The following is a 144179-nucleotide window of genomic DNA, read 5'->3' as shown; positions in this document are numbered from 1 at the left end:
TCATGAGAAAGATGCTGTTCCTCAGAAACCTCTTTTCTCCAGACAGAAGTTTGTGTCTGGTTTTGTTGCCACAGGAGGCACCCAGAAGGGTACAGCCCATGGAGATAAATCATTCAGTCCAGTGGGCAGACATACTCTGTCCCTCAGCCCAGAGAGAAGAGCTGCTTTTTCTCCCTGTGGTCCTCTCCCTGGCTTTACCATATCAAGAGAGGGGCTGATAAGTTGCCTCAAGCCAGTGTCACTTGTCTGCTGCTGTGCTGGAGTGAAAGGACTCCGAGGACATTCCAGATCTGAAGTCTCTTAAGACTCCATGAATTATCTTCTGGAGCTGCCTTCCTTTCTCCACTGGCTCTGGACAGGTGCTTGGGAAACTGGCCTCTGAAGTGAGCCCTAGAGAGGAGGCAGAGCCTGGTATTTGTGAATACCTCTGTTCCCTGTCCTTCTCAGCTATCCTGCCTTGAAGTCATTGATATTGAGGAAAGGATGGAACCAGAGATTTTTGTGAACATGTGAATTGTTTTCTTACTCTATATGCTTTCTCTTTATCTTCCACTGCTGTTGTATTTTTGTTTTACCCTGTTCTATTTGCTGCAAGCTCATCTGTGTTTCTAGTAATTCTTTCCTAGCAAGAAGTTGTTGGTACACTAGAAGGAGGGAAAGTGCTAAGTTGCTTTTGGGGTAGATAGAGAAATCCCTGCTGGATATTTAACCTACATTTGTTTTCAATTTACTGAAGTGTTCAGATTCTAAGTCTGCTGTTGAAGATGAAATCAAATAGTTCAAGTAGTTCAATAGGATTTAGCAGAATTGCTGTAAGAGCTATACTAACAAAATTTGTAGTGTCTTTTCATGGAGGTCATGAAGCCTTGAAATAGGGAGGAGATTATTGGACAAGTTAAATTTCCTGGGAGCTGACAGCCTTACCTTTCCCCTGATAGCAGCTCATTTTAATTGTAAAGGAAGATATTCTCTGTTCAAAGCTCAGCATTTGACTGCTGTATCCAACACCACACTGGCAACATTAGTCCCTGGCAGCCCTAGGCAGGTTGATGAGAAAAGCAAATTCTGCAAAACAGGGAAACAAAGGCAAGTGGGAAGCTGCACAATGCATTTCTTGTCTGCATGTATGTGAAGTTCATTGTCAGAAGCTGTCCTTTCCTCCAACAGTAGGAGAAAGCTGCAATTGTGGAAATTCCCAACAATGGTTTTGAAGTAACAGAAACTGGAGCATCTAGGCAGAAGTGCTGCATGTTCAAAGGGTCAAAAGGGACAGGCCATTAAAGCCCAAGAAACTGTGGCAAGGAAGGATACACACATAGTTTCTCTGTATAAAGTCGGCAATTGAACAGCTTCCCCTGTAACTCCCAGCACTCTTCTGGCAGATCCACTGTATCTTAGATTCAGTGCTCTATCTCATAATACAGAACTGGTTAAAGGCAGGGCAATCTCTTGCAGTTCTGATAAAGGATTTTGATTAGAATTTGTCTGTCTAGGGGATTTTTTCCCAATGAAGTGCTGTCCATGCTTCTGATGCAAGTCTGTAGTTTCACATCTAGACTGCAAGTACAGAACATAAACAGTCACATAAATAGCTGGCAGTGGACAAAGGAATCACTTTGCTGAAGTAATTGATGGGCAAGTTACCCAAAGGAAAAGCTGATTCTTCTTTCCCAAGAAAGCCATAACAGGCCTTCTAGCGTAAGTATTTTTAGATTATTAGTGGAAGCATTTTTTTCTTCCAACCTAAGTAATTAGTATTTTCTCTTAAAAAAACATGCCAAGTTTATGCCACAAAGATTTCTTGTTCGTATTCCATCTACATATAACGTTTCCTGGCTGGCTGGCTTTATAACGTCTCAGCATCCAGCATCTTAACATTTTTATTGCAGCAGGAACTTTGCTGCAGTGGTCATTTCCTTTGCCTATTGCTTAGACTACACAATCATCACTTTTTCTTTGCTGGCTCCTTTCTCTCTGTGGTGATCACATCCCTGTGCTGGCTCTCACCTCTTTGTGATATCAGGCAGAAATAATTTCTCTTTGCTTGCAAGCTCTAATAGAGCCTGTCCCCACCCTGTCCATAAACCTTCATTCACTGTCAGGAGGCTGACTTCCACCTTCATCAGCCACAAGCAAGCACCTCTGCTATTTTCTCCTCGGGCTTGGGTGGAGCTCCTGATTAAAAATGTGTAATGCTCTCTCCCTTTCTTCCAGCTTCTGTTTTCAGGAAGACTCTCTTTTGAACACTGCAGGCCAAGATCTTGTCCATAGTTTGCTGGACCTGCAGGATGGCTGAAATTGTCCTATGGTTTCTTGTGTCTCTGGATCTAGTTTTTCATGTTTGTGTTGTAAACAAGGACTGTGTTCTTGTATACTGAATAGTACAGTGGGGATCCCAAGTCTGTGACAGCCACCAGTGACTCATTGCATGGGAGCGTGCTTGGGCAGAGAGAGAGGAAGGGAGGGGAAGGTACACAGAGATTTTAAGAAGCTCCTTTCCCTCCCTTTAAACACTCTCTTTGATACACCTCAGCACTGTCCCTTGGGGGGAATGATGCACAGACCTCACAGACCTTTACTTCAGCCTCCAGCTCCAGCCTGGCTTTCTCCAGGAATTCAGGGAGCTACACAGAATGCTTTCAGATATTGCATTACAGTCTGAAACCAAGGCAGTGCTTTCAAGTGGAAAACCCGAGTCAGCCTCAAAGAACTGGGAATTTGGTCAGTAGCCAGCTCCTTCTATGTAACTCTGCTTTTCACATCACCCTGCCCTCCCTTTTCCTTTAGGCTTAGTGCTGGGGAGAGTTAGGTTCTTGCTTTCTCCAGGAGTTTTGCTATTCTGAACAGTAGAGAATTTTACTGTCAGGTGCATCCTCCCTCTGCAGCTATCCCTGTGAGGAGAAGCAGCACACGCAAGAGAGAAAAGAGTGTTGTGAAGGACTGTTTATAAATTACTTCAGTGAGGCAGAGTGATGTGTCATTCTGGCAGAGAGCCCATTAAAGAGGAAGCACTACTCTTGAATGCATTCAGCTGGGGTTTCTGAGAACTCCTTTATACCCACTCATTATTCATTTCACATTCTGGAAGTGGATGGTCATGTTTGCCTATGTGACGCAGATCTTAATAGTTTTCTGCAGTACTACATCATTTAGCTCTCAGCTAATACAAACCCAAGCTAGTAATTAACATTAAATGCTGAGAAATGGATCTCATGTGATGAACACTCGGCACATAATGAGAATACTGTGATTTCTTACTTGGAAGCCACCGTGGTCTTACAACATAACCAGTTTTTACAGATGCCCAAACAGAACTGGGATTAACCACAGGATCTGGTTACACTTGCAAACCTAATTGCTGCTAGTCTGGTAAAATTTGCACTCTCAGGCTCCACTTTGACAGATAACAGCTCTGGCATTTGTTGTAATTTCATAATGGTGTAATGCCATTTATGCCACAGAAATCCCAGCTGAACCATGAATTACACATAGATCAGGCACACCGCAGAAAATGCAACTGTGCTAGGGGACAAGGCTAGCAAGCAACTGCTCTGCAAGGCCAGTGTGTACACCGTGGAGTGGGACAGTGTAAATTGACCATAATAATTATTAATAAAATTATTAAAGCACCAGCAAAACTGTAACCTGAGCATGCCAGACACTGCAAAAACAGCAGCTGTTTCTCCTGGACAGATAGATAGTCAGAAAAGAAAAAGCCTTAACAATGGGTAAGCTGGAGACTTTTTCCTTGATTACCCCTAAGAAGACAGGTGCCAGGGGGAGGTAAATATGCTGCAGCCCTTCTGTCTTCTGATGCTGTCAGGATACTGGTGGTGGTAGTGACTGTGAGGGCTCCTGTGGGACCATAGCCCCACAGGGTTAAGGATGAGGCTACCAAATGTTCTGGGATGATCCCTGAATTCAGGGACATGTTGCCAGCATCCCTGTTTTTCAGATTAAGCAGTTTCTTGCCCCATGCAACACAGCTGCAGAGCTCCAACCTCTCCACACTGCGGGGAGGAACTTACAATAGAGAAAAGCAGAGAAAAGCTGTCCCTTGCTGTAAGAGGGTGACCTTACACAGAGCCCTCACCTTCCCTGATTTAGCTGCCACTGCTGCTGCTGCATTTCTTTGTAAGAGGGGAGAAACTCACTGGGGCAGAGGTAATGAAGGGACATGGCCCCCAGTCCATGGAGTGCCCCATTGCCCTGTGTTTCTCCAGCCTGGATGCTCAGTGCTTGTGGCAGTGGAGGAGAAGCGACACAAAGCAGTGCTTAAAAAGAAATGGAGAAGAGGGTGGCCTCAGTTGCCAAAGTGCCTTCATCTAGTTTGTGGTCCAGGAAGAAATAGGATGCTATGTTTAAGCACAGCAAATAATGTGATGGCAGCAAATAAGAGACTAGCTGCATGCTTCTTGTGTGTCTTGGTTTAGGTTTTGGGGGGGATTCCTGTGTGGGGCTGTATCTCCAGCTGGAAAGCTGCAATGCAAGTGGAAATAAAAGACAAGTGGGAGAAGGCGTAAGAAATGAGAATTTGGGAGAAACCAGATAAAAGCAGAGGGTGGACCCAAAGTGAACAGTTCAAAAGCAGTTTGCAAAGAGATTGAAACAAAGGTTTGATCAGAGAAAAGCCAGCCTGTGCTGTGGAAAATTTTGAGTGCGCTGTATCAGACTTTAGCCTCACCCTGACCAAAATATTCCACATCCATATCAGGCAGATAACAAAGAAAATTCTCATGAAAGTTCACACACAGTAGAAGCTTGGAAAATACAACAATGTGAATCCTAATAGTGTAAATACAGATAGAACACTGACAGGTATTCACTGAGTTTACCATGGAAAAATTAAACATTGAATGGATTCTACTAAAATTGGAACTTTTGTGATCAAGCCCAAAGGCTGGATCACAAAACTTGCCTTCCTGGCGAGTGCAAAGCACATGGTCACTAACCATGTGGCTTACCATGAAATGTCTTATTTTCCTTTTCCTTCCCTGTTAAAGATACATTGTTTAAACTGTTGTAAACTGAACTGAATAGAAACTTTTACATCAGATACAGGGTGATCAAAAATACTACTTCAAAGACACCTCTCTTGGGTTTATGACTTTGCTTTGTGTATTTTTAAGGTTTTGTGTATTTTAAGATTTTGTTTGCTTAGAATAGCCTTCAATTGAAACAGCAGGCATTACAATGTATCTACAGTCCCCTCCTCGACGAAATTAATCCCAAAAGACACAGAAACAGTTTCTCAAGAGGGAATCCTTCATGAACCCTTTCATTCACTCCTTCTTTTCTCTGTGCTTTTATTTTTCAGTTTTTAGTGTAGAAATGTCACAGTCATGATCTGTCTTGTTTTTAGTCTGGTAATTCCATTTCCCAACTTTGTTCAGTTTTCCCTGAGCAGCTGGATCCAAAATGCACAAAGGCAAAAATAAAAATATTTGAGTCCAGTGGGGTAGCTAAGGTCAGTTTTGGGCCCACATTATGAATGAGGAAAGGATAATCTCTTGCAGTGTGCCTTCGTGCACATTCTACAATGGCATATATTAATTTTTTATCTATTAATTTTCTAAATTATTCATGTCAGAGAAATAGAATAAAAGTAAGAAAATAAATGGCAGACAGTGCCTAAAAACAGCCTCTGCAGCTGATGATATATTTCCTCTCTTGGTATACTCTAATTTCCCTTCTCTCCCCCCGATCCTCTTGTGGACACAGCTATGACTGGACATATGCTAGCTGGCAGCAGTGGGGTACAAGACCTGATGCTCCTGAGGCTGAGCTTTGCAGACATCCCGGTGCTGGTGTCAATGTTGAATCAGGGATCTCCACCTCACCCTCAGCCACTCTTTTCCCCCCTGCAGGGGTTCTTCCCCATGCCTGTGCTGACAACATTGCCTGTGTGCCCCTGCTGTAAATTAGGTCAGGCATCTCTTCTGTGTGAAGTAAGATGCAAATGTATATTTTTGGGGTTCCTAGGCCAAAATCCATTTAAAATCACTCTCAGAACAGTTACAGTGAGTGGACAGATCTATGATTTGATGAATCAGATAGGTTTTCTTTGACACCACCTTGTTTAATAGTGTCAGTGCATGTGCCTGTGGATGACACTGTACAGACCTGACCTCTGGCTCCTTCAGCCTCTGCTCATCTGTCTAGTGAGAGTTGCTGCTGCCTCACGGTGCTATACAGATCAAAAGCAGCAAGTTAAATATGCCTACAGATTTTCAGACCTGCATCTACATCTCTGTGTGTATTTGGGTGACACACAGCACGACTGATGCTGATCTCGATTGCACCTTTTCTGCATTACCGTCAAACAAACAATGAAAGAGCCATGAGTGGAATCCTCTAAGGTATAGCTGTCTGCATGCCATCTCCCCGCTTCAGCTCTTCAGGTCGGGCTCACTGCGAGAACAATCCTCTGCAGGAGCTTTTATTTTAAATTAAAGATGCTACAAGACTATTATGTCATGAGGCATCATGAAAAATACCCTTTCAGGAGATCAGATTGACACTTCCACCGTGCAAGTGCACAGTGCAACAGCTATACACATTGCTAATGTTTGTGTGGGCACTGTGTAAGGTCCTCGAGGGCAGGCAGGGAGGCACCGCTTTGTTCTCTCACCTGCTGAATCAAGAGTGTTGTTGGTGCACTGATAAATCCTGCCACAGACCTTTGTTATGCTTGGAAGAAAAACAGTGTCATGTGTTACAAAGCCCCATAGGTGATAAGAAAAAGTTTGCTTTGTTTTGTTTTAAATAGGGGTTCCTTTGTGCATAGACATCTGCATAAGGGGATGCATGAGGACAGCCAGATGAGGAGATTGACAGCTGCGCTTAGAGACCTGAATTTCAGCATCTTACTCTGTGCTTTTCTCCTGAGCCATCATCAGCATCTATCCAACACAATCTAACAAAAGTGACCCTGCTGGAAAATTCAAGGCTGATTTTTTTCATTGCCTGGGTGCCAAAGCAGTGGGCACTTCAGCTAACATGTCTAGGCATGAAATCTGTAAGAAACTTCTGTTTGCCCTCCACTTTTGGTAAGATAGATAGTGCTCTGCAGTACCCTCTCTGGAGCTTGCTCTGAGTGCTGCATGAAGCCCTGAAGCTGTGAGAAAACTGACAAGACTGCACCTTCTTGCATTTGGCCTCCACAGAACCACTGGGGCACGGACACAAGATGTATCCCTGGGCATGGCCTGTCTGGAATCCTGGTGCTCCTTTTCATACTGAAAGAGTAAGTACAGGATTGCTGCTTTGGAAAAGCCACCACTGCAAGGAGAAGGGAAGACCCTGAGGAGTAGCAATGCAGGTAATCCTGAGGATGCTTAACAGGAGGAATGTGACTGCCAGGTCTTGACTCCGTACCACCTCCTGCAAGACCAGGTGTGCACCAGCCACAGTTGTTACCACACCTCCTCTGCACATCAGGACGGGGTCAGCAGCTGGTGTCACCACTGTGAGCCCAAGGGCTCCTCCTAGGCAGCCCCATCTGTGGGACTTTGACTTCTGAGTCAGGCAAGTGAGCTGGCAGTGCTTCTCCAGGCTGGTAAAGGACTGCATGAAAAATATGAACAGGACCCAGAGGAAGACCACCAAGATATTTTTCTACCCCTTTGATTTTTTTGTTTGTTTGTTTTTGTTTTGTTTTGTTGTGTTTTTGGTTTTTTGGGGTTTTTTGGGTTTTTTTTGTATGGTAAGGTAAACTGTACTATCTCTATCCTTTTACATATGATGGAAACAGATCCACTTTACCAAGAAGATAGATGGATAGCTCATAATCTGGATTTGACACCTGACATAGTAAGTCAGAAGGGGCTAGTGACTCTCATTATTTATTGAACTTCTTCAGACCCCAAGAAAGTGCTAAAAGGGAAGACTATATTTCTTACTTATTCTTAAGCTTTAAGTCACATTACAATTCTATGCTTTCTTTTTTTCTGCAGTAGCCTATTCCAGTTAAAAAACAGTGATGGCCTGGGCACATTTAGTCTGAGAGGATTCCAGATGGCTGTCATAACAGAGAGTAACCAGTCTTTCAGTGAGGGGGTCTGTGCTTTATCTGAGCTGGCCCAAATGAAAAAAAAAATATATATGAAAATATCTCTATTATTTGTGCATTCCCCAGTGAGGAAGTCTGGAACTTTTGTAAAAATTTAGTGTTGTTTTTAGTCATTAATGGTGCAAAGCTATTAAATGTGGACTGTTTTTGGGTTTACCCCTTGGCAGTAACCTCTCTGCAGGGGATCAGTGTAATTTCCTTGTGTTAGAGAACAGAGGTTTTTGCTTTTGACAATTGCAGAATAGTTTTGCACTCTACATATGCTTCTGCTTCTGCCCTGAGCTTGACAGGCCTGAGCTTGGTGGAAAAAGCCTCTAGAAATTTTCAGAGCTCCTGGTGTAGGGGAGAGCAGTCTGCCTGAGGCTCTCTGTGTTTGATTCCAACACGGGTAATGATATCATACCCTTTTCCAAAAGGTCCCTTTCTGCTCACCCATATCAATCTGTCATAGCACCAGTGGTCACTGGGAAGCTGAAGGCCTGCAGGGATTTGGATACCTAAAGTGTCTATACTTCCAGGGGTTGGGATCAGAGGATGTAAACATATCAGCTGTGGGGGTAGTGTGAGAATGACCCTTTGAAGTGGGTTGCATGATCAATCATATCCCTGATCTGATGGCAGATGGGGTACCCTAACAGCCTGGACCATGGTGGTGGCCTTCAAGAGGAACCTCAACAAACCATGTAGGTATTGCCTGAATGTTCTGGGCCTCTGTTGTGAGCATAATGGAAGATAACAACCCTTCCCTATCTCACAGAGACATTGCGTTTGCATTTGTAAGGTTTTCTACAATGACGGATAAGTAATTATGTAAGTAAGGGAAACTAAGTTCCTAACGTAAGTGCATGAATCTTCTCATTTCATCTGACTCATCTCTAGCTGGACTAACTCCAATCACCAATTGTAATTCTCCCTCTCCTTATAAAATCAATATTCCACTAAATCATTCTCTTCTTCAACTCCAAACATGAATATTTTATTGTGCAATGACATCTATCTCAAATCTGGGCAGTCTGTCACCTTGAATGCACATAAATTTTAGGGACCAACATTCAATGATGTTGAGCATAAGGTAAATGAGCTAAATTTGATATTTTTGTATACAGGCCCCAAAAGGCCCTGATAAACTTGGAAGAAATATTCTGTTAAATGTAGCACAGTGTGCTCTAACATGGCATGAGCACACCATCTACTCTTCCTGGAAAGATGACATGATAATTTACTACTCTAGCATGAGGTCTCTGCACACAACTAGTCAGCCCACACCATATGGGAGTCACCTGCCCATGTCTTAATTACATCTCATAGCCTGGCACCAGAGCCACCCTCACCAGCACCTGCAAACAGACCACATTCTAATGCTGTCAGACCTTATCTACAGCAAAGGGAGAAAGCCTTGAGAAGCAATAGTTACGTTCTGGCAGAAAGACTATAAAGCAGCAATGGGCACTTGCAGGTTCATTGCTGGCAGGTTTCCAGTGCTCAGGGTGGATGTACCTAGGTGTGCTTCCACCACACCATGAGACAGGGTAGGGCAGGAGACCACAGTGCTGGTGTGGGCACCAGAAGTGCATCAGAGCCTGCAATCTTGACCTGGGTTGTCATCTGCTCCTGTGTGGCCACCACAGCTCTTCTGGCAGAGCAATCTGAGAATCAGTGCAGGACTGCCATGACTAGAGGTTTCACCTCAGCAGCACTGGTCACTGCCAGCCTTGGTCTGGTGGCTGGCTTAGAGGCTGAACAAAGTGTCCTGCCTAAAAGCTATGTGACATGTCAGGACAATGGCTTGTTTGCATCTTTATCCATTTCTTTATGTGAAGATGACAAGTTTATTGAGTCAAACTGTGAAGCTTTTGTCTGGAGGGGTAGTGTCTCTGCTTGACTTGAAGGGAGCTTTGCCAGAACGAATTCTGAATGAAGAAGGAGGCAGGGCTTCAGGTTTTGTGGAGTGCTTTAACTGACATATTAAGTTGAAACACACTTGCGAGGGATTCTGACTGAAACAAAGTTTTTGCGGTGAAAACAGCAATTTGGGAATCAAAAGAAGTTGCACAATTGTTGCCGTGTGTGCTGAATCTTGTTTCATGAAGGAATCCTTCAGATGAGCTTTGACTAGTAGAAAGGTTGAGATGAATAAGGATTTGAATAATTTGTATCACAGAAATATTTTTGTGAGGGTTTTGCTGTTCCTAAAGGTGGATCAGTTGGACTTTAAGCCACAATGTCTAAAAATTTTGAATACAGGATTACAAATGCTTAAACTTATAACAAGTATGCATGGCTTTTGCATGCTATTCACCCATTTCTAAACATCCAGAATAATAAAACCTGACCACAGCATAAGGTCTCCTTTCATGAGATCTCCCATGCCAGTATCTTCTGAAAACAAAGCCATAATGAAGGTATAATTGTTTTCACATCACTTGCACATGTCACAGAGTTGGAAAGAAGGAAAATTTTCCTAAGTAAGGAGGAAAGATTTTACGTGGATCCTGAGTGGGATTCTCTTCCAAATGGAACTTATTTGTCATGGCCTTAACACAGAAAAAGAGCAAAGACGGGATCTGGGGGCAGCCCTGCCTGTAGTCATGTCACAATTTAGAGCTTCCACACTCCAGGTTTGTGACTGTGTACAGTGACAGGGATGAATGATGTGGCACCTGCAAGACATGGCCTGGAAAGGTGAGGAGAAAGCCTGAGTCATCTGCTGACACCATGCAATGTCCACTTGGTAGCATCACGTTGGTGCTGTGGGTCACACCCTCTTTTCTCTGGCCTCCTGCTCACAGAAAACAGCCACTGTCTGCATCCTCACATGCCTGCAGTGTTCATGTTACTGCCCATCAGACCTTTGAAAGTGGGATCTTTAGTTTGCTGCCGCAGGGGTGTAGTGTCTCATCGTGTTATGCCGTGGTTCTCATTTAGGCTTATAAATTTAGCTGTAATATGACTGACTCTTCCTGCTGTGGTCGATAAGAACACTAGCACTGAATCTGGAGTTGAAAAGGCAAGGGTGCATAAGTGATGTTTCAGACATCAGAGAAGACCTAGATGAGAAGCCCCCTGCATCCTTGTGAGAGCCCTTGTTCCTCGCCATCATCAGCTGTGTCTTGGCAGGACCACAAGAAAGAGCTGAGTGAAAATGAGCAGATGTCACTAAAATTATCCAGTGGACCTCAGTAAAAGTGTACTCAGTGGTCCTGACTGAGAGAAACATTTTTCACACTGTAATGGCCACACAGCTCCCTAAGTGGGAGACGGAAGGTCATTTACTTCACAGAAGAAAAAAATAAAAAGTCTATGAGATCATTTATAACATTACTCACAACCATTATCTATCCCAAATCATTCTTATGCCTTGTCTGTGATATTGGCTGCCTTGCAGTGCTCTGAGTTGCTCTTCACATAAAACCCTTTCTTATTCCTTAATGGCATACCAGCTGAAATATTTAAAGCATTTGCAGACAAATGGATCTAATTGTATCCTAGATGCAGGAAGGCCCGGGGGAATGGTAACTGCTGCCACAGTCACATTTACCTGCCCTGGGGGAGGCTGTTGTTTCAGTAAAAACCCTGTCAAAAACCGGTTAGTTAATAAGAAAACGCTTTTCCACAAATAGAGGATCTTTAGGCTCATATCCTGCACTGACACTCTCCTCTGAGTGATAAAATCTTCCTGACCTGTCCCACAGCCCGCTGGTCCATGGCAGCCTGGTGAAAGGGCTTTACTGGCTGGAGGGCTGTCAGCACCTGCCTCATCTCCCACCCTCCACCTGAAGGAAAGGGGGGTTGTGCACAGGGCTGTCCTCCTGGAGGCTTCTGCATTCAAAACCAGCTGTGAGTGTGGAATTAAATACGGGTGCAGAAAGAAAGACCAAGAAACTCATTCAGGGCAATTTAAGTTTCTTGCTTGATTTGTGTTCTGGTCCTGTTTCCCATCCCCATGTAAGATCCTGGTGTGTGTGGTAATGGATTTCTACATGACCCTAGCAGACACCTCCGAACTGCAGCCCACTGCAACAGCTGATCTAGTATCTTGAACAGTTTCTTGTATGGTTTTTAGTGTCTTTGCTTAGTAGCAATTATAGGCTGATGTCCTGTACTCTAGGTGAAGGACTGGTAAGGATCATTCACAATCTCCTGAATTTTTTTTTCTCACTCACTGTCTTTATTTGTTTGTGAGTCCCACCCTGTGCTTTCCAAAAACATAGGTTTTGACTCTATGCTGCTGAGCTGCATTGATGCATTGCAGGACCCTGGGGGAGTAACTGGGGCCTCTCTCCAAATCATCATGATGTTTTCTTCAAGGATGCAACACAGTTTTTTCCTCTGCCTGGGGCTAGTGAATGGGTCCTATTTACTGTTGCCAGGAACTTTAGAAATGGTGACATGCCTTTGTGAGGCAGGCAGGTAGGTCATCCAAAAAGAAAAGCACTCTTTGATTACCCCAGTGCTGAAGAAATCACAGCCGTTGCTGAAGATACCTGCCAACAACCCACGAACCCTGTTTATTCCCTAACACAATGAAAATTACCACCGCTCTAGTAAGAAACTATTTGAATAGCAGACAACAGTGGAAACATTTGGCAAGAAAGTGTGTGGGAAATAACAAAGCAGTTGTAAACTTGGACTGTCATGGAGTGTTTGAAAATCCTGCCCAGAATGTCCTGAAGGGAAAATGTTACACGTGGTGCCCCAGATTATTTCGTATGAGACATTAATATTTGTGCTGCTAATTACTATCACTTTTCCCATGCTACTGGTGGTGCCCTAAACCAAATCAAGGGCAAACATAAATTGCCCAGCTCCTATAGCTGCAAAAAAAGCATGCCCTATTTCCCAGAGTATAAGTGGTTGAATGATCTACTGTGAGAAACATGACTCCAGCTATTTTGTGGCTTCTCTCTCAGGTCACCGTGGTGTAGTTCCAACGAGAAAAAGAAAAGTTGAGAGGTGGGTGGAGAGCAGCTGAGAACACCGTGAATGAGCATGGATTAGTCCTAAACCTGGGTTCAGACTTTCAGCCAAAGAATAAAAGAGCTGGTGAGACAGGGAACATGTTGTTCTCATTATCTGCCAGTGGTTGCACATCTGCACTAAAAGTCAACAAAAGGGCATTTTTTTGTACAATTGTACATTGTGTAATAAGATAAGAATAAAACTAATTCACATTTATCTAGAATTTCTCAGAATGGTTGTAGTCCCGGCAGACATAACTGACTTTATAAAATGTGAAAATCTGAGTCACACCAGCAGATTGTACATGGCAGGGAAACTAATCTGATGTAATAGAAATGTTTACAAGCCCAGTAACCCTTCTCCCTCCACCCTCCTCCACTTTAAAAAGCCACGTAATGCCACGGATCAAAGCGGTGCAGCAGCAGCTGCATGCTGAACACTGAAACAATAACAGCCCTGACTTCCTCAGATGTCAATAGTACCAGTTACCAGTGGATTTTTGCATTCACTGAAGAAGGAGGTAATATAATCATATGCATCAAAGGCTGGAAGTGGAGCTATCACTTATCACTAAAATATTGCTAAACATGATTAAACACGGTTCAGTGGAAATATCAGAAGCTGACTACCCAGTGGGATCAAAAAAGCAGCAAACACTTCAGAAATGTGTGCTCAGTTAATGCTTACCAGATGCAATCAATTTAGATAGTCAGTTCCAGTACTGAATTCATATCTTTACAAAATGAGTACAGATACACTCCTCCTATGTCTAATAGTTTCCCTGCCTTTACTTTTCTCTTTTTTTTCCAAGCAACACACCACCTTTTGTTTCTGAAACTCTTTGCCACTCCCTAAGAAAGCTGTAGGTTCCTTCCAGATAGCAGGTTTGCTATTGCTTCCTGAGCAGATCTCAGATTTGGTAAGGGTAAATGCGATGACACAACGCATTTAAGGTTTTGTAAGATGTGATTTCACTGCTCACAGTGCTGTGAAAATAAATGAGATCTGCAAAGTCAAAAGAGCCTGTCCTGAATAGATTAAATGCTGCCCATAAATGAGAGTTTGTTCCCCTGGGGGCTGTTTCTTGCAGGGTCCCACAGGTTTTCTTTCTGGTCCTGGCTGAAGATCTGGAGATAAAAAAAAAAATGGTGAAGAAGCATTAGGGATAGGTCAGCTAGAAAAATTGATCTGGATTACTTGTTAAAGGAAGGTCAGTTAAACAGTACACGTTTTGACAGCCAAATGAAAGACCATGAAGCTAGGGATAAATAAAGGCAGCTTACCTACAGGAATAGGGGCTTTATCCTAGAAAGTGGTGGTTTAGCAAAGGATTTAGGTGAATAGGCTGCTAACCAAGCCTATGGGAGCTCTGGGGATAGTTCATAGCATAAAGACCGATTTGAATCTCAAAGAAGAGCAGTGATATATTTAACTGCCCTACTAACATGCTGGAGAAAGCTCAGACGAAAGCAAGAAGAGTGATTAGAGGTCTACTAAATGTGAATTAGGGGGAAAAATTGAAAAATTAGACTGTATCTGCTCTGGAAAAGAGAAGGAAACAGTCTTCAAATATGTAAAACCTAGCTGCAACAGAGATTGTGATAAAACGTTGTCCATATCTAGCGGCAATAGCACAACATGTAACAAGCTTAATGTGCAGCAAGGAAGATTTATTTTAGTCATCAGAAACATTTTCTAATGATAAGGACCATGGAGCACTGGAACATATTGCAGACTACCACAGGATTAAGAGCTAGTTATGCTGGTGGTTTCCAATATTTATTATGCACCAAAATTCAACTGAGAAAACTGACAGGGTTCTGACTCCCTTTGTTAAATGGCAAAATTGTTTTGGAATAAAGAAAAGAGCCTTAAAGGCTTTTGAATACTGGGAAGAATGATGAAGATGATGATGACACATGCAAAAGTTATTGCACAGAGAACTCACCATCTCTATTAAAAACAAATGAAAAGTTGGTTTGGGAGTTACTCATTTATTTGTAATGGTCTTTAGGAGTGGGAGAGTGCTGGAAAACCCACTGGGTGTGAAGAAAATGGCACAGTGGTAAAAGCTGGGGGACTGTGCAAGAGGAGTCATTACAGACAACTGTGATCAATCCAGCTTCAAGCAAGCAAGAAAAATAAGTGGGTTTGGAATGAGTAGTGGTGAAGGGACACTAAGGACTCTTGTGGGTGGCCATGGGATTACTGGAATGACACAGGGCTGGGAGCAGAGAAGACCATTGTGAGAAACACGACATGATAGTAAGGCAAAGGGCACAGCTGGGGGCATTTATGGCTGGGTTGTAGCACCTTTTCCACAGCTGCTGTGACACCATGGTGCACACCTCACTGGAGAGGTTCCCAGCAGAAGCAGCTGTGCATCTCTGAGGGAGGCTCAGACCCAGTCTTGAGGTGACGTTATTCAAGCAGACCTTGTTATGATTGCAAATACCGTCTGAGCAGACTTTGTCAGATATGTTGCCCTTGCCAAGCACACAGCTTTGACAGCAGAGCTGCTGTCAAAGGAAAGGGAGGCATCTTTCTGCTTTTCTGTGCTTCTTGTGCTGTTTAAACTGTATCTTTCTGAAGCCTACAGAAATATATACTGATGTAAATGTGTACTTGAAAATGTGGTGGTCCTACTGGGCTGACCATTGAGGGTCTGAGCAGATGGTGCCCTCAGTTATCCCTTTCCTGATGTGTTCTTTCACTGTTTCACTCCTACCTCCCCAGCTGAAATCCCATATTGCTCATGTTTGGGAACTGGAGTCACGATCTCGAATGTCGTCACTATAGCTGAGTAGAGAAATGCCAAGCCTCCCACTATGTTCGTGTGGGTAGAACCTTTTCTTTGATTAGCTCAGAATACTTTCTAATAGGAGTTAACCTTCATGACATCCTTGAGGGACTGGCCCACTGTGATTAATCTTAAGATCTCTATCTTACAAATAGGAAAATTAGTACCAAAACTTGCCTAACATCACCCTCTAAATCATAGCTTAAGCCTGGGAAAGACTCTGCTATCTCTTATTTATTTATTTATTTATTTATTTATTTATTTGTCTTCTTCATGAGTTGCTTTAGCAATTAAAATACGCTACTGGATATAGGGAAGAAGCCAATCTGGAAAAGCAACTCCTTAACAACATCTGTACGTCAAAGAAGGCCTTACTGCTATTGTAAGCCCTGTCTGGATGGATCTCTACATCCTCTCAGTTCCTGACCAACAAGGACTTGAAATGAATCTGGCTGACACCACAAGCCTCCAGTGATGTCCCAGCACCGTATATACTGTGATTCCTCTTGCAAGGAGTCCCAGCCCATGCTCGGTGTCCTGGGAATAAGAAATGCTCAGAACTGCAAAAACACAAATCACAAAACAAGTTTAGTGAAGTTTGAGGGGCAGTTTTTGAATACCCCTGCATGGACGGTAAACCACAACAACAGTAACAGGAAAAGCAGCACCACAAACGAAAACCCAGTACTCCATTTGAAACTAAATTAATTTAATAAACTAAAATAAATTGCTCAGAAATTAAAATCTCCAGAACCACCACCCTGACCACATAAGATACATGAGAATAAACAGACTTGTGGGCACACCTCAAGCAAGCTTAAAACAGCAACCTCCTCCAAAACAGTCTCCACACTCGCAAGGTGATCTCACTGTCTGGTAGAAATAATTCTTGTCGGCTAACTGTAGTAAATCTACTTCACAGGAGTGCTTGCTATATATAAAAATTGTGGTTGGTAACATGGGCAGGATGTTTGTGCCAGACCACTATTTTCAAACCTCAGTGAAGAACCAAACTGAAAGTATTTCTCACAGAAACCAGTTTTAGGTTACAGATCAGGTAATAATCTGGGAACTTCAGCAAAGGACAAGTCATAACTCAACTAAGTCTCCAGAAAACATTTGCTGTTATTTTAGATTTGGTACCAGAACACCACCTGAAGTCTGCTTTTGCAGAGGTTTCCAGGATATTAGTTTTATTCTTGCACTGGCAAAGAAACCCAACTTTGGAGAGTAGGTGATCCATGCTGGAAAGACAGATCATAAAGGGCATGAATGTTTACTTGCTGTAGTGGATGGCTGGTAATCTGGAGATCCTCTCTAATGCTCAGGGACAGGACTAGATGATTGACCAGGGTAAACATCAAATTCCTCTGATCATGAGCAAGACTGTATGTCTTGCACATAGGTGTAGGCACACAAGTATCATATTTCTTAGAAATGATAGTTCCATTATTAGTGTCAAGGAGTTGATGGGTGGAAGTGGAAAATCAATAAAAGGTATACAAATCAGATATTTAACCAACATTTTCTATTAATAAACAAAACTCCAACTGCTTCAAATGTGCCTGGTGTTTTGTGGGGAAGGTTGGATAGACAAAACATCAAAACAAGTTTTGTACCCATATCTAATGGATGTATTGAATAAGGGAAGTAGTAACTGTGCTTAACAAATGGACAGGCTGTTACTGGTCACTGTGAACTTGATATTTAAAGACATATAAGTCCTTAAAGATAAAGATGAGCTCTCTACAACACTTTCCAAAGCATCTCACTGGAAATTAGTGACAGTTGTGCGAAGTGGGAACCATACCTGCTTGAGCTGCAGTTTGGAAAGTCTCACTCATTTCCTTCGTGTGTCTAAAATGAGCATGTCTTGACCTTGCCCACCTGCTTCTAGTCACAGGCTAGAAGAGGAAATGAACTTTACTGCTTCTTCCACTCCCAACTGATTTCTTAACTGTGAATGAATGAGTCCAAATGAAGAAAGTGCTCTTTCTCACACTCATTAGCTAAATTGAAACCAAAAGTCACTCCACTAAACATGTTTCTGCACAACAGAAAACTAAAGTCTTTGTGTTGAAAAAGTGCAAGTACCAAACAAAGATATCAATGATTCATGATAGTTCAAAACAATCTTAAGAATTAAAATCAGGCTCATTTTTTCCTGTGCCTTTGCATTTTGACTTGAAACTGGCAAGTCAAGGACAACAACAGCCAGAGCTGAAGAGAATGGTTTGTCTGAAACCTCTTCTCTACATGATGTCTTCCACTAGGCAGACTGGACCATCTCCACAAAAGAACAGGGCCTGATGGCACTAGGCCTTCTCCCAGTGTGCAAGATGTAATGGAGATTGCAGATGGAAAGGATAAAAAGGAATGGAGACAAGGAATGTGGTGGGAGCCTGCCTGCATTGTCTGAGGCCACACAAGAAATTTGTGACGTTTAGGTGAGCCAGCCATTGGCTCCTGTGGAGGGGGTGTGCTGATTTCAGTGACTCTTCCCCAAGAAGCCAACTCAATGATATGTGAATTATCAGCTGTCACCCAAGTGTCCCTTCACAGCAACATTATCATTCATCAGCTCCTGGCAGAGTGACTTTGCAGGGAAAAAAACTCCTATCTTTTGTGCTCAACCACATTCTGCTGTATTTTGCACAAAGCAGGAGGTATCAAACCATCTAGCAAAAAGGGAAGCGATGGAAAATCACTTAGTAACACTATCAGGATACATTTGATACCATTTCTCTCAGGTCATTGACTAATTCAGCCCAACTCAAGCACACACAAGGTGCTGGGCTGCACCAGCATGTTTGGGATTGGCACTTACTATGGCAGGAAACTTAGCCTTCACAGTGGAGGTCATTTGGCAGAAGACTGTAAACTACTGTATCTCATGGCAGCCAGTGAGGAAAGATTCTCTAATTTGAAAGCAGCTCTCCTACAAAGAGAGGACACTAAGAATACCAGTGCAAGCACAGATTGCAACAAATACATTGTCCTGAAGGAATTTCACTTTCTATTCCTGGGAAATTGTAATCATTACCTGGGGAAAATGAGGAGAGTTAGCTGCTAAGGACACAGAGGTAGGTGATAGTCTAACTAAATTCCTGTGCCTTGTTTGCAGATTCCCCTGTGTCTCTTTGTACCCTCTTCACATATACTCCACAGCATCGAGGCAGGATGCTAGATGGATCCTATGGGTGAACTTTGCAAAATAGTGAGCACCAGGTATTACCTACTTAAATTCTAACAGGTTGGGGAAGGAGAAACAGGGAATGGAAGAAAACCACTATATACTTTCCTCAAGAGTGGTAGGGCAGTGACTACAAATGGAAAATGGTGAATTTTCCTTTGCAACATCCATAAATCTCTGGACTCCCTTCCTTTGCTCCCCACACCCTCCTGGGAGCGTCTGTTGAATTGCAGCTCTGTTGACATGGCCTTCAGAGCAGTGTGTGGCTTTCAGCCACAGTGTTTCTAGTTCTCTTTGGGATACAAACTTTGGGCTTCATTCAAGAAAGCACTTAGGCATGTGTAATTCTTTAAATTTCAATGTGACTATTCATGAGCATAGAGTTAGCACATATTTAATTGCCTTCCTGAATATGAGCCAAAATAGAGAGTATCCCAGGAGTGCAGGGGGAAAAAAAACTTAGTTTTCATTGCTTTAATAGAGATAGTTACTCCACTTAGAAGCATTTGCAAATGGTTTGGGAAGGCTTGAGACTTCCAGCAGGCGCATCTCTAGAGGGTAAAGCAGGCAACCAACCCTACTACAAATGTGATGAGGATGGCTGGTGTCCACAACTGCCCCAAAGGGGAGGACTCACATGAAAATTGACGCTTTTTCTCATTTTTTTTTGTATGTCTACCTGATAAGTGCTCATCTCCAATGCTCTCCCTATCTATTTTTGAATTTATCAGTTTTTATTAATGTTCTTTTGGAAAAAGCTCTGGATTTGAAGTATTCAGTTGTGCAGGTGAAAATAGAAAACTTTTTAAGTACCTCATTTTTAAGACTCTGCTTTCCTTTTTAAAAATAACGAGAAAATGATCAGAATAAAACCATTCTTTCTTATGTTAAGTAAAACAGGTAACAAAACAGATGTACAAGGCCAGTAAGAATGGTACATTTCCTCCTAAATCCCACAGACCTCCTCTGCATTCAAATAAAATAATTATTGAGTTCAGTAATTCATGGGGAAAACCCATGAAAATCTTTAGTATTCAGCACCAGTTCTTGGCCAAATACCCCTTCTACTTTTCAAAAACAGCTCCAAAACCTGATGTGAGTTGTCAGTGAGTGGCAGGAGTTTCCATTTAGCTTTTTAATCATCAACAGTGAACATCTGAAACAGTGATGAAATTCAAAAGATGAAGCATTTTTCCCAAAATCTACATTAATTTATCCACCTATTATGGTGGATACCTCCACATCTACGATGAGGACCATCTCCTCTTAAAATAGATGACTGTCTTAGATGACTAATTGAGGCTGAGAAGTCATTGCTTAGTTTTTGGACTCTGGTTTGCAACACTGGCAGCTAGCAAGAGAAACCTCCTGTCCTCAGGATGACTTTGACATGTCCAGCCATGGCCCACGTAGGCACACGCCGGCCCGGCTGAGCCAGGCCAGAGATCAGCACAGTGACAGCTGCTGCGGGGTCACAGGGTTTGGGGTGCAGTCACGTGTGGCAAGGCTTCCCCCTTCATCACCAGGGTTATTTTCACCGGCTCTCTGTGCGAGGTGGTGGAGGAAGGAGGTTAATCAGGACACAGAGCTTGCATGTCCTGCTTGTGGCGGCATCGGCCTTGACTGCTCAGCACTCTGGGGTGGAGGGCAGGTGTCTGGCCTCAGCAGTGGGCTGGCGAGGGCATGTGGTTGATGCCTCGATAGCATGAGACTCCTAGGGTGCAGAAAAGTCCTCTTTCTGTGGAGAGAGGCACAGCCAGCTTTTGTTTCTCAAGCTCCTGGATAGGGCTCTTCCTCTCCTATGGCACTGGAGAATACTGGAAGGGAGGACAATGTGGAATGTCCGGGATGTGATGGGGTCTTGGCACAGTGCCTGTGTGTCCCACCTCCCCTGCCCTCTCTGCAGGTGTGCTGCTCTTCATAATGTAATGGCTCTGTCACCTAGAGGACCCTGGGCCATTCCCAATTTCACAATGGACAGAGCTCTTTGGGACATAAGGGTGAAAGCTGATTAAGCCGTGGTCCTTCTCTGTCCTGCAGGAAATGGGGTCAGTGTGCACAGGAGCGTGGGGCTGATGATGCTATGCAGCAAAGCACATTGCTGATGTTGCAATGCACTGCTCTGACTGAGGTGACACGGGAATGTCTTCCTGATGGAGGCCAGATGAGTGCTTTTGAAAGACACGTGAGAGAATGCCAAAGGTAATTTCTACTTTAGCTGTTCCTGACGAGGATGGCCCAGAAAGAGCAAAACACAAAGGAGTACTCACATTTGCACAAGTACATTTTCTTATGGGTATGAGAGGATGGTGACTGTGATGGAGAGAGGTAACAGAAAGTTTGCCTGGGAGAATGGCAATTTTAAAGCAAAGCTGTCCTGTACAAAGGAAATGCTCTACAATTGTTTTCCAATTAGAAAACCTTGAGGGTTCACTTTGTTATTTGGTTTTATTTTTTTTTTAAAAAAATCTTATTTCTAAATATAAAGCCGTGCTTATAGTGGCACCTAGTGGCTATTATGCTTATGGAATTCTCTCCAGGATGGCTGCAAGGGAAGGGCCGTTGGCAACACCAACCTGTGTGTCCAAGGTTGAATTTCCAGTATTTAATTGTGCTGACACTTTTTATTAGAATATTGTCTGATGGACCAGTGAAAAGATCAACACTGATGTCAGAGGAGTTACAGACTTCAGGCTGAATGTTGGGTTAGAGTGCCTTAAAAAAAAAAATAGGTGAAGTTCTGGACCGAGGTTTTCACTTTATTTCAGAATTACAGAGGATAACTTTGAAAAGACAAAAAATTTAGGGTGGTCCATATTGATGAAAGCTGGTGGCAGCTCAGACCCTAGTTCCAATTTCATATGAACATTTAATGTGCCAGGAAAGGGAAATCCACATGGACAGGTTTACTAAGGGAATGTGAGCTGTGTTCTGGCTGTGCCCCTCCTCATACTCCCTAGGGTCCACCCAGTGGGACAGAGTCAGGGCATTTGGTGAGAGATGCTCTGTGCCTTCTCCTACTAGGGAACACCCTTAGCAGGACACTGACGGACAGGCTGCTGATAAAAATGACCCAGTAAATGCTCCCAAAAGATCAATCTTGTAGGAGAAATCTTCCTACAAGACAGAAAGAAGAAATGTCAGTGTGATCCCATGGTTGTCACCTGGCTGTCTGTCTTCTGCTACCTGACATGTAGGGGACACTGTCCTGTCTCTCCTCCTGGCTGTCTTCTGGCCTTGCTTCCAGGGCAGCTTTCCCCTGACCCTTCTCAGGGCTTCACCAGCAACCCCAGCTTCCCTGCTCTTGCCACTCCAGCTCTCCTCAGACCTCCAGCCTGCCAGCTCCTCACTGCTCACAGCTCCTGGCATTTCTTTACCCCACTCTCAACCTGCTCCCCAGCTGTGTTTGTCTTTTTCCAGTTCTGTGGACACCACCAATAGAAATATGAGGGTTGTGCTGAGTTTTCCCAGTTTTCCCAGTGCAGGTTCTTCTGTTCTATGTAGCTTTGCACTAGATGGTCTCTCCCCCTGCAATGAGACCTACACCAGGAATTTCAGCTCCTCCTTTGGCCCAAGCCTACCTCTTCCCCTCTGGCACATCCTGCTGTCCCTTTCTGCAGAACTCATCAGGTTTTACTAAGAAAACTAGTGAGCTGTGCTGTGACCTACCATCTCTGCTGTTTGACCCACTCTTCCTTTTACACAAGCACAGCTTTAACTAACACAGATATTCTGGGGATTACAACCTCTCCTCCTGTGAAGGTCAGATTCAACAGTGCTGCCTCTGCTGCAAAGCTCCAGTGCTCAAGGAACAGGACCTCGAGCAGGAGCATGTCATGGTCTCTTGCTTAATTAGCAAGGTCTTGATACACCAGAACTCTCTCCTCAGTGCTGAGGAGTACTCCAGGAGTATTCCTAGAAGACTGCAACAGCTGGACAAGGTTACCTGGGTGTTGTGAGAGGGTGGGTGTTGGACTCTGAAAGCAGTCTCAGGCACATTTTATTTACTAAGGTAGCTGTAATCAGCCTGATCAAAGCTGTTATGATGAATGACTCACTCATCAGCCTGAAGATGAAACAATTCCTCACTGAATAGGTCTCTGCTCCATTCCTCTCAGCAAACAAGGGCTGTACTGGCATGGCTGTGCACCTCCTGTGAGACCTGCCCTTCCCTAACCTGCCTATCAAAAAGGTGTCACACATTTGGGGAAGCATTGCGATGAGCTCACACCAGAAAGACCCACCAAGAAGCTTCAGACCCTTCATTCTTTCTTCAGAGATTGCCAGGTTACTGTGAAGTGAGAGGAGTATCACCTCAAACCCGCTCTTTTTGGCATCCCCAAGCATCCCCCACTGGTCAGTCTCAGAGTGGCTGTGCCCTCTGTGGCTGCTCCTCTTTGCTTGTGTGCCCTGTGTGCAGCCACAAAAGCAAGTCCAAGGACAAGAGCACTAAGGGGGATGTTTTCTTCAGTGTGAGGAAAGATAGAATTATACACAATAAATGTTAATGTTAAAACAAGTCAGGCAACAACACTGGGGAAGACTCGGAGAGCTCATGTGCTGTGAAGGCCCAAGGGAGTTTTTTCTTATGTGCATACCTTAGATTGTAAAGCATGAAATATTGTAGCTAATGAGTCCCATTTACCTGAGATGTTAATACATCCACATCCTGTGTCACTTTATCTTTTGACGTTTTAGAGCTTCCTTTTTTTATAATGGAAACCATAATTTTCTTGAGTATATTATCATGAATTCATTTAAACACCTAAAAGCTCAGCTGTACTTTAATTGTGACATAGATATTGGTAATATGAAATCTGATTTTTGCAATGCAAATGCCTGTCTATTAGCAGAATATTGTAAATTTGATTTGGAGTCTGGAGCAGCAGCTGTTTATTCAGTTCACAGGTTTCTTGCGGTTTGTGGTTTCTTGTGGTTTAAACATTTGCAGGGTGTAGACACTAACGAGAGCGCTGAATTGTTTATGGTGATCTTTGAAGCAGAATTGCAGATTTGTTATGAATTTTTGCCAGGCCAGCAGAAACATATTAACCTCTCCTTATGCAAAGTCCCACATGCAGAGTAACCTCTCTAATCCAGCACTTTGGGACCGTGACATCATGCAGGTCAGTGAGAGTTTATGCTGCTACCGTATGGCAGCTGGTCACGTCCTTTCCTCAGATCTCTTACCTGGAGGATGGGCTTTTCCCCAGAATACACCGTTCAGGTATTAAGCAAAAAAACCCAACAAACCAACAACTCCCCAAAATTTTTAAAGTGCTCACAGCAGAAGCCCATGTAAGAGCACTGGCTAAGGCAGCAGGTTAATGGTCATCTCAGCAGCTCATGATCTAGGTCTGTAAAGCCAGTTCTGCACTGGGAGGGCATGATCCTTCTCATAGGAAACATGTAATTGTCAAAACAATATTGCCCTCTGGAGGAATGGGAAAATTATTCTCACAAGCTTTTTCTACCTAATTCTTGACGACATGCCTTCTTCCTTTAGGTACATAGCCAAAGGGAGCCCTCTAGAGTAAGTGTCATATGGGAAGATCTTGGTTTCCAGGTGCTTTGCAGTTGGTTTCATTTTGTGCTTCAGCAGCTGTGAAAGTTCATGCAACATGTTGATTGATGTGGCAACCTCCAGCTCAAGGGAAGCACAAGCTGCTCACAGGGGCCCAGGACATCCTGCCAGCAGAAAGATGTCATCATCTGTGCCCTGTTTCTCTAAGCATCCATCAAAGGCAGGCTGGAAGGGTTGGGAGAGCTCTGTACTGGCTCAGACTGGCTGTTCTCATGCCTCCTAAAATAAATGGGTGAATGAATGCTAGGGAGAAGACACCCCTCTTACCACGGCAGCTTTCACTTTTTGAACTTTTATGAATCTTTCACAGCTGCTGAAGTCCCATGTAAATGCAACGCTTCTCCTTTTCCCACTGCTATGCATCATCATGCATTGCTCCCAGTCCCACTTACCTATGTGCTGCCAGTACTGCCAGCTCTTGTGTCCTGTTTACTTCCTCTTCCTGTAATTACCATACCTTTTCCTCCCCCTGCTCTCAGACTCCTCCAATATACCAGCAAACCCAAGCCACTGCTTGTGTTAGCTGCAGTGGGGGAGAGGAGCAGAAGGGCAGGAAGAGAAAAGTCATCATGGCATCAGTGCTGTGCCAAGGAGAGAGCTAAAGGGAGACAAAGGGACGGCTTGAAGGAGCTGGATGAAAATTGAAAGCAGAGCTTTGGCCCTAGCAAGTCAAATGGCTTCTGGTTTATGTATGGTCTCCTCCTTGCTGTAGACTGAATGCCAGACTCAGACCTGCTCTGTTCCTGTGACAGCAGCCCCAGGACAGGAGGGTGCAACAAGACCCTCAGTGCCCAGTAGAATGGACATGCTTCAAAAGGGACACGGCAGACCTTGGCCAGCTACAGCCCTCCTGAGCTGCCTCACCATCCCACCCACCCCAGAGACACCACAGCTGCTGGGTCCCACAGCTTCTGTCCCCTCAGTACAGAATTACCACTGTGCCAAGGCCAACAATACCCCCTCCATTCCCCCTGCCATTTTGGCTAAAACACAGAGCAGTAGCTCAGGTAAATTACAGGCCTGCACCAAAAATTACTGGGTGTAACTCCCTGGCCTGAGTTGAAAGGATGATAGACCTGGGGATTGCAGAGGTTCCTTGTGAGCCTGGGAAACCAGTGAATTGCCATGTGGAGCCTGTGGCTTTACACAGTATTGCAAAGTAGTCTCTTTTTCCAGTCTCTTGTTCATAACCCCAGTGGCAGTGCTTTCACCATCTTGGGAAGCTGCGTTGCAAAAGGGTTACATGTCTCTGTATTCTCTGGTCTTGCTTTCTAACCCAGAAACACCATAGAGAGTAAGAAATTCTTGCTCAGAAATTACTGTCAGGGAGGCAGTGTAATGCATTTTGATTTTAATGGGATTTCCCTGTTCTTCTTTTTCAAGTCTCACTTCAAAGTATCAGAAACAAGCAACTTTTCCTTGGGTGCAAGCCTGTGGTGGCTTCTCCATTATGTGTGGCAGCTTGGCCTTAGGCTTCCACCAGGACTGAGCTCTCTGCACAGTGTCTGACTTCAAGCAATGAAAATTGGACAGAGTGAAGTTGTTTGGGTGGGAAAGACACCACAACTTTTGTTATTGCTGTCTTTTTTCATATTGGATTAGAACAAGGGTAACAACACCGAAATTAATTTCCATTTCTTTCCTAATCAGATGCCATAGCAGAATCAGAGATAGTTATGTGAAAGCTTCCTATCAGACTTCACTGCTGACCTGGAGTGGGCTTTAGATTTCAATGTTTTAATTCCTCTAAAATTTGTATCCACTTTTGTACTGGCTTAGCTTGGGAGACATCCCTGTGACAATATGTCCCTCTGCTCTCTGCTGGGGTGCCTGGTAGGTATTGAGGGCTAAGCCCATCATGCTTTGCCCTCTGCAGGGATGCATCTCCTGTCGCTCCTCACTCTCCTGTCTGACTGAATTTCTGAGCTGCATCCTGGTTAGCACACAAACACAGAAGGACTCCAGGCATGGCAACATGGCAAACAGGAGCTGGAAGTGCTCCACTGGTACAGCTTATAACGAGATCCATCTGGAGGAGAAGGCAAAGGGAGCACTGACTGGCAGGGCAAAACATTTGCAGGAGTTGTCATCTGGCACAGTGCCCTTACCTTCCCCCGATGGGAACAGCCTGTCTTCATCAGAGAAGCCTGAAGGCTTCGTCTTGAGTCACCAATGGCATCAGTCTCCAAAAATACCTTCCTGCTTTTGGCACAGCCCTGGTTATTAGGTCAAGCATATTCAGTACCCAGTAACTAATATAGGAGTTTGGCTGTGACACATGCTGATTGCAAAAGACCTCAGGCTTCACCTGATGAAGAATTGCTCAATTAGTTAATGAGTTGCTCTGAAGGAACAGAGAGTGGCAAAACATCAGATTTTGAGGTATTAGCTGCCACTTCTGGAGTGACAAAAAGCAGAGTATAAAGTGTACACAGACAAGTCACACTGTTTCCAACCAGTGTCCTTCTCTCTGGACCAGAATGAGGGAGGTGAGTGAATCAGATATGACTGTCTTTGCTTTCAAAAAGGTCTTTCCATCCCAGCAAGTTCAATGTTCCCAACATTTATTCTCCTTTTTATCCAAATACTCCTTCTCTAGAAGAAAGTACTTTTAAAACGATTTGGCAAAAACCCACCCAAGAACAACTAAATGCACCAGCAAGCAGAAACATTGGGAGCTCCCTCAGGACAGCATTCCTCTTGAATTTGTGAGGCTTGTTTCCCATGGCAGTGGGGCAGCACTGTAATGCTGATCTGGGTAGGGATGATGCCACTTGCAAATCAGCGTCAACCACTGTGTTACAAAAGTTTATTTGTCAGATGCTCATACAGATGTTGTAGCTCCAGAGCATTTAAAGAGGGAAAGCATAACTCAACAGCTCCAAATTGGCTTTTAGAGGAGGAAGCATTGTGCTTAAGGTTTGCCAAGAAAAGCAGCATAAGCAACTCTTCTGAAAAAGCAATGCTGCTACGCCTCGTGATGCTTTAGCCTCCTGCGGTGCCAGATGTAGCTAGTGTTTTACTATTTCTTTCTTCAAATAGCAGTGCTCAGGGGGGATAAACTTTACTTAACCTAATTAATTTTAATCACAGCTTTCAAATCTCATACTGTGCAAAGAATTACAAATTGGAATACATTAATAGAAGCCATGGTTTATGCTGCAAGCTAATCGGGAAGTGTGCATTTACATTTTCTGCATGAGTTTGCAATTACCATTAAAATAAAATTCAGTTATGTCCTTTTAAATTACTAAAATGTGAAGAACAGATTGAGCTGGTCCCATTTGTTGTAGAAAATTACTTGAAAATGGACTAGATTTCGAGGAATTAAATGATTCTTAGTGAATAAGAGGTTTTAGAAAATGATTTCCAGTTGTCTAGAGTTAAGGTGCTTCCAGGCATTCTGCTTTAAACAATCTTTCTTTAAAAATAATAGATTGTCTACCTACCTGCTACAGTATAGGTTCATGGAAGGAAGAAAGAGTTCTCCCACGAAGCCTTGGGTATATCTTCCTTTAAGAGTTAACCAGAAAAGTATCTCAGCTGACCACATGCAAAATCTAATTCCAAAATACCACAGTACTGAGCACTAGGTTAGCAAATTTTCTTCTCAGTGGGGAGGTTCCTTTTCATGTTATGAAAGAAGGGTGGGCTGGGAATAAAAATACCCCCAAATACTAAAATGACACTACTCTGGATTATCATTACAAACATAAAACTCCTCCGTATGTCTTTGAAATAGTAATTCTGGTAGGACCAAGCAAAAAATTTTACATACACCCAATGATTTAAGAGCCTTTGTTCCATTTAAAAAGAATAAATGTATGCTCTCGGAAGACTGGTGCCTCTGGCCACTGATGGTGACTGGGGCCCATTCCCCAGTGCCTGGCTATGGGATCGCTGGACCATTTTCAGCAATGCCCACTCCTGTGCAAAGCTGTGTGTCCAACTTCTGTGGTCTGTGTCACCCCAAGTCTGGGGGCACTAATGACCTCAGAGGAGATAATAATGATATGGTCCAGGCTTTCCTGATATGTTTGCCAAAAGACCTGGACTTTTTTAGTGGGACTTATTTCAGATAAAAATGGTTTGGCCAACTGGATTCATCTTCAAAAGCAACTTGATCTTTCAGGAATGCAAGTCCCATCCACTTCAGTGAAACATAGATTTCAGGGTGCCAAACACTCTGAGCATGGAGCTCAGATCCCTAAGTCATCTGGTTCTTTGAGAAAGTGTTATCTCATTAGAAATGGTCTCATTTGCTAGAAAAGTTGAATTGCTCTGACAGGGACATTGTCCCAAGGAGTGTATAGTGGTGCAGTCTGCAAAATTTGTTTTAATAGAAAGCTTTACATCATAGTGATGTTCAAGAGAGTACAGCTGTGTTTGTATTTATTTTCTGGCATAAACCTGCTGCTGCCATTTATTTATTTATTTATTTTAAGTTCAAGATCTTGTAAAACAAAGCATTGCGAATCCTGGAGGGAAAACCCCAGTGTCATCACAGTTTGTACAGACAGAGAAACAATTCATTCTTTTGTATAGCAAAAAGGTCAAAAGGCATGGCTTTGAGGAAAACACAAGCACATGTATCTTTAGCTAAGTTGCAAGCTCCATGCTTATTAAATAATTGATATTACATCAGAACTTCAGGAAAGCCTTATTTAACATGCTGTGTTTAAATAAAATGGTTTGTCATAATACTTTTTTTTAAAACATAATATAAAGAACAAACACTGACACAGAGACCAGCAGGATGAAACGTTCCCATGTTATTAAACAGAACATTGTATCTAAAATAGCACTAAATCTCACTAGAATCCCTGGAAGAGGAACATTAACCATGTTTTCATAGTGAAATATCACTTCAAACTTGTTTTTGCAAGGGGAAGCTTGCCGAGGATTTCTACTCTTTAAAAATGCAGCCTAAATGCTTTGTAGAGTGCTCATAACCACAGAATGATCTAAGTAGCTTTAAAGGAAGTGATGAGCTGATTCTTAACTGATGTAAATCGCCAGAGCTCTGCTTGAGTAAATGGAAATTTATTCAATGGACAATTTTAATTTTAAATAAGATACAGATTGCAGATCCACCAAAATAGTTTCCATATACTTTCTTGAAATTGCAGTGAGAAAAGGAAAATTCACTTTTCCACCCTTCCAGTTTCCATAGGTGACTGTGAGACTGTGTGCTCATTTGGCAGAAGAAAATGTAAAAACACACCTCATTTTCCTCTCTGTCATGCTCCAGTAAATCTCTTGTAAGTTGAAAAAGGTTGTAGTGCTGCAAAAAGGTAGTCGGAGGGAGCATGTGGTTAAATGCAGTGATACTTCACCTCCAAGTGGTTCATCTGCATCTTTTATGCCAGGTAGAAGGATGAGAGTGGTGCAAAAGTCCCACTTCTGCCTTCTAAAGAGCGCTGCCCACTGCTGAAACAGAAGCTGGACTCCAGCAAGTGTTTTCTGAACTTTTCAGGGTTAAAGGTAAGCAGCCACTATGGATATGGAGGCTTATACCAGGGCTTGTGATTGAGCAGAAGAGCCCTGCACTTGTCCTTCTGCTCTTTGGCAGCTGCTGCAAATACTGCAAGCATCCTCTGGTCATTTCAGAGGCTACTCTAGCAATTCATGTTTGTGACTTAGCTGCTGTGGTGTGGTTCCGTTGGGTTTTTTTAAATGTGGAATTCTCTAAACCAAAATAAACACATAAGGTATTTATTAAAATAAATGCAGGTTAATTTCAGATACCTCTGAGATTAATGCTTCCTAATGGCTATAGTCCAACTTTTTTTTGAATTCAAGCCTGTCCAGCTGCAATCAAGGTCAGCCTAGATTTTAAGTAGGTTCTTTTTAGTAGCTGCAAAGCCCAGCCTCTCCCCAAGAGCACGTTTTCCTTGTTCTTTCATCATTAACAACGTCTGATTTCAGGCACAAAAACCCCCCAAACCATTTTGCACCCCTTAGAGAGGCTTTGTGCATTGAATAAGCTCCATGTGATGTTTCTTCCCAACAGTTCCTGACCATAAGGAGGAAACCACTGCAATTCCCATTTCCAAGTGGTAAAGCAGCTTTCAGCACCACCAGCTGACTACTTAGTATATTTTAATTAGCTTGAGAACGTTCCCAGGCCATTGCATTGAAATGAAATGAGCACACAGCTGAAGACTTGCTCACTGGCAATCAAATTTTTAAGTTACCAAGCCTGCCGGGTTCTCTTTGCAGAGCAAAGCCACTTCCTCAGAAGCAGTGATATTCCTCCAGGGGCAAGGGGGAGAAAAAAAAGGCCTTATTTTTGCATAATCACAGCTTTCAGTAGTACAAAATTCACTGCTCTGTGGGAAATGGCAAGACAAAAAGTCTTAGTAAATAGAAGTCCTCAGTGCTCTGGCATGTTAATGCAAGGGGAAAATTACCTTGCACAAAAGAGATTATGAGGGCTATTTGGCACCATTTCTCTGTCCCCAGGTCATTACTCAGGGTCCCATCGCTGTTACAGTGCAGAATGCCATGGTTTGAAGGGCTCTGTGAGCAGTATAGCTCAGAAAAAGGGCTTTATCCTGCTCAGTTCTCCTGCAGAAGTCTTTCACCTCCAGCAAATCCAGGTTATAGCATGACATAATTTAGCCCCTGCTGGCAGTCCCAGTATTGTTTAATTAATTTTTTCAGATTTATTGCAGTTTCTTGCAGATCCAGCATAAATGCTGTGTCTTGGCTACTGCAAAGCTGACACTGAGAAATTCTGCAGAAAAACTACTTACGGTCACTTACATAGTGAAAAAATACTGCTTTTGTGTACTAGTGTGCTCAATTAAAAAGGAGTAGGGCATTTTTCTTTTTCACTTTGCCTGGACTGAGAGGCTAATGTGCATCTATCATATATTTATGTATTGGCAAATAAGGTCGATGATTAGGTAGTTTAAAACTCAGGTGTGCCCATATCCAGTCTTAGAACAAAGATTGCAGGTGGAGGGTGATGTAAGGCCTCTGTACTCAGCTAAGCTTCAACAATGAAGAATATGGGAAAAAGAAACCAGAGCTGGGCATGAAGGAGACAATCAAAACAGATCTGACTGATCCTTTTAATCACAGTTTAGGGTATAGGTGGTACAGGTTATGGGCATGTTCCTCTGGAGAAACACTGGCGTTGGCTGGCCCCTGGCCAGGAGTGCTGAGGATGGGTAACAGAACCCCAAGCTGAGCACACACAGAAACTTCTGAGGGACTCAAAGAGGTCCTCCTGCAGAGGTCCACTCTCCCAAACCAGATCTTCACTAACACAGCAATGATACCCTGAGGGAAAATACAGAACAGCGCCATTTGGTAGTGTGATGGATTCTGGCTGTACCTTCCCGGATTCAGCTGTGTACTTTGGATTACTGCAAGGAACTCTGGCATTGATATTTTATTTTTACTTTTTGTTCCAAGTAAAGGGAGTTTGACCTGGTTTCTCAAGCCAAGTAGGCCACAGCTCTTTCAAAATGATTGGCCTCCAGGGAACCAAATGTAACTGAGCTAAGTCAAGAGACTCCCACAATTTACCGTTCTGTAGAGCCCTAAAAGTTTTCTGCAGATGTGAGGGGAACATTTATTTATTTATTTAATTTTGGTTTGCTCATACACGGGCATCACAAGAAATAACTGCATTTTTATTTACAGCTTTGCAATCGCTGCTAGATTTGTAAAAGATGAGCTTATGTTTCCTGTGTTCTAAATAGCAGAGAAGATAGAATTTGAGCTTGGTGAAAAATTCTTTCTTCTTGTGAGCACTGCATGTGGAGATACAGCTTTAGACACTTTCTTTCCTAACTGCACAGTATTTAAATGTAATTAAACAGAGTCACATGTACCAACCACTGATCATGAAGTGTATAACATAAATAGATCTCTGTTAACCTCTTCCATCAACAAAAAATGATACCTTAATTTTAAAATTATTTTGCAGAATTTTTAACAAGAAACAATGTGTTTGGTTTAGAATATTTTACTCTGTCCTTGAACTATAAAGTTCTTTGAGGCATTACCAGAAAGTTGACTCTTAGGTTTTTTATTTCATCAACAGTTATGATCCTGAACAAGATTAAGCACAGTCAGCTAGTTTGTAGCCCAAAATTCATGGTCTTTTATTAAAGCCTTTTATATGTAGGAGACACCTTATCTCATATTAAGATGTAATTTCATCACCCACCCTGCTATGATGATGAAAAGATTCATTTACTGCTTTCCCACTGTCACAACGACAGATGACCTGGTATGTAATTGGTTTATTTCCATTTGCATCAGCTTAATCAACTCAAACAGTTGAGTAATTAAAAAAGTACCTAGTCCTCACTGGCTAAAAGGATGTTTCCTGGATCTAGCCAAGCTAGTTCCAGGAAACTTCTCCTGAACTCTGCTGCTTAACTGATAATTTTTCAGTGACAGAATCACTGGAGCCCACCGCAAATGTTATTGGAATGACAGGCAGGAAACATGAATCTTATTCCCAAATTCTCATTCCTTTCTGGAAGGTCAGCTGTGCCCCATCGGGCCTCTATTTTCCTGCAATCATTCTTTTTTTGGAAAGTGATTTGAAGCCTTCAGGTGAGAAATGCTCTGCAAATGTTATACATCAGTAATAAAAGTAGGCCTAATGACCATATCTTTTCCCCTTAAAGGCTTCCCATTGATCCAGCATCACCCATGGAGATGGTTCTGCAGGATTTTGCTGGTGTTTTTACCCCAGGAATCATTGCATGATGGACTCCACTTACTGGTTTATTGTTATAGCCTGTGCTGAGACTTTTACATCTAAAAGCTGATGAAAATTCAATCACCAATGTAAATTTTCTTATTAGTTATGCTCTGTGCATTGCCAAACAAGCTTTTGCCTCCTGGTTGCTGCAATAACATTTTTTACAAGGCACTGCTGCCTGTGAGACCAGATGACAGTGCTAATGACCCATGTCCTTGTTCTCTGCTTCCCCTGCTTACGCCTCTTGTTTCTCCACACTCAATTAAGGAAAAGGAATTGAGGTTAATATTCCCGTCCTTGAAATTAAATCTACCCTTGCCCCACAGCGCAATTAATGAAAGCAACTTGGATACAGAGCCTTTCATCTCTAGTTCACTGGTTTATTTAGTAGGAGTTGACAATGACTCATGCCATTAATTTGTCTGCTGAGTGGCAACCACAGAGTGAATTAGTGACATTAGCCTGGATTGTAGGCATAAACCTTGCAAAATCACTACCACGAGTTAACAACCCTGCTGCTCTTTGAGCTGAGGAGTTGTGGTGACTCTGAGACTTCTCCTTGTGTCACAGGTCTTCCTGCAGCCTGCCTGCAGACACACAAAGGGTACACATGGCCTGTGCTGCTCTTGATAATACTAATTCTAGGGGTAATAAGATAAAAATGGCAATTATACATCAAACATTAGCCTTGGTCCAAATAACAGGGCAAGTTATGCTATGCACTCATAGTATGAGTAGTATTGGTCAATTATACATTTGGCAATTAAAAGTCCAAAATAATGTTCAGCAGCAGAAATACAACAGATAGGTCAAAACTAGTGTAGGTATCATCTCTGATTTTCCTCACTGGCAGGTGCTGATGACTGAGGAGTTCTTGAGGTATTCACAAATGCTAAAGGCATCTGAGAGTAATCTCTCCTATATACACACGTGTAGCCTCACTTGTAAGACAGAGAGACCTATTTTCTGCACCATCCATTTCAGGACCCTGAATTAGGCTCACAGCTTGATTTACCGTGGAGGAATATGTGTCTCCTTTGCCTGTGAAGGAAGTGGGAGGAAGAGTCTTCGTGAATTCTTGTAGCAGCCCTCCAGCTACCTGCTCCAAGGCTGAGCTCTGGGAAGATGGCTGCTATGGGAAGACTAGCCACATACTGAGTAGAGACAACACCATCCCTCTGTGACAGTGAAAGGGACCTGGCCAGCCCTGGTTCTCTGGGAGAGTAACAATATCTCAGACCAACTGACAGAGCAGGACAAAAGAAAATTTTTCAGAATGCTATCTCTGCACAGGTGGTAGGGTAAAACATGATTTGCCTCCTTGCCAGCTAGTTTTAGACATCTGGATTGACATGCCAAAGTGGCTGCAAATTAGTTTTTCTCATTGGAATTTTCTTTCATTTTTCTTGTAAATTTTCAAGATTTCAGCATTTTGTTTGATTCCAGAAATGGACTAACTTGTCCATACTCTCTATCATCCCAAAGCTCTGCTTTCCCCCAGTGATTTCAATGTCCAGACTAGAAGAAACTGTTCAGGCCAGGGAAGGCACAGTGCTGGTTAAAAACTTGCAACATCAACAGCTGCCATGAGACTGGTGCTCTCCCTGATAAAGATATTTTGAAAATCACTCACTTGTTGTGAAACTTGCCCCCAAACAGATCAACTAAGGGCTAAAACTCACTAGAATAATCTTCTTTAAAATTACATTCTATTACTTTCTTTAGCAACTATCTAAACTCTGTACATAGAATCACAGAATCACAGAATCATTTAAATTGGAAAAGACCTCAAAGATTAAGACCAACTATCAACCCAGCATTGTGAAGTCTAACATTAAACCATGTCCTTAAGTGCCACATCTACACAGCTTTTAAATACCTCCTGAGATGGGGACCCAGCCACTTTTCTGGGCAGCCTGACAACCCTTTGAAGTGAAGAAATTTCCAATCTAAACCTCCCCTAGCAAAACTTGAGGGCATTTCCTCTTATTACTTGGGAGAAGAGGCTGAACCCCACCTGGCTATGCCCTCCTTTTCAGGGAACTGTAGAGAGTGATAAGATTCCCCATGAGCCTCCTCTTCTCCAGGCTAAGCACCCACAGCTCCCTCAGCTGCTCCTCACAGGACTTGTGTTCCAGACCGCTCACTGAACCTCACTGACAGAGATTAAACTTGTAGGAGCTGGATAGAATACTGAAAAGCTATGTGAAATTGGTTATATTTGCATCTTTTCTTACTCTGGGACTGGGCCCCAGGGAAGGAAAAAAAAAAATCACCAAAATCTGAGTTTTCAGATGATTAAAACCCAAGCTAGATTCTTAATGTTTATCACCTTTTGCACCTTTTGTGATTTACCACAATAGGATTTTGTTAAAAAGATCGGTTCTTTACCTGAGGTCCTGCTCCAGGAATATTTAGATAAAAACTTACGCTTTACAGTGGGGCAAATTCAGCTGTGAGGGCCAGGTGAAGGCTGAGGCTTATCCAGGAGGTGCAGATGGCATAGTCCTAAAACCATGTAATTAAAAGTAGCTGAGATTGAAAACTCAGTCTGAGTTTTCAAAATGATCCATTCAACATTCAACTACCCAGCTGTGTTGTTAAGGCTTTTCCCTCTTTTTCTTCTTCTTCCTTTCAGGTCTGAGAACTCAGAGCACTCAGGGGAGCAACCATGAAAGTCTTTATCACTTGCTTCTCCACATGGTTCTTTTGGTAGCACACTCAGAGAAGGGCTTGTGCTGAGGCTACAGGCATACTTCCCTGATCCAGTGATGTGGGATACAGCGCTCTCACTGCTCCTCACCACAATTTTTCTTTCTACCCCAAAACAAATAAACAAAACCCCTCCTCAGCCATCTCTTTGGAACTAGGGCTTTTGATAAGCATATGACTATCACCCTAAACACTTCATAGCAGCTTTGGTGTCTGCCAGCACCCAAGGACACCCAGAGGGCTGGCTAAAGGCTGCTGGTGAGAAGCAGCAGCCCTGCTCTCACCACCAGCCCTGTAAGCTCAGCCACAGCACTGTGCTCTGGCGCAAGGCACAGCAGCACTGACCAAAGGGGCTCCTGGTGCTGACTCTTCTTCTGAGGTCCCATCTGAGCACTTCCCTGCTTGTTCCCAGGAGCCCCACAGGCCCCAGAGCCCTCAGAGGATGAGCTAAATTATCTACACCTCCTACCTCATGTACAATTCCTGACTGTGCCAGGAATTTGCTAATGATGAAGGTGATGTAAGAAACTTGAATAAGAATCTGATTCGCATGTACCAGGTTTAACTTTCTGGAGACATTTGTTCAGGGAGAACTCCAGTGACAGGCATAGGCAGGCTCCCCTGGGGCCTTGGAAAACAAAAATGCTCACAGGATTACTTCCACAGTGGTGGCTTCACAAAGATGGATATGCCCAAATGATAGGATGATTTATTGCCTCTTAGCATAATTTTTGCAACTTCGCCTGGTTTTGGAAAGGAGTCTGAGTAGTCTAAAGCATCTACTGTATACATACAGCAGCAAAGCTGCATGAAATGTTTTCCTTTTCTTAAGCACATTTTTGGCCACCCCTCTTTCCACACTGCAGGAGCTACCAGGTCAGTCATGTGGCTTTGCACATCACTCAAAGGTAGCCACAGTTGTGACATCCACACTGCTACTCTTAGCGGGAACAGACCCAGACAGAGATCTTTGCATATCCACCTCATCATAGAATGGTTTGGGTTGGAAGGGGCTTTAAGGATCATCAAGTTGCAACCCCACCTTTCACTAGATCAGGTTGCTCAGACTCCATCCAGCCTGGCCTTCAACACTGCCAGGAATGGGGCATACACAACTTCTCTGAGCAATCTTCTCCAGTGCGTCACTACCCTCTGAACAGGGAAAATGTAAAGATTGTGTGATCTTCAAGCTGCCTACAGATAGGATTTTTCTTTTAATTTTCTGGTATAAACTAAGATTTTGTTCCACATCACATGCTAAGCCCATAGGTTATATGAATGTCCCCACTTGGTTCTTTGCCTAATTACCACAGGAGAGCAGTCTGTGTGCAGTTGCACCATTGCTTTTCCTGTTCAGTATCAGTGGGAGGGAAAAGCATGACCAGACAATGGGAAGACCAATGCATATCCACCAGGCTGCACAACAGATTAATGGATTCACAGAATGGATAAAGTTGGAAGGGATGACAGTGGGTCACCTGGTCCAGCCTCCAAAGGTCTCCTAGACCATGATACTCATGATTGTATTCAAACATTTTTGACTATCTCCAGTGAAGGAGACTCCACACTATCTCTGGGGAATCCATTCTAGGTCAGTCACTTGCACAATAAAGAAGTTCTTCCTCTTGTTCAGGTGGAACTTCCTGTGCATCAGTTTCTACCCATTGCCTCTTGTCCTGTTAGGACCACCAAAAAGAGCCTGTCCCCATCCTCTTGTCACCCTCCTTCAGAGACCTACAATGATGAGGTCCATTCCCAGTCACCTCTTCTCCAGGCTAAATAGGCTCAGCTACCTCAGCCTTCCTTCATGAAAGAGATGTTCCAGTCCCATCATCATATTCATTGCCCTCCACTGGACCTGCTCCACTATCTCCATGTCTCTTTTGTACTCCGAGCCCAAAACTGGACACAGCACCTCACCAGGACTGAGTACAGAGAATGAATCACTTCCCTAAACCCGCAATGCTTTTTCTAATGCACCCCAGGACACCATGTGCCTTCTTGGCCACAAGGGCACTGCTGGCTCACAGACAGCTTGTTGCCCACGAGGTCTTTTCTAACCTTAATGATTCTGTGATTCTATGATATGTTCCTCTCCATCCATCTGTAAAAAGAAATGCTTCCCGAGCGCTGCCTTTATTCAAGTTAGAAGGGGAATACTGACAAACTATGCGGAATTATGCAGACACAAGCCTGTTGTATCCACTGGAGTATCTCGAATTTTTAGCTACTTAGTCTAAAGAACACAGCTACGAACAAAAATCTTTTCTTCAATAATGCTTGTTTAGGTTAAAGCCCTAGGATCAGCAGTGCTCTAAGTATTTTAAGACAGTATTTTATTAATAAACAAAAATTAAAACTATTTAGTCTAAATTCAATTTTGCTCTTCCATTAAGTACTGCTCCATGACCAGATAGATGTAGGCTCAAAGTCACAACATTTGTAGCAAATCTCTCCAAGTTCAGTGAACTGTCCTTGAAAGAAGCAGAAAACTACTACAGGGGCACAGAAAATAACTGATGCACTCTCACACCTCTATTTATCTGCCTCTAGAGAATGTAATCTTCACAGGCATAGAATATCACCCATCTAGTGACATTACTGAAGTAAATAAAAACTAAAGACAGCTCAGATTTTGAAAAAAAAAAAAGAGACATCTATCAATTCTGATTTGATATATGCAGCTCTCTACAGAATCAGAGAATCAATGAGGTTGGAAAAGACTTCTGAGATCATCATGTCCAACCTCTGACTGAACACCACCACATCACCCAGACCATGGCACCAAGTGCCACCTTCAGTCTTTCTTTAGGCATCCTCAGGGACAATGACTCTACCACCTCCCCGGGCAGCCCATTCCAATGTCTAATCACCCCTTCCGTGAAAATATTCCTCCTGATGTGCGACCTAAATCTCCCCTGGCATATTTTAAGAGTGCGTTCCCTGTTCTGTTGCTGGTTGCCTGTGAGCAGAGGCCAACCCCCACCTGGCTGCACCCTCCTTTCAGGTAGGTAAGAACACATGAGTACATAATATCGTGTTTATATTGCATATACATCTACTTGAGTTTACCTTCCTCGTCAACCAGCTCACCAGAGATAGCTGTAGTTTGAGGGGTTGGGTGTGCCACACCTTTTTTCTTACCCCTTGTTATTTCAAACTTTCCCAGGAAGTTACAGCAGGGCACTTAAAGGGGTCAAGTTGTTCAGAACACTTCAGAACAGATCTGAAGAGCAATTTTGCGTTCTTGACAGGCAACGAGACACTTCTGGGGGTTGTCTCTGTCTCTGGTATGGCAACAGAACCTCTCAAGCTGTAACATCCATTATGAACAAAACAGACAAGTTCCAGGGAATGGAATTTTTCTGAACTTAACAACAGAAGACAAGCACTTATCTCTTTGCAGAACATCCACAAGGAAGATGTGGCATTCTTAAAATATCTTTATACTCAGTTATGAGTAAGACTATTCATCCTACACCCTAGTTCTGCATACAGGAAGGGACAAGCTCATAGCAGAAGAATTTTTTTTTGGCAGTGGGAACAACTGCATGATGATTATCTTCCGCCCAGTGTGGGATTCCATGAGAGATCACGGATGCTCTGGCAAGTGGTGGGGCATTACTACATGTTTGTGGAAGTCTCTCAGCTTTTATTAATTAGACTCCTGACAAAGCAGTAAAACCCTGCAACAGAAAGCCACACTGCTCATTCCTGAATCATATGAAATCATTCACCATTTTATGTACAAGTTTTGAATTACAATCTTTAACTCCTCATCAGAAAAAATAACAAACCAAAAAGCCTAAAAAAGCATTTTTGGAAGAACTGCATAGTATACAGAAGCATACTTCAATTACACAATATCTTACAGAACACAGACTGTAACAAAAAGCAGAGCCTGTTACCTTTTCTGAGAAGGCAGTGCCCAGCCAAAACTAGATGTTTCATCTCCATTATTAGAGGAACAGCTTTAACTGAACAGAACATGAAAAAAGTTCTTGAACAGTCCAAATAGCTTAACAGAAAAATAAAAGTACATTTGTAAACAACTTTATGAAAACAGTAAAGGTCACTGAAAGTCAAGCTGTTAAACTCTTCTTAGCCCAAACTGCTGTATTTTACCCTAATAAGAGTTTTTTTTATGAAAAACAGATTTTTTCACATGGAAAACCTCAGTGAGAAATCTGGGCAAGTGTTTTTTAAATTTCTGGTAAAATTAAGAAAAGGACAATTTGAAGGCAGAAAGTGAAACTCCAAATTTCCTTTGAAAACTAAGAGTGATAAAACTAAACTGTTGACTGAAGCCAACAGTGCATGGTAGCACTCATTTTTTAATCTGAAACCCTTTTTACTGTGAACCCTGAAAAATCATAAGCAACTGCTAGAAATTACTTTTGTATTATGTATTAATTTATCACTGCATTCACCTTCATTATTCAAACCTTGCCATAAAGCAACTTTTGACATACAACACTGATTTACCTTAAGCATATCTCTTTTACTACACAGCAAAATGTAAAAACTGCCCTGGGAAATGATTTTGTGTATGTAACTATCAATGCCTCTGAAGTTGAGAATCAATATTTATGCTGCTCTACTTAATGCTTCAGCATATGTTAAGTAAGCTGCTGATCACTGAGTGTCTCCATTTTGGTAGATAGACAGATGTATGTGAACAGCAATGCTTTGGATAACTTGTGCTATTCCTAATACTAGAGTTATTTTCTCCCCCAATTACATTTTGCTATAAATATGTGTGCCCTTAAGTTGATCCTAATATCAGTTTCAGCTAACTAATCAAATTATCTGTTAAGGTTTTGGGAATGAGAACCCTTCCTTTATTTAAATAAAATGAGGGAAAGGTTTCTAACTCTCAAAGGTTTGCCAACATTAGATTTATTTTCAAGGATGTTCAGTAAGTTGTTCGTCCTCTTTGCTGTTCACAGATAAGCACAACAGTATTAATGTTTTTTATCAAGTAGGCAGGAAGAGAAAGAGAAAATAGTGTGAGGTTCTCCCCTTAAGGTTTTTCCACGTTCTGCTCATGGGTATGAGTAACTATTCATTTGAAATAAGCGTATTTCAAATTTCAGATTACTTCTTTTATAGGGCTCAGCAGCTAAACTTCAATTTTCTATTTTACTTTTGCAAATAAGTGTTATTAAAACCCTGCCTGTAACTGAGAACATCAAAAACTTATGTATGTATGTAAGGAGTAATTTATCATTGCATATAGAAGTGCCTCATTTTTGTACCAGTTAAAAATTAATTCATAATCCAAATAATCAATCTGCAATGTAAATGAGTAATTATTTTCTCCTATGTAATAATGGTAAATAACAACACTGAGCATTACATAGTCCACTCAAGTTCATGAAATGCAATTCTTCAGTCACAAAAGGCAGAAGGCATTCTGTGATGAACTTCCTTTGAGAAATGTTCAAATGAGTGGAATAACTGAGATTCCTGATGGAGATCTAAGCTATTTCCCTCATTTTCTTAATAGTTTCCACTATTTGCATACTGAACTCCATTTTATAATTTGCTATTTAAAATAAAGTCATCTCCCCAAACTCTTCTCTCTCTATCTAAAACAAACTTATTTACATTTATGGTAAATGCTTTTCACCAAATAAGTTTTAAGAAAAAAAACTCCTGAAGCAAAATCAATAAGGGAGCAAAAACAAAGGGAGAAAGTATTTCAAGTTCTGTATTAATTTTCTTTCTGAATTTCCTTTCAAAGATTCTACAGGGACAAAAGCTGTAAAGATTTAAAACACGCTTTTACATATTTTTGATTGTATCTCTTTTATACAAGGGACCAACTCCATCCAATGATCACCTTCCTAACTTTTGGCCTGTATTTAAATGAAACTGCATGTCATTCACCCCAAGAAAGTAAACAAAATACAGCCTTTTACTTCAAATATTTTATGAATGCAAGATTACAAGAAATATATTAGTCAAAAATGCAGGGCTATCAAGCACTGAACCAAGAATGCTGGCATCAGTTTGCCTACCATTTTGCATGTGGAAAAAATACACTATGTCTACAGGTAAAAGGCATCACTAATGCATCATGAATTACTCTGGTCAGCCAACATCACCTCTGCAGCTTGGTTCATGTTTCAGTTTATTATGAAAATAATCATCATAATCATAGTTTGAGATGAGACACTGGAACAAAACCATTCTTAAACAGGAAAGTTTTTTTTTTTCTCTTACTGAGGTAACACCAAAAACTAAAAATAAGTTCTCACAATTTAGCAGCCTCTTCAACACTTGTTAGGCTAGCCTTCACACTAGGAGCATGCAAACAGCCACTCTTCTTGCTTTAAATTGAGGGCTATTGGTTAATTCAAGTCACTGTTTTTTCACCCTATTCAATTAACCTGTTGAACTTGATTTCACCTAGGAAAAAGAAAATTAAATGATGTTAAGTGTAGCAGACAAGTACAGATCACACCAAGAAGCTAACACTCATGAGCTGTCATAATAAGGGATAATAATAACAACAATAAAAAAGTCAGTCTTTTCTGTGCATATTTTTCATTTGAAAGGTCCCAGGAAATCATGATGTGCCTGGCCGCTTCTGTTGCTGATTTCTGATGACCTCTAATTGTTTTTTGCATTGCTGATAGTATGTTGAGAGACTTTTGTTTTCATCTAACAGCTTTTTATGTTCTTGTACAAGACGTGATGTGTTTTGCTGGTCTTTTTCATCCTGGTCCAGTTCTGCTATTAGTTCTTGTCTGAAATAAAAAAAAAAGTCATTGCCATTTATATTCTATTTCCATTTGTGCGCAGATGACTTCATATATTTCAAGTCAGTATTTGATTATCAGTCTGAACTCACAGCTGGTGATACTTTGTGCAAAAGAAGTTGACAAAAGAATGTTATTCTTGAATGTAGTCTGGGGAAAAAATCCCTTCCAAATCAAGTCCACATTTAAACTTGAAAATAGCTGAGAGACTGAACCTCAGCCTCTAAAACTGTCCTTTAGATAATGTCTTTCAGATGTAGTTTATACTCAAAGGTAACAGTAAAATACCTAAGGAGCCACACAAAATCTCAAATATATTCAAAACCAATTTTAGGTATCTATATGTACATTTTAAATCTAAAAGGCAACTTAAAATACAAAAATGCAGTATTTTTTCTAACTTTTTAGTTATTATTTTAATTTATTTTCTATCTGGACTTGAGCTTATTAAAGGAGTGGAAAAGTAGAATCAAGGAAATTACTTCTGTAACTGGCATTTCATATTATTTATGCTGTAAGTGTTCAACATGTTTTTTTAGCAAAGATTTTAGAAGCCCAAACATACTGATAATACTGCTATAATATTCTGCAAAACTGATGTGGCAGTTTGTTTTAGTATTTTGTTACGAGGTGACAAGAAGGCAAGCTGCCAGCAATACTTCTGCAACAAAATAGAAAAGGAGAAAGTTCATGTTGCTTAATTGTTGCCATATGTTTTTAATTATAGTTAAAGAAAAGTTAGAACTAATAACTACCTTAACCAACATTAAATTCACCCATCACATCTTTTTTTGTTTTAAATGCCTATAGACAATTACATTCTAACTAAGAAAAAAACAGTTTGGAAGAAATGTGAACACAAACTTCCTAGGGAAAAAAACCCAGTAGGAATCTAAAAGTAGAGAATTAACCATTTTGAAACAAATAAATTTTAAATAATTTATTTACCACTGGGGACAACATAAATAGAGTCAAAACTAAGATATTAGCTTTAGCATCATTATCTCCTCATCAAATCTAAAAATTCTAGTTACATGTGAAAAAACCCAAATTGTTCACAGAATACTAAGCCCAAAGTGAATAGGGTTCAATCTTACAGTAACATTTTCTCCCCATTCTGTATGCTATTTCCACTGTACAAAAGGTTTACATACACATTTTTCTCATTAGCTAATCCACAAACACCAAGGCAAGCTCCCTGTTAACAGCTGCTTGCCTGCAGTGGCTCAGACACTGGTGGGTCACAAGCTGGTTATTTGGTCGAGTGTGTGACTATGACCTCTCTGAACTGATCCTCAGCATCAGGAAACAGAACACAACAGAATGTGTTATGAAGTCAAATTCTGAATCAGCAATAATTTTTGACCTAATACAACAATATGTGCAGCTGCTTTACTTAAATGTGTAAACAATGCAAGAGGAAAGAGTTAATTTCCAGTGCACAAGGAGAAGGTATGTAACAGCTTTTTAAGTATCAGGTCTTAAACCCCGGCAGAAAAATACAAGATGAATATTGATTATATTGTTGTAAATGCAGTGCTTGACAAAAGTCAGATACACATTTAAAACTAACTGCAAAATGAGTAACATTGACACATTACTCAAAATTCTATAATCTGTTAATTAAACAATTATCTATAAATTACAACTGAAAATATTTTAATGGACAATGTAGCAAATTAAATTCCAAGGTTCTTTAACAGTTCCGGTGTTTCATTTGAGATGATACAAACAAACATTACCAGTTTGTTACATACAGAGATTTGCTACGACCTTATGTAGGACTTGTCCAGAAGAATATTGATATCGATTAGAACTTTCAATTACCTGCTCTAAATATTTCATCTGTACTGAGCAGCTGTACTGTACTCTATTTCTGAGTTTAAGGTTGGAAAACAATTATGCCATATGAAATTTTACTCAATAAAGCCAGAACTAATAGTCACAGTGACTATTATTTACTTTTCATTATTTATTATTATACACAGACATTGTGTATAGGAAACAGAAGATCAGAAAAGGTTAAACACATTTCACTTACTTCCTCTGCAACAGCAATGCGATTTCTGTCTGAACTTTCATATATTCTTGTGCCATTTTGCAGTGCTGTTCAAACACAGCCATGGATTCTTTGGAGTTTGGGCATGGTGCTAGAGGCTGAAAATAAATCAGACATGTTAAAGACTAATGAACTGATATCTTAGTAAATAGTGTGTTAGAATGTCTCTGCAGTGTATTAATAACAGTCTTTTAAAAACCAGTAAGCCTTTAAAAATAAGTGTTAAACCATGTCCTGGAAAATATTACTGCACCGATGTCAAAGTTTACTCAAATCTGAAGTTTTCAATCTGACACTCGTCATAAAAATCAAAGCAATGTTTAACTCCACACACAAAAAATAAAGTGTATACAACAATTTGATGCAGTAACACTCAAGTAAATAATGTCTGACAGTCAAACTCGGCTTACATTTGGTTTTAGGGATCATGTTTCCAGAGCTTGTTTTTAATAGCTTGATCAAACCTGAGTCAACCAATCTCAGATTACATAATATATTTTTTTAGCTGTGGTCAAAAATTAGACAGAACATAAACCCAGGTAAATATGTGGCACTATATTTTGCAGCCCCGAAGTCACATGTTAGAATGAAATGTAAACTTGAGAATCTAATAAACTGTATGTTTATTACCTGTAACTGATGATCTAATGTGAGATATGCCATTGGGATGGAGTTATCTGACCCATTGGTCTCTGTAACAATACCAAGAAAACTTCAATGTATTTAAAAAGAGTTAATTCTTTTCTTACAGGACAAAAAACAAGAAGTCTAAGTAATTTCACAATACACAATCTCAATGTGGATAAGCAGATGGAAATAGCAGCGTTCCAATCCCAAGGCAGATGAATCATTTTGTTTTTCTGATAGTTAAGAACATCAAAGTATGGTCTATCACATCAAGAAAAAAATAAAAAAAATATGGTTATCAACCTACATTTCTAGAAGCCATGTAACAGCACACAGATTTTAAAAATACTGTTTCCGTACAATTTGTGATAATTTCTGTTTATTAAAAAAATTGCCATTTCATTCTTGTTTATGAAGGATCAGCCAGCCAGCCAGCCCATGCATCTAATGACTTTAAAATTAGAAGCTGTGCAAATCAGCTCTGCCAAAATAAAATAAGCACAACCTCCTGCTCAGTTTTGAAACCTGCTCCCAGTGAGGTCTCTAAGTATCTTCCTCACAACATGCTCTAGGGCATCTTCTCTGCTCTGTATAGTTACTTTGTGGGTAGCAAGGAACCCAATAACCAGTCTGCATCCTGGGCATGGCTGCTCTCTTCTTACACTGCAGTTATTCTGGATTTCTCTAGAGCTTTCATTCCAGATTTAGTATGTTTCTGCATTCTTATCTTTCAGTAGCCCACATTCTGGGGATCACAAGGTTACTGTTAAGCTTTAAGAGACACAGGAGTAAAGACATATGGAGAAACTACTGATTTTACAGCCGCATAATTGCTACTAGAGGATTATATGGAGGAGGGTAGGTGGGAGAAAAAAGGGGCTGCTTACCCATACCCCAAAAGCACCTGCCACAGAGTAGTCGTGGTAGAGAAACTAAGGTGTTGCCCTCAAAGACTATGCTATTTCCAAGAGCAGCTTCAAAAGGAAACAGAAATAAGAGGGTGGGAATGGAGAAAAAGTGGTTAAGTGTATGCTTGTAAGGAAACTGGAAGGTGGTAGAAACAAAAAGGAAAAAGAAAAAGAAAACAACCCTAAAACCAGAGACTTAATCACCATGGTATCTTAAATACAATCAACATGAGAAGTCCTTCCCTAGATTAGACTATTGCCATATACAGACACTGTGACAATGAGGGAATCATTGCAATGCTTCAAAAGTATATCAGTACATGTAAATGTTTCAGGTGACATTCCTAAGTGTTTCAGCACCATATCACAGAACTGCAAATTTTCCTTGATTAATCAGATTTGGCTGCATCCTTGTTTTATCCCTTTGCTTCATTAAATTAAAAAGGCCACATCTTTTACAGAAAACCAAAATCTTTTCTCTCTTTAGAAACTTGAACAACTCTTTGTGCATAGCCTACATAAACCTAGCAAGAAAAAAATAGACATATGGCACATTCTGTATTTACATGAGTATAAGGTGAGCAATTTCTGTGGGCCAGAAAACAGACCTGACTTTAGCTCGTGCTGTGCTGCATTTAAGACCAAAATCTTGGCACAAACTTTCGTTACAGTGGCTTACCATTTGCAGCTTTCAGTTCCCAAAGAGCTCTTGACTGGGTAAGAGCTTGCTTCTAATATGAGGCAACAATTCCTGTTAGTGCTCACTGCCTAAAGCAAGTTGTGGTCCATGCTGCACAAGAGGGCCCAGGGTGGGCTGCAGCAGTGGGCAAGGGCTTGGAGAAGTTATGAGTGACAAGGCATTCAATGACTTGCAAAGCAACAAAGGACAGAAAGAAGAAAATAGAGAAGCAAAACACCAGAATGTGTTGTACTCCCATTTTCCATGGGGGAAAAAACCCTACAACTTACATAATCACCTTATAGCAGGTAAAATGCAAGTGCGTGAAAATACATCTGTATTCATGTATATATATATATATATATATATATATGCTTGTGCTAGAGTCAGTCATATGAGTTTCTATTTTGTAGCTGGTTACAGGAAAAGAATGTGATCATCCAGATGAAAAGATCACAAGAAAAAAATTACAGAATTTGAGGCACTGTGAAGCACCATCTTGAGACTAAATTTAAGATTCAACATGTACATTTTGGGAACAAAAATGTAATTTTTATTTATATTCCAAAATGGAATTTTAGGGAATCCATTTTTTTTCCCTGCAGTCCACTACTGGTTCTTTTCATAACAGAATGCATTAGGGCTTTTAAAATCAAATTGAACTATTCAATTATCTTAATTCTTAATCCTATTTCATAACAAAAGAACATTGATGCTACAGTAGAAGTATTTACAGTGTTTCTACAGACACATTAGTGCATTTAAAACCAGCAATTTTGTGTGCACATCTACATTCTGCATAAGCAAAATTACAACAGAGATGGTAAACAGAGGTAACCTACTCCAGGTGATACTCACCTACGTAACATTTAATTCCAGGTGTCAGGGCAATGAAATCTTTAAATGTGCATTCAAAATACAAATGAACAAGACTAAAATGTTCCAAGATTTCTAAGCCCCTAATTCCCCAAAACCACACTATAGCAAAAAACACTAACAAGATCCTCATTAAATATTACTATCACTGCAATTTACAGTACTTTCTTACAAGCAAAATGCTTACAAGTTTATGTAATTTAACAATCTATAAAGAAGTATTCTTAAAGCGTACTTGAAAAACAAGGCAGTAATGTAATGATTGGATTTAAGCAGAACTTAAAAGAACCATGATCTTCATCCCTTACTTTTATTTATGTCTGAGCACACACCCCATATCATTATCAAACAAATATTTTGATTTTTTTTTACAGGCAAAAAAATGACATAATAAACTAAGGATTACCTGCATCATCTGGTGTCCATGGATTACGTGTTGGCTTTTCAGAGGTTGGTCCTGAGGTAGTGATCATTCTCACACTAGGACTAGATGATCTACTGCTGTTTCTACTCTCCTGAAATGACAAAATAAAACAAAATGACAAGTTAACAGAAGATTTTTGAGAAGTTCAGTAAAAAGAAAAAAAATTGAAGACATCTGAACTTATAATCCTCCAAAATACTCTTCCTCCCCAAGCTTTTACCCTGAATGTTCTCCTGATGGTTTGGTCAACTGTACATGCATTGCAAAGATAATTTCATCTCCATTTCTTCTTTACTGTGTAAAAGAAATTGATATAATTTTGCTATTCGGCATAACAAAAAGCAGTGCTGAACAATTTGTGCAAGATCTTTTTGAAAAGCATTACAGTATGTCTAGTGATTTTGACACCATCATTCAGTGAAATCTAGCAGCTTCCTAACATAAAGAGGAAAATAAAGTTTATTTCCAACGTTTAATCAATGAATGGAACTATATTCAATTAAAGGAATACAGCTTAGTAGCTGCACTAGTGTGTGTTAATCTACAGTTTTCTTCTGGTTCTTTTGTTAACTCAGAGGTTATGTGATTAATCTTCAGAAAACATGAAAAAAGAGCTTATTCAAAAAGGATCAGTCAATTGAAACACCTCAATCTGAAAATGAGTACGTTCTCCCCCATGAAGCAAATTAAGAACTAAACCAAAATTCTGAGGATGTTTTTTCATGTATTTTTACATGTTTGACTCCTCCAATAATCCTTTTGTTTACCAATGCACAAAAACATAATACAGACTTCACTGTTCTACTAAGCTGCTTTTTCAGAAATGTTATTTACAATATATATGTTTCTATTTCACATACCCCTTCGGTGACATTAAATTAACACAGTAAAGGATTTAAGACTATAAACCCCAGCAAGTCTTTCAGAAAAAAACTGAAATAAAAAGAAAAGATGCTATTAAAATACAACTATTTTCAGGATGGTGTATTATCCTGAAATGATTCATTATTCAATTTTTCAAAAGGAGCACTCAAATATACATTACCTAGGAACTACATTTCTTTATGACTTTATTTCCAAATATCCTACTTTAAATTTCAAAATTCAGGATTCAAGCAAAGTAACAATCCAAAGAATAACAAGATTCTACACACTGAAACACCCATTATCTCAAATGCATAGTCTTTCTTCTGTGACGTTTATTAACATTTCATGTTTTATGTCAATATCTAGAAACAAGGACAATAAATTGTAGAAATAATCTGATGGGCATGTTCAAGATGATGGCAGCAGACATTTTGAAAAATCTTTTGTGTTGGAGTTTTTGTTGACATTAAGAAAGGTTTATGTTGTTGAGCTTACTGTTAGTGTCCTCAGATACGAATGATAAACACACCCTGCTGATGTAAAAGATCAGAAGATAGAGAAAGCACTTGTAACAGCAGAAAAGTCCTTTATCCAAAAAGGGATTTGTTGAGTATCTATGGTAGATAGTGAGGGGCACCTGAGAAATACTCTAATTACAGTAAGTTCCCAGTGCTTTACCAGATTGTTTTGGTTCACCAACCAAAAAAACATTTCCTTGATATTATTTACATGAAATTCAATAGATACAGAAATTCAGGAATCACATCTGAAGCATATCTAAAAAGCACTACAAAGTTGAAGGGAAGTTTCCCAAACTGAACACTGGTTAGATTACTATGTTTGAGTGTCTGTTGAGTGAGATGTTTTAGGCCATCTGGATGGCAGCCCCTCTGACAGTCCAGACAATGTCTGGACTTTAGCCATCAGTTTCTGCTACCCCTTCATCCTTGCTTCCTCTGGACTTGCTAGCAGTTTACTCTCAAATCATCTTTGCCAGGTGATGAAACCCACATGGCATTCTTAGCTTCCATTTCTCAAAGACTTACAGTCTGGAAGAGCTGACATGCTCTGAGGAATAATCCTCTCTGAAGTCTAATTTAAATAGGCAACAGAATTTAAAGAAATCATCATTACTAGTCCTGTTTCCTCGTCTTATCTGTGAAATTTATCTTGCTGTGAAAGGGGAGAAAAAAACCCAAATGTACATCTGTGACAAACTTCACAATCTCATGGACAGAGTGATTCATCTTTGTAATATCAGATCCCAAAATTATCCCAGTTAGATTGCATGCATGTGGGCATGTACATTCTGACCTTGCTTCTCAACTGGCCATGTCAGTACATGGTTTTCTTTAATATAGTGATTTTTTTCACTTCAAAGTGAACTATAAGAGTTTTGAAAGCCCAGCAACAGTTACAACACCTCCTCTGCCCCAAAAACCAACAACCCCAAAACAAACAAAGAAGTGTTTAAAAGAGGAAGTAGGTGGTTTCGGTATTTATGACAGTACTGTGAAAGATGAATACAAAACAACCAAACCAATAAAAGATACACAGGCAAGGAGACAGATACCACACTGGGCATCAGATCAGGTTATGACCTGTAGATCTTGAGTCATTATGCTAGATGTGTTTCTCAGTATCCGTGTAAAATATTAAATTTTGTAAAGACTGCTTGCAGCATAAATAGCAATTTGCTGTGTTCCTTCAAATCCCCAAAAATATTAGTAATTGCAGTTAAGAGACTGCACATCTGTTTCCGTTACAAAGGTGTTTAGCCAAGAGCAATAGCACTAGACAGATGACACACTAAAATGTTTTAAAGTGCAAGTACAGGGACATAGGCAGAAGAAACAATTCAGTTCCAAAAAAGAAAAAAAAAAAAAGAGTAATTAGCAGAGCATCATCACATTATATGGACAGAAACAAATGAAAATGTAGCATTTGACTTTAGAAGGGACAGCTACATCAGTGCTGCTCAAGTCACTTTGAGTAAGAAGCAATCTAAGGTCACCAAGTGAAAAATCTGTGAAAATTCAGACCTAAACATGTGTTCTCAATACCTAATCACTCTAACAGCTGATCCAAAGATGGAAAATCTTTGACCTAGCAAATTTTCCTATCTAAACTGTTGATGCTGAGTAGTAAACCCTCTGCGAAGCACTATTAGTGACTGTTATTGAGAAAACCAGTAAGAGCAACACTGTAAAGTGCCTTAAGAGTATCAACAACATAAACATAGTAATGGTCAGCCATACAAACTACACAAAAAATTCTTGTAAGAGCACACAGACATGAAATAGACACACAATCATAAAACATACAAGGTGGTCAAATGAAAACAAACAGGTGAACAGGACCAAGAGTCTTGGTCTACCCCTTTTAGGTAAGCACCCAAACTTTGGTATATGCATTATTAAATATTTATTGTGTATATATATATATATTTGCATATTAATTAATATAATATATCCATATATTTGAATATTTATATACAAGCCTGGTGTTTTCCTTCACCTTAAGAAAAATTCCATTCTGAATTGGAAAAACCTTTCTAATTAAAAAACAGTAGTTGTAACAGAACCACAGCAGCAATTTTCAGGAAAAATACATTAAATAAAAATATTTCTGATCAGCTTTACTGTGTCAAATAATAAAAAGCCAGAAAAGAGGCACAATCCTTCAATTTTGAGTGGGATAGGGCCTTTCATAGCGTGGGTGAGGGAGCAGAGGCACGCGGGGCCATGGCTGCCTGGTGAAGAAGGCTGTGCTGCAGAGTGGGTGTAAGGGAGAATGGAATGCAGGGAAGAAGGATGTTTGCAATGAAGGGAGGGAGGGGGGAAGGGGATTTTCACATTACCAAGGATACCCTATATATGGTATGGTGCATATGGGGAGATTGGATAAACTGACCACAGCTATGCCACTCAGACGATTTTTTCTGCTTTGGCTTGTAGAATGCTTATATGGATAACAGTTCAAAATTTTCACTAAAAAGTCAAGGCATTCAGATCCAGACCTAGAGAAACCCACAATTATTAGTCTGAAGTCTTTAGCCATAATTACATTGTGCTCTGTTTGTTCACTGTTTTCCATTTTTTTTACTATGCACGCATGTGTACATCAAAAGTTAGCATTAGTTTCAGCAGATTTTCCTGTCTCTCCTCACATCTAAAAAGGGATAAAAATTTCTTATTTGTTTATATGGACAGTCAAAAATGTCTTTCAAACTGCATTTTTCATGCATGTTAAAATGTTAAATTTTTCAGATTTTACCATAATGTTTCCAAAGAAACTGCAGGATAGCAACAGATAATTGTGATTCTTCCACTTATATTTCCAATACGTACACTTTTCAGAAGCAAGAAAGAAAAATGTGACTGTTACTTCTGTAGAGCCAAAGGAGTAATTGGTGAGGTAAACATACAACAAAATTTCTGTATCCTTCTATTCATAAGGACAATTTAGCTAGAACACCCATACAAGCAATAGAATAGCTTTCAAAGGATTATTACAATACCTATTAAGATATGAAGCAAATTATGAAAATCTGAAATATCAACCATTCATTAAAATGAACAGAATGAAAACTTTTAAATAACAAAGCTATAATTAAGTATATTCATACATCAATCAGCACAATTTGGTGTAATTGATGTATTGTCACTTAAATTTTCTCCCAAGTCTTGCATAATTTTAATTCTACAATTAAATGAATTGGCTAAATTAGTTCCTAAAATTTGCAGATTACTAACACACCTGTCTTCTCTGAAGATATTAAAATGTTTTATGTAGACTTGTTATTTTCTAGTAGATGTACACAGTAAATTTACTAATACCTACAGGATTGATGAGGTTTCTGTGGCTATCATACTCCATGTAATTAAAGAAAAATCAAAGGTTATCTCCCTAATAATTATACCTCTAAGAATTACCACCTATTTTAGATTATTGGAGTAGGTTGTTTATTAAGGAAACCTGATTAACCCGATGAATATGCTAAGCACAAGTATCCCACACACAAATAATAGTAAGGATTTCAAAATTGCCAACTCACACTAAGGGCCAAATAGTCTCTGAATTATTGAAACAATTAAAAACACAAAATAAACATATTTGAGTGAAGCATTAGCTATACTTTTCTCATTTAAAACTGAAATGAAACTAGGAGCATGTTATGTAGCATACCACTGTTTCTGTTACCATGGCATTTACAATACCATGTAATAGACATATAGCTATCTTATTATAAAATATCTTTTATAAAAAGTATTTTTTTAAACAAAACTTTGTGACAACACCCTGCTGTAAACCTTTCACAAGAAACAGAGAGATATCTCTGTAATTTACTATTCAGGATTCAGACTGATAATAAATAGCATTTATTATACTGATGCATATGCTTTTTATTTTCATGCAGAAAGTGAGTCTATATATAAGTTTTACACTACAAGTAGTAATTACAATTGTTTTCGACACATAGAGAGATGAAAAGGCTTTCCTGTGCAACATGTGCCCTCAGCCAAATTAAGCGGTACACAAAAAAACGTGTGTACATAAAAGTGATAGACACTGCATAAGCTATACAGAAAACGCTTCTCATCTAGAGCTCATTCATAGTTACCCTCATGGAATCTCATTTCAATGCAATACTAACAACACTACAGTCTGCCAAGCTTTCACATCATTTCTATGAAAGCATCAAAGGTGAAGATTTCCAGATTGGTTCCCCAGTCCAGATTTGGTGCTGACTTTACTGAAAGGCAAAGAAGAGATGAGAAGGACATTACCTGACTGGACTCTGTTCCAGCAACACTAAGATCTTGAATGGATCTGCGCCTCTGCTGTCCGTTTCCTGCTGGGAAAAAAACAAAACAAAAACAAACCAGTGAAATATATTCAGAACAAAATAAGAAGGGTGCGACTGTTGCAGAGGAGCTTGGAATTTGTACAAATCCACAGAGACAAAGTGAGAGAGGGGGAGAGAGAGACAGCTGCAGAATTTTAACTCAAAACATGCTGGCCTGTCCACAAAAAGTATACCCTAATACAATAACCACTCCTACCACATGAATAGCTGCTGCACTCTACTCCACCATCTTCTGTCACATGTATTTGGTCAGGCTTAGTACTTGGGGCAGGAGCTGATGACGACATCTATTTCAAGTGCGTTACGTTATGGGGATTTCTAAAAGCTAAACTGCGAAGATAACAGGCTGCCAGCTTTAACCTGTTGCTCTTTGGCTTGCTCAAGGAACACAGCAAGGACTTCTGCTTGTGTGCCACTCCCTGCAAGAAAACTCAGAAGGGAAAGCGCTTCCTTCTGGTCTCCTGCCTCCTTCAGAGGAACGAAACTATGTCCTGTTCTCATGCTCTGAGAAGTGTGAAAAAGGGGACCGTTCAGCTAAATCACATCTCACCATCAACCTACGAAGCACAATGCTGTAATCTTTTCCTCTTCTCCTTCCACCTGTTCGCAATTATCCACCAGTGACAGCTATATAAAACAGTTTAAATTTTAGCACTGACAAGCAATCAAAGGCATCTTCAGGAAACAAAATCTCCTTAAAAATAAAAGGAGATTATGCAACAGAATCTCCCTGACTACTTTGATTTTTATTACAGTGATTGTTTATATTATCTCTTGAGAGCAGGTCAGCTGTCCAAAAGGAAACACCAAAACGTCCTGAGTAACAGCTGACAATGCTCAAAATTCTTGTTCTTAGCTCTGCATTACGTAACTCTGCTACTGGAGGGGAGCATCTGAAACATGTACTGCAGCCGTGGCAGCCCCTTGCCCAGCGGCCCCGCACTCAGCCACCAACTCAGCTCACTCAAAGCCCTGCAAAAGGCATCACATTGCTGACCTTTCAGATACTTCTCATTCAGCATCATTCCCACGAATCCAAGCCTATCCTAACAGGCATTTTGAATTGCAACAGTTACTACAAAAATAGAAGACTTTAATATTAACATATAAGAATTTAATAATTATTTATTAAGCCTTTGAGTTTTTTAATATATATACTATTACATGTAGCAACACACTACCACAAAACAGCAATACAAAATGTTTAGTGTAATTTTATGGATTTGTCACGACTTTTTAAAATTTATAGAAGGTACTATAAGAAACAAGCATATAAGAAAATCAAGCAGGATTCTAAAACAGGAATATACTTTTTGCTCTGACTACAAATGGATTGAAATTGCAACTGTTCTGTGGTCTTGATATTTTGCTTCTGAAATTCAGGGAAAGTGTATACTTACCTAAGCAGCAACAGCTAAGTCTGTTGCATAGTTTGATACTAGGGATCTTGTGAATGACAAATCTATGTCAAAATGTCTGAACTTGTTCATTTGCAGTGAACTTTTTCACTATGTAATCATTTAACAAACAAGATTATACATTTAATCGAATTCTGTGCTGTGGATACTTCATCTGGCTGACACAGCTCATCTCAATATTCAACATATGTGCAATCCACCCACGACCGATACAAAATTATGTGCACATTTCATTCAACAACGTTGTTATAAAATTAGCTCAGCTTAAATAGGCTTGCAAAAATATCTGAAATTCTCATTTCAGATTAGCAACATTTGTGAATTTAAAGAACCCAGCACATGTGTTGCTGAAATATTAGAACATGGCTGACAAAATGTTAAAATAATCAGGGCGGGGTGCAAGAAAGAAAAGAAAATGCCTTGCTGGAAGTGAAGGGGTGGGGGGGGGTGGGGAAAGAGGGGCCAAAACTACTTTTGTAAAAAATGAACACCTTTAAATGAAATATCTTCAAGTTAGTAGCATGAGGGAAGAGCAAGCTCTACTAGGCAATGCCATTTTAATTAGTATAATACTGCAGACATCTGGCAAATAGCTTCAACAAGGCAGGAACAGACTACAAATCAACAAATACTTATTGCTCCAGATTCAAGACAAATTTCAATTGAAAAATACACTATACAACACAACAAAAAATATTTATTTGAAAAGATCATGGGTACTTCTTTATGCTTTCCTCTCCCAGTTTTGATCTTGTTCTTACCTCTATGTCCATTTAATAGTAATTTTTCCTCATTATAAAAGCTAAGAGATTTGTACATGGACAGAAGTTAATCCACAGTAACTTGATGCACAGTGTCAGGCTTTTGGTGGTTTACAGGATTTTAAGATTAAAAAGCAAATGTCACGAACATACTTCATGGCCTCAGAAAAACCCATTTCACATCGTGTTGTTTATTTTCTAAAATTAAATTCTAAAGGAAGAGGAAACTTCCATCATGTCCTGCCCCACATACTCTAGGCAAAAATAAATTGTACAGCTTATTAAGCTTTTGATCACCACCCCCACCCAGCCGCCAAACATCCAGACCAGCTATGACCTCTTCTCCCTGCCCTTTAGCAGACACTTGCATCTCCTTTTACACTTTCTTATTTACTCACAGTCCTCTCTCTCTTTCTTACACATCTACAGCGCTCAAGCCTCTCTCACAGTGAAGGATGATCAGTGACTACAACAGTGCTGCAAGACATTTTGAAGAAGTTAAAGCATTGATCTGAATTCCAGAAGAATGAAGTGATCTGGGAAGACAAGGATGGGGTTTCCAGCATACATTGATTTTAAAAGTAGATAGAAAAACTACAGACCTACAGCATCCATAATTCCTATGCACCTTCTAAAGACCCTCCACAAAATGCATCTATCTTGAGTAATCATTTATGCAGTGTCAATGCTATAAAAATCATAGCACTGTGGCACAGTTTCAGATGACAAAATTACAAAGCCAAATGCACACATGCTAAATGCACGAGATGTCTAACATTGCCACTGAAGAGAAGGCTGTACTTGTAGGTATATTTGCTAGATGCTGCTTGAATGGTTTCTATCCAAAAAGTATACAAACTAGAATTCAGATTTTTTTTTTTTTCCTTAAATATAAAGATACTTAAATATTTTGTTCTTACTAGGGTTTTTACTTTTCATATATAAATATGTGTATAATAATAAAGTTGGTGCTTATAACCTGTACTAGAGATACTGTAAATGAAGAAAAAGAATTCATATGTCACTAGGCCATCTGGTTGCAGGATATCACCACTGCAAACTCATTTGCTAAGTTGTTACACAAAGGATTTGTGTATTTGACCCGTTTTTCAGTTTTGTAAAGTAACAACACAAAACAGAATCTTAAATAAACAAATAGTTCTATTCACCCTTATTGTACTTATTTAGAAAGAGCAAATATATTCTAAAAACTTCCCCTTCTGTCAACATTTTACCTTTAATTGATAAAGTATGCATTTTACGACCTTGGAAGCATAATCAGTTCATGGACGAAATGCAGTTGAGGCAACAGATTACGAAAACCCCCAATGATAGCAGATGTAGTACTCATACTTCCAAAATAGCTCTGCCCAAAGCAGCTGACTCACGGTAACATGCCTGCCTGGTGCTTCCCCTCTCTGGGCAGCAGCTGCTCTACCATGTGCTCAGCACAACTCCAGGCAGCAGCACAGACCGACACTTGTGCGGCTCCAAGGACAGGGATGAGCTGCTCGCCCCACCGAGGGACGTGCCCAGGGAAGTCCAGAGGAGCTGGGTCTGTGGCAGAAGTAGCATGGAATGTAACTGGGTGGGACTGAGATGGTGGTAGCAGTTTGGGGGTCTGGGAAGCTTAGAGTTCTAGAAAGTGAAAAGTGTGTTCACAGGCCAGAACTGAGAGCCTTGTGCTGAGTGAGTAAAGAAAGGAAAGAAGTGACAAATATACAGATGAATATAATTAGTTTACTGGGCAGATGATCACATTCTGTCATGTAATTATTATTAATCTCATTTTTTTCTGGCTTTGGGATTATTACTGGAAAGCCGCTCTGACAACCAGAAAACTTTATATTTAAAGTCAAGATTTATTTGCAGAAAATTTACATATTTTTTCTGTAGTGCCAATACTGTCTTTTCACTTAAGTAGCTCTCTTTCTACTTTTTAGCTGCAGATTCATCTATAGAAAATAATTATTTATTCTCAGCTTTTGTGGGCTAAAAAAAGACATGCTTTCAGATTTGTTCTTATACTCTCTAAACTCCACTTATCCTAGTAACTCTTCTTCATATTATTTGAGTGCATGTATGTTTCTTCTATATGGCTGACCAGAACAGTAAGTTTCATTCCTAATTCAAACTCAGCGAGGGACAGTAATAGTGTCAGTGCTTCTTTATCTTTCCTGGAAATGAACCTTAAGATGTTTTTCACAACTACAGAAGATTAATGTCTCACACTACCTGGGATTATCTCTATGCATGTGCTATGTGCTATGTCATTTTATTAAAAATTGTTGACAAAAATTGATGATTCAGGATGCATGACCATGGATTTTACCCTACTTCTATTCAGTCACAGCAAAATTCTCCCTATGTGATATTCTAATCCTCCTCTTGATGAATAGTTGCTTCCAATAAAGCATTAACAGGGAATTTTATTATCACTTATTTGACTTAAATACCTTAGGAGTAGATTTTGAGAAAACTCATTAATATGCTTGCTCCAACCCTTTTTTTATTTCTACAGGTTTCTATTTTTTTAATATGTATTCCATATTATTTTGAAATTTCCATCCTGTCAAGTTCAATTAAAACAGACCAGCTGAAGAATTTTTAATGACTCCCTCTGCCTAACTAGGAAACCAATAGACTGGTACAATCTATTTTGTGAAAACAACATGGTATTTTATTTCACTGACTTCTTCACTATTACCTGAAAGTTTCAACATTTCTTGGAAACCTCAATATGGTTATGGGCAGACAGTGTACAGAGACAAGATGCACTCATTAGCTTCTAGAGCTTATTTACCAGGCTCTCACTGTGAGTTAACACTGAAACTGGACAGATGTCTTCACTTTTGCTTTCTGTGCTTTTTCAGTATTTCATTTATGTTAGTGCACGACAGGACTACTTGAAAGTCACAATGGAAAGCTACTTTAGTAAACTTTTTTGCTAATTTGTTAGCCTCAGTGCCAAAGAGGTTTTCTTTTTATGGGTGCTATTGCTCTTTGGAATCTACTTATACCATATTCTCTATTTTTACTGTAACCTTCAATAAAGTGATTTGAAAGAAACTTTTGTACAAAATTACCTTTTGCATTCGGCTTTATCATACCTACCAATATCAAGATTTACAAGGAAACCTCCTCAGAAATTTAGAATAGGAGTGCCACAGTTTTTAATGGATTTTTAGATACTATCACTTGCATTTCCTGCCCCGACATACCATTTTGAAGTGACTTGCATACTGTTAATGGTATGCCTATCACAGTTTGGGATTGATTATACTTGTTTTTAGGCTTTGAAAAGTATGAAATAAAAGAAAGAAAAACATCATGCTACTAACTAAAAAAATATTTGGGATACATGAGAATTATTCATTAAAGTCCCAAATGATATTCCCATCATGGTGCCTGATTAATTTTTTTCCTACCAGAAGCCTCTCCTAGTAATTTTAGTTTGCATTTATTTAAACACACCAGCAGTACCTCATGCACACACATTTCAGCCCTAGAAAAGTGTAGTCAAAAATAACAATTACACAGCATAAGTGTTAATGTTTTAATCACAAATATCACATGGATTTAAAGTTCTGTACATAATTTATCTTACATAAATCTTTATCTTATCTTAGATTTCTGTTCTACTGTTATCTGATTAAAAATGGGAACCTAAACACAATAAAGATTGTGGCAAAAGAATTACCTAGACTATGAATTTTTCAACTTAGGTCCATTTTCACCAAATGAGGTACTGTAATACAAGACTGCATGTATATTTTTCCTCAATAAGAAGACTCTGAACATCAAGATTGTTAAGGGAAAAAGTCCTTTATCAGTAGAAGTAAATTTGAATTAGAAGATTGAATAATTAACTGATAAAAGTAAGTTTGTAATAAAATATCATGCTCCTCTTTACTGGAGCATTATGAAAAATTTAGTGGGATAATTTCTGGGCCTATCCTAAAGCAACTGGAGCAAGAAGTATTTTAGCAGTCTGATCATTATTCCGGCATCTTAACCAACTGACCCGTTCACCTGGTCTGCGATACCTGGTATGATGATCTCAGGGACATCCAGAATGTTGCCAAATGAAGCAGTTTTACGATGGCCTCGTTTAGGCTTGGAATAGGCTGAAAAAATACACATATACAATACACATGCAAAACACTAAAATGGCAAGAGCAAAATTATTAAATTCCTAATACTGCATTGTTCATATACTTGGTTAAACTAGAGTTCATGCAAAAATGTGTCATGCAGAATAAACTGCATTGCCTTCCACTCATGCTTACACATAGTAAAGCAACTGTTAAAAAGCAAAAAATGCAGAACTAGCCATCATTACAACACAGTGTAATTAGTTATAGTTAGCAACACAAAAGTCAAACACAGAAAGCAGCATGGCAACACAGAAGGGAAAACCAAATGTAATTATCCAAATAGAGAACAAATTAAATTATTCCAGTTCACCTGTACATTCAGAAAAAAATCTTGATTGCCTGAACATAACTAACATTTTCTCTTTGGTGTTGGATATAAACTACTTTAATAAAAAGTCTAATAGCTAGGTACTTCTGTTTCCTCAACTCATCTCCTTTCAAAGCAAATCTCACGTATCTCTGAAAAAATGCTTACTTTTATTACATTTGACAATCACTCCTTCCAGTTACTCTTTTGTCCTACTAATGAAGATTTTTTGTTTAGAAAGCTGGATATAACAACCAGCTTTTTAAGTTTTGAATAATGTTCAAGAGACATTATACACTTTGAAACAAAATCTTATCATACTTTTTTTAATTTTTACCACTTCTGTAGTTTAAGATAAATTGTTCCTATTTAGAGAAAAATCTGAATATATCTACTAAAGTATATCTACCAAAAATACTCATCTCACTAAGTAATGGTGATATGCATTACATGATTTACTCTTACATTTAATCTAGAGGATGATGGAACAAGATTAAATCATTTTCAACCTGATTTAACAACAGCCCAATCCTCACCCAGCCATGCAATTTCTTTTCAGGTTCATAGCATATTATTTCTGTCACACAGTTAACAAGATTCAAAAAGAAACCAAAACCAATATAGTGCTGTTTCACCTCTTTTTGAAAAAGTTACGGTCAGATGTGCTTGACCTCATTTCTCATAGTCCACTACTGCATGAAGTGATTTTACAAAAAAACTACCCAAAGAACCCCAAACCAAAAATAGTATGTTCAATATGTACCTTTATTTCAAGAAAAGAAACCTTGCAGTCATGATTAAAAAATCCAAAAAAGCCCTTAGATTATTCTGAATAATAATTATTATTTCAGAGCAATGCACTTAAAGAAGACAAACTAGGAAAATTAAAAACTCGTACAAAGGAGGGCCAGGTTATCCCTGCTAATATCAAAAAGTTACATTAAGAATGTCAGTGACCAAAGTGAGTCCTGACATGTTTTAAAATAAAACCAGCATGGTGTTATTACCAGGTAAGCACACAGCTTCCTTCTATGTTAAGAGACCTTTAGAGATAATTGGGGTGAGATGTGCTACACAGTCATCCAGTCAAAGACTGACAGTATGAAAGACAGATCTTGGAATAAGGCTTTAAAATAAAAACATGAAAGTAAAACGAATTTAGGGCAGGATAAATATTATTTCAGTACCTCAGTATTTAGTAAAACAAGATCCTGGAGTAATCATAACACAATGAAGAACAAAAATAAAATAGCCATGGTGCACAAGAAAGCTAGAATTTTGATGTGTAATTCCTTATTAATTGCAGCTACTCAGTTACCCTAATTTTCATATTGGTAGAAAAATACTCAAACAACTAAATAACCTTGAACTAACAGAAGTAATTTTGTTTAATTATTTAAATCTGGTCATATGCCATAACACAAAAACTTTCACATATGAAACTTAAAACCTGAAGTTTACATATATCAACAAACAATATCTTTGATGAAGAAAAGAGACAAGAAAGTGTTTGCCAAGTGTACACATTTTTATTAATTCACTCTTCTGGGATGAATCAAAAATGCTTTCGCCATAGAATTATGTATTTATACTTACAGATAAATTCTAATGCTCTCAAAGATTTAAGGTTTAGAAATGACAGTTTATATCTGAAGGAAACCTGGCAAAACACCTGTATCTTTTTTTTAAACAAAAGACAATGCTTTCTTAACCTGGTGAATGAAATCTAATTACGTTTCTCATTCTGAAATCTGTCAAAGTGGATTTTTAAACTTATTTGGGAACATGCTGAACTTTGAACCTACCTCTTAATTTCAAAAGTATTATAGAGACAACCCTGAAGAAAATGTTATCATATAAATCATTAAGCTAGCAGAGATGTAGTAACACTATTTCAGATAAAAGGAGAAAGTTGTGCATTTGGAATAGGACTGATATTTAGAAGTCTCATAACACATTTTTTAAAAAGGCAAAAATCTAATTCAACAAAATCTCTAAAACCTTTAAAATATCCAATTAAAATACCCAGTGTTGCTGAGTGTATATCCATAAATAAAGGCATTTCTGTCCCCAATTAATAAAGGACAATCAAGACTACAGGAATAGCTTAAGAATTTTCATATGGCTACTGTTGTTAACTTTCTGTAAGACTATATATGTTTTACATTTTCCTTCTTCCTTTATTTCTTTCCAATTCCTTAGTCCACTCCCCAAACATCATTAAATTTTACCTGTGATGGAAGCTATTCTTGCTTCTATTTCAGACATATCAGCACTCATCCTTTTGGCTTCTCCGGAAACAAGGGCTGATGGTGGTCGTGCGCGAACATCTGACAAGCTCTCAACACTGCTCCCGCGAGATGGGGGCAAACTTAAACGGCCAGGATCACCCTGTTTAACAGAAAAAAGTTCTGCAGAAGCCCCTCCATTATATACACCAGTATGTTTACACAATATGCATTTTCAAAGTCACAGGACTTAAAATTTATAATACAATAAATGGCAGTAATTTAACTATTATTGGTATATACAAATGAAGTACCTGCAGCTTTGAGAATAATCTAACTTCACACAGATGAAAAAAAATCAGCAGGATTTGGCCAATATTGGCGTAAGGGAATCTTTGTTTTTCTGCATTCTAATTGAAATAAACCAAGGTATTTTCAAAATTCACCTAAATGTTTAATCCTTTCATATCATAGTAATATTTTGATTATAAATTAAGGTGGCAATTTTCAAACATATTTTTTAATCTAATAAATCCCTTTAAATACAATGAATTATTTTTTACATTTCATTTGAGATCTCATTGGAGCCATCCAATTTACCTTTTTGGAATCATACAACATTTTTCTGTCCCTTTTCATATTCTTCTCCTATAACTAACTGGATCAAATTTTGCACTATCTTGAATGATGACATGTTTCAGAGCAGATACAACACTTATGTCTAACCATGTCCACTTTGCTACCATGGTTCAAAATTGCACATGTTGGCTTACCGGCTGCTTGGCTGTATTTTTGATTTGCTGTGCCAATTTTGATTCTAAACGTTTAATAGTGTCATTGGTAGAAGCTCCTTGGAAATCACTTGGTTCCATGTTAGCATCACTCTTGTTACTTGTGTTTGTAGAAGTGATGTCCATGAATGAACCTAGAAACCAGTAACAAGCAAAAGCATTTGAGAACGTGCACTAGAAATACTGAAGTACATCTCTTCACAGGAAAGCTCTCAGAAGTCCTAACTTGCCTTTAAAGCAACACTTTTGAAAACTTTTAATGAAAGACAAGTTGCAAGACTGCTACAGATCAATTAGTATAAGAAGCAAGAGGAGAGAAAAAAGAACATGTAACTAAATACTGTGACAACATTCTGAAGTCAATCTTCATTGACTTCTTTACCTCTCTTTGAAATTGTTAGGGTAGCTGTTATATTAATAACGTAACAGCAACCTCATTCACAATTAATGCCAAAGACCAGCACTGACCACACAGGAGCACAAATACCTGAAAAATATCAGCCAATATATATTCACAATTTGAAGTGATAAATTATGTCTTAAAATCATGTGCTGAGAGGTGGAAAAAACCTAGTAAAGTCAGTGAAATGCTAAAGCTGCAAAGATTTTGTTAATATGAAGGTCACTAAGCTGCAAAGTAGCCAGGGAAGCTTTATCCAAAATAGCAGCAATTTCTTTGGAGACAGAAAATAATCCAACCAAGAAGAGGAAGCTGAAGAAATGTAAGATTAAAAACTACTTAAGTGGAAAAAAAAGTACTCTAAACAATGAGAAAACTAAATGATCTTTTTTCATTATTATTAAAAGGATTTTTTAAAGGTCAAAGCTATCTGAAAGTCTAGCCCACATTTTATTCCATTCACCTTTCTAATGATTTTTCTTGCACTTATTTTAAATAATTGTATTTACTGCAACTTATCATAAAACAAATGCAAGTTTAAATTATGGAGACTGCAACTAAAGCAGGTGCAGCTTTTAATAATAGTGAAAAATTTTAAATTGACAACTCCTAAACATTACATATGAGTAAAAGGGTGTCAATTGCTAGCAACATTCATGAGGAAAAAACTGAGACATTAAACCTGAGCATTTGAAGACAGCTTTTATTATAAGCTTTTTCTTCATTATGCTCACTTCAGCAAAACCATTTGACTGATAACACTAAATATGATGTGATATATTAATAAAATAAATAGGGTCTGCTGATGCTTAAGATTTTGGAAATCTTCTCCATTTTGAGTTCAAAATCAATGTACAAATGTGCTTTATAATCTATCTGCATCATTTAATGTTGCTGTTCTTTTTCTCTAACTTATACAAATGTACCTGTGCTAGTGGCTGAGTTGCTTTGGCCTTCATCTGAATACTGGCAAGGATACTGCAGAGGTTCATCAGCTCCTGGAAAGTACTGTGAAAAAGCAATAATTATTTGATGAAAAAGAAATTAACAATTGTTTTTAAATTATTTAAACAGTACCTCATAATTTGTAAGGGTAAATTATATATTACATTTATAAGAATTTATTTAGAATATAAATTAATGTAATTATTTTAAAAATTTAATACATTACATATACCTACAACTTTGTTTATTTTCTCAAATTTATTATGATGTATTGTACCCCTCCAAAGAGGGTATATATCTATATCTATAAAAATTTATATAAAAGACAAATTATTTCCCATCTCTACTACAATAATTTGATATTTTTTGTCAAAAAGAGAGAAGTAAAAGAGAACACGCAAGCCCACCTTTAGAGTGGGATGAAAGGCATACTTTTTATAAATCAATTTCCCAGCTTAATAGTTTAAGAAATGATTAAATTACTTAAATAAATTTTTATACCCGCATCAAGTGTGTCATTATTTTAACGATTTCCTCCATGGATGGCCGTTGTGAGGGATCCTTGGACCAACAACGGGTCATTAAACTCTCAATTGGTTTAGGCAAATTTTTGATCAGTGGTGGCCGAGTACCTGCAATTGAAATTAGAAAACACCCTTAAATTTTTTAAACAGACTCCAAAATAAATGAGTATCTGATCTCTCTCCAGTATTTTGCTAAATAAATAAAGGAAAATGCAGAGTTAATTGTAATCTGGATGAACTGGCTTGTACTTAATTTTCTCTCTTACAAACAAAATCTGACAAGAAAAGTTCCTTTGCACTATACAGTAGAAAAAAAAAAAAATTAAACTTTTCCTTCATTACAGGTTTGAATACTTTCCATGACTAACCAAGTACAACATATTACAAAGGCTAATGAAATGTTACTTCTTTCTGAATAATAAAGTTCTAGGCCAAACTAGGAAGCAACTAATAACAGTCTTTGCTCCCTAATGCTGTATTCACAGAAAAACCAGGAAAAAAAAAAGCCCAGAAAAAAATACCCCACAAAAAACCCCAAAAGACTCAAAGTATTTTTGAAAGCTGATTTCACTCTTGAGAACATCCTTAAAAATTATTAGGCACTGGAACTACCAATTTTGTGTGATTTTTTTCATTGCCTATAGTAATTCTTAGTAACATTTTACTTCAACTAACTATTCAGCTGGTTTTTCCTTCAAGTTCCTCCTCTTATTACAATTTCAATGAGAACAATTAATGGAAAACCAGTTGTGTTTGATATATGAGACACAGTGATGGTTTGCAAAGAAAGCAATAAGTATTTAAGAATATATTAAACAGAATGAGTAATACATCAAGTAAGAATGCCACAATAGTTTTAGGTGAGATAAAGTGCACTAACACTTCCTTCTTAAGAAGAAAGAAAAAGAAAATGGAAAAAGATAAAAAAGATAAAATTTTAAAGCAAAAGTAGGTACAGATAGGGAATTTTAAAGTACACTCCCACACCTTACTGAGGCTTCCTGATTTACTACTAGATTTATACTCAGTTTTACAGTTAATGCTTTTACGCAAGGCACTTATCACTCCTAATCTCAATGGCCAGTGTCCTTGAAAAACTGGAGAACTTCATTCAAAAATGACATTTGCAAACATCTCTCTTTGTGCATTATTGAGGCTATAATATTAATTGATTCTATCACTGACAGCCTCATTCTCTTCTTTGAATAGGGTATGCCTGTGCTCACCTTATGCTTCTATCATTTACTACTGAAGCACTGACACTCAGGCAGAGTGCTTAGGGTCACTCAGCCTTTATTGTTTGTTAATTTTTTCTTCCAGAAAGTTTATACTTGCTTTGATGTTGTCTCTCACAAATGGCAGAAAGTCTTTGCAGACATCCACTGAACTACTTCACTATCATTATTTTATTACTCAAAAAATAGTTTTGCCACGGTACCTAAAAAGACAGCAGTAAAAAAGTTACACCTCTAGCATGAAAATACTACAGTCTACTCTACTACACTGACCAATGTTTCACCACTGCTTTAAAGAAAGCAGTTCATTTGAACACACCACTGTGTCCTGCTCATAGTCTAAGCTCCTGAAAATCTGTTCTGTATAGTACCTAGCACAGCAGAGTGCTGCACCATGAGTGCAGGTACCTAGGTATAAAGGTAAAACCATTCAAAGAGCAGGATAAAAAAAAAAAACAACAAACCCCAAAACACCATAGATGAAAAATAAAAGTAACATTTTTAATGCCTAATGGCCCTGGAGGTCTCAGTTAATAACATTTCTAAACACAGGTTAAGTTACTTAAAATTACACATTTCCTGCAGATGGTTCAATTAAAAAAAAGAAAAAAGAAAGACAATGTATCTATTAAAATCATCATTTGGACAGGTAAGAGGTTTTTCTCAGATCACTTTTAAAATGGAGTGTTATAATAATGAAGACATTGCTCTTCATCCTTCTTTGTTCATACATCTGTTACACGTAGCAGGCATGGCAGCAGACAAGTAACTGAAAACCCACACTGACACAAAAGTAGCAGTGTCTAACTACTTAGTCTTTGTGACAGAAATGCATATTTAATAGAAGCACAAAATAGAAACATTAGTAATTAAAAGTTGTACAGCTAAGATGGTTCAGCAAATTTATAGGTTGTATACACAATTTCAAATGCATTATTTTTCAATAAAGTAAAAGTTGAAAAGTATTTTCAACTCACCATTGTGAACTGCCCACATTATTCGGAAAGCTGGACCACCAATCTCATCAAAAGGTTTCCTGCGAGTGATTACCTCCCAGAGAATAATACCCCAACTGAAAACGTCACATTTTTCACTGTAATTGCTACCTGGAAGAAAGCCATTAATATAATTTGACTCTTTTATATGCAACACATTAAAAAGAAATACAGTTTGAGCAGATCATAGAATCAGGTTGGAAAAGAGCTTCAAGATCATTGAATCCAACCTTTTGCTAAACACCACAATGTCAACTAAACCATGGCCCTAAATGCCATGCTGAGTCATTTCTTCAATGCTTCTAGGGATGGTGACTCCATCACTCCCCTGGGCAGCTTGCTCCAATAAATAAATAGCTTTACATACTTACTTTCACTTCACATTTATCATGCTGGAAAATAACGAGTTTTCTAAAGCTGGCTGATTCATGCTAACTTAAGTCAGAAATCACTTGACAGTCTGACTGCTCAGAATGCCCCTCTCTGGGAATCAATCCTCGGAGTCATCTTGAAATAATAAAACTGCATGAGTTTCCTTATATAATATAAACCACAATTTATTAGGTTTAAAAAAATCTGTTGCATTCATGCTGTAATTGATTATTTTTGTTTCCTCCAAATATTCTTCAATTCACTTCTTCCAATCTTAGTGACAATATGCCAGTCAGTAGCATCTGTCGTATCCATTACTCTTTTATTAATTACAGGTCTTCAGAAGAGCTACTAAGTTACCATACGAATAAATTCAGGAGAATCGTCAATTTCTCGCCATCTGAATTCCTCTTGGTTTATTATTCTTATTCTTTTGTAATGTTATTACTTAATTAATTAATTTGACCATAAGTTCAGTATTTCAATGATTCCTAAAGTGCCAAAGACAGGTAGGTGACATAGAATAATAAATAAAAATGTTCAGAGGCTACAGAGAAAGAATGTATGCTTTGTAACCATAACTCATGCAAGTGCTAATAAGAAATGTGAATAGCTAATGACATGAGAATAAATGTGTGAATATAAATTATAGGAGATTTGCTCATCTATCTTCAAACAAGGAATAAAATTGGCATATAGTGGCTAAGAGATTTTTTTGTTCATATGTAATCAAGAAGCATCATTCAGACAAATCATTTCAGTAACAAAGAAGTCTAGTTTCATGTGAATACCCACCATATAGCAACAGTTCCAACAGGCTCCATCCACTACCTGTGAGCCAACTTCCTCTGCCCCCATACCTCTGATAAACTGTGCCAGGCAAACAGCTTGTTCTCTGGCCAGTTCACTAGACAAACACAAGAAACAGGCTGCAGCATGAACCACAAGCCCTCTTTAAGTGAAGGCACTAATCTGAACTTTACAAAACTCTCTAAGAAAGCGGATGTCAAAAACTCTTTATACCTGTATCAAAGTAGCTGAATGTGGCTAATGAATTCAAAAAGTAGGAAGAAGAAAAACAACGTCAGCTTTATCAGTCAGCTTATTTTCAAAGATGCTGGGGAAAAAAAGTCATATAAGCAATGGCAGATCAATAAGGGAAGCGAAACACTCTCATCTAAGCAGTCACAGCACTTCTGTAACACAGCCTATTAAACTGAAATACCGCTATTTCCCTATTTGAACAATGAAATTCTTTGTGGCTGACAAGTCTTGGACTAATTCTGAAAAGCAAGAGTCCAAAAGAAGTGAGAGAGTATACTGTATTGTTTCCTTATGTGAGAGACTAAGATTGGATAGACACAATAATTCCTCAATTTATCCAATTCACCCAAAGCAATTTTTATTTTTTTAAAAAAAATTATTTCTTCTAATGGGAATTCTGATATTGGTTGGAATTGCTCTTTTACTTCATCCTGATCTACATCATATTATTTTCATTTAGATTATTTGATCTGTACAAGGCTTTAGGTGCCCTAATGTTTAAAATAGGGGAAAAAATTTTAATATTTCAGCCAAAGAGATCAAATCAGGGACACCTGCTTCCTAAGGCAGGAAGATGACTTTTCCAGACCACTGCTAAATTGCATTGATAATTAAGGTAGAGACAGGCTAAAAGGTGTTTAATCTCCAATTTAATATCTATGGGATTATTTCTTTGCTAATCATGCAGCAATTATAGGTACCTAATTATCATCAGTCTTCCCCAATTATGCTCCAATAAATAGCTTGTTTTCCTACTTAACCAAATTAACTGGTATTAACAAGTTCCTCAGTATGTAGGAAAGAGGAAGTACATCAAATCTCCAGATTACACAAAAAGCAGATGAAGATGGGAGTTACAAGAAAGTGGGAGATCAAAAAGGAAGGCAATTATGTTCAATTTAGAGACTCTAACAGGGAAATTCTAAAGTTAAAAGCTGATCAGAGTAGGGAGGGAAAGTAATGACAGTGTATTTAAATGACAGAAGAGTTTGAAATTATTTAAGAATCTTAGAAACAGCAAAATTGCAGGGAAAGAGCCCTCTGGCTGTATTTGACTCACTTACAAAATAAGGAACTGCAGCTGTCTAAAGGTACTCCTTATGTAAATCCCAGCAATGACAAATAAAGATTCCACATCTTCATGTAATTAAATGTCTAATATTAACATGAGAGAATTGGTTCAGTGCTGCTCTTCAAACCTCTGCACAATTATTTGACAATTTAAAAAGATTTTAAAAAAAATGTTAGACTTCTGCCAAAACTTCCAGTTGTTACATCAAACTTTAGTAAACTTTAAAGACTACATGATGCTCTTATTCTTACATCACATTAATTCACAGTTGCATTCCTACGTAGAAAATGTAATATTAATGCTGAATTTTTATTACCTTCAAAAACTTCAGGTGCCATCCAAGCAGCACTTCCTTTGTTGTTGGTCATGTGCGTTTGAATATCACAGGCTGTACCAAAGTCACAGATTTTTAGAACTGTCCCCCCAGCTACCAAGAGCAAACTGTCAAAGAAAAAAAAAGGATATTAATATTGTAAAACAAAATAGTTCGATAACAAAACACTGATTTTTTTTTTTCATCCCAACAACTATCATTCTAATATAGATGAATATCTTAGGCTTTGTATCTCAGTGCTTTGTTTTATAATCTGGGAAATATGGAAGGTCATTTGTGTATACTGTGACTATATTACATATTTTAAAGTAATCTATGTTGTAATTTATTAATATTTCTATATGCTAGATTTTAACTAAATATCTTTAGCCAGAGTAAATCACTAAGCATATATTGACAAGAGTAGACTTTCAGATGCCAGGGGTTGAAAACCAACAAGTGCTGTAGAAATTTTATCAAAAGAACAATCAAGACTCCCACTAATGTCAGTCAATGTAGCTATTTATTTAAATGGAAGAACTTGGAGTTACAAGTGAATAACTCTAAATCAAAACTGGGGAGTACATGAAAGAACTAAAGATTTAAATTGTGGATTCATGGTATAATTTTACCTGGTAATAACTGAGATTACAACCAAAAAGGGATGATTCTGTTGATAGAAATATCTGTTTCTATCTAATCTGTGGAGCCAGATCCAAAGCTGTAAAATGAGCTGGGTAACAAACTGGATGGAAAACTATTAAATTTTGTTTCAGTGGAAAGTGATGGGATCTTCTGGCAGGGCTAGTGGACCAGGCAGAAGGAGGGGATAAAGGAGGATGGCCATGTGGCAAAAGAGCTCTAATGCAACAGATTAAATATGACATTAGAACCAATTAACCTCCCCACAATGTTCTCTTATTGAACACCACAATCATTCCAAAACTGGATGATTTTAAATGCCTCTGATCACAAGCCAAATTCCTAATAAAACCTTCTTCCATGATGCAGTGCAGGAGCAGGGTATTTTTCCAGTTGAACAGAAAGTAACTGAATACAGTTAATTTTCTGTATCATATACTGTCATTCTGTAACTGAAGTTTCAAATGCAAAACCATCATTTGGAATACAGTACATCCAAAAGTTAGGTATTTCTTTTAAATGCGATACAATTATTATAAATGATCTTAAACACCAATTGTAAGAAAATATGAAAAATGAACTATAAACCTACTTTGGTGGTTTCAGATCTCTGTGAATTAGAGCCTTTGGTTTCATACTGTGGAGATATGCCACACCCTGGGAACACTGTAAACACCAACTCATGGCATGTGCAGCAGTATAATGAGGCAGAGGTTCAGCACCATGCAACACTGCAAAACAAAGGCACAAACTAAAAAGAACTTTATTGCATATTACAACAGATACAATGGAGTTAACAAAATACCAGTCAGAAAGCTCTGTAGAATCCAAGTAATCACTAACACCTCATTACTTCAACTAAAAATATCCTTCTGCAGACTGTTAAAATAACAGAAATATCAAAATATTTCCCATTTTTTAGTACACTTTCCATAATAATTTATGTTAAAATTCAATATGAAAGGTGTTGCTTCTTCTCAATTATCCCTGGTAAAGTCTGTTAAACAAAAGCCCAGGAAATTCACAAATTAAGGAAGGATGTTTTCAGCTGTTCCACTGGAAAATTTTAAATTACTTGTATAAAATATAGAAACTGCTATCAAGAACAAACCAGTGAACTGAAAAGAGGTTTTAAAAGGCACACTCCCTTCTCCTTTATTTTAAGTATTTCAAAGAACCACATAATAATTCAAAGAGACCCCTGCAAGTCTACCAAGTAGGTCAAGCAGGCCACCTCCAGCTGGTTGTGCTGGATTGTGTTCAGTGGCTTATGAACAGCTCCAAGAACGGAGACATATTTATGAAACAACTTGTAGTTTAGATGATGTTTGCCCTAATATTAGCACTTTAACTCCAGGAAGTTGAAATGATACTCACCATTGTACAGAGAACCTCCTTCAGCATACTCCATAACAAGACACACCTTTGGGAGGAAGGGGACAAAAACTTAGCATATTTTCAATGCAGAGGCAGAAGACAGCTTTCATAAACTGAAAGGGAAGTTCTTTGTGGGCAACTGCAAAAACCCCATATCTAAGCTAATGGGAAGTACATCAGTCTGTTTGACAGGTATGTATTTAGATGTAAGAAAAATCAGTTTTACACTTAGTTCTTATTGGAAGATAGAAAATAAAAGGAATGACCTCTCTCCCTCTTCAGACTTAAAAAGCAAATACTGTCTTCAAACTGCAGTTCACTGTCCTTTACTTTATTCCTTTAGTGGCTTACAAAAAAAATTAAATACCATGCCAAAATCATTTCACTAGTACTAAGAAAGAAAAGGGATGCAGCATTATTTTAATCAGTTAAAAAGCCCATACCAGAATTAGCTAAGGATACATCTGTTCTGTCACAGCACCCTCTTTTCTGCTTAGAGCATTTGTGTGACTGTTTGCAGCTGTGGCAGAAAGCAAGCAAATCCTGAAAATTGAATGTATGAAAATAGGAGCTGATTTACAAGACACAATCATGTGTTGATAATGCATTTCCTTTCTGTATTGATTAGCAATTAATAAGACTGTAGATATGAATGTAACTATATCTGTAATACACTAGATGCCATTTTGACAAACTGAAGTAAAACTGGTGTTTAGAAACAGATTTGGTGTGTTCTTGAAAGAGTTTGTTTTTCATAGTAGTAGAAAGGAAAAACAAATACCTGAAAATATCAACCAACCTACACATCTGTATATTTCCTTATTATGGCCAAAACATGAAAAATATATAAATTATACATTTTTAATATAAAATACATGTTATGTGCACTGATCCTTGCATATGTTAAGCTAGTCACCTTTTGTCATACTGACATAAGCTGTAACTTACTGGGTTTAGACAGGCTCCATATAACTTGACAATATTGGGATGATTTACTCGTGACAGTTGTCGAAGCTGCAATACAAATCACACAGTTTCAAACCATGATAAAAAAAGGGATAATGCTTTATTTTCATAGCTTAAGTAATACACCACAACAGCAAGTACAGTTTTCTATGTCTACATAACTGCAGATGGTGACTTTACAAATTAAAAGATTTATGTCACTCTTTGCATTTTAATTTATGTAATGCAGTTTGTGTCAAACTGGAACTGTGATTTTAAAGAAAGTTTGAAGAAATTACATTTAAAGAAAGTATTTTTGTCAGGCTATAATAACATCACTCAAGTCACAAGCACTGTGGAACTATGACATCTGTAGATTTGGTGCTCTTCCTAGAGCCTTCAAATTTGGGACTACATAAAAATTGATTAAATAAAAAAACCAGAATCATACTGTTTGTTTTGACAATATAGAGGACAAAAGTTCTAAAATCCCCAAGCCCACAACCCTATAGTTAAATATTTTAACATTAAAAAAAATTAACAATAAATTTAATTATTAAATTATTGATAATTATTAATAATAACTTATAAATCATTAAGAATTTACAAATGAAAATAATTTAATATTAAAATGACATAGTTCCAAGAACTTATTACTATTTGTACTACAATTGCAGTATTTTGCATTGGGTTTTTTCACCAGTACATAGTAGAAGCAAGCAAAAAGGCATTTTTTCCCCTTTACACAGACTGCTGAAGTAGTTTATGCTGTCTACGGAGCAAATGCTATTATTTCTATGTCTTCAGAAGATCTAAAAAATCAGAATGAAATATTTCACCTGATGCTTTCACTGTGCAGGGTGTTCTGAATAGCAGTAATTACTGAATCCTTTCTGGGATTATCTACTCAGATTTCTTTTGAACACAAAAATCCCAAGGGACCAACTGGATCTACTAAGCATTCCAGCAGACTCAGACTAATAACCTTAAAAACTTTTCATCGTAATGAACAACATATAAATATTTAAAGAAAGGCCTATTACAAACATGCTTTTTCCAGCCCTTTAGTGTGTCACATTTTACTAGAGTTAGTTCTAAATTTAAGAGTTTTATTTTTAGCATATTTTGTGTATCCTGAACATCCTAAATTATAACTGAATAAATACTCGGTAGTATGGCACAATATATCTAATTTAAATTAAACTTTTGATTTTAGAAAATATTATGTATCTTGGGAAGTCTATCAGTATATCTGAACTACTCAATACATTTTTAAAGAAGCAAACATTGAACAAAAGCCTTTAAGGTACCAATGTATTTATATATAAGAAAAGAATCAAGTTATTAAAACTGCTGAAAAAACTCAGGAACAGTTTCAAATATCAACCTGATTGTACTGATTGAGAACCTATGCTGTGGCCCCTGGAAGTGTTAACCAGCTCCAAGGCTTTGGCTATTCAGACTGATACAGAATCTAAGAAGTGTTATTTCACTACTTGTGTGTCCCTGTCTCTCCCACACTCTTGCTTTTCAGTTTTTATGAGAAGCAAACTAAAGGAGCGGCAATATGCTTTGACAGGTCTCCTGCTCTGCAAGACAAGGGTCCAGGCCTGAACTGGGTACCACAGGCAGCATTTAATTTAAGATAAAGACATAGCTTTTAGTACACTAAATGCACCCATGAATTTCAGGAAAAAAGCTCTACCAAACTCCATATTTTCCATCAAATGTACTGTACCTCTACAATGAAGGCTTTTCTTTCAGATTCACTTTCTATCTGTTTAATGGCTACATCTTTAGCTCGCCATTTTGCCTTGCAGACCACACCAAAGGCTCCTCTTCCAACAACCTAGAACACAATATAAAACACTAGAGTTAAAACTTGAAATTGTTTCATTTGTTGTGCGGAACTTCACAGACAGAAATTTTTTAACTTACAAAACTGAAGATACACAGACTTGAGGTTTGCAGTAGGAATTGAATACTGTGCCATCAAAACATAACTGGGCTTAGCTAAGCTTGCTCAAGAGATCATTTACAGAAGAACTGGAAAACACACATACAAAACATTTTACTACTGATGTGCAGAGACAGTATTTCAAAGAATTATGATCTCAATTATTTAGAACAAGATTTGCTCAGAAGAAAATCAGAGGAATGAGACCAAATTTTTTTTTTAGGTTTCACCCATGAAATTACATTTATCTGCTGTATTTGTTTATTCTTGCTAAAAATATGAATTAAGACTTCTGAAATTTAAATGCATACACAACTGCACAGGACCATGATGAAACTGGGACAAGATGCTCAGTGTGCTCAAAGTTATCAGTTCATTTTCTCAGAGATGACTCAAGAGTGTGATAGCAGTAAATTATCCTGCAAGTCCTTCAAAAAAGCACTGTGTCTATAAGATAAGTTTTCCCTATTTCTGTCTGCTTTCTATCTGATTTAGAATTAACACTGCCTAAAACAATTAAAAAAACCCAACCCCTGAGAAGAGCCATAATTCTTCAGTGTAACTTTGTAAAAGCAGTAGTAGCAGCTTTTGTATTCTGCAGTGTTCAAGCAATCTTTAACCTTTGCTGTGAAGAAGCTCAACACCACCACACCAGCATTATTTAAAGTAGCTCTTTGAAATCAAGCATATAAATTAAAGCAGCATAGAGAGAAGGTCACTTTCAGTTACTGGTGAATTACACATGATGTTTAATTGAAAATTCATTTATTTTAATTGTTCCTCAGAGGAAAAAATGCAACCTACAGGAATAACGACAATACATGCACATGAGATGTAAAATTGAGATGAAGGTGTTGCCAAAACAGTGACTACAAAACAGTGGCAGCCACTACAGGAAACCACAGACAAGCGCATTATTACTCATATGCTCAAAATAAAATGTTGAGGAGTAGGAAACCTAAGGCACACACAGGCACAGAAGGAAAAGGAGCACCTCGAACTCCAAAAAATGCAAGGCAGGCAAGATGAGAATTAGGAGAGGGGAGGAGAAACAAGGGGCTGACTACCATTTATGTAACCCATTCCTGGATTAGGTTTTTACTATGTGCTTCCCAAATAAATAAATAGTGAAACTGATTTCCTCTGGGAATGGGATGGAAAAGACTGCAGGTGCACAACTCAAGACCTGCTAAACTCTCATGGATATGAGAAAGTCTGCAACAAGGCCCCAGTTTGAAGAGATGAAAAATATAAATTAAAAAAAACCCTCTAAGATCTTGCATTAAGAAAGATCAAAAAAGGGAAATTATGCTTAATACTTCTTAAAAGTTTCATGTGGAAATAAGAAACAGTTGCCCATGACAGCCAAGGTGATCAATGGAACTTTCTTCTTCTGGCTTCCTTGTTACTGTAAGAAATATTTTTCTCTTTTACATTACAGCATATACTTAAGCCTTGCAGGAGTTCCTGCCATCTCACCTTTACCTTCCACAACAGTGGTTTGCAGACTGAGTCTGCGATAAGATATTCACAGGGAATGCATAGAACATGCTGCATTCTGTTCCATTAAAGAACAGGACCTGTAGATTGTAACCTCATCCCCCTGCCAAAGTGCAGGGCCTTGACTCTTGTCCTGACGTAACACACGCTATTTTCTTGCATTCCACAAGTGAGGTTGGAAACACCAAGCCATATGAATGATAGATGAGCAGCCTACAAAAATAGTACATATCAACAAATTGGAAACAATGAGTCACTGGAAGACATGAAAGTCCCAAACAGCCTTCCTTGTTATTTCCCCTTCTCTCTCAGACCATGTTTTGAATAAAATTACCCATTTTCTTGGAGTTGGCAGGCCCCCCACCTTCTACTGCTGCAAGAGTTGTCCATTACAAAGCCTCTACCCACCTTGCACAGCACATGACCAGACCTACAGAATAAGCAAAATCTCATCAGTTGATGTGTGTGCTGTAAGTCTGCATTTTGCAGAAATGATGATTAGTGAGCACATAAAAATCCACCATGCAAGCATCTGGGAAATACTAAGGACAGTTAATGAGAGAAGGATGCCACAGAGCAGCTTGTGCAGGATGAAGAGCAGCAGCACTACAGTTCCACATCTGCTGCTCCCCTACACTGTGAAGGAATCCAGACAGGGTTACCCAAGTGAGTGGGAAGAACTCTCCCTTCCACTTGGGGAAAAGGACATGGGCATATAATGAATTTTCCTAGATGGATACAATTGGCCTTATGATGCAAGTATCTGTGAGACACTTTTTAGAAGGTTCCTTTTCTTAACATATCTATCTTTCTCATACTCTGTCACAGTTTTCAGCTACAATTCTGTTACATTTAAACCAGTGACAGAAACAAAAGGATTTGAAAACAGTGCATATACATCAGTTAAAAGATTGGTCTCAAAATTTGATGAAGTAATATTTTTTTCTTTTACTTAGCCTGAATCACTTACAACAGTTTGTGATGGGTCAGATTTACTTTTTTTCTGGCTAGTTGTATCTTTCCCTGCTGAAAAGACTTGTATATGTCCATATGCAAAAATATAATATATGTATTATGTATATAATTTTAATATTGTGAATAGGAAATATATATACTACATACATTTTTATACATTAAACACATTTCTTTTTCAGATGTATAACAAAAAAAGAAAGCCCATGTATCTCTTCCATTTGATTTCACATAGTTAAATTCAGCCTGTGAGTTAATATAAATGCATACTGTTCCCTTACAGATAATCCATGACTATTTGCAAGTTTCATCCTGAGGACTTGCACATGTATTTCCAGTTCATATACTAAAGAAAGCATCATTTTGCAGTGTTGTTGTATTTTTTAACAATGTTTCTATTAAATGAGGAAACTCACAGAAACAAGTGTACTGCCCAATGTAGTGTTTTACACTGAGCCACGAAAGTCACAATATTTGGGTTTTAGTTGACAAGTGGAATAAATTCCAAGAATCAGATGTACTTTAAGAAGTTCCACTGATGACTGGAAAAAATAATAATAAATAAAATCAGTGTTGAGCACCGAGAGAAAGAATTTAGCAGGTAATTTAAAGCTTAATTACATAACAGAAAGCTGTGAGACCATCACATATGTAAATTTTATTGTTGGTGAAAATTTGATAAATGATTATGCAGTCAAGGTTTCATAACAATTTATCAGTGACTTGGTGCCAGCTTAGGCAGAGGGTTGAACTTGAGAAGAGGACATGAATGCAGTGAATATTTACCTAGGATACAGGGAAAACAGAAGAGCCAGTCCTCCATTAAAGCAGCTCAGGCTCTTGGATAGCACATGAAAGGAGTAACTATCAGAAATGATGATGGATCTAATACAAATCGAAGTTTCCCATATGTGAAAACACAGTGTTTTTCCTACTAAATCTGGAAAAAGTACCTTACTCATAGCAAAAAACACTTTATAACTGACAGAACGCAGCCTGTGGTGGAGTCCATTTACATATAGTTTTCTTACCTTTAATTTTTTCTTTAAAGGAGTAAATCTTAAATCTTGTCATAATGGTTTAAACACTATGTAGTTTCCTTCAGCACCACGTGCTGGAACTAAGTAACTTAATATCACAGGAGTAAGGCACTGCCTGAACTTTAGTTTCTTCATGCTCATTCCTTCTTGTCCCCTGCTTTTGGTGCCACACCATATGTTTTAGCAATACTGCATATTTGGAATGATATGAAGCACAGTTAATGTAATTATTGACACAACAAATCAATAAACAGCAGTTGATCTGTAGCACTGTGTATATCTGGAAAATGATCTAAAAATAAACAGATTCTTTTGGTAAAAGATTTTGTTCCTTTAAATATCGTCTAGGAGAAAAAAGGAAAATATAAGGCAGATGAGACATTTAGAAAGAGAGTGAGAACAAGTCTGCTTCTACCTTTCTCACAGAAGAGAACCAAGTTTGTCAAAAACCACTCGGTACGTGACACAAAAACATTTTAAACTGGAAGTAATACTTAAAGAGATTCAAAGATTAAAAAGTGTACTAAAATTTCTTCTTCTACATATAGAATACACCCCAGTCAAAAGTAACATTTTACTGTGTGACAAAGTGACATGGTGAAGGACAGTGCCACTTGCATGTTTTCCAGATAATGTATTTAGAGTCTTATTTAAAGAATATGAACCATACAAGAACCCTGGAACAAGCATTACCTCTGTCTCTGTGTACAAATAGTATCAAATGCTGTACGTAAACAAAGATACATGATACTGACTTGTAAGTATGTAGACTATACTGACTGGTAAGTTATGTAGACTAGAAATCATGCAGGAAATAGAGACTGCAGATATGTTAAGACCTTAAGGATGTATTTTGTCCTAAGGGATGTGACCAAAAATTTCCCCTCCCCCAGTAAAACAAGAAAAATGCATCTCTATTTATTCAGATGCACCATAATCCCCTAACAAATGCCAAAACTTTGGAAGAATTAATTTCAACTTTGTATTAACTGCACAGGTTTTCTATTAACTCAAAAACATAAAAATGAAAAGTTTTTCTCTCTATCCATAAAGTTTCCATGTAAGGTAGTTCTGCATACTGGATACCTAGTGCTTTTCTTTCTAAAAAAAAACTTGCTGGATATATAAGACAGCAATAAAATATAATAGCTCCCTGGTTAGTAGACGTAGTATTCTTTGCAGAACTGACTTCATAATTTGAAGTATCTACTGTATGACATGCTCATTTACAATTTTGGGAAGCAAGAGAAGTGGTTACAAAAATCCAGCAAAAGAAACCCAACAAAACCCGTGCTTCCAAAATGACAACAGGTTTTAAGTTATCTTTAATATCTATGTTGCTTTGTTTACTGGTATATTTGCTAATGAAATGGTATGTATGCAAACTGAATGTTTGGATCTCTCAAGCTCCAGACACTACACAAGATAGAGTGGAAAAAAATGCTCTATATTGCTTTCTAAAAACACAAAAAAGAATCACATTTTAAAATTCAGTTGCTTCTATTTTCTTTGTCTACCAGAGCTCCAGCAGTACCAATAAAGTATACTAATATTTTCAGTTTTTCACACGTCTGCCTGTATGGCAAATGGAGCATAAATTAAAAAACAAACAAACAAATCCAACAAAACCCAGAAAGTAAAACAAACAAACAAACAAAAAAAGGTGCCAAAAGAAACCATGAACAACATTTTAGAGCTTCTAAAAATATATGCCTACACTTTTATCATTCAACTAGCCTCAAATCCCAGCTTTGGTTCCTCTGTGTGTGCTATGCTTTATTAAGTAGGTTAAAGCAAATTGGTCCCATGCCACGAATGACTGGGGCCAATACCCTGGCAGCACTTTTAGGAAGGAGTTTGGATCTATCTGCCAATTCTTACAGCTATGTTCTTTGGTTATTTGTACTAGTGTCAGCACAACTCTAAATGCTGCTTTTCCTTTTTGGGATTCATACAGAAATGAATAAACCTCCAAATCCTCTTCACTCCCCCACTCTGAAAACCCCTGTAATGAATCCTACTTTTTTGAAGAAAACAAAGTCAGTTTAGATTTAGTTTCCAAGTTTCAACTTAGAAGTTATGTAAAACACCTTAGGAAAAAAATATTTCTTCCTGAAATAAACTAGTTATTAAAATCAACTTAGATTCTTAATAAATATAGACAAACTCATACAGTTGGTCCCTAACTAGGGTTTCATCTGTTAGAGCTGTGTAGCACTGTACAGGTTTCATTCAGTGGCTTGTCTATTTGAATTTAGCTCTGTTTTAAGAACTAATTATCATTTCAGCTCCTTTAGAACATGTTTATGAAGAATCAAAGTATCACCTTACATGTTCTTGAAATTACAGGATCATAGAATGGTTTGGGTTGGAAGGGACCTTAAAGACCATCTAGTTCCAAACCCCTTGTCATGGGCAGGAACACCTTCCACTGGACCAGGTTACTCAGAATCCCACTGAAAATTATGTTCCCAGAAATTCTTCCTTTGCTCTGAACATGCAACCAACCCTCCCTGCATTTTGGTAGCTCAAGTCATTCCAAGAAATGCATGCATCTCAAAGATAACAGTTTATCAAGTTATACTTTCATTCTGGCTTATCACATACTGAAAAGCTTTTACCCTACTGATAGGGTTTTATACATCTGTATCAAGAAATGAACTAATTTTAATTACCAGCAATTTATAAACATTAATGAAACAACTCTCTGATGCTCTAGTATGAATCAATTTCTTCTGTCAAGAGCAGCCCAGAGATTGGATTATTATTTTAGAAACAAGATATTGGATAATGAGGCAGTCAGGATGCAGGATTCTAACATGAGCTTTCTGGGCTGGCACTGTCTAAAATTACTGGTAATTTACTGTAAATACTGTTCCAATGGGTGGAACAAATAAGGGACATGTGAAACTTGCTCTGTTGTTTTAGTTTTTTTCTTAGGGAAAGAAAGGTATTAGACATAGAACTCAATTATCTCAGAAATATGGATCTTGCTTTCATCACTGGAACAGGAAGATCTGTGAGGTTTCTTTCCCATGTGTTCTTCATGAGAGTGAAGTATGAGTCTCTTTTACAGGACACAAACTGATTCACTGAATATGTCTGCATGTGCAGAAATGAGTGTAAAGTGTCACATTAAATGTTTAACTAGCTTATTAGCCATCTTCTAACTCACTGCACAGTAAATTTCATCCACATAGAATTGGTGTTGAACAACTTCTGCTATAAATTTACACCCCAGCTAACACTTCAGCTATTTTGTTATGTAAATGAATAAAGAGAATCTTCCATTGGTGTAATTAAACCACATTTAAGTTGTTATTTGCATTAATTCAGAAATGTATTTAGAGTAAAATCAGGGAAAATACTGGCATATGTTTTCACCATGTACTTATTTTTTGCCTTTGTTTTTGAATACCCAGCTTTGCAGCTTGAAGTCTTACTGAAAAAGGCTGAGAAATTCAACTGACTTCAAATGGATTTCTAACCACCACCCTTGGTTCTTGAGAACCAGTCCTTCTGCACTCAAGTCAGATACCCAAAAAATGCTGTTCAGATCTCAAATCACATCCAGTTCTTCTCTAAATTCCTTCCAACTTTTCAGATTGGTATTCTACAACTGGGGGTGACCCCCCAGAACACAGAAACAGTGGAGGTAGTAATAGCTTCATGTTCAACAGCAACTTAGACAAATCTGCTTTACTTTGTAATGGACATAATCAGTCATTGCATCTCACTAACATTTTAAAGTTAACTATACAAAGGGGAGCAAAACCCAGTTGCTCTGCTGTATTGCTCATTTTCTTGCCTCTGAACTGCTCTGCTCCAGAATTGGAAGGAACAGACATAGATCTCAGCACACTACTCAAGTTAATGAAATTAATCAACTATTTCAAAAATATCTGACATAGGTGGACATACTATAAATTGCATCTCCTTGGTTGCTGGGATCTTAAGTAAACTTTCTATAAGAAATATATATGAAGCCTACCTCTTCATCTCAAAGAAAACATTACCCTAATTCTCTTAGAATTAACTACTGCCCAAATAGATTGTTGAAAATAAACTTCACTGTAAAATGTATACATACAGTTTACTGTATATACTCTACCAGTAGAGAATTAAACAACAGTTTTCAAGTAATTTACACTTTCAGACCATCCAAAAGTAACTTACAACTATGCAAATATGGCATTAGTTTTTCTAACTTGTCTGCATCAGGCAGTGACTGGGCAGGGTCACAGTACACATGACCAGACATGTACCTTTGGCTGTGCCAAGGATACACACATCATGTGATGAAGAGGTCTACATTTTGGTCATCTATGGGACTGTTACCCAGTTACCTGGTGAAGGAAAGCCTGTGGAATTCTCAGGAAAGAGTGGCAGGGAGTAGGCTGCCAGAACAATTAAAAACCAAAGTGTGTTTGTTGCTTAGATGTGGAAACTCCTCTGGGAAGAAACAACAGGAGTGTTGTTCTAGATTTAAATATGAGACTTTAAAACAAGACTCTTGGGCTTTTTATTGCTGACTTGATTTTTCAGTTATATTAGGTAATATTTTTTCAGTTTCTAATGATTTGTCCATCTAATATTAAAAACTTAAAATGGCCATTTTCACAATCGAAAACTTGCATAGCAAAATAGAGACCACTTCTTTTGAACACAAGTTTTACGTTGTTTTTCCCCTTCTAGTTTTGAAGATGCTCCTGCTGTGTCACATCAATTTTGATCTAACTCCAACTCTTTAATAATAATTGTCTCTATGTTTTATTTCATTTTAAGCACCTGAAATGACAAAAAGGCAGACTGAAGCTGGAGACGTGTTTGACTGGTGGGAAGTAACACCACAGTTAGTCATATGCATGGTAGCTGAAGTGAAATTTGGTATATTCTTGTTCTTATCTTAGTAGAGTTCAGACAAACCCAAATGAAAGTGTACTTATAGATCTCACATTTATTAACAAGGTCTCTGGGCCTGCAAGTATTCCAGAACTTCAATATCTATTAATAAACCAGTGGCAGAGTGGGACTGCTATCAGCTGACAAGACAGCCTTGATAATACAACAGCAAAGCTATGATTATAAAAGCATTTGAGTTTCCAGTGTAGATCTCTTAACACTCCGTTTTGAAACACTTGAAGTTTGCCAAGCATAAATATGACCATTTTGAGACATTACAGTCACTTACAATCCTCGAAAACTTCTGAAGTTTCTTCTAAAGTGAGAGCACAGAAAATCCTCAGTAAGGATGTGCGTTTTATTATGACTACGAAGTTGACTATTCGTGCTGAAATTGCATCATGAGTAAGAGGTCAACACCCACAGCTCAGAAAAGCAAGGTCTAAGTATGATCCCAAATCCATCTGTTTTCTTGTAAAGTAGGCCTTATTTCTTCCTCTGTGCAATGACATTTAGACTCTGTTCAGCACTAGGGTATCCCTATTGCCTGTAAGAATTCTGGGAGGACGGGTACACTCAATATGCTATGCCAGCTGTGAGATTTTTTTATGGAGACAACATGGAACACTTCATCAGAGCTCTCTTGCTTATATCACATGAGTTTTGTTATCTCTACAAAGATACTGTGTTGAGAATAATGCAACAACTGCATTAAACAAATTTCTACTTAGGCATTGTCTCTAGATACATTTTTGTGCTGACAGTCCTGTTTCTGTGAGTGCCAGGCACATGTGTGGGACACAGTCAAGCTCTGAGCACTGAACCTTAGAATGCTAAACTCTAGTTACACCAATTACACACTATGCAGCTCCACATTTCTTATATGTAAAACAGCAATACAATCCTTGCTAACAACCTCCCCAGGGGTGTTGTGAGGATTAAAGATTTGTATAGCACTTTATTCATTCAAAGGGCTATGTCTAACACAGCAGACGTGGTACTCACTTATATGAGCCATCACTGGGCACCTTTTTCTGATGGATAACCCACTTAAACTTTCTCCTCTGGGTGAGAAAGGCTGTTTCGCCCAAAACATGTGATTTGATCCCTGGCTATTAGTAAGTGTTGCAAAAACATCAAAAATACCTTCACTTCAGAATAGTTAATTGCACAAAGGGAGGTGGAACAACTAGACTTACAGAAACAAAAATCTCTGTGATTGCCAAATTCATAGAAAGAGATAAAGGCAATCTTTTGAAAGCTACTGTCTCCTGAAAATTCCCAGTGCCTGCTATGGTGAAAGCCAAAGTTACCACAACACTACCTGAATACAGCAGAAAGTGCCCTGGTGTTCCATGGAAACGTTGTAGATTTTAAGGTCCCTGAACTATCCCCAGAAGACCCAAGCCCAGTGGGATGATCATAAACAAACCAGTATCTAGCAAACTGCTATAAAAACCTGAGATGAAGGTTGTCATCTAAAAGCTATCAAAGCTACTACACAGAACTCCACTTCCACACAAACTTTTTAAGGAAAAGAGGGTAACTATTACTGAAAGAGAAAGATGGTAACCTACAAATAAAAGCACAGAGACTGTTTTAGCAGTCTTGGATGCCTGTTAGGTCCAGACTCTACAAGTGGGTCTCATCAAACTTGTTATGGGTCAACACGAAGCAACTTCACTCATGTAGAGAATTTAGCAGGGGACAAAGGAAAAAAACAGCAGCAATATTTTTGTGTAACTCTGAGAGTCAAACAACACTGTAGTATATAGAGACTACTGAGCCTGTTATTAAAGCACGCAAGCCACCCTAGATCACACCCACGCTACTTTCACAGGAACTCCAGACAGATGAAAGGGACACCTGAAATAATTTTACTATACGATTTTCACAGGAAAAAAAACTTCCTTCCAACTTTGTTATTTAATAACTGAATGACACTTCCTGGGTAACACGCACAGGTCACAAATGAAATGTTACATATCCATGGGTGCAACATCACTAGCCTATGTTAAGAAAAAAAAAATCTGTTTACCCTTACAACTCACGGAGCTGTAAATTTAGCAAATCATTAAGAGTGGTATGATCATTACATATACAATGGCTCAGTTTGGTGGCAGAAGGTGAAAACAGGGGCATAGAGAAAAAGAGATCTGAAAGAAACACTAGAATTAACAGCTCTCTCTTGACAACTGTGTTTGCCACCCATACTAAAGTGGGTGGCGAAACTTTAAAAGTCCTTAATAAATCTATCCCGTTTAAATAAAACTCCACAGTAAGGCATTCAGCAGCAGGGCCGGCAGAAGTAAGCTGGCACCTCCACTCCTGGCTAGACCGCCTTTGTTCGCTGGTGCCAGTCGCTGCAGCATCCACGGGAGCACAGACCCCCGGTCAGGTACCCTGGGGGGGTCCCGGCATCCCGGCGCACCCGGGAATTCTCCGCAGCCCCTTCCGCAGCGGAGGGACGGCGCCGGCGAGGAGAACGCCGGGGGCGCTCGGGGTCTGCGCAGCCGGGACCAGGCTGGCCGCGCCCGGGGAGCGAGGGGGACGGCGGGACCCTCACTCACCTCTTCCACCTCGATCTCTTTGTAGTCGATTTCTTCGAAGTTGAGGACCGGGGGGGTTTCAATCATGTCAGCGGAGGCGGCAGCGGACATGCCTCCTCTTTCACCGCAGGGAGGAGAGGGAGCCGGGGCTACGCGAGGGTCCGGCACCAGGCAGCCGAGGGCCGGGGCTACGCGGGGTTCGGCGGCGGTTCCTGGCGCAGGTCGGGGTGGGGCTGTCCGAGGCGCCGCCGGGGCCGCACCCGCGCCGGCCGGGGGCCCCACTGGCGGGGGGCGCAGGCCCCGGCGCCGCCGCTGCGCATCCCGCGCCCTCCCGCACCCCCCCGGGGCGCCGCGCCGGCTGCCCCAGGCCGCGGCCTCTGCGCAGCTCGGGACCGCCTCGGCCGCGCGTCCCCGGGCGAGAGAAAGCGGCGCCCCCGGGGCCGCAGCCGGGCACCTCCGCCAGCCCCAGCGGCGGCAGCGGGAGAGGGGGCCGCGGCGGGGGTGGGGGAGCCGCTCAGAGCCGCGCCGCGGCCGCCGCCGCTGACATCAGAGCCGCTTCCTGCTGCCTCGGCCGAGGAGGGAGGGACGGACTAAGAGAGTAAGGGAGGGAGGGAGCGCCGGGCGGGGGCGGGCAGGGAAGCGCCGGCAGCATCGGCCTCTCGGGCGGCCGCGGCTGGGCCCCCGCCGGGCGCCCCCCCCGCCCCCGCCCCGCCCCGCCCCGCCGCCCGCTGCCGCCAGGGGGAGCAGCCGCGCCCCGCGACGGCCCCGCTTCCTCTTCCTGCCGCCGGCCGGAGCTGCTGGAGGGGCGAGGGGCGGCTGGGCCTGGGGCTGGGCCTGGGGCTGGAGCTGGGGCTGGGCCTGGGCCTGGGCCTGGGCCTCGGGCTGGGCCTGGGGCTGGGCCTGGGGCTGGGGCTGGAGCTGGAGCTGGAGCTGGAGCTGGAGTGCAGGGTCCGGCCGGGCTCCCCGGGTTCCGGGCGGCTGCCGGGCACGGCCCCATCCCACACGAGCTTTTTCATACATATAGATATATAAATATATGTATATGTATATATATGTATGTATATATGTGTGTGTGTGTATGTGTGTGTGTGTATATATATATATATATGTATATATATATATACACACACACACATACACACCTTTTGCCTGTATATATGCATATATATTTCTCCAGGGCAGGAAGTATTGTATGGGGTCTTGGGACGAGGGCCCTTGTGTTACTCAGCAGTGCTTTCTCAGGCGAAACCTATGTGTAAGAAGGTGGCTGTGGAGTGGAGGGTAATGGAGGGTTGATGTAAACACTTAGTAATAAAGGGATAGGACTCGGGAATGAACGTATACCTTAACCACTCTGTCTCAAGGGAGTCTTGACCCACTCTTTGCCAGGGCTGGCTCCTGCTTCTGTTTTTGGCTGGGGTACCCACCCCATTATTGTTTTGGTGGTAAATGTCTCAGACTGATTCTTCAGGGCAGTCCATGGTGTGAAATCAGTGCTGAGATGAGTGAATAGAGCTGCTGTGTTCCCCTGAAACAGCTGTGCTTCATTTTGATATGTTTAGCCTTAGGGCTATATATAAAAAGTTATGTTATTATACAATACTATTAATAGTATGTAATTTTAGTAGATATAGTAAGCTTTCCTGGATCTTCCTCTGCTAGCATGCTCACAAGTGTCTGTACCTCACAAGGAAGTCTCATAAATGTAGATAGATCTAGTTTACAGAGCTAGCTTGAGAAAGCCACTTAAACAGTTAACTAGGAGAAAAAATATGAAGGATGAATATGGGTAGTGACATAATCTTATGGTGGCTCAGCTGTTGTTAAAAAAGCCAAAGTGAAAGTACCTCTATCAGAGCTGCTGCGCTTTGTGACAGGTTGCCATTATGGGTTCTTTGCTCCACTCTTGTATTTTTCTGTCAGCTTTTGTAATTTGTCCAGGATTTTCAGATGTACACCAATCCAGAAATCCCAGCCAAGCAGTCACAGTACATGTTGACTCTGTTACATGCAAGATGAAACTCGTATACAGGGCTGGTTGGGTCGGTGCAATTACATCGCCCAAACAATCTGTGTCTGCGTGGGGAACTGACTGGAATGGTGAATGTGCTGAGTTTCTGTTGCTTTTTGATTTTCTGATATGGTTTGGTCTAGAAAGATCTAAAGTGTCTTCTGTTAGACAGGGGAAGTTTCCCGATACCTCAAATATCTAATATATCAAATATCAATATCAGGATATCAAGATATCAAATATCTTCACCTTATAACCAGTGAAACATTTGATTTTCATTTTCTCAAAAGCACTACTGGTGGACATCTTGGTCATCTTGGCCATGCTGTGACACAGTCATAAAGAACCATTGTTTATACCTGGACCTCACAACTTACAGGAAAGTGTATCTCTTGTGTAAGCAGCTGCTACTGTCTCAGCTGCTGGGTTTGCAATATATTGATTATTGGAAGATGAAGAATATAGATTTCTGAGGTATTGAGAAAACTGCAAGTCCAATGAAAACCAGACCCCTTTCAATCTGGCTCATCTTCATACACTGGTTCATACTGCTGGGTGAATTGCTTCAGTTCTCTAAACACTTGTAGAGCAAGACAAGAAACACATAAAGTCAACTGAAGCCAAGGAAAAGGTGCAAATGAAAGGAATGGGAGGTGTGAAAATCTATCACTGCTAGTCTTGATACCTAGTTGCAATCATGAGCATGGTCTCAGGCCAAAAGCTTAAAATTTTGTTTCTTTTTTGGACACATGCATTGGGGAAGCTGAATTATATCAATTAAAGATTTTTAAAAAGATGGCCAGGTGTGTGGCTTTAGGGGTTGGCATTTGGTGATCTCTGGTAAATGTAACTGAATATTTGGTTTTCTGTTATGTTTCCCAGGCCTCTCTTGAGGGTTTGTTTCAAGCAAATGGCAGTTGCAGGCTCCTGTTTTTCAGTGGAGAGATTTTTCTGTTACCTTTGTTACGTTTTGTTGATGGCTATTAAGGCAGCAGAGGAGAGCATTCCAATTATAATTGCTTGTAGGGTTCATTTCCTTTCAGAAATTGATGTTGAAATATGTATCTCAAAAATAATGAGCTCTTTCTTTGTGAAGGCAGAGTCATCATCATTATCAAAATGTCATTGCTGTGAAGATCAGGAGGGGTTTTAAGGATGTGGTAATTTTGATATTACTTTTTTTTTTTCCTCTTCTTTCTTGACTGACAGAGTCTTAATTACTTACGATTAGCTATTTTGTGTACTGGGGATTGGTTGTACAGCCCCAAAATATGTATTCAACAAATACAGGAGTAAAAGGAAAAGAAAGGCTGCACCTGCTGTGTTCATCTTGGAGAAAAGCTGCTCTTGTGTTTAGAAGAAAAACTTAGAACCTGGTAAGTCCACATTCTGGGTCTCAGTAGCCTGTCTCTAACATTGAAAAGCAGTTACACTGCCTGGAGGGTGATCACTTTAAAGATTATTGGAAACGACTGGGTGCCATGGCAGAGTGTGCACAGACACTCAAACCTGAGACTACCGCTGTGGTGCTCATTGTCACACTTCTCCTAGAGTGTAGGGCTCTGTTTTTTCAGAGGAGACAACAGTGAGTCTGATGCAAAATATAAACAAAGTCTACATGGACAGCTTAACAGATGAGATTTAGCTCTAGTATCTGCATATCTTAATGAAAATTTATCCAATATAATATGGAATTGTACAGCTTAGAATTTGGGCACATCTTCATGAATACAAAGACACAGATACATTATCCTGGCTGCCCTTCATCCAGCTCCCTTTAAATTACTCTGACAACTTTTTAAGAGGAGTGAACAAGCGTTATTTTCCACTAACTTAATTTAGTAAAAAACCTAAGTGATTTCTTCTTCCAAAAGACTTGAACTTGTGTTGTTTTTTCAGTGTATGCAATTTTTTTTAAAGTTGGTTAAAATGTCTCACTTTAGGTGACTGAAGATTGATACTAGAAAACAGTGGTGGAACATATTGGGTGGTATCTACAACTGGAGTGCCTACAACAAAAAAATGTTCCCTTTTCTATTAAGCACAGGAATATATTTCTGCCAGGTCTAACTCTATTTTATCCCTGTTAAATGTTGTCCTGTAAATATGAAGTTATGTTATTTCAGTTTGTGGGAACCCTCTATAATTAAAGAGCAGGTTCCTGGTGACAGTAGTATGGAGAACACTATCAAGCACACATGCCCCACAAATTCATGTCCCAGCTGGGAGGCACCCCAGAGAAGCTCGCTGCTTGTTCCAGTGCAGGTACTGTGGAAATATCTCAAGAGGACAAATCACTGTGATGATGTCAAGAGATTTCTGTTTCTCAGTATGACTGAGTTGTTGTCTAATACACTCTTCTCATGCAACTTCTTTGGATTGTACATTAATATTTCCCAAGAGCATGTTGCAATATTGTGTGTGTCAGATTTCACTTTGGTTCTCAATAATTTCTTCAATTATGTCCTGCATTAATGGTTTGCATAGTCTTGGAAAACAGCACAAGGGTGTCTTCTGCCAAATAAATACATTGAGATAGCAGCCTCAGCATACTTCATATATTTTTACTGCTTTTTTTGCTTTCTGGGAAGACTTCTCCACAGTATGTAAAATCTTCTAAATAGCTATTAATTCCTTCAGTGGTGGTGGTCCCTATTATTTATGATAAAATGCATATATTAAAAAAAAACCCTAAAAAAGCTTTGCAAAGTAAATGTATGAGCTGCTTTGCTAAATAGCAAACTCAGTTGTATGCAAGAGATTGTACTCACTTTGGTAAAAGGAAAAGTTCTATTGTATGAGCATTACAGAAACTCAAATGATCACAATTGTTTCTGAATCTTATTTTGCCTCCTAATCTGAAGCGTGTTAGATCTCCAAGAGTTTTCTATCAGTCTAAACCACCAAGAGAGCCAGGAAAGACAAGTAATGCAGCCACTGTGCAGTAAGGGCAAAGTAAATGTGAGAGACTATCTAGATTCAGTCCTGTAACCAAACACCCTTTCTCCGTTGCAGCTATCAGCAGTTGGGCTTTACTAAGTGGCCAGGGGCAAAAAGATAGTAATAAATTTAGCATGGAGAAGAAGGAGACAGATGGCTGTAGACTGGTTGATCTTGAAGTGAGAGGTCTGAAAGATATAGTACATAAAACTGCTGACAGAAGATGTGTTAGAGAGAGGCATAAATGCAGGTAGCTATAAAGTAGCAAAGGTATTTTAGAAAGGTGCAAGACCAGATCCAGGCATCTAAGTGTCTTTTGCTGTGATCTCAGTAGGCTTTAAAATAAAATGTGATGGAGGGCATAATAAAGAGCATGGAGGTAAATGGAATGAAATGTCACATCTTTTTAATCAAAAGTAGATTATCTCAGATTAACAGAAGATCATTTTTTATATATTCAGTGATATTTTTAGGCAAGGAGAATGGGTAGAACTATTCTATCTTGAATGTATTTGATATATTGTCTTGTGGGAAATCGTTAATTAAGCTGGACATGATAAGAATCATTAGAAGAACTGAAAGTGGGTAAAAAAAGTAGAGGAGTGGTTAGGAGACAGTAGAGACTATCAAAAGGGAAGTATTGGAATGAAGTTACTAATAATTTTTTTTTTCAGGATTGAATTTTGAGAGAAAGCTTGCTAGTAATTTCATTAACAGTGTTGATAAGAGAATTAGGAGTATGACAGTGATTCTGAAGACACAAGTTTAGACAGCATAGTTAATGGAGAGAAGGATAAGAATATCAAATGGGAAAAATTAGATGACTCCAAGGATAAGAGAAATAAAGAGGCTAGTATTTAAAATATTAGAGTGCACGTTCGTGAATTAATTTGAGAACTCATAACATCTTGTTATCCTGTAAAAGACTGACAAAGAAGAGGTGAAGATTGCAACTTGCATGTTTAAACTAGTTTTAGGAGGACTGTGAGTCTCGTAGGTAGTGCACCTAGAAAATGTGCAAGCTTATATATCCCATATGATATATCCAATAAAGCTACAAAAGTTTATGCAGACCTCATCTGAAAGGCTCTACTGTGTGGGTACCTGCTTTCCAAGAAAAATTAATTGAGACCTAACTAGTTGCAGAGAAAAGCTACAAAGATGGTCAAGATAAGTGAGGGCTTACTACAGAAGGGAATATAAAACAACTTGGCATGTTTAATCTTGTGAAACAAAGACAGAGAGGAGGATATATATTGCTTCTGTTTGAAGAAATTGGAAAGATAAAGATATTGTGAACATAAACAGTGCTGATGGAAAGTGATATTCAAATAAAAACAAACTAGTTTTTGCACAAGAACCCTGTTAATGCATGCAGATTGGAGACCTGTAAATATTCCTTGCAAATGGGGCAAGTCACTTCACTGGATGGTCCTGATAAGTGAAATAATTTATTTGTCATAACTATCTGTGAAATTGAAGTATTGTATTCATTTCCTAAGGAGGTAACTTCCAATCATATTTACTAAAAATGTGCTATTAAAAGTGTAAATAAGGTAGCAAATCCTTATTGTACTTCTTTACCTGAGTATAGCTTGAAATGTTCTTAAGAGTAAGTAAGAATTATGTTGAATTGTGTGAGTAAGGCAGTGTTCTAAAGAAGGAAGTGAAATTGGAAGTAGGAGAAATTTTTGGTATTTTATTTCTTGGAGAAGTAATATCATTATCTTTCATATGTTAAAGCTTCTAACTTATGAATCAGAGCATGTGAGGGGAATTGTTGTAGGTGTGATTTTTGAACAATATTCAGAAAGGGAGTTTACAGCCTTGTATGTTTTATACAAGACACGTAAATGGGTGGAGTATCACAAGGCATGGGAGCAATGGACTGGAAATAAGAGGGGAAACTGTTCATGATCTTCGTCACATAATGGAGATAAAGACATGTAGTCTGAGAGCACATACACTATGGCTCCTGTGTAAGAGGAATTTACCTTCAAAGTTTTTCTCCTAGAAGATCTGTTTAAATGAGAAACAAAGGAAAATGCACTGTATGCTTACTTTCTGGTTTCATACCAGCTAGAACTGACAGAAACATGGAACATATAGAGCTTTCAGTCAAATGGAGAAATTGCCTGTGAGGAAAGTCTGAAGAGGTTAGACCTTTTCTCCCTGAAAAGAGAAGGCACAAGAGAGAATCTCATCACAGTATTCTAGTACTTAAAAGGGCTTCTCCAGAGATGAGGGAATCTCTCTCTTCATAGGGAAGAAAAGGTGCAATGGGTACTGGTTGTGCTAGGTTTAATCTTGATACAAGAGGCAATTTTTTTACAGTGGGAATAACCATTGCCTAGAACAACATATCCAGGTTCATGGTGAAGTTCCCTTCACTGGACGTTTTCAAGACAAAACTGGACAGGATGCTGGATGATCTCTTCTAGCCTCCCTTTCCCAGACAAGGTTGGACCAGATAATCTTTCAAGGTTCCTTCCAACCTTGGCTGAACTATGTTCCTAGGAATATGCTACAGGCTGGAAACATCTCCCAGAAGGATGGAAACATCTCCCTGATTCTAATGTGGTTTGCGATAACCAATGACACGAGTGTGGGACGTGGACCTGCAGCTCCAGCCTGGTTGGGTGCACAGGCGTGTCCTCTGTGTAGCTCTGCTTTCTTGTTGCTTGTGGATACGTTTGGAAAACAGCCTATGAATTCACACAGAGGAACCAAATTTGCCACCAGATAGTCATATTTCTAATTGATATGTGAGTCACATGTTATGTGTGCTGAAAGTCAGTGTTCTGTAATGTAAAATAAAAATCAAAAAGATCTGGTTGTTTTAAAGAGGTACTTGTTAACATGACTTGCCATGCATCATTAGGATGGTATTTCTTTCTAGAAGATATCTTTAATAAATGATCAGTCAAAATCATCTGCAATCAAGACAACACATTTCTATCAGTGGAAGAATAAAGCCAATAAAATTATAGAAGGAAGTAAACAGTTTATATAATTGTATCACTTGTTTCATAATGAAATACAGTAATTTTCTTCTGTTTTATACATGATGCTCCCAATTAAATGCGACCATGTAGGAGCAAAAGTTACAGTAAATAAGGAAGCGATAAATCGCTTTAAAAAAAAGTAAAAAACCTTTTGTTTCCTCCAAAAGCTTCTAGTCCTGTTTCATAAAGGCAGCCTTCTTCAGGCCATTAATGTAGCTGTTGCTTCAACAGGTCAATGTAATAGATGTGATGTGCCAGTTAACTGGCTAAGGCCTAACTTTAGGCATAATCTCAGCTTTAATTGTCTAATTCATTTACCTTGGTGAGACCTGGAGGTGTGTGCCCTCTTGGGAATCTCAGTCTGTGTCCGTTGGTCCCTACTCATTAAGAGGAAGGAAAATGAACTTTTGTAAAAAACCCCAAATACATAGATCTCGTGGTTTTGTGGTAGAAAACTCAAAACATAGCTTCAAAGCTAGCCTGAAGTGGTAACTTCAGGATTTGCATATTTTTTATCTGAGAATGTCTGTGAGTCTCCCAGACTGTGAGGCATACATGGCTAATGACATGGCAAACCCTCCAAGTTCAGTGTGCCTGGTGGTGACATCTTCTAGAAAGACATCTACTTCTGGGATGTGTGCCAGATCCACTGTGAAGGAGACTGGGAATGTGGAGATTGAACTTGGGGATATTCTTTGATGCCATGACTTTAGGGTGTTGGTTTATGGAGGTGGAGAACATGTTGAGAAGGAGGCATATTTTTTTTCTGTCTTTCTGGCAAATTAAATGCATGTTTGGAGAAGAGGGGTCCTGCCTTCACTGGGAAGAGAGTGTGTGGTCCTAAAAGAGCAGCTGTGTGCAGAGGCACTGTTCATGCATATGAACTGTCCCTGGCAATCAGACTTCAGTTGCTGGTATTGCCACAACTAATGTCTTCTGAGCTGACTGCTATCCTGAAATAATGTATGCATTATAGACCACATCACATTATAAAAATCATATGTACAACGTGCAACCCAAACAACAACCGACAATGCTAATATTGTCAGCATGAAAAAATAGGGAGAAAGTATATACCTGTTATACATTAACTTTCAGTTTATTCTCATAAAAATGTGATTCCTTGAAAGTTAGATGGTTTCAAAGTGTCTTCTTTGATCAGTAAGGAGAGACAGGCATCTTCAGAGGGCATTTCTTCCCAATATGACAGGTTATGATGAATTACTCACTGGAGATGTCTTTTTCTCTACTGCAAGCCCTTGTGACAAACTTCAGTTAGACTTCTAGGGCTTGGTCCAGCTTCCTGCTAATGGCCATTTAGTGACTTTGGAGAACTCCAGGGATTCTGTGAGCTTTCCATGGGGCTGGTAAATGTTTTGCGGGTCATGACCTGGAGATCCAGGAAGCACATTCCGGGGAATCTGAGATGATGTTAGATAGGTATGTATGGGCAGTTGGGGTGCTCACCCAATTTCTTACTTAAAGTAAGGTTAGGAAAATCCCAAATGGGATCTGACCCCAGCCCAGCTAAGGCCAGTATTAATCTTAGTAGAATAGCTGTACGTAGATGAGTCCTCAAACTCTAGAGGTCTAAATGTCACAGCCTAACTCTTTGTGGAGAGTAAACTTGAATACAATATTGTTTAATTTCTCATGAGTTTGTTCCTGCACTGTTCCCATCAATGGCAGGTTCTCCACAGCAAGAAGACAAGCAAGTTTAAACTTCACTTTTATATTGGAAGAAAATATAAAATAGCCCAACAAAACCCCCAAAAGAGTACTTTCGTCCCCATCTCCCCCCCACCCCCCATTGGTCAACATTCAAACAACTTGGAAAAGAAAGACTTAGTTGCTCTGCTTTATTGGAGACATTAAATTCAGAGATGCCTATAAGAAGTTATATTTGAAAGGGTGAAAATTTCATTTAATCCAGCTCTTAAAATATGATGGCTGGGCAACTGTTTCTTCTGACAACTAGCAATTACTTAATCATACAAATTTCTTTCACTATGTGAAAGAAATGGAGAAAAGCAGATGAAAATTCCCTTTGGGGATCTGAGGATTTGATAACTTTATTTCTTCAGATGTAGTCAGGAATATTACTGTCTTTAATATCTACATCAGTTGCAGAAAAGCAATAAAAAAAGTCACCTCAAAGATCCTGGCATTAGTTTATTTTTGTCATAGCCTTTAACTTTATGGAGCATTTTGTGTGGGTGGAATTTGACATGCCTGATGCAATTGTTCTCTTGATTCAGTGTAACTAGAGAAATAAATTTGAAGCAAATGGAAGTCAAGTAAAGAATGCAAGCAAATGTAAAAGGAGGCATTTTTCTTCCAGGAAGTTTTTACAGTAGACTTCTGAAAGATTTTATCTGGAACATGGATTCTTCAAAAAGAGTAATTTGACACTGGAAGAAATCATGCATCACATACATTGCTGACATCTGGGTCTGATTCATTTGTCTTAGTTATAATTTTATGTTTATATGATGGGTATTTCCTGAAACTGCAGTGGAAGAAGTCAATACTGAAGTCATTTTTATTTCCCCACAAGGTGGTACTGTGGTACTGACTATACAGCTCTTGATTTGGCTGTAGTTGATTTATATCTGTACCCCCTTCTGCACGTTTTAAAGACAGATTTTTGTTTGCAAAGAAGAAAGTTTCAGTGTTAAAATCAAATGTTGTTGCACAATGTTCTTAAGAGTTTTTTAAATGTGCTTTTTACCAATCTTTTTTTCTCATTAAAAATAAATTTTATTGCAAGTTGTGATTGTCAAAAAATCTCCATTATTGTTGTTTAGACTTTTTCACCTTTTATTGCATTAAAAAAAATACTTCGTTTCAGACTCCTCTGTTTTCTAACTAAAACAATAGCTGTTGTAAGTTTGTTCAGAAATTAATCTCTTTTTTCCCCCTTTAGTTACACATAAGTAAAGAGGTAACTACAAATAATTACAGATGTAAAAATAAATTAAAACATTAAGTATTTAGGAGAATGCAGTTTTTTTCCCCCTGAAAACAGACCTAAACACTGTCAAGTACAATAACAAAACATAATTAATAGTTTTAATCAATCTCTGGCAGTACATGGGGTACTTCCAGTTGCTTGCAGAGGTCTGTAGGATCCATCAGCTCTATGTGTTTGCACCCCACCATTGCATCTTATGACTTTTCTGTGGTCATGTCTATGCTTCTATAGTACTGTAGTTTGTAGTTTATAGTTTACATTACGAAGTGGAATAAGGCTAGGGGAGACCTGAGCCCTAGCCCTGGTCTGGGGTCTGCGTGCTGCTAAATGGTCAGCATAGTCCTTGGCAGGGCTAAGAGACAGTTTATCAGAGGATTTTTATTAATTAATAATTTTATTTAGTATTATTAATAATTACCCATGTATTACCAGAGGGTTGGCTGTAGCTGTACTTTACATGGAATAGAGTTCAGCTGTATTGATATGTGCTGTTCAGGGATTATTGATCTCAAGAGCAGAGGACAGGCCTTGGTCCATTGCATTCATCCATATCAATGTAGCCACTGGGATCCAGTGAATAATCCTTATGCTCAAAGCTAAGGATGGACTCAGGTAGGTTTTTGCTCAATTTTAGAAATGCAAACTGCTGTTTTTATGGCCCAGCCCTTTCATCCACTGTGTTTCTCTGTGCCACTGTTTCTATTCACCCCCCGTGCATGGATATACCATAGGCGGTTTGATAAAGCAGTTACCCTACAAATTCTGGTTGTACAAGTGTCATGCACAGTCTACACTTAAGAGCCGGAAGGAACATCAAAATGGGCTCCAGTTATAAAAAATAATAATAAAAAATGAGTACAAATGGAGGCTCACATTTAACTATTATTAAAAAAAATGTTCAATGGTCTATGCCTTATTTAGTGATACCTAAGAGCTTTCTAAGAAGAAGTTATTCAGTTTCCTCTGGGTTTTCTATATATTCCTCATGAATGGAAGAAATACACTGGAGAGCTGAGTATGGCTATTACCTTTCAAACCTTCCTTTCAAGCAGAACCTAACTTGAAGTTCTTGTGCTCCATGGCAGGCCAGAGACAACAATGTGGATCAGGAAAGAGAGAGACCCAAAGCAAGTCCCAAATTATGGGGGCGCAACCATGTGGCACCGCACAACTTTTATGGAGGCAGAGTGAATGCCTTGACTCCTCAAGCAGGACTTGTCAATGTTCACAGCTTGCCCTTCATGGCCTCTAGGTCAGAGGATAGAACTGGTCCTGCTAGGGTGAAAACACGACAGGAGGTACTCCTTTTTTTGGAATTTGTGGCATTCCAACACTGATATGAGGGTGTGGGGGGCATGGAAACACAATATAGGGGCTAAAAGAACTGAAAGGACCGTGGTCTCCTGGCAAGCAGTGCTTGCAAAGCAGATCTGTGGGATCTGTTACCAGTATTATGGTCATATTATTGTGCCAGAGGTAACATGAGAGCAGGATAGGAAGAGGCACTTCTGCTCAGACATTCTGTACATTTACAAATGGGCACCCTTTCTTTAGGCACCAGATCCCAAGCAAAGAATTTTCTATGATTATATCTTCTCAAAGCATAAAGTTATGGTCTATTAAAAGTCTGTACACCCTACTTGGAAAATGATCTGTCAGCATTTTCAGATTTTGGTTCTGCTTTTGAACAATCTCTGTCCGTTATTGTTGATAAAGGCTTCTTTCTTCCTACTATTTTCCCTTATCACAAAGAAGTTCCCTGAATTCTGGGACTTTCCTGCACATGTGCATGCTTAAAATAAGCTTTCTGTGGGCTTTTTTTAGATTTCAACTTTTTTCTTGATGGAGATAATAACATTAATTCTTCATGAGAGCAAAATATATCCAGTGCCCTGGGAAAAGTGTTCTGGACCTGGTAGCAATGTCTCAAATGTGCTTGAATGAGATCTAACAAGAATAAGCATGTGTCTTAGCCAGGCTCTTGAGACTGCAGGATGGGAGAAATATGCTCGAAGGAATCACACTGAAGTGGTTCGCTGGTAGTACATAGATAGAATCGCTGGTAGGGATATTTAATAACATGGGCATGGTTCTTGTTTCCAGGACTTAGAGTTCATAAAGAACAGGTGAAGAGAGATTAAATGCTTCTCTGACATCATTTTTCTATGTCAGAATTTGCTGTCAGTGCCACAAGTCATCTTTGCAGGGGGAAAAGTGAGCTACATAGCTACAAGCAGGAAAGGGAGGTGTGCCTATGCCCTATAATCTGAGAATCTTGTTTCCCATGACACTAGATCCCAGTAACAGTATTTCTTTGTTATAGAAATGCACTTCAGATATTGAATCAAAGCCATACAAAACAATTTTAAGAATCCTACATCTGAAAGCAGAGGAATATCACACAAAAAGTAGCAGATGTTGAAAATATTTGCCCTCTGGCTCCCAGTTTTGGTGTCTATTCCTAAATGGTCTTTTTCTGAAGCCTAAGAAAACTATTAAGCTGGACTCACACCTGCACAGGCCAGACTCAGCTCACTTGCACTCTGAAACATCTGCAGACTCTGATGTAAAGCAACCAGAAACCCCATGTTTTATGAGCCATTTTGGGCTTTAGAGAACCTCTACTAAAGCACAGCTTTTGTATTATGGAAAGAAATTGAAGGGTTGCCAATTGGAGATGACTACCAAAGGGGACAGCAGGATCAAGATGAAAAGAAATCTTTTAATAATGTACTTAAGAGGGAATAGATCCAATAAAATGACCTTTGGAAAGTCTCTTATTCTCCTGTAATTTCTTTGTCAGTTGCTTTAACCAAGTCCACAGGATGCTCCAGGTTGAAGTAGCTGACCTTCAAAGCTTGTGAGTCCTTGTACTTTCCTCTTCTGCTTTTATCATCTTCTGGAAGAATTCAAACATATATCTAGTCACCCACTGAAGAATGGACTCTGGTTTATCTAATAAATGATAGAAAATGCTGGTCTGTTCTATCTGGAAATGGAAAAGACCTAAGATAAAAGCCTCTCTTTATTAAGGAGCCAAAGATATTTTAGATCTCATTTGGCCTTCATGCCCTACTCATTCCTGTTTGTTTTATCTAGTGGTGCTTTGCTGATACAGTTATTACCCTTCTCAGCTACTCCAAACATATAATATTAATTCTGCACTATCTTTCTACCTCCAGCCCTTTTAATAGTTAGCTTTTTAAAACCCTGTAAGGCTAATTACCTCATGATCACTCTATGTGTTTCTCACCTGAGCAGGCATACTCTGGTTCCCTCTAAATCCACTTGCTCCATTAATTCCCTTGCCTTCTTTTTTTCTTCTTGTTTCTCTTTAGAATTTGGATCCTTTTTCCAACATCAGGAAAACCTTTTTGTCCTCATCTTCTAAGTATTTTTTTTTCTATTCTTCAGGAAGCAAAATAGTCCCAGAAAGAGGTGAATGAGAGACATGGAATTGAATTGCACCTGTGATGTTCAAGACCTAGGTTGAAATATTTCAGTGAATGTCCATTTTGACATTACAGGTTGTCCTTGGCATCGTATAAAATGGTTGTCCTAGATTGTTTTAATGATCATAATCACTGGTTCTAAAATCTGTGGGTTCTTCAAAGACTCAACTCACCACTTCAAACAATTACTCCTCTCTTTCTCTCTTCATTAGTAATCCCCTCATGCTCTTGGTTACAGTGTTGTTTCATCTCATGTTTGTTTGTCCTAACTAATTTAGATATTAAGTCCTTGGTGACTGACAATGTGTCTATCTATGCAAAGCACACTTAAATAAATAAATTTAATAATAATTAATAATAAATATGCCAGCTGAAAGCTGTGCATCTGAGCTAGCAAGGACGACACTGACATTGATGAATTTGGTTTCAAGAACAATGCTTGCTGTTTCCCTGCCTTGGCTGTATGGGAAGATCTGTTAATGGATGTTGTGCTCTGATAGCTGCCAGATCCCCCTCTTACAGTCTTTCCCACCAGAGAGTCATTTTGCCTTGCCCCTCATCTCTGGACAATTTGAAATCCAGCCTTTGGAGCTAACATTCTCCTAAAAATGATTGAAAAACAAGAGGAAAGCATAGATTCTGTTTTGGGGGAGATGATCCTTGCAATTTTCTCAAAATCCCTGTTCACAACTAGTTCCAGTATTTTACTTATAGACAGTAAAATTTTTGCATCTTTGTACTCTACATGGAAAATTGTTTTTTTCTCTTTCTCTCTCTTTCCCCCCTTCCCCAGTTTCTTATGTGAGAAAGATTTGCAAAGCAGGTTAGCACTTTTGTGAAACAGGCTCTGTAAACAATCAGACAGAATCATTAAAACTGGCAGGAATGAATTCTTGTGGTGCGTGCTAACAGTTGTCTAAGCTTGAACACGATTTAATCTGTTATTCCTGGTGGACACTACATTGTAGGAAAATAATATTATTAGAGATATAATCTTTCGGTTAGTAATAAACCTCAGGAGTGGTCTGGTGGAGAAGGGGGACAAGTGAGTCTTTCCTAAGCAGAAGTAAACTGGGATAAATCTGTCCTTCATGTGCCTGCCTGAGAAATTGTGACTTCTGATAGAAGTAAGTTATTCACAGTATATATTGTCATTTTATTTCATTATGAATAGAAGAGATTATTTGCATATACATTCTCTGGTCCATTCCAGAGCTCTAACTGTAATAAAAGTCAGGAAAAGAATAGCTGAATAATAAGTAGCAAAGGAAGAAGAATTACTGTAATTTCTATGATTATTAATCTATCCTAAGATGACAACTTTTGTCAGAGATGGCAACATCTAGAACGTGTTCACTGTGGTAGTAGTTTTACTGTCATCAAAATCCTGAAGTATTTACTGCCACAAGTAACATTTGTTCTCCCAGTTCACCCCTGGGGAAAAGGGGTGAATGTTCATGAGCTTTGTTTTTTGTACAATCTTTATTTTTTTAGGTAAGTATAAAATACATTTTGGAGGAAGTGGTGGGGTTTTTGGTGGAATTCAGGAGCTGCAAATTAGACCACAAAGCAGTCCTTTTTCAGGCAAATAACTTTTCTTCTTACACCATAAGGCTTCATTGTGACAGAACTTTGTGACGTCCCGGGAGTACTTTGAATATAAACACTGCAATCTTGAGTTTAATTCAATATTTTGTGGAGTCAGTGGAGAAAGTAATATAATTTGTTCACTGTAATCAGCTAGTAGGTATCTCTGAAGGTCTGATTACTTCATGTTCAAATAAAATGCGCTGGTACAATCCAGATGGTAGTTGATGATGGCATATATAACTAAGCTGGACTTGCTTAGGATGGAGTTTTTTAACCAATTAGAAGTTAAAAAAGGCATTATCGATGGATATGGCTCCTTGGGATCTTTGTGTGAGTGAGAAATCCAAACCTAAACTAAATTCTGTGGGCATGCAGTATCAAAGAAAGTTTATTGCATAATAATTACAGTTTTTTGAAGTCTGCTGCAGAGCCTCCAGCATAATCTGTGTTTCACAGGTTTCAGGTTGTCTAGTCACTTTTCAAATACAAAATACTTTTCGCCTGTGGGAGTGAGAAGCCAGTATGTTTGCCTTCCCCCATTCCCCAGCATTTTCCTTAACAATTGCAGAGGCATGGACACTTGTGGCATCTTTTCCTCTTTATGATGGTGTATGACCCATTAGCAGTTTGGGGCTGCTTTCGGTGGGCTCAGCCACCACAGAGGTTAAGCCATGATTTGAGCAAGAGTGGTGGATAGTGAAGGTCGCTGCTGGATTATTGCCTGTATTGTCTGGTCCAACCATTTCATGGCTGTGTGGCATGCTAGCAAAGTCTTGACAGAGAGCTATTTCCTGAAGAGCCCTGTCTTTTAAGAATTCACTTAAAAGGTTTAATAATTTTTCTCACTGGTATTTGTTAGGTGCTTCTAACCCTGAATAAGCAACGTTTTAGCCTGTTCTTCATGACTCTTTCTTCCAGGCAGGACAGCAATGCCTGTCAGAGCTTCTAACAGGTTAAATTTGCAGTTTATCCCAGGTTCTCATATTCACTATATTGAAGATGCCATGAGATTTATGTGAAGCAGAGAAATGCTACATAATGGTCTTCTAATTTTTTGTTCCTTTTGACAGCTAAATACCGAGTCATTGTAAGACTCATCTACCCAAGCACAGCTGTCTGTAACTGAGCTAATCGTCTTTCTTCATTAATTAATGAAGAAAACTAGGCACTTCTGGGATGCAATTTGTTCCATACCAAAGGAGATACCTCAAAAATATGTCTTATGACTTGCTGTTTTCAAAAATTGTGACCTAATTAGATCACTATAATTATTTCAGACTATGGGGCAGACTGTTAAGGCTTAGGGGACAACAGATAACAATTTATAGCTTTACTTGTTAAAAGGAATACTGGTAATCAATATTTCCATGTTTTCAAATGCTTTACAGGAATTGTATTTCTCATAATTTCTGTTCTTTTATTCTCTAGAAAAAAGCAGCAACAGGATTCCTTTCTTTCCAATTCAAATGTGACTTCCATCCATATTTTGAACAGGCAATTCTGCCCAGGGATCCCTCAGAATGAATGAGCTGAAACTGAAAGGTATGTGTGACTCAGACAAATGCATTGGACTCAAGACAGGACTAACTGGATGCTATTTTATGAGTAATACAGGAGGTCAGAATAAATGATTTGGTAGTCCCTTCTAGCTTTAAAATCTATTTAAAAACCTGAACAAGTTCAATAAAAATGCAATAGTGTTTTACAGAAATTACTTTAAAACCCCCAAGAATTTATAGTCATTAATAGCCTTTTTATGATGTTTTCACTACATATGCCTAGTGCAACAAATCCTATAGAGAGGTTTTTTTTATTTTTAAATTGATGATGTGATGGGAAAAAAGAAGTCCTCATTTGAACAACCAGCCCTGGCATAGCAAAAAAGCTTGTTTCCTAGTGTGGATGCCTCATATGCATTTGCAAGTAGGAAGAACAGTAATTTAGAAATGAGAGGGGGATCTCATTTTATTGTGAATTTTCAAAGCATCACTCTGTGTATCATTTAGACAACCTTTGGCTCTGACTGCTGAGTACAAATGCATCAGCCAGTGTGTGTGGGCAGTGTGAGTCATTCAATTTTCCTACTATGTAATAATAAAAAAACAAACGGTGGTGAAGCCAGCATTTAGGTCTAGAGAAGGAAGCTGTGATAATGCCATGAATCCTTGCACTCAGGGATCAACAGTGATGGCATACAAAGCAGGCATAATGACAGGCAGATTTTTGCTTAACGGGTGTTGATCTGAGCCACAGGCACATTTATCCAATCTTATTTTTATCTTGCGGCTCCTGTACCCTGACTAATACCTTTAAGAAAAAGAGTGGTGCTTCAAAACATGGTAACTCAAGCCTATAGGAATTAAACACATTTAAAAACAAGTTAATTCTTTTGGGTTAATATCACAGATTTCTAGCCTTTCTTCCTTCCTCTTATTCCCCTCAGCTATACCTGTTTTATGTTTTAATGTAATATATTGTACTGTAGAGGCTGTAGTTTCAATTCATGCTAGTGAAAAAGAATAGAAATCCAGAGCTGCTGCAATGCTGTGTGCCTTCTGGGGATCCCTGTAGCCAAATGTGTCTGGAGAACTTCCCTGCATAGAATATAGCTTCTTCATTATTACTAGTAAGAGACATGAATAAACATCCCATAATATAAATACCTACTCTGCACACACAAGTTTTTCATGACAAAAACAATGTTTTTTATTGCTTTTATTAGCACTACTGCACAAAGACAGGATTAAGAATTGCTCTTACAAATTTTATTTGTGGTGAGACATGGATATTTAAAGAAGATCAAGTGTGGAAAGAGAAGATGATTTCAATTATTTTTAATAATCAGACCATCACATTCAGGTTTACAGGCTGGTTGTAGAGAATATGATGGTCCAAATTAAGAGAATTAGGAATGAGAATTGTCAGAAACAGAATATTAAATAGGGAAAGAGTCAAGCCTCTAATCCCATTATTGTATTAACAGATAAAAGATAGTCAATTCAGTGGTACATAAAAATGGACATCTTGACTCAGAGAAACTTGGCAAGACCAGTCACATGAGTAGAATAATAATTTGGATGCCATAAACCCTGCATGGCGAATTGGCTCAAGGAAGATTTTCTGAACTGCACAAGACTCAGAAAAAATTTTCTGTCCAAAGTGATTAAAGGGTAAAGCATTATTTTTAGGTCTATATTCCGTAGTTGGACTACGGAAGCTCTAAATATGCTAGCAAAATTTTTTGGAATATGCCAATGATGATGGTTAGTGATGTGAAGAGAAATGTGATAGCGCTGATAATGATTCTGTTGCATAATCTTTTCTTCTGTGTAAAAGGGCCCAGGACTTGAATCAGAAATGTGGGTATGCCATAGCAATGCCCACAGTACCTTCAAGCTCTGCTAGGCTTGGAATTCTATCAATATTCCTGTGAGATTTTGATCCAAAATGGGGCACAAATTATGTGAGGGCTGAAGACTGTTTATTGTTGCTGGAGTAGTAAGATACAAATTAATAAAGAAAGCAGCAGCAACAAAATGCTGCCGGTCACAATTTGTGGTATAAAATTAAAGTAGACAGCCTGGAGGAGCTAGTGACAATAAGTAAATAACATTTACAAATATGCTGGAGGGAAAAAAAAAAAAAAAGCGAAAGCAAGAGAAGGAGTCAGTCTCTTGATAGATGACAAGGGTAATAAAAAGCAGAGGGATGAGGCTTTGCACAATTCTCTTATCTTTCTGCCCTTGTTCTCACTCATGCATCCTAAACTGGAAATGTGATCCTCTCATGTTTAATGAGAAGGGACATATAGTATAAAGAAAATAAGAAAAGCAGACATATTCCAGTGCCTTCACTGCTGCTCGTGTGAGCTTATCACCATATGGGAATCTGCAGCCCTGTGGCAAGGCTCAGCCCAAATGCCTGGCAAGGCTCACAACTCTGCAAGAAAACCCTGCCTTTTCTGCTGGGTCTTCACATCTGGCCCCACCATCTTCCCACAGCCCCTGCATCCTGGTGTTAGTGAACACATCACAGCCCTGTGTGGGTTCTCCATGCTGGACAGGTCAGAAGGCAGCAGCTCAAGCTTATTTCTGCCTGTGCTCAAGTTCTTCACCAAGGACTTCATCTGCCTTTCTCCTACCACGTTCCCCTGCACTACCAGTTGCCTAAAACTCTTCACATTTGCTAGAGATGTGCACCACATGAAAAAGATATGATACACTTGAGTGATTTTTTTTCAACTTCACAGATTCCCTCTGAGCGTAGGTAAGACTTTCAGGGGAGCACACTACCGAAACAGTGCTCCAGTCTTTGTGTTTTCCAGCTGAGGTCTCTCAGGGTGCCATCAGCCATCTACTCCAGAAAGCTCTTCCAGGAATCCCATCACAATATTGTCACAAATCCTCCTTGACCAGTCTGTCTGTCTTTGCCTCTTACATTCCCAGCAGCTCTCTGTTACTGCTTTTCCAAGACTCACATATTTCTCAGTGACATTCCTCTCTCCTCCCTCCCCCTTTCCTCCTAAACATCCTTTCTCCCCCTGATTTTCCCAGCAGCAGCCTCTGTCTTCATGTCAGCTTGGTGCCTCTGCCTGAATTCCGTTGTTAACAGAAGTTACTGGCATAACATACAATTACATGGCTATGGATTATGGAGCTCTATTTAGTATTCAAATCCTTGCTTTTCTCAAGTGGCAGAATATAATAAACTCAAAGTTTTGCCTTCAGTGGAAATTTAACAGTGGAGGCAGGCCCATTTTAAGTTTCTACTGTGTGTAGAAAGGAAGCTGGAAAGATTTATGGAAGGAAGGTAACAAGAGCTTGACAAATAGGGGAATTATCCTGTGCTCCTCAGACTGCCTTTCCTTTGAGCTGGAGCAGCACTGGCCTCCAGGGTGGTTCAAAAGGGGTCTGTCTGCAGACCCACAGTGCTGCAGGAGTGTGACAAATGCAGCCAGAAATGTGCTGGCAGCTGGAACCTCCCTGGGTCTGTAAACTGCTTCTAGACAGAGAAGAGTGGGATTGAAGGGCAAAGGAAATAATGTGGGGGGAACTTCGGGTGAAGATGGTGCCCAGGCTGAATGGACACTGAATGCTAGGAACTGATGAAAGCCAGGGAGGCTGTCCCATCTCCAGGAAAGGGGCCAGTCGGTGTCTAGGCTTGTTGGGCTGACCCAGGTGCAGCTTGGTACCCTGAGGTGCCTGCAGGGAGCAGATTTGGTGTCCTGCTGCCTTCAGGGACAGCTCCCCAGGAGCCTTGGGAAGGGAAGGTGTGCGGAGCTGCCCACAGCTCAGCCAGCCTCAGCAACCACACCTTGTGCCCCTCACCAGCTGGCATTGGCCCAGCAGGGCCATGCTGCTCTTGCTAATGCAGCAAACTTATTCAGTACAGGCTACCAGTGCTGTGGCCTGGGGTAGCCTAGGAGCCTGCTCTGACAGAAACTCAGGAGAGCAGCAGGTGACCCTGGCAGCTGGCTGTTCATGCCTCTGTGGGCTGGTGCTCCATAGCCTCCATCACCTTCACTCAGTGCAAAGCTTGGTATAATCAGCAAGTGTAATATATTAAGGTAGATAACTAATGCAAAGTGCTTTTCTAACCCTGATACAATTATGAGCTATTGCTCATTCTTCATTCAAATACACTAAATTTTCTCGCACTAACACGCAATAATTACAACAGTGTATTGAAAGCTCTAGTTAGACCTTGTATTCATGTTCCTCAGTCATGTCTTCAGAATGTATATCATATATGCACTGCTTCTGTCTAAAGAAAAAAATAAGTGTAGAGAAAAAAATTATAGTCAAATGCAGTGAAGAATTTAATAAAATTAAATTCCCACAGCAATGCTGCTGAGCTACACTGTGAGCACACACTTTTCATGAAAACCATTCCAGAAGAAAAGCATGTCATTTACATTATGTTACATGATAAAGCTAATACCTCTCAGAATCATAAACTTTTGATCTCATGATTTCTGTGTATATAATATTTTCAGATTTTTTGCTGTGATAGAAATATTTTTCATTAATTTACCATCTAGTTGCAAAAACAAAGTACTGCTTTTGTTTTATTAGTTTACCTTTTATTTACTGCATTCCTGCTTTACCAGAGGTGTGTTAAATTATTAACAGGTTATGTTCATGTTCACAGAAAAGCTAAATTGAATCCAGTACAATGTGGAATTATTAAAAGACTGGCTAACAGATTTGCTTTGCCCACAAAACTGTGCACTGTGGTTTCAAATATTCTTTTCCTAATTAAAGCTATTTATTTATTTTGATTTCTAGCAGTCATGGTGAATTCTTGACAGTGGTGTTTTTTTCCACAGAAATGCTCTGTATTTTTGCAGGAGTAAAACTGCATGTTTAATTGGTTATTTTAACACCTTTAGTGCAATATCTCCGTGCTTTAATGGGCCTATAATTTTTAAATGTAGGTCCATTATTTTCTATGGCACGAACATTGGCAGATTTCTCAAGTGTCTTGCTTCTCATTGCTGTCTCTGATTTCACATTAAAATCCCTCTTTGTCCCCCTTTAGTCCCTGCTGATGACCCTCATTAAACACAAGGATTTCTAGAGCTGAAAAACTTACTGGGTTAGAAAGGAGCATGTTACAAAAATGTGTTTTTGTTAGAACTTAAAGTAACTATCAGGATAAAAAAAGAAAACCTGTCATTGTGCACTGGGGTGCACAAATTTAAGTATGACAAAAGTTTAGATTATTTTTCTTCTTAGTATTTTTTCTGCATGATGGATGAAGTAGAATCAATAAGTTTTGCTCCATTAAAAGACAGAAATCAGCAGTATCCTTCTTTCCTAGCAATTACCTGAGCCTCCGTGTCAGCAGGTCAGGTCTCCATGATTATTGTCACCATGACAATCAGGTCATCTACCTACATTCCAGATGTGTTTGGGGGGAAACCAGTGAAACTCTTGCCCTCTTTCTGTCCTATCTGATAGAAAAGGATGTGAAGGATTGTGGGAGAAATGGCTTTAAGAATGTCTTAAATGTGTTGACTGCACGAGGCCAGATTTTTAATTTATGTCAGCTGATGTCATGCCACGAGTTGGCAAGGGGAGCTCTGTACGTTGATGCTGGTTGGGACCTGGCTCTTTGAGCTGTGACTCTTTAATAGCAGAGTTTCATCAGAACAACTAATGTGTTAGCAAAATTGGGCCAATTGGGGTAAAAAATATAAAAATCAAGTGCTATATCCTAAAATGTGTGTGGCTGAAAAAAGGGTAATGGTATGCTTAGACACTGAATGGGGAACTCACTGGGAAGTGCTAAGGACAGGGCAAACACAAGGTTTAGGTGTGAAAGGTAGAAATCTCAAGTATGAGCAGGAAACCTGTGTCCCACGTTGTTCAGTGTTGGGGAGATATTTATGGCACTCCTAATAAATCAGGCTGGAATACCTTCAAGAAGAATACTGAAAATCAGGGGAATCTTAAATTCACCAAGATTTAACAAAAATGTTTCAAGTCTGTAAATATACCATAAATTTAGAGATCTAAGAAACTACATTTTGATTCTCCAAAGAGGATATTAAGAGTGAATTGATTATTATTTACACTTATGTAAAGAAGATATTTGTAGAGATAGGTCTTTAATGCAATGGAACGGCATAATGGGATCCAATAGTCAGAAGATAAGACTAACAAACAAGATGTGTGGTTTTAGTATCGAGGGTGATTAATCCACAAATCTACTTAACTTGGAATATGATCTTTTCAATTCAATTTTCAATTGATTCTTTGAATTAATTGTGAATATTTTTCTTGGATACAGGCTATAACTCACTGAGACATTATAGACTTGGTATAGGAATCTGTTGTTAAAATTCGGTGGGGAAAAGTCAGATTTACTCATCATATATATATTATCATCTATGATTTATGAATAATCTCGTAATTTATGAATAAATTATGTACTCTTAGCCAGTTCTACATTTTGATTCCTGTTTTTATCTGTGTTTGGGTATAGAATCTTCATGCAGAATAGTCTATTAGATCAGGCAGAGAATCAGCAACATTCCTTGGGAAAATTTGCGAACTGCTAATTTTTCTGCTTCTCTGAAGGACTCAGCATCAACTGTAAAGCAAATGGATGCTGAAACCTTTAGCAAACCCTTCAGGTCAGCTGACATATAACTTGTGGCTGGGTTCAGTGTTGACTGTCTCAGACTACATTGAGATGTAAAGAAGATATTTTTCTAGCCTGGACCCCTTTGAATGTAGTTCAGGCTGAGCAAAGCATACAGCAGGATTTGCACTTCTCTGTTTAAAGACTTCATTCCTTTCAAAGTATGTCCTCTTTCCAACAATGCTATAGGAAGAAGTGGAAGTAGAAAAGACCAGTCCTATGAGGGTTTTTTCTTTGTATCCACTTAAACTAAGTACATAAGTGAGGATTAAGCTATCTGAACAAATAGAAGGTTGATTCTCTATAAGTTGTAACATTAATCAAAGCAAAATGAAAATTCCTCCTTTACAAAAGTATGTGATTATTTTACTGGTGCTATTGAAAACACTTGTTTTATTCAAAAGCCTTGTTATAAAACCTTCATAAGACCAAAGAGATGGCTAAGAAACAGTTCCCATAAGCCATAATTGGAGAATCATAAATGTAACAATTATTTTTGTGCTCCTGGAGTCTGTACAATTCCTTTCTCTCATCAAGGATTAAAATGAAAAAAATACAATAATGTTGTCAGAGCATGGTTTATACTTTAATTCAAAGTTTGTGGGTTAATCCTGGCAGTGGTATAACTACAGTGAAGTTTATTGAAGTTGCTTCACAGAAGGATTAGGTGCTGTTTGTCTCCCCATGCCTCTACTTCTACTCTGATAATATACCTTTATGTAATCAGATTTTTAACCATGGCTGAAATATTGAGTGTATCATTTTTATCTTTTCAAGCTGCAACTTAATTTTTGTTTGGTTTCAGCAATAACTTTGTCAATTGACAACAAACAATTGTGAGTATGTTAAGCTTCTATTTATGTTCCAAATAGGTGAGGAATGTATCAGAGCAATAAGAAGCAGAACTATAGTAGTTATAATTGATACTATTTGGAAATAAATTGTGTTAATTTTAATCTTACTGAAATTCCAATAGTCAATTTTACACTAATTTTTTTTCCTTCAAGTCCTTGAACTAGTCCCATCTGTGATGCACCCATTCACATCACAGTGCTCTTACTTGTGAGGAAATCTCAATCCTCATTTGCTTTGGAATGCAATTTATGGCATGAAAATGCTATGTCCTGGAATGGTGTACTCCCCCTAGCCAAATGATCAATCATGGTTTTCATTTTGCAGGTAAGCCATTGCCTAAAATAATAAGAAAAAAAAACAAACAAAAAACCAAAAAAGTGTGGGCATTTATTTCTAATTCTAAAGATTTTGACGCATTACCAGTGAAGAGAAGAAATATATTCTTAGAGCCTGAGCACAGCAATATCTTTTGTATCATCATGTTCTGGAGAGATTACATGTATTTAGATATCCTTTTTGGAATTTAAGAAGAAATGTGAGGCTTATGTCATACTACTCTTAACCCTAAGATGCAGAGGCACTTAGAGAAGCTAAACTGGTATCTGTACATTGATATAAGTCTCCTGATGCTTGGTCAGCTACACAGAAGCATAGGACTGAGAGCATTTCCTGGAAAATGCTCTCCTGAACTTCCAGTGGAAATATGGAGTGTTTGTGCATCCTCTGGGGATTGTCCAGAGGAAATGAAATGGCCTTCCCTGAGGTACACCTGCAAGTATTTGCTTAGCTCTAGAGGCAAGTGCATGGTAACCCATGACGGTGGGAACGGGGGAGGAATGAACTCTTTACAGCCACCACAGAGGTAATTTATATTTTACCTTCTTCTACAGGCCAGGCTGTAGGTGTCACATATAGGTAAAACCTTACAGAAGGAAGGCCTTGTAAAATCACGGTTCAGGCCTTGTTACTTCAACTAGCCTTGTTATTTTGGCTAAGTATAGCTAACAGCTAGCTTGATATGTTCCTGTGAGAAAATAATTTTAACAATGAGAATCAGTTTGCATATCAATCTATTCCTGTGGGAACTGGTTACACCTGAGTAGAGAAATATTCTTACTGGTGAGAAATTGTTCCTTACCCAGGAGACAAATATGTAAAGATCGTTAGAGAGAGAAGTTTTGTACACTCGCCATTACAAACCAATGAACTGAGTTGCTAACCAATTGGAATTAAACACTTTCTGATAACCATAGAAGTATAAGCAGAGGCAATAAAGATTCAGCTATGATGGAAGAAGAAACAGGTGTCATTGTCTGTCTCTTCTACGACATGTAGGATGCTATAGCCCATTTTCTTGTAGCAGCTCTAGAGAAACCACATGAGGCAGAAAGAGAAATTTTACCTTACCAAGGAGGGATATCCGGGGGTGGTCCCTCCATCTTTCACAGAAAAATAGGATTTTTATGAAGACCTTGGAGATCCAGTCATTAATGGAGAGTGAGATTTCCAGATGTTTGAGACTGCATATTTTCTTGACTATATAAGTCTTTTAGTATTGACCTAGGCAGGATCCAGTTCCATGTTTTAAGACTTTTCATGTGGTAATTAAAGTAGCTGTGCAGTATTTAACAGTATAAAACTCACCTCAATGAACAGCAAAACTCCCAAGGGCATCTGTAGGATCAGGTTATTGCCTCCTGGGCTTTGGGTACTCTCAGTTGACTGTGGCTCTCCTTTGCCTCTGAGGAAGCTTCCAGGCTCTAGTGTCTACATCCTTTACTCCCAGTAGTGTTGTTTACCTGCCCTGCTCCTATATCCTCTTTGTTTCACGTTCTTGACAAAGCTGTCAGTTGGTGTGGCTGTTCTGTTTACTCTCTTAAATGTTTCATTTTGAAAAGAACAGAAGGACTTGGAATTTAAGTCATCAAAACCACGATTTTGACAATTTGAAGAACATAATCTAATAAACTATATGTAGAAAAACAATAAATTCAATGCAGTAAGCGAATGAGTGAAGTATTTTTGTCACTGGGGAAGCGTTCTGTAAAAGCTGTGACAGGGATGAGTAATATTTATTTTGTTCTCATGTTTCATAGTTTTTCAGACTGCAATGTCAAAAAGGCCTATTAGGATCATCTAATTTGGATCCCTCCTGCATAAATAGAATTTCACCCAGTAATTTCTGTGCTGAGCCTGATAATTTCTTTCTCCAAAGATATATTCTTTTAGCAGCTTTGTGCTTCTTAATGGTTATTGATTTAAGCGTCCTCTATCCTGCTCTTAAAAATGCTTTGTTTCAGGAAAGAAAAAGTGCACTTTGTTTCTTGTCTGAACAGAATGAGCTTCTTTACTCAGCTTGGCGTTTCTCTTCTTTCTCAATAGCAAGAAATTTCTGCACAGCAGCTCAGGGCATTTCAGGGAGTAAATGCTTTCAATTGTCAGTGGAAAAACCCTATTGATTTCAGGTAACAATTGGGGGGAAAAAAATCCCATGAAAACATGAGAAATGTGAATACTTAGCATATGATTAGCAGATTCAGCAGCTTCACTCACTACTCTAATTGTTTATAGACCAAAAGACAGATTGATAGGAATCACTCAGTTCTTCCTCAGTAATTATATACTGTCCCCATCATCTTTGCTACAGTTTGAAGAGGAGGCTCCCTAAAATATTTATTCATCGGTCAAAAAGATGGGAAAAAGCAGTACTACTGGCATGGCATGAATGTTTAGGAGTGCATTTGAGGAACAAGGAGGATGTTCTGGAAGCATTTGTCAGCTCCCTGAGCTATGCTATAACTGGCGATAGCGATATCACTTGGTGGAATGAGTCCTGTGACTGCAGTGCTGGGGTGGAGGGCTACAGGTTGTTCAGGAGGAATAGGCAGGGCAAGCAAGTTTTGCACTACATGTGCAAAGAGGTTTGATTTCACAGTCCTCACAGTCAGTGATGCTGTAGTGAAGGGGCTCTGTGTGAGGATTAGGGAGATGGAAAACAAAGGAAATGTTGTAGTGGGTGCCTACTGCTGATTGCCTAGCCAGAATGAAAGCACTGATGATTCTATTGACAATTAGGAAAAAATTCTGAATTAGTAGCCCCTGTCCTTATAGGGGATATCAGCTTCCTAGACATCATCTGGAAAAATACTGCTGTGATGAACAAATCTTGGAAATTCTTGAAGTTTACAGGAGATAACTTCTAGTAATAGGTGCACAGTGAGCCAATACATTTCTTTGTGGTGTAAAGTTCCAACCTAATCCTCTCTAGAGCCAGAGCAGAAACTTCCCCAAAAAACAAAGGAACATAAAAGCATGTGGGCAGCTGTACTGCTTTTGTTGACTTTTGGCTACTTGATCAATTACAAATGGGAAGAGAAAAGAGCATAAGCAGTTGGCATAAGCCATATTGTTATCCATTTTCAATTTCTTATTTCACTGCTGGGAAGGATGCAACAGGCTTGTCTGGACCTGGTAAGGAGGAGTACTGTACAGCTTAGATATCACCACTGCAATTGTGATTGAATATTGGCACATGTGCTATTATATTATGAGGTGAATGCTGTTTTACAGGTTCATAGCTAACAAACCACATGGTGGAGAGCAAATAGTTGCTAGTAACTACATCTTAAATTTCAACAAATAAATTTTCAATTATTTTTTTGCTATTAGAATTTGATATAATTTATGAAAAGAGCTTGGTCCAAATGATGACTACATAGTGAATACAAGATTTTACTTCTCTGGAAGGGCTCTCTTCAGTCATAAACTACAAACTCCTTGTGTTTTCATCTGTTTTCATTCTGGGGTCATCTGTTATTTCTAATATGTACTTCTTAGCATTCACCTTTGATCTTTGAAATTTCTAGGTTTTTAAAATTTTACAGTTAATTATTACATGATTTAGTAATGCCAGTGAAAGGATATTATCACTTTCAGTGGCCTCGTGGGAGCTTATTAGTTTACTATCTTGCAAATTGTAAATAAACAAGCCAGTAACTAACTATTATTAAGGGAAGTTTATGTCTCCATAGTTAGAAGTTTTGACAAACTGTGTTCCAAAGTTGATTATATTGTGCTCCCTCACAGGAAAGTTCACTAAAACCAAAGCAAAGTACCTAATAAATCACACTAGAAATGTCTTTCTGGAGGTTAATTCACTGTTCAAGCTTAAAGGATGCTTAAACAATGCTGGACTGGAGTGTAGCAGTAGTTTTTTGTTTTTTCATATACTAATTCTTTCTTTTGCTTTTTAAATGGAACCCTCAAAAATATTTTCTTGAGTAATGCCAGATTTATGTATGTAAACTAAAGCAGGAAGAGTTGCTCTTCAATAGTGAATATAACATAAAATAATAGGTGGTATAGCAGCTAGCACTCAACTTTTCCTTCTTTCTGGCACTTCCTACACCTTATTATAAACTAGTCATATTCCTGAGACAAAAAGCATACTCTCCATAAAAGGGCAAAACAAAAGAAAATGTTATTCATCTGTCTTTTCCCCTTTCATTGTTCTTAGTCACAGCCTTCATTAGAGAATATTTCATTATTCCTTTATCAGTAATTTATATTCTCATTCACATCACTGCAAACTTACTGCTTCAAATGAAGGGGTTTGTTTGTTTGCCAAAACCCCTGCCTTTTAACCAATCCCAGACCAAGGCACACCTGCTCAGAAAACCTGTAGCCTAGATGAACGTCCCCCATTTTTCTCTAACATCTGCCTGGGTCAAAGCAAGTTTTAATTCACTGCAGGATGCATCAGGACCCCATTTCTTAGTTTGCTTCTCCCCACATTGCAGTGCAAGGTGGCAGGGAGTGGCTGTGGAAATCAGAGGCACACCTGAAGAGGTTCTTACAGTCAGCAGAACACAGCCATAGCCCAGGCTTCCATAACTGCCTTATTGGTGTAATCTACTTTTACAGGCAGCAGGAAGGAGCAGGCACCTAGAAGGTATGGTTTATTTAATCTTAAAATAGATGAAAATTTAAATGAGAGAACTGATGCCTGAAGGAACCTACTTCCTAAGAGGAGGTTGAGGTGACTGCCTTGGATGTACAGGGCTGCTTATATAAACACAAAATCTCTGCAGATCCTCTATCACTCAGAATAAGCAGAAGTCACCATTTGGCATTTATACATTTGGTGTGCCCCATTTTTGACCACTGTGAGAACTTCTGGCCCAGTTTCAAGAAAGGCATGGCAGGGGATAGGGACAATGTAGACAAGGGTGAGTAGAATAATTAATAGTCAGGGGCAGCTGCCTGATGAGGAGGGGTTAGAAGATGTGGGATACTTCAGCTGGAGAGGGAAAGGTCGGGGTAAGATTGAGGTTTCTGAAGTCACTGAGGTTTCTGAAGGTTTCTAGATAAGATAAAGACAGAACTGCTGTTATTCACCAACCCCTCCACTGTTGGATCTAGAGGACAGTACCAGAGGTAGGAACATTCCTTCTGACACACCTACAGCAACAGCAGTTGGTGCTGGGGCTACATAAAAAGAAGGCAGTAGAAACAGCCTGGCTTGTGTGTTTTCCTTAGTAGTGTCTCTCTTCTTGTGCAAGTCAGAATCATGATACTGGGGTAAATGGATTACTGCTGAGACCCAGTGGGGCACTTCTTAACATTTCCTTCCACTGACTGTGTAAGGAATGAAAAGGAGCTGTGCTCCTAATTTCTTTTTCCTGACAATTAATGTTGTTTGGCATCAGTTCCAAGTTGGATGCTCTGGAAGCAGCTACCTCTGATGTTGGTCTGACTTTCTGGAACAGCAGGAGTCCACCATGAGCTCTGTCTTTACAAGTGAGGTCAGCCTAAATGACCTGGGAGAGAGCAAGTTCTCTCTCCTCCTAATGAAATCAATGAGAATTACGGGCATTGAGTGTATTCCAGCAGGTGTTCAGCATCTCACAAGGTCAGGCACTTGGTTAATAGACTGAGGCTGCATAAAATGGTGTATGCTATTAGCAGCCAGGGAAAAATCAAGAGGTAGAGAAGGACACTGGGCTGAGCTGTCAATTACATATTGGAACAAGAGAGAAACTGTCTGTAGCATTTAGAACAGAAGGGTTTAGGCAAAATAGAAAAAGTCACTAATGTTTGATGCTATCAAATTTATTCTGCCTTTCAGAATACTAAATGTTTTTGTAATGAAAAAAAATTCTGCAGCATCAAATGTATTAAGGAGTCACCAACATGCAATCACATTGTTAGGGATACTGAATACTAACCTGCCTCCAAGCCTGAACATATTCAGGCTTAGGTTAGCCTTACATATTTAGGTAAAGTTGACTTGTTTTTGAATGCACTCCTGCATAAAATAAGCAAGTTCAAAAAGTCTAGTCAATGCAGGTCAAAACAAAAGTCCACAAAGTTTTTGAAATGACTGAGAAACTTCATGGATCTGGTACCTCCATTTAATCATTCACCACACCAATCATACTTGCTAAACTTAATTTATAACATCTATACAAGACTGTGTCTCACAGTAGTGTAATTAAATTCATAGAAGCTTTTCATAGTTTTAACTTTGTAGCTGGATGTAGCATTCAATAAATAATACCAATCTCATACCACAAATTGACTCTAATGCAAACAGATAAAAGAATCAAACCTGTTCAGAAGAGACTATTAGCCATATAATGGAAGCAAAAACTGAGTTAGTGTTGCTTAGCTAATCAGCACAGGTTTTATTATTTCATTCTTTTTTTTCCTTCAAGTTGTAAGAGACCAAATCAGAGGTTAAGTTACCATGTTCAGTTTAATTTTTATTCAAAAACAAAAGCTTCAGCTCTGAAGGATTGTAGGGACTCATTCCATGCCTTACAGTCTGGTGGAGACTGAGCAACCTCAGTAGGTGTCAGGAACTCAGTTGGCAGTGCCCAGGTGCTCAGCATCTCACAGCAGTGGTGGAATGCTGCTGGAAATATTGCTCTCTGAGAATCAATTAGACATGAAATATTGGGAATTAGTTACACAAACCCTGTGATATTGCTATAATTGGTTTGGCACGATATTAACATTGGTACATTCACAGTTAGAAGTGGCTGTGAAGTGCATCTACCCTTCAACAGAAATGTAGCGGTGTCATCTGCATCCATGCTCTTCTCCTGCATGGGGGAGAATGTTTTCACCCATCTCAAATTCTCTGGGGTAAAGAGGTTATCCCTCAAATCTTCTTCATTTTAACTCTTCACAGGACTCCTTGCATTGTGCTAGGGTAATGTAGCTTTTTAGTTTCTCAAGATCTCAAGGTATTCCTTTAGGCTTATATTTGATTACTGAGCCTGTGAACACTTCAGGGCATGCAATATCCATTGCTATAGCACAATGGTTTTCTCACTTGTGCTGAGGCTGCTGGATGTGTCTGCAATAGGAAAAAGATGATATTTTTCCAGTTTTCTAATCATTTGATATTGCATTCTGGTATCAAAACCCCCCTGAAGTAATTGTTCATCCTTCTGATCCCTAATTGCATTTATCAACTCAGTATGAAACCTATTGCTACCTGGAGCTTTGTCTTCCTTTATCTAAATATTTCCTCACAACTATTTTCATAATCTGCAAAAGAACCTACAAAATATATCCTCACAGGAGGCACTGTTAGTATTCTTCTTAACAAATAAAGGGAAAAAAAAGTCATTGAGTTTTTATGTTACATTCAAAATTACTGCTAATATGAAGGAATGTTTTTTTTTCAGCATACAAATACCATGCAGCACTATAGGTTGTGAGATAGAAATTGTTTGTGTATTATTAGGTTCACGCTGTTTTGAACTACAGAATCACTTCAGTAATACTTTTCTTGGAAAATCAATTATATATGAAATTGTGTAGCAATTTAGTTACATAAACCCAGGTAATAATATAATTAAAAAGAAAATATTTACTTGCTTCATGGGGTATTTTGGATGCATCTTAATTATGTACCTTTGCTTGCTGACTTGTGTAATGTTTATAACCTTTGGGTAAACCTATAACGTGGATATGAAAATAATAAAAATTAATATCATAGTTAGACTTTAGGTGTAATTTGAAAAATTGGTATCTAGATATTTGCTGCCAGTGGCACTGTGAATTAGGAAAAGACATAGAAAAAAATATTCCTAAGGATGTAAATCTTGCATTAAAATGTGAGGCATCAGACTGTAAGCATCCAACTAACCATGTTTTAAGTATTTTAGACCAGATTGGTTTAAGTGGTGTAAATAGTTTGACTCTGGCAGAGTCCAATTTTTGATACTATTTCTCTGCTGTGAGTCAGCTCTGAATTAAATAATTTGTTTTATTGTTCATTTTCATGAAAAGTGTTTTGGGCAATGTTCTTCCCAGGTATCTTGCAACAGTAGGCATGTATAGTGAGTGACTCCATTTTTCCTCATTTATCAAAAGTAATTTCTTTAATTTTTATATCAGGAAGATCCTCTTCATACATCTTGGAGTAGCAGTTTTATTAGGAGTTTCAGATGATGAGATCACCACAGTCATTTGGAGCATCACTGAAGTAAATGAGGCAGGACTTTGCCAAATAGTCAAGTGAGCATTGCAGGCTTATATATCAATATTTGTCAAAGTATTTACAGATTTTTGGAGTCTTTAATTAGCTGTTATATGTTGGGGATTCAGTTCAGTGAAGACAAACAGACTGTATTCCCTTCAAAAGCTGGATGAGGTTTACTGCAGTTCTAACTTGAGGATTTGTTCTGTGTTGCAAAGCAAATCAAGCACACTGTGATTATAGCTCCCCATTAATCATTTTCTGCATTGTTTCTTTACCAGTCCTAACAATTTTATTTTTTTTTTCTCTAGGACTGCTAAATTAAGTCTAAAATCCCTTAAGAGGATACATCTCCACTACTCAATGAGGTTTGTCACTTTCTTTCAGACAACTGCCTGACTAATCGATCTGATTTTAGGTGGGAATGTCCACGACTGAGTAGATGTCAAGTTTGCTGCTGTGGTCACTGATGATCTAACCAAGATCATCAGTGGAGTTCATTCATCTGACCAAAAGCAGGCCAAACAAGTTACTTTCTGAACTCCTCTGATAAACTCAGATGTATGTATGCTATGTAGACCTGAGTAAGAGATGAATGACACTTTTGGTGCAGAAAATAAGGGTGAAAGTCAGATACACAAGTTAGGTAGAACTGCTCTTTAAGCTCTACCATGATAAGAGGAGCCTCTTGTTCAGGGATGTATATTTGTCTTGTGGCTGTCAGGAAAATTAATGCACAAACACCAGAAGTTTATGTCCAAAAAGGAGACAGAGGAGTCCTTTTACTTTCCTGACATGGCAAAGATGTCTCAAGTATCGGTACAGTTTGCTGTTGCTGTCAGCTACCCTTTTACTCATTTTGAACTTGCCTCTTTTCGTTCTGTAAAGTTGATACTTTACAGTTTCCTTCTACCCCTTGGGCTGACAACCCTTGCTGGTATCTTCACATTTGTGTTTTCTTCACTACGTTTCTCCATTCTACCATCCTTACATACACCTCCAAGACAGGTAAAAACACAGGTTTGCTTTATGGTCACATCCTTTGGGAAAAGAGAAGGAAGGAAGAAGAATTTTTTGTGCAACACCATCTCCCTTGGAACCTGTTTTTTGTATAACTAAATTCAACTCAGAGTCTCCAAGCTGTGAGAGGCCAATGTCCTTTATACACTATTCTATATTTATACTCAGCAGAAATCGGTGTCAAATGCCATACTGGGCAACTGCCAGGGCCAGCAAGTCCTTGTTTTCTGTGGAGACTCCCATGTATGGTTGACATTTATCATTATTACAAAAGGTTTCATCTGCAAGTAATATTGGATTCCATAGATTCTCAAAGGGACAGCTTCTCCTGTGGTAATGAGTAACCCAATTCAGTTTAATCCAGAATGTCCTGCTGATTGGTCTCTGGCAGCCAACATGTTCTGCAACAAAGTTACTATTACACCTGGCAATGTAAAATTCAAGGAAGAAGATCAATGCTTAGTTTTAAAATAAGTAGGGGTTTGATGACTTTTTGAGGACCCTCACCCCAGCCCCACATCCTGAATGGGAAATGTCTTCCTGTCTTTTAACAAAATCATATCCTGGGCCACACCCACAGAGAAAAGAATCGTGATGGGAGTGAATAGACCAGAAAAGTGGGAGGTCATCGGGTCTAGATCCTATTTTCATCTCTATTCAGGGAGTTGCTTTGCCATACAATTTGTGGTCTTTGGAGGTGTCTTGCCAGCAGGGAGCTCTGTGTTTGTGGAATCAAAGTCCACAATGTGGTCCTGTCCTAAACCTGCCCTGAATTCACCCCTTTTTTGCCTACTGCTGGTTTGCAGGCTCTGATTTTTTCACTAGTAGTTTCTTTTATCTGCAAGTACTACGATCACTGTGTTCTGAGATGTTTCATTGGAATCTTAGTTGAGAAATTTCTGCTAGTTTGTTCAAATTCTTTCTGCCGGTATCTTTCTAAAAAGTATTATCTTCAGCAATGATCTGTGTTTTTCTTTAGGCTTTAATATTTGAAAGGGCTAAATAAAGCTCAGACATCCTAGATCCTTTTTCTAATGTAGGTATTGCAAGACAGCTTCTTCTTTCCCTACTCATCTCAGTCTTTTATTTGGTATATTCTTTCTTTACTAAGTATAGTGTATCAACTATAATAGCCACCTCCAGCAGCATTATTTTGCTCTGTTTCAAGTGGATATTATTGAATTTTCTTCCTTTATCTTCAGTGCATCCTTGTATACTTTCTTCTAGGCATCTTTCCCTTTTTTTAAAGTCACACAGCTGCTGGGTTACTTTCTTTTTTGCCCCTTGGGCCTTTTGAGTCAGCATTAAGATGCTCTCTTAGATCTGTAATGGATCTTAAAATGAGTCAGAAAGAGAAAAGAGTGGGACAAAAAGAATTCACTACTGCAACATTTTGGGTGAGTCAGCTTTCTTCCTGATTACCACCTACAATACAGCATCTTTGTACTTTTGTAACCCTTTCTAGTACACGATAAAAACAGTTCAGGATTCATTAACAAATTGCACATGCTTGATGAAAAAATTAATAACTCTATCATTATGTAAAAAGAAGAGATACTAAATCTGGAAAAAAAGTATTTATCCTTCTTTAAATCTTTGCTTTGATTATACAGCCTATTAGAAAAAGCAGCTACAAACTGACTTTTGGTTAAGATAACCAAGTACATTAAAGTATTCTTCATCTCTTTGTATCCACAGTCCAAAAATTCATGTTTTCAGATAATAGAAAAGCTCCACAAAACAACCTGAAACAACATAAATTTGCTTTTTGGCCAGTAGAAAAGTAATTTATTTTTCTGATCCAGAAGAAATAATTAGTGCAATCAAGGCAGATATCAGGACATAATCTAAAGTTCCAGAACATCATTTTAGACCCTGGTAAATTTCAGATGCCACCATCAGTCAGATGCCACCACATAAGACGAGTGTGATGCTAACCTCTTTCTCTGATCTAAACTAGAGTGGCAACAATGGTAAATGCACCTGTGTGCCCCAATTTTCTGTCTGCAGCAGTGAGTAGGCATTGAATAGGTTTCAAGTGGTTCTCCTGTGTCAGGCAGTTGGGCAGCCCAGTGAGAAATCTTAAAATTAGGTAAACACGATAGATTGATGCTGAGAACATTTTGGGTGAATGAGATCTAGTTTATACATGAGACAGTCAGGTAAATGAATAAGGGAAATTGACAATCATTTATACATGCCAGCATCAGGAGGCATTTCAGTAAGGCTGCTAGCAAGAGGTCACAGTTTTTCTGCCACTGGGACAGCCAGTAGCCAAACTAAAAATTATTCATCTTCAGACACTCTTTAGGTACTTTGTTCACCATGGAGGCAAAAATCTTATTTTTTCCTCTTTTTAATTTTTTTTTAAAGCAGGCAGAAGCAGTAAATCACCTAGTTTAAAAGATCCAGCTAGCCCAACACAGATTGATTTCACTGGAGCAGTCAATGGGCTGCTAATAGAGTTACAACTACCTGTCAAAATAGGGAAAACATATCTGTGACAATCACAAAGGGCAAATCAATTGAAGAAGTGTTGTGGATTCTTTTTAGTCTTTTTATTTATTGTTTTTGTTGTTGTTGCTTTTTTTTTTTTTGAGACACAGATGAGAAGTACAAGTGGGTCTTTCAAAGTCTGCAGCTGTGACAAACATCAGTGTTTATCCCTTTACTGTAGCCACCAGTCCTGCAATACTGAATTCTATGGTTACTTTATTTCTACTGCAATTACAAGGCTCTCATAAAACAAAACTAAAAAGCTGCATCCAGAGCTATTTGAGCAGTTTCTCAAGTATTAGGAAAGCTATTTAAATAGGTTTTATTAACACCTGTAATAATTTGCTCCAGGTGAAAAACCTTGGCACATTTTGTTTACCAGAAACTGTATTTTTTTCCAATTACACACATGAGCTTGCCAGTTTCAGGTGTTTTTTAGTGTTTGTACAGCTCAAGCAGAAAATCAGTTACAACAATGTTGTTGGCTCAGAAATTGTGTTATAATTTGCAATAATTAGATAAAAATTGAGTTATTGAACAGTGAAAAGTTGCCCTTGTGCTGTAAAACTACTCTGCTGCCAGTGTAGACCTGTTCCCTTAGTACTTTACTTATCTATGTCAGAGATTTAAAAAATTATATGTAATTGAAAACGTACGTCCTCATACACATTGATGCAACAGGTTGTGATGACCCTGCAGTTGCCATGGCTGAATACTGGACTTGTGAGTTATTTACCAAGTCATGCCAGCACAGGCTTCTGCTCTGCTGGTACAGCTCCTAAGCAATGAAGAAATACTACAGGAAAGTAAATAGGGTTATAGACCTTTTTCTTCTCTCACTGCAGTCATTTCTAGGTCTAGAGCTATCTCTGACTTCTTCTTTCCGAGAAGACCACTTTTTTAATGAATTTTGTATGCATGTTTGAATGACAGCTTGGAAGAAAACTGTAATCAAAATTAATTATCTGGGAATATTCTTCCTATATTGTTGCTTGGGTATATAAACCAAAGAGGTATAAGTTGTGTAATTTCTTAGTGCATAACTGTTTGGATAAAGATTGGGTGCAGGAAAACTGTACTGCCAAAATCAAAAAAGCAAACAGTTCTTTTTTCTAAGATTTACTCATGTATGTTTAAAATATGTGTACACACACACACATACACACACACACGCACACACACACATACAAACTAAGCTGGGGAAAATTCCTTGAAGTTAATTGAATTCACATTTATATAAAACTTGTATTGATAAATGATGATGAAACTTGTATTGACTCCCAATGAAAGCAGGATTTCATACAGTGCAATTAAACCAGAGTATAAGAGGAGTCAGGGTCAAAATTCTCATATCTGAATATCTTGTTTTTCTTACATTTTTTTCTTGTTTTGACTGTATTAATGTCTAACTCTTTATCATAGACTGCAAATTCTGTTGACTTTGTTGGGTCCTTCAGGCTTCTGTGATTATGGCAATGTCTCCAGAGGCAGAATTGTGTTTTAAATTCTTTGGAGCAAGGAATAAACCATAACATTAATCTTTTTGTAGAACATTCTATGCATTTTTAACACTGCGATTTTTAATAGATAGTAATAATAGCAATTTTGAAGTACCCTGCCGATTCTAGTAAAGGACTTTTCTTCAGAAACACTATCCCCTGCTGCTAGTTTGTAAATCTTCTAATTCATTACCACATAGAGTGTCTTATGTGTACAACATTTTTTTTTGCTTCAAAACAGATAAATCCGTATATTTTACCAACAAAGGTTTCCCGACAGCATGTTACCATTTCTCCTGTGTGGGACTACAGCTACTTTAAATCATTTCCAAATAATGGTAGTGGATAATTTAAAGATCATGAATAAGTAATTTATTTAAATTAAGCATTTAGATTAGCCTTCTGTATTTCCAAGCTTATAGATCTGTACTAAACTAGTACATTTTTCCTGCGTAGTGTTTTTATGATGTGGGTTATTCAGTGAGTCACAGTATTCCTCAGCAAGCTGCATCATCCTTAAGTTATATATATCTGTGAGAAGTGTGTTTCTGTGCCCAGCACGACGTGACTGTGAATCTTTGTGCTGTACAGAGCTCAGGAGCCCAGCAGGGAGTGGCTGGGCTGGCGTTGCACAGCTCCTACAGCAGGGCAACAACAGGGAAGCTATTGCTGGAACTCTTGGAACAAAAGGTGTGATGTGAGATCCAAGCACCAAGTGATGACAGAGTAAGTCTCTGCCATCCACCATGGCTCTTTCTGGAGCCTTTCTAATTTCAAAAGTAGAAGACTCTGAGAAAGAGGGCAGATGGTCTGTTAGTTTCAAACAGATATATAAAAAAACTGGGTAGCCAAAAAGGGTTTAACAACAGCTTTGTAGTGAAACCTGGAAAAAAGCAAGTGCCTAGGGCTGTGTGACCATGGCTTCAGAGTGCATCTGTTTGTGCAGCCAAGTTACACTGCACATGCCACATCACCTTTGATCTATGTTTTATAAAGTAAGGCTTAAAACTCAAAGCTTTATGTGGGAGAGTTGCCATGAACTTCTAATGTTTCACAAATAAGAAAGATTGAAGTAGAGTTTGTCTCTCCAGAAGGCCAGAAAACTTAGCTGTATATGTCTGAGAAAAATGCATATGGAAGGAAATGGATTATGGAAACACTGAATCCTAGAATATTAGCACAACAAATATCCTGCCAGCACAAGTCCTGGCCTTAAAAAGTTGGCATCTTTGTGCCAAATTGTACCAGGGAAAGCAAGCTACTGGGGACAGAATGCATAAGCAGTGCTTTCTGCTCAGTGTTCAATCACTTTTTCTGTTGCATTTAGCCCACTTTTATAAACTGTGGTTTAACAGGCGTTATGAACACTTGACTAACAAAGGTATTCACTTTCATTAAATATAATTTCAGTGAAATATGTCTTGAGAGGATATAAGGCCCTTTAAAAGCAGGAAAAACTATTAGTTACTATAGAAGCCTAGAAAATATTTCTTCAGTGCTCTCTTAAGCATGTGGCCTGAATGCCTCACAAGCACAGTGTCACCATTATAAATTAAGCTGAGACAAAGTGCCTGTCTTTTATTGTTCTGGTGTGATACACAAAGTCCTGTGAAAAAGTCCCAGTGCTTTTCTGTAGCATCAAGTCAGGGCAACACAGCAGAAAATCAGATTGGAGGGGTATTCCTGGTGGGTTTGTTAGCACTTTTGAGAAGAGGTCATGCTTCTACCCCTTTTGAGGTTTGTGCTTACTACATAAAGTTTTAAAAGGGCTAATATTTTAATGTTGTGTTTTAGCAAGTATAACATATACTGGAAGTGTTCTAAAATGCCAAGGGTAAAAAACCTGGAATCAGCTTTTAAAAGACATCTTTGCAGGCTATTGCACAATTCTGGCTGTGGAAAGATTAAAGGAGTATCTGACTTTCTGAGGCACTCAGCACTTGCAGTGTAGTGCTACCAGAACTGCAGATTTCCATTTCATTTTAAAGTAGCTGAAGAGCTCTGTATCTCCTCTGGGTTGGCATTTGACAGGTGATCTAAAATGACCCTAAGCATTAAATAATGGCAAGTATATCTGAATTTCAGCCATCTTATCTGCACACTCAATTTTTTTAGTCATTTCACTGCAATTTTCAGATACAACTTAAATTAAAGAAGATGGAAGAAAATGAGGAAAACATAATTTTTAATATATGATTCGGTTTTAGTGCTACTTACTATGAAAAACCAAGCTCATGTCACTAAAATAAAATTTAAAATAGGCAAAAAATATATCAAAATTTGAACAAAAATAGTCTCTCCAAAAAAAGCCCAACCTAACAAGGCAAAGTCATTCCAATTAGTGTAGTTTCAGGTCTACCCACAGTATGAAGAATTTGTCTACTACCAAACTTCCACTCTAATTCATTAATTTCTTTATAGAGTTATAAACTGCACTAACTCTCTTGTGCAGAAATCAGCACTCACGAGCAGATGTGATACAAGAGAGCCTTTTTATTTATTTATTTTTTTTAACACAAAGAGTAATGACACCACAATATCATGTGGTGAAGGAGCAATAATTTGATAAACATTGTCTTTCCATTAGATTAGAGCAATTAATCTGATTCTAATTTAGCTGAAACATTACCATACTGGAATCCCTAGAGCCCGCTGAATAATCTCTAAACACATTGACACACTCAGCAGACAAACATTATCTCCACTCATACTGTTGTTCCATATGGTCTCCTCCCATTCTGATGGAGGGCACCCTGCTGTTTCAATCAAATAAATGTCAATTATCTGAGATAGATTTTTTAGTTCACAAGCACAGGCTTACAATTCAGCTGTGGAACAATTGTCTGCAGTTCTCCCCTGATTGCCTCTGCCTCCTTTCTCAGCTGCCCACCTCACCGGATTGCTGTCAAACTTTGCTGCACCATACACAGTTTCCAAGGCTCTCTCTTGAAAATTGTAGGCACAGGAAATCATTTGTACCTGGGGAGAAAGCAGCAAAACAGAGAAGAAATGGCAAAGTGTTTTCCGTGTAGGCTTCCTTACCCTATTAGTTGGGATGGTCTTTATTGCCTTTTCCATTTGTTGATGTAGCAGGGTGCCAGAACTCTATGTAACTATCTGCTGCTTAGATGATTTGATAGCCTTACTCCTCCAAGGCAATGCCTCACAAGCCTTTTGCTTCAGTGGGTTATGGGCACACTCGCCACATTCCACAGACTGTCTGACACTATTATTTGAAAACACTGTAAAAGATGACAAGCTGAAAACCTCAAGCCCTTGCAAGCCAGTTTTGATCACTGCTACAAGGTCCAAAGCTCATCCAAAATATATTTTTGGAGTGATAAATGTAGACTAGCTATTAGGAAGAGATTCTTTATTGTGAGACATTCTTTATAGTGAGTGATTCTTTATAGTGAGACACTGGAACAAGTTGCCTAGATTTGTGGATGTCCCATTCCTGAAGTCTTCAAGACCAGATTGGGTGGGGCTTTGAGTAACCTGGTCAAGTAGAAAGTGTTCCTGCCCATGGCAAGGAGATTGGACATAGATGAAGCTCAAGGTCACCTTCCAATCCAAGCCCAATACTATGATTCTATGATTCTGTGGTAATCAGACTGCTTGGTGTGTTTGCCTCTTAGATGACTTGTCACTACTATGGTGTCTAACACTGGGGGAGTGTTGTGCAATTCAAGTTGCTATCAGTAGAGATAAACTAATGCCATCGGTAGAGGAAAACAATCACAGACCCTGAGGTAGAACCCTCTGAGTGCTGGTCTGACATAGCACTTTGCAGGCAGAATGAATTATTTTATTACATCATAAATTACCTCAGTTTTCTTCCCTGGATGCGTCATGTTAGGCAAATACACTCAATGCTAAGGGCAGGTGAAGATGAAAGATTTTGTTGAACTGTACTCTCTTCTGATTTCTCTTGTTTGGGTGCTTAAAGTAATGTAGCAGAAGATACTCTCTTCATCAATATACCTTAAACTGTGCCACATAAACTATTGCACCTGCTGCAAATTATATGGCATTAATTGATCAGCTATAGCTGTTTATAATGATATGCAGATTCACAAAGGGTGTCTGCATATATGAGTTGGAAACACAGGTTGGATCCCTTGGCCATATGACATGGAGAAATTTTAAAACTGAAAATTCTGCAATTTTTCAATGATACTTGGCATTCAACTTGACCTAAATGATACAGTCATTGTGAGAAGAAGTTTGTTTTTGAATTTGGGCTGTGATCTGTGTGAGAAACTGGTCCTTTGATCCATAGGCATGAGGGCCAGTGCAGCATTCCTCTAGCTGAGAAAAGCTTTGACTTAATCAAGTCCTTGTAGATCCAGTAGACTGAGATAGTAAGTAGGGTGTGAGTTTTTTTTCAACAGCTTTAAATCATGATTGTTAAACTGGCCTACTTTGACTCTCTTGAGTAGAGTATACCTGCCCTTCCCAGCTCCCTTCCCTCTAGCCGTCCTCACCAGACTTTCTTCAACACTCATCACATAGACTTGAAATGCTCTCATACCACTGCTTTGAAAAAGCCTTATTTTTCAAGATACTGGCTACCTTCCCCTCTTCCTAATATCAAATGGGCTCCCAGATACTTCAGCACCTCAGAAGCAAATTAATTCATCCCATTTCCACCAGACATTCCTCTTCTCTAGCATGGAGAGCTGGAAACACAAGGAATCTGTCAATAAAATGGGGTGATTTGCATGCAGCAGTGATCCATATATTCCCACAGTAGACAGGGCTTTCAAGCAGAGTGGGATGGTTATCAGTTTCTAATGTAGAATTTTAGGCTATCCATAATTGTATTTTATAGAAATAAAAAGTGTCTCTTACTATGGATTTGGACATTATGTCACCATTAATGTGCCAATAAAGGCCGTGGAACAACACAATTCTGTTAATATTGCTCAATAAAACTATTAATACAATCAATTTCATTTGAAATTTCTTGTCTTGTAAAGTATCAGATCATTAACTTAAGCAATGTCAGAGAGTTGTAACTATCCTATTCAATTAAATTAGTGTCCAAGGATTAACTAAGACCTCATATTGCACAGTGGAAAGTATTAATGTACTACTGGATGTGAATAAACTGAGCAACCTTCAAATGTTTCAGGAAGGATTTAAGTTTGCATTGATACATGCTGCAAAAAAAGGGGCAAGTGAGAAATGTGAGGCAGAAAAGGAAACGATAATAGTTCTTGAACTGAAGGCATGAGATAAAGAAAGAGGCATTGAACATCTGAAATTTTCTTGTAACCACAGTGATTCTCAGGGCCTCAGAGTAAGACATTTTATATCGATATATTTAACATTCTTACCTGTTTTGTTTCTGTTTGAATGATGCAAAGTGAATAATTGAGCACAAACCAAGCTCAAGTTGGGGAAAGTAAAATGAAACACACATTGATAGACATGAGATATTTTTTTCAGTCAGAATGCCTGTGTTCTTCCACAAATGTTTCTTGTGCAATACCTGCTTTTGTCCTTTCCCTTAACAGGCTGCCCTGTGGTGGAGTCACCATCTATGGATGTATTTAAAAGATGTGTAGATGTGGAATTTAGGGACATGGTTTACTAGTGGACTTGGTAGTGATGAGTTAAAGGTTGGACTCGATGATTTTCCAATCTAAGTGATTCTATTTTTCTTGTTGTTGAGAGACAAGGAGTAGGGTCAGGAAGTGCACAAATAAGAAACTCAGGCATCTGCATTAGAATTTCATTTCAAATCAGAAGAGTATCTCTGGAGCATAAATCATAATATTTACTGTTTACAATATTTGGTTCACATTGTAGAGACATCTTGGAGTACATGAAAGTAAAATGAAAGGTGTGTTCTCAGTTTGTACCTAATTCACTTTGTTCATGGCTGATCAAATCCATAGGAATAGACTGGAGCTAGTCAGAAATAAAGTGCCCTGAAATTCTGGTAAAGCCTAAGCTGAGTCTTCACTGTTTCACTCAAAAAATCCCCCTTTATTGGGCTGCACTTCTTGCTTGTTTGGACATAGCAGGGAAATGTACTGAGGACTCTTTCCCCTGCCCTGCCTACATGCCCTGATACACTCTGGCTATATGAACATATATAAATAATGATCAAACCAATAGTAGTTGTCCTATTTGGGTAGTTGGGAACATCATGATTTTAAGCCTGTTTTTAAAAGCATCTGTGAATGCTTTGGTACTGGCAGTTCCAACAGCTGAATATAATAATAACATGGGGCAGAGCCTAGTGTGGGCAGTGTAAATACAGAAGGGAGAACAAGCAGATAATGGGAACTGAACATGTTATTTTTGAACTCCTATGGATGTGTTTTGCATATTTTTATTCCTGATCTGCTCCTCTTCTTAAAATAAGCTCACCAATAATACTGAGAGCTGACTGTCCAAGTGGTAACTGCTGAAAAGGACTGGGTGGATACCAAAATGAATAGGAGGTGACAATGCAGCCTCACTGAAAGGGAGGCACATCATGCAAAGTATTTTGGGAGGAGTGTGGTGGGTAGACTAAGGAAAATAACTCTTCCCCAGTCCATGCTGGTGATGTTGTACCTAGACCAAGGTAGATTGGTTGGGGGCCAGTCACAAAGGTGATACAAGTGCAGTGTGTTACAGTGGTGGCAGGTCACACAGCCAGGGGCAGCAGTGAGAGACTGCATTCAGGAAATTAATGCAGTCATTAGGAAAAAGCTTGGGCCATAGGCGCCACAATGGAGCAGGTTGTTTAGAAAGATTGTGTGATCTCTACTGTCGGATATTGGCCCTAGATGGGAAAAGCTGGTCTGGTGCTTGTGGTGGCCCTGCTTCAAGTGGGATGTTGGACAAAGTGACCTTGGGAGACCCCTTCCAACCTGCACTGTTCTGACTGCAGAAGGCTGTGAACTCCAGTGCATATTAGGGGACTGACACAATGAGTAGATTTGTTAACTAGAACATTTGGCCTGGCCTGGCTTTGCAGAAGGTCACAGGTAACATAAGCTGTATCACTCACTGGGACACCAAAATCTGTAGCAGTTATCTGGGGAGAGTCTGAGTGCCTGCATCTGAGATTTCTTAGCAAGGAGCGAGGTAAAACTGAAGTGGAGAAAATAGAGGGAGACCCTTGAGGAGCCTGATTTATCATTGCTGAGAGGAAGAGGGGAATGATAGGTGTTTCTTGAATAAGGCCCACCCAGAAGAAGCTGCTGCCCTTCATGTTTCCAGCTGTACTCACAGGAAAGGCTGATTTCCACCTGGCAGCCTGCTGCCTCAGGCAGCTGCCTACATCACCTCACCTTGATAACTAGCTCTACTCAGGACTTGCAAACTTGCTCTGGGGAACAGAGCAGCTGTACTCAAAATACTGAGCAGGCGTCTTCACCTCCACCTCAGTACTGAAGGTTTTCCTCTTTCTCCCCATGGGGTGGCTCAGTGGTACAGGTTAGGAGCAGAGACAGGTGTCAGCATGGCCTTAGTGAGACATCTAAATTTTCTCAGCTTTACTGAGGTACTGGGAGATGAAACTGCAATCTGGCCTCAGAAATGTCACACATATGGACTGGCAACTAGATGTGACCCACAGAGGCATAGCTGAGCAGGTGTCTGCTTAAAAAACAGCTGCATTGAGGATGGCTTTTCTTCACTGCCTCTGTCAATTTTCTCATCCAAAGTCAGTAGGATCAGTGGCATTGAAAATACTCAGTACAGTGTTTCAGCTCTGATTTTAAAATTAAAAAATAAAAATTATAATGAAAACACTTTTCTTTCTTAATACATTTTTCCCTTAAAGTTTGGCTTTTACTGTGGATATTTTTCTGGTTAACATCACAATTTACATTATTTTCCGCAGAAATCAGCAACTTTTTTTTGGTTTTGAGTTCCCTTCTGGGAGATTTAGTGAGACAAAAGAAGCTTTCTGTGGTGGGACTGGAGAAGCAGGCTCCTTTCACAACACAATAGTCTGTTAGTAAATGGTAAATATGACCTATGGCTGTAAGATTCTAAATGGATTTTTATTTCTGCTCTATTTTCAAGATGTGACAAAATTACTGGGTAGCCTATGTATCCAAAGTCAGAAATATACTGGGAGCTGAATACTGCCAGCAATAGCAGAGAAGCCTGATTTTAACTCCATTGCAACTCAGCAGAGTTCTGCTTTCATGGTGCATTAATTCAACACCTGCAGGTGCTCTCTTCCCTTGCTGAAATTACAGGCTGTCTACTGAGTAGTTAAGGCTTGGAACTGAAATGTAAAGTTGTGAGGTCTTTATTGATCAACACAGGGCCAGATCCTAATAGCTGGATGTAAGCTAGAGATGCTCCCTCATGTTGCCTGGAATGAAGACAAAGGGTGAAACATAGCTGAGATGTTTTACTACCGTGTGCAGTTTTTAGAGTTCTTCACCTTTAAAAGAGAAGGTTCTTTAAATTCAAAATTATAGTGCTGGAAAAGGATCAGCATTCAAATATGTTAACTTATCAGTTGAAATTATAATTTAAAAGCCACCTCAGCATCTCAAAAAAGATTTTGAAACACAGGACTATACAAATCAGACAAAAGCCAACCCAAAATCTTTGCTTTTGTCATGTGCATTAATACATTAAATTAGAAACATTAGAGAAGCTTAATTTAATTTGAAAGTAGGCAGTTGACAGCACTGTTTGGCTGTTGGGCTGTTGAACCAGTCTAGTTCGTGTGCTGGTACGAGGGGCTGGAAGTAACAAAGAGCCTAGAGAGGAGGCCATAAATAAAGAAGATTTTTAATTCAGTATCCTAGGTAAAAGTTTACCAGTTATAATGAGACTGCTGTGGGGCATGTTACTGTGCTCCAATAAGCAATATGTTATTGTTGTTTCTTTGGTTTCCCTAACGCGGCAGTTGTGTTATAAGGTCTCTGTCTGGCAGGGTGGAAAATGGGGACATTTCTGAACCCAGCAGAGAGCAAGAGCTGCTGCCTCATTCCTGAAAATCCCAGTCCTCTCCTGTGTCTGGAGTAGTGGTGCTGTGGGGTTCCTGATATGTCCTGTACTGCACTGACTTGTGTCTCTTGGCTGGTTTTCTACCTTCGGGTGGGCGCACCTCTCAGGGCTCCATGCCTCATCTGAGCTTTGACGAGGAAGATGCTGCATCACTGGCAGCACAAGTTTGGTGGTATCAGGTATCTGTGGTAGAAGAGCATGCTGGATTCCTGCGAGTGTTTGCAGTGAGGCAGTTACCTGAGTCTCAGTGCTGTTCAGTGGATCAGTGGAGGTACGCATGCAGCTGCATACATTGCTCCACTCTGGATGTTCAACAACTTGCACAGACTTAATGGGGACTTGTTATATGCTGTGAAATTAGGACATAAACACCAGACAGTAAGAGCACTGAATGGGGTCGTACTCCATGGCTCTCTAGCTCTTTGCCCAGTCCCTCATGGCCATCAAAAGGAGATATCTGGGAAATAGGCTAAAAATAGGGTGCACAGTACATGATACTTCCTTAGGCACTCTCCCTGCTTCCAATCATTTGCAGCTCAGAGACTTTCTGACCTGGAGATGTTGCTTTGAGTTTACAGCCTGAAAAAATTTCTAATCTGTGAACTTGTCCTGCCTCTCCTTGGATTCTTGTAAGCTTTTAGCTTTTGCAATGTCCTGTGGTGTGGAGTCCATCAAATGCATGTGCTTTTCTAAGATCACAATCTCAGAGTTGGTCTGACTCCTCGTGTCAACAAGATTCAATCCCCCATTGCCATCACAGCAGGATTTTGTTCCAAAACCAGCTCTTCTTCAGTACCCTCTCTCTGTACCTGTTAATACACATTAATATTGATTAATGCACTCACCACATATGGTGTAGGCACTTTTCTCACTCCCCATCCACCTGGGATACACATTAATCAACAGTACAGCATGGTATAGTATGTCATGTCTCATTGCTTAAAGATTTTCCTACTCCCTTACGTTGTTTTTAAATTGAAGAAAACTAAGTGCTCAGACAGAAGTAATAGATCAGTATAACTAGATTTGTCTTAATACACCCCAGATGGATTTGCTCAGAAAAGTTTAGTGGAAAATCTTTTTCAGCATACAAAAAATTTCTGAGGAGTTATATCACTGAAGATTGCTATCTACAGAAAAAGCTGAAAAGGCTCTTTGTTCTGTTTCCATGATATCCACAAGATAAAGATAAAGATAAATTTTTTCTCTCAATCATCCATTAAAAAAAGAAATAAATTTTTCACTGTGATGTGTGTTTAGACACTGGAACAGGTCTAAACCTCTCTGAACCCAGGGAGGTTGCAGATGCCCCAACCCTGGTGGTGTTCAAAGCCAGGTTGGATAAAGCCTTGAGCAACCTGGTCAAGTGGGAGATGTCCCTGCACATGGCAATGAAGTTGGGAGTAAATGATCTTTAAGATCCATAGGAACTCCTAAACATTTTATGCTTCTATGAATAATTTACTGGCTTCAGAAAGACAACATTTCACCTTCCCAAACTTTTAGTTTATGAAACAGTAATAGGTTATGGGCTAAGTGCTGCTGTAGCTTAGTGCCTGATCTGAGCAGCCAACTCTGCAGTGGACACAGAGGAATGGGTGCCTCCTGAGACTGATTTATTTTAGGTGTTTAAAATCAATCCCTAGAGATGCTCTATTGATTAGAGGTTATTGATTCATTGAAAACTAGCTTAGACTGCACATTACCTCTGGGAAAAGTTGGAACCTGGGACCTGGAGCTTAAAGAGGAAAGAAACATGATGGAGAATGATTTCAGTTGTGTTTGGTATAACAGTCTTCAAATATATAAAAATTCATATTCAGTAGACATAAAGGAATTGAATAGCCAAATTTTCTCAGAAGCCTAACGCACAGAACACAAGACAAAAGGGCTCATGGGGCAAACAGCAGGTGCTTCCAGTGTGAGTGGTTTCTGGCATGAATTGTTCTGTGACAGGTCATATGAATAGTTCATACATCTAACTGATCACTAAATCATTATTGTTGGTGGTCTTGGTGTAAATTCTGTGATCAATGTATTGGGGTACCAGTGACAACAGTGAAAAAGTAAGAGTTGAAGGTGATAACCAGAGGTTTTGCAGCATGTTCTGTATTACCTGACCTGCCTCTTGTGTGCATAAAGATCCTTTTTACATTTGTTTTGGAAATTATGGACCAAAGTGTATCTTTTATTACTTGAGATATTTCTGAGTTTATGCACAACCTAGTAATAACATGGTATATTTTAATGCGCTTACACAAAATGGGTTTTTGTTATTCATGTAGTCCTTATCATACCATTTTATCATTTCTGAATGCAAGTTCTATGGCCCATTAATGTACTTTTTGAAACTTTCTTTTTTAAATTCTGCCAAACAAGCCCACAGTTTCCTTGGTTTTCAGAAGATGTCAATATGCCTTGCAGATTATTGGCACTACAGGAATAGCAGATAGAAACTATGATTTTCTTACACTGACTGCATATCAGATACTGTGTGATAAAGGATACAGTCAGGCCATCTGAGTATTGCAAATGTGGCTTGTGGTGCAAAGAGTGAGTCCAGAATAACTTTAATGCAGGAAGTATTTTGATGCATTATGAAGAGCTTTTTCATGGAATTATACATTCCAGAGTATTTATGCAGTGCCTTCATCTTTAAGCAACTGTTTAAACAATAAATAATCCTTCTCATCAGTGTCACTACATCCTATTGAATAAGCCCCCAAGGCACTACAAATAAAGGTTATCTTGCAAACACTAATAATAAACAGAAAAAGGATTTCTTCACTGACTTTTATGAAGTTTTCAGTAGCATTTACATTTGATTCACTATTTTTGATAGTGGCATCATATTTGCCTTCCTGCCTTCAAAGTCCAGGAAGTTTTTTAGGTCGTCAAATCCTACAAGTTTCTATAGGGTTTCAGAGCTTGGTGGGCTGTTTGTTAATATCACTGCAATCTAGTACTCTCTAGGGTATATTGGAAACTGCAATTTAAATTTGTCACGACTGTCCATAGATATGCCTACAGGATGAAAACAGGGCAACCTGCTCTTGCTCTAACCAAAGAGTGCTCATTCAGGTTCAGGACATCTTGGGTGGCTTTTAGCCAGCCGAGAGTAATATAAGATCATAGAATAATTTGGGTTAAAAGGGGCCTTAAAATCATCTTGTTCCACCCCCCTGCCATGGCAGGGACACCTTCCACTAGACCCAGTTGCTCAGGACCCCATCCTGGTTTCTTCACTTATTCCCCTCTGTGGTTCATTCACTGGTGACAAAGGCCCTCACTTCTTTGGATGTAAAAGCTGGTTTGGCTTTTTAGGATCATGCATGCTGGTAGTCTGTGTGGAAGGCTTTCCCCAGTCCTACCTGAGCAGTGACTTTGAGGTGCCATGGTTGAATCTCCAGCCTCTGTCCAGCATCATCCTTTGAGCAACACTTTACCATTGCTGCCACTGGGACATTGTACTTGTTCTGTTTCCAGTTGTATGTTTCTCCTGATAGAATATTTTGTTTCCCAGCAGTGGTGCGTGCAAAAGAAACTAAACTCAACCAAAGGAGGAAACTGAAAAAAACCCCAGAAGGATATTAACCAGACAAGACATGAGTAACCTGAAGAAGAGGTAAGTTATAAATTTCCACATTCAGAGGACACAGCTTGCCTTGTACCTTTCAAACTTGTTAGTGCCACTGCTGATTCAAGCAGTATTTCTGGCAATTCTCATTAGGATTCTCCTGCCCAAAGTCAATGGACTGCCTGTATCATAGAGCACAAGGACTAAACTTGTCTCTGCACTGCATATACTAAAAATGTCTCTGAAATGCTATCCATTCATAAGAGCAAAGGAATCAACAAAATAGCCTTTACAGGACCTATTCTGATATGAACTCTTCCCATGACCTTTATATCATGAAAATCTGATACCTCTGGGAGAAATAATCTGAAATGCTTCATAAATATTTTTAAGCATTAATATAAGGCATAACTTTTCAAGGGCTACAAACATCAGCCAGCCCCATTGCCTTTTATTAGATTTTAAGAAGAATTTTATAGTAGTATTTTACTTCTAAATTGAGAATATTTTTTTAAGAGAAAAAAAAGCAAAACATGAATAGAAGGACTAAGTCTAGAAATATTTTGATTAGTGGCAGCAGCAAAAATTTGTGTGTTAGTAGAGGCCCATGTTGGGTTGTTATGCCCTATGCTTTTGTCATGCTCTGTCTCTCTCTGTTTAAATTAAATCCCAAAGCTACTGTTGGGTCGATTTTGGGTAGAGCAGAAGTGGCACAAAGCCAGGTTTTCTCAGTTGAGAAAATAAATTCATTCTGTGATAATGTCTTTTTTAAAAAGACACTATCAATAAAGTAATCAGTAAAGTAAGAAACATCAAGGTAGATCTAATAGTCACACCAGAGAGTTTACTAATGTAAACCTGTGTGTTTCTCATGAGATCACCACAATAGACCTGATGGTTTTTGGTTTTAATTTTATGTCAGCATGAGCCCTGTTCTCTCTGTTCAATATAGCACTCTTTGTACTGACAAAGTGGAAATGGCATCTATCCAAACGCACTGGCTCAATGAGCCTTGGTTTTGATGACCTTCTGCCTTGTTGGCCTTCTGGTTTAATTGTGGTAAGTTTATTGATGGCTTCAAAGCAGTTAAAACCTCAGTCTTAAAACCTTTTATTATTTATTAATTTTTTTCCCTTCCTCTTTTTTTCCTTCTCATTGTAGAAGAAAAATACTGTGTCAAGGACACTTAGGTTACAGATTTTTTCTTTTCTATTTCTGTTTTTATCACAAGGTAACCCTGAAGACTTTTTAATTCTCTTGATTGTTTAAAGGGGCTTCATGAAAGCATGACATCTCAGATGCAGAGATAGGTATAATTGAGTGAAAGATTCCATTTGCCGGGAGTCTACTACAGTAAAATCCTAAGGAATTAAAAAAAATTGAAAGAGTCAGTCAGGTTTTAGTGGAATTTGATAGGAGGCCCCATACAAATATCCAGATGAAACTCTAGCCAATTATTCTGTGCTGAATATTATGCCCTGATGAAAATAAAATACCTGAGTTTAATCTTTCATTCAGAGTAAAGATTTGTAGTATAATGACCTGATTTAGCGGAAAAAAGGAAAAAATAAGTAAGTCTGACAGCTGAGAACAGAAGGGGGATTAATCTCAAAAGCTGCTAGTCTCTGCTTCCCATCCTTTCATTATTATTCAATCAGAGCAAAGAAAGGACTAGCTGCCCTGACACAGCTCCAATTGCATTGCTCAGAGAAAGGGAGAGGCATGGTGGAGAGAGAGATTTGATTATTTACAGACCAAGGATCTGAGAAGAAAATAGAGAGAAACGGAGCCATTTGGTCCACCTTTACATCTGCCTGGGGCTTTGATGACAGCCATCAGCAGGTGCAGCAAGGGCAGCTGCAGGTAGGTATGACAGGGTGAGATGTCTCACAAAGTGCAGGGTGTACTAAGCCACTGAATGCAGCATCGCCCCACTTTTCAGTCTATGTTTGACCTCCAGTGCACATGAGGAGAAGGGAGATGGTGCTGTGACTTACATTAGAGTGCTGTCTGCTCTTTTGGTATCTTTGATGGCGGCTCTTCTTGGTATGTGACATGATCCCAGCTCTCATTCCACTTGTGAATGTTTTCAACCACAAGCTCCACTACAACCCCTAAATGACAGTGGCTGCTGCAAGTCAGGCTGTTGTGCACCTACTCACTCCAGCTGACCAGAACTGCACTGCAAAGTACCATGATATGCCTCGTGCTTCTTACACCAGCTGTTTGAATTAATGCTTTCATCTGCTAGGCTTTAGTTTCTGCAGTAATACTGGAACAAATATCCAAAGTATCTTTAAAGATCTGGAGGATGGTGAGGAGGTGAATTAACAGCCATTATTGATTTTCCAAAATCAGGTTGTCAGTCATCTAATTTCTTTCTGGAACTAAATAATAAATACCCTTATAGATAGGAAAGAAACTGGCTATGACATGCTGCTTTCTCCTGACAAATTCAGATTTTATCTCTCATGACATTTCATAAGGTAGCTAAGAAAGCACTCTATAGATTTAACTATAATAAGACTAAGTTGCACTCTGTTTGGAAAACTGCATTTAAAAAGATTTTAAAGGCTCACTATCACTTTTCAATTTTTTTTGTGAATTTTAATAAGATACCAGCATTTAAGGAGCATACTGTAGGACGGGATTAGTCTTGAGAAAGAGTTTGACATATTAAAGATGCAGTCTAAGGCAGCAGTTCAACAAGAAGAATTTTTAGATATTATGCTTGGACAGGAATAATCTTCTTACATCCACAGAGAGAGAGAATAAGAGGCTGGATAATTGAGTATCCTCCTCACTGGAGAATAAGAGGTTAGGCTGAATCTCCCGTCACAGTGAATCACCTACTGAACAGGATAAGAAAAAAGTAATTTTGTTGTGAGTTAATAGGATAGCTACACAAGAGTATTACCTGTAGGGTATTTGAAATCATCTTCTGGTCTATTAAGTTTTGGTAAAGGTTCATTTGGAATATTATGCCCAGTTTTGAGTACTAACTTTTTACAAATACCTGGCTCAACTGGAGAGATTGCTGAAAACAACAATTGTAGGAGCAGAAAATGTGATTTATTAAGAAAGGCTTAAGAAATTGGGATGGTTAAGTAAAGAAAGAAAAACATTAGCTGGAAATATAACAGTCTTTGCAAAACTTAAAGGAGGGTGGAAAACTGTTCCTTTCACATTCTACTGATAGAACGAGAAATAACAGGCTTTAACTGGTGTAATGAGAATTCCTGCTGAAAGTTAGAAATAATATAATGAGAACAAAGACAGAAAAACTTTAGCACAATCTGTGAAAGACTGTGGAATCTCCATCTGAGCAACTTGTCTGTCAGGCATGGCTTGGGTATAGTTCAGTGAGGAGAAGGATTAGATTTACTCAATATTATTTTCTATAACTTTTTTGCTGAGTCTTTGCTGAGTGTTTTTGTTTTCCTTTCAAGATGAGATTCCTTCACAAGAGCAAGTGTGAGGTGAAAGATGTTATTTAGCAGAAAAAAGAGATTAATTTGACTTGATTTCTACTTATGTGCTGACGATCACCTCTGACATGCTCAAAATGGATTTTTTGCATCCTTTGTGAGTTGGTGGTGCTGGCTGAGCCTGGTAGGTAGACTTCAAAGTACCCCTGCCCCATTTGCAAATGCTTAAGAAATTTGATGAGTTTTAGTGCATACATGGCACAGTTTCCAATGAGTTATAAGTCAACATGACTTTGGTTCATCCTGAGACACTCATTTGCCTTAAACTATGCTCTACAGCAAAATGTGCATGAAATTGTCTGCACTTTGGTAAGTGTTGCCTTTGCTGACTGTAATTCAGCTTCCAAATGAAAGTTTTGACTGTCCTCACTGTAACCTTCTTACTCTCATGGTTCTAGGCTATGAATACATTGGCATACAATTTATGATCCAAGAAGTTTTCTTGTTAATAAGTTTTCCTGTTAAATTTCAGGTTTGTGAGGCCTGGTTGCAAACCCTCGGGAGTTTAACCATTTCATCAGAGGACTCTGAGCTCTATTACTAGGATTGTTGATTTTGGCTGGTAATTGCAATCAAAGTGGAATAATTAAAAAAAACAGCAGTGGTTCAAAATGATTGCCAGTTGTAATTACAAACCAGAATCAACAATCCTACAGCCTACTGGCACCATCTGGTTTTTTTCTGCTCACTGTGACTATAGTTCCCCCATTTCCTCTTCTCACTCAGCACTGGATACCTTCTACTTCCCGCTTGACCCCTTTGCAAGGCATCAGGGCTGGATCTTCCAGGGGCTGTTGCTAGCAGGATGTGTCCTGCTACAGCATTCTGACCACGTATATGGGGTTTGTTGTGCCTCCTCCCAATAAACTGTCCTGGGAAGAATGCCTCTTGTTGAAAGAAACATCAGGTAGCCAACCGAATTGATTAAAAAAACTTTCATTGTTGTTTGTTAAACTGACAGCTAGAAAACTGATTCTCAGCTAACAGTTCTAATTTCTATTACTGGGTATCTAACTCTTTCTTGAAAATAATTCAGGTTTTGCATTTAATAACTTGAATATATTTTTTTTTGCTTATGTGTCACATACTGGATTTGCATAATGAGATTTGAAAGTATGTCCAGAGGTAAAGAACCCCTAAAATAGCCTAGATTATGTTGAAGAAGACAAGGAGACATTTACATATAGAAGCCAGAAGAGGGTGAAGAAAATTTTTATGGCTGTTAAATATTCTGCCAGTTTACAGTAAAATCTAATTTGACATTTCATCATGAGCTATGGGAGGCAAAACAATTATAACATAGACCCTAAAGTATAATTACAGTAAAAGCAAAAGTAAAATGCTTTTGAATATAATTAGTCACACTGGTCAGGGGTCATAATGTAACCTCCTTCAGGTGCCCAAGTATTCCATTCTTAGGCTTGCACCTAGTTTTAGGTTCAACCTAATTGCTCTCTGGAAAAGTAAACAGCTGTGTTGGTGAACTAGTTTTGGGCAGGACAGAGTTAATATTTTAGTAGTAACCAGGAGGGGCATAATCTTGTTTGATACTATCTTGCACTTGCAAGGGACTGGCATTTTGGAGGGGCAAAGGTTGGCATTTTGTTGTGATTTTTCTGTGCAAGTTGTTTCTTTTTCTTATATCTTTTATTATTAATGTTGTTGATGTTACTGTTCATTATCTCATCTTATTGCTGTTTCCTGTAAATTGCTCTTATGTCAGCCTGTAAATTTCACGTTTTTGGGCCTCCAATTCTGAACTCTATTCCCTGAGTGGAAAGGGAGAGGGCATGGGGTGGGGAGCAAGCAGGTGGTGTCTGGTTTCAGAGTCTTATCTGGGGGGTGGAGAAGGTACTAAATTGGGGAGTGCCATTCCTAAGGCACAACAATTGCTTCCCAGTGATTTTTGACTAACTCTGGTGGTGTAAGAGAGAGTATATACTTCTTACCATGATTAAATTCCTTCAGAAATGTTCAGAAGAATGAAGAAGCTGGAAAATAGATTTAGATTTAGACTTAGATTTTCTGACTGCTTATGACTCAGTATTGCTTATGACAAAAGTGTCCACTAGTCAAGACGTCCTCTCAGATAAAAGACTTGTTGTTCAATATAATCTGTGCAGATATAACACCTTACCTGTAACCTTTTCAGTTTGAAAGTGAAGGAGCAGACTACCACACCGAAGCTGCAGGTCTGCAGATGGTAATGAAAATCACTTTTTTTCAAGGTGGAAATGAGCTACAGAACTGGGATACTGTTTGGAGGAAAAGAACATTATCCTCTGTCGTATACAGAATTTGGATGGCATCTTTTGTAATCTTTTGTGGAATATCTAACATTACAATATGATGCCAAGAAGTGGCTGAACAGCTGTCAGGGCAAGAATATGTCTATAAACAAACCAGACAAATTGGTGGATATCTAGTGAACAGTTATGTGTATTGCAGCTGTGCCATCTTCCTCTTATGAAAAAAAATCTCAACAAACAGTATTTTATTGGAACTAAACATTCTTATTTTCTTTCCCTACTATTTTATGTTAGGAATTGGAACTTTATTTTTAAAATCCCAATATAGGGAAGAAATAACAGTAATGAGGTTAGATTTGATAATTTCATATAAATGATGAACAGGATCCCACATGCATTTGAAATAAAACTGTTTGAAATTCATTCTCGTTGTCTCCCATTAATCTTGACTGTAATTCTCTATTTCACTTTCATAGGTTGCTAGACCTTGGGAAGCTGCGCTATTGTGTTGTTGTTCTTATGTACTTTATTGTACGTAATTTTTACATAGATTACTTTAATTCATGAAGTTTTTCTGAGTTCTGGACGTGGAAAGGAATGTGAACACTGCCATTTTCTATATGGGTCTTTATAGGCCAAGCAGTATTGCTGTGATTCAAAGCAAATAGGGAAAATGCAGAAAGTTCTGCTAAAGAGCAGACTTGTTTACCTGGGATAAATTTGATGGAAGGCTTTTGTTTGTAGTACGACTTTTAAAACAAAAATAGATCTTTCTGTCCACAAAGAACAGGGTACTGGTAAAACAAACTGACCAAATGGCACATGCAGT

The 144179-nt window shown here is 38.9% G+C and overlaps 1 protein-coding gene across 10 annotated transcripts; it reads right to left on the bottom strand.

The window, feature by feature from the left end:
- Window positions 1–39769: 39769 nt before the first annotated feature.
- On the bottom strand, window positions 39770–86824 carry MAP3K7 (mitogen-activated protein kinase kinase kinase 7). Of its 10 annotated transcripts, none has more exons than XM_088053790.1 (19): window positions 86769–86824; window positions 86595–86729; window positions 75392–75502; window positions 73657–73722; window positions 72709–72754; window positions 71924–72062; window positions 70693–70817; window positions 67871–67999; window positions 65636–65766; window positions 65116–65197; window positions 63772–63923; window positions 63002–63161; window positions 60596–60634; window positions 60353–60433; window positions 54048–54115; window positions 48373–48481; window positions 45507–45568; window positions 44859–44974; window positions 39770–42805 (listed from the first exon to the last, which is right to left on the bottom strand). In XM_088053790.1, the coding sequence occupies exons 2-19, from the start codon at window positions 86682–86684 to the stop codon at window positions 42625–42627; spliced, it is 1887 nt and encodes a 628-aa protein (XP_087909916.1). In that variant the 5' UTR covers window positions 86685–86729; window positions 86769–86824; the 3' UTR covers window positions 39770–42624. The 10 variants fall into 10 exon arrangements, 9 of the variants coding, with proteins under 9 accessions (XP_087909916.1, XP_087909921.1, XP_087909922.1 ...); XM_088053795.1 differs by adding an exon at window positions 46391–46477 and having other exon boundaries at window positions 86595–86811; XM_088053796.1 differs by lacking the exon at window positions 60596–60634 and adding an exon at window positions 46391–46477 and having other exon boundaries at window positions 86595–86810.
- Between the last annotated feature and the right edge of the window lie 57355 nt (window positions 86825–144179).

The sequence above is a fragment of the Pseudopodoces humilis genome, chromosome 3, assembly GCF_049639895.1.
Source record: "Pseudopodoces humilis isolate 2021_Gansu_Grassland_sample_001 chromosome 3, ASM4963989v1, whole genome shotgun sequence".
Classification (NCBI taxonomy): domain Eukaryota; kingdom Metazoa; phylum Chordata; class Aves; order Passeriformes; family Paridae; genus Pseudopodoces; species Pseudopodoces humilis.
This window is presented reverse-complemented; position numbering and strand designations above follow the sequence as displayed.

Excerpts from the sequence above, each read along its gene's own strand:
- MAP3K7 (XM_088053795.1), bottom strand. The coding sequence starts at position 86,684 with ATGTCCGCTGCCGCCTCCGCTGACATGATTGAAACCCCCCCGGTCCTC. Across the intron at positions 54,116-60,352 it reads CCCTGAGATCATCATACCAG|CAGGAAACGGACAGCAGAGG; the intron begins GTATCGCAGACC and ends TTTTTTTCCCAG. Across the intron at positions 44,975-45,506 it reads CATTAGATCATCAGTTACAG|CCTCTAGCACCATGCCCAAA; the intron begins GTAATAAACATA and ends ATTTATTTTCAG.